This window comes from Prionailurus viverrinus, chromosome C2, assembly GCF_022837055.1.
Source record: "Prionailurus viverrinus isolate Anna chromosome C2, UM_Priviv_1.0, whole genome shotgun sequence".
Lineage (NCBI taxonomy): Eukaryota > Metazoa > Chordata > Mammalia > Carnivora > Felidae > Prionailurus > Prionailurus viverrinus.
The window spans coordinates 137,314,271-137,458,449 of record NC_062569.1 but is presented as its reverse complement, the minus strand read 5'-3'; the positions used below and the strand labels follow the sequence as shown (position 1 = coordinate 137,458,449).

The 144,179-nt window shown below is 35.5% G+C and overlaps 1 pseudogene; it reads left to right on the top strand.

The window, feature by feature from the left end:
- The first annotated feature begins 31,964 nt into the window (after window positions 1–31,964).
- Window positions 31,965–32,498, top strand: LOC125175344 (ADP-ribosylation factor 1-like; annotated as a pseudogene).
- Window positions 32,499–144,179: the final 111,681 nt, after the last annotated feature.

Here is a 144,179-nt window from a genome sequence, read left to right as displayed (position 1 = left end):
CATCCAAATTTTTGCATCCGAAGTCCCTACAAAAATGATCAAATAAATTTAGAACACTGGACCCAAGATACCTGTTCCTAAAGTATTTTAAGTTACTCTGTAAAATTCTACCTTGCTTAAAGTTTAGAACACCTTGAAAAACTCATACCCAATACATAGTAAGATATATGTAGCTAAAAAGAACATTTAAATACATTGACGCATCGTCAGTGAATCAAGGCAGCCACGCCATTTTAACAATTAGCACCCACAGTCACAAAATGCCAACTAAATCCAGAAGCATGTTTCTCGCGTCAAACAGTCCAATAGTTTGTATTGATGCATGGTTTAGTCATAGACCAGGTGCTCGGAGATTTAAATATGAATTCATTTTCTGAAATTAAGTCTGAAAACCTAATGAAAAAGCTGACTATAATTGCAAATGACACATTACAATCATGAGAATCGCCAGTTGTAAATGATTTAAAGAGCAAATGAATATGTCTCTAACTTGTTTGACATAGGTAGTCCTTTAGCTTTACTTTTTGTATTTTACAGATACATTTCTGGAGAATATACAGCCCATTTCCACAATTAAAAGGCCAGTGGATTTTCTCTGCACAACATTCTATTGCATTGCCTAACCGTGGCAGGGATACACATTTATCCTATAAAAAAAAAGGGGGGGGGGGCGCCTGGGTGGCTCAGTCGGTTAAGCATTGGACTTCAGCTCAGGTCACAATCTCGTGGTCCGTGAGTTCGAGCCCCGCGTCAGGCTCTGGGCTGATGGCTCAGAGCCTGGAGCCTGCTTCTGATTCTGTGTCTCCCTCTCTCTCTGCCCCTCCCCCGTTCATGCTCTGTCTCTCTCTGTCTCAAAAATAAATAAATGTTTAAAAAAAATTTTTTTAAAAATTATTTCAAAAAACTTCTCCAATATTTCAATGAAAATTGCAGTAATTGTTGGTGAAGATGATTTCTGTTTTGCTTTTTCACTAAATTAAATGTTTCTTTGTAGGCCAGCATGATGGCTTTTGTAAACTTCTCAATGTAAAATGAGCTAAACTGCTTACCCTTTACCAGAGTTTCTTTTTTTTTTAAGATAAATGAATTCAATTGATTGAAGCAATAAATTCATCCAAAAAAGTAAGAGGTTTATTTGTCCTCTTTGCCCTATCTCTAAGGAATTTCATGCTTTGAAAAGCTATTCCTCTCAAATATTATATTTGTCTGTTATAAACAAAGTCATATACTTTAGACTTTTTAATTAAGAAATGGCATATTTATTAGTGATTTGATGAATGAGAAAAAAAGAATAACAGCCCTAAGTTTAAGTTGGCATGTTAATGTTGGGAAAAATTCCAAGGGGTAAAGGTTTTATAAAATTATTATAGTGTTCTTTCTCTATACTCTGCTACTCTTACAAATAATTCACCTATCTGAATTTTTAGCATACAGTTTTTAATACACAGATGTTTAGTTATCCTATTCTGAACTTACTAGACATTTCAAACAAAATTGCCAATTTACTTCCCCATTTAAATTGCAAACAGTATTAGAAAAAAATTAAATAGATTTTTGATTCCCGAAATTAAAAGTAAAGTATATACTTTATTTAAAAAAAAAATTTTAACGTTTATTTATTTTTGAGACAGAGAGAGACAGAGCATGAATGGGGGAGGGTCAGAGAGAGAGGGAGACACAGAATCTGAAACAGGCTCCAGGCTCTGAGCAGTCAGCACAGAGCCCGACACGGGGCTGGAACTCACGGACCGTGAGATCATGACCTGAGCCAAAGTCAGAGGCTTAACGGACTGAGCCACCCAGGCACCGCTAAAGTATATACTTTAAAGTAACCACATTGATCATTATTTAGCATTCTATAAACTTGAGAGTATGATCAGCAGATATTGTCCTAAAATATTAAACAGTACATCTATAAAATCAGCAATGAATCTCAAATTGCTTTACTACATAAACCAAAGAATAATTTGGCAGTTGTGCTACCTAATTTAATCTCCAATACTCTGTAAGTTTTGCGGGGGGAAAAAAAAAAGGATTATCTGTGTATTATTGTGATGATAAGATCCTCAGATCAAAGATTAAATATTCTGTGTGTAGGTTTTATTTTCCAAAATTGGTGGAGGGAGCGCAAATCATTCATGGGCGTGCCATGATCTCATCGGATCTGTAATCTGAGGGCACAATGGCTGCTATTTCAGCCAAGTGATAAAGTCAGATAGCGTACTTCAATGGTCTCAAGGAGACTTATTTTCTTTAATTTTTATCATATCAGTGTTTTGAAGTCTCCGTGACAGTCATGAACGTTATATGATGAATGTATGTGAAAAAAATAGGATTAGAAGTCGTACAAAATATTGTTATTAAAAGTAGCATTCATCATTCTACTTCTATGATTTGGGTTACTGTAACATCAGTTTCATAAAAAGTATGTAATTTTTTTTTCATTCAGAAAAATAATACTGAGAATTTGTATACTTTGAGGTCAACTTACTCCAGGAACAATGGAGATTTTTCTAGGGAGCCTGCAGGAAAATGTGATTTATAATGGTGGAACTGTGACCCATGAGGACAGTAATTATATTAGCCTGCCTTGAGGAGAACAGTCAGCTTCCACACTATCAATTTGAAAGTTCCCTGACAGTGGAATTCACACTAATGAAAGAATGAGTTTGTATTAAAAATTGTAACCCCTGATAGAGTGGAAATAGTAGCAGGGAGAGAAACAGGAAAATCAATTCAGATGTAAGTGGGATATTTTGAGAATGAAATCATGGAAATAATTGCAACTTGGCAGATGAAGGTAACAAATTACAATATTTACTAAATATCTACCATGTGCTAGGAATCTTTCTGTGAGACAAATAAGGAAAAGTGTCCGAAGAGGTAGGGCAAGTGCTACATTCAAAATGCAATAATAATGGAGTAGTTTTGAAGGGTAGAGAAGATAGAATCTAACAGATTCTATAGTTGTAAAGTTGTAATAGCTTCCTGGCTTAGCTTAACCTGCTATAATAAAATACCATAGACTGGGTAGCTGAAACATTAGGTAATTATTTCTACCAAACTCTGGAGACTGGGAAGTCCAACATCAAAGTATCAGCAGATTTGGTTCCGGGCTACCGCCAGCCATCAAAAGTAACTAACTCCAAACACTCCTCCCCAAATACCATCACACTGGGGATTATGGCTTAAAAGTATTATTTTAAGGGGAGGAGGGGCACACATATTCAGTCCATAACAGTTCCTTTCATAGTGAAGAGAAGAAAGTTAGTGTTGATTTCATACATATTCTAAATTACTCAGGTTGATTGTGTCTCTTAACCTTTATCACCTTTTGGGTAGCAGGGACCTTTTCTATAGTCTTGCACCTCAAATGCTCAATCAGACTAAATCTAAGGAGATGATAAAGAGTATGTGCTGTCATGTCAGAAAAATCTGGTTCAGAATTCTGTGTCTACCTTCTGCTGGTTGTATAACACTTAGTAAATTGTTAACTATTTTGACACATGTTTTACTCATTGGTTAAGTATACTTAATACTATTTATTTAAGACTTTTTATTTTTGAGGATTAAATGAGTTAACATATCCAAGGCACTCTGAATGGTTCCTAACCCAAGGTCAAAAGTTCTAAAAAAGTGGTCAATAAAAAAGAGGAATTGACCATTCTTTTTCAAACTTAATGACGGTAAAATTTAGAAGAGCAGGTGTTGCTTGGAATGAAATGTTGATCCTATTAAGACCAAACAACATTCATATATATTAAAACAGAAATTAATCCACTCCAGACCCCATTTCAGAGTGCTGGATATTACAGAATCAAATGGAATTTAGTGAGTACCACTAAAGGGTACTTACATTGAAGACTGAGTTAGTGAATGATTATTCTGTAACAGGCATAAGTCAAATGCTGGAGTTTAATTTCACTGCCTTCTTTTGTCCTCAAAAAAATTCCTTTGCAGGTGTTTTTTTTTTTTTCCATTTTAAAGATGAGGAGAATAAGTCATAGATGAATTTTCTTGATGATATTCATACACTCAGTAGGTAGCAAAACCAGGCCTAAATAGGCAATTTGATTCTGGAGTCCCTGCTTCTACAGTGTTCTATACTTATTCTCAAGATTAAGAGTGGATGTTTAAAGTGGCATGTCCAGGTGCGTGGGTGGCTCACTTGTTTAAGTGTCCAACTCTTGATTTTGGCTCAGGTCATGTTCTCACCATTCTTGAGATCCAGCTCCACGTCGGGCTCTGCACTGACTTTGCAAAGTCTACTTGGGATTCTCTGTCTCTCTCCCCCTCTCTTTCTGCCTGTCCCCCAACTTGCATGCTCTCTCTCTCTCTCTCAAAATAAATAAACTTTCAAAAAAAAATAAAGTGGCATATTTATTTTGTTAGTTTGTAATATTTCTAGAATACTTGGAAATCTTATACTATACATGTTAAATATTTTCATAAATGCAGGTTTATTTTTTAAATTGATAATTGGCTTTCTGTTCAGAGAAATAGATATATTTTCAGCTTAAATCTTTAAAGATCACAAATTATGTCTAGTGATAGATATATACAATTTTAAGTTGACTCAATAGCATCTCCTTGCATAAAAAATGCACATCCCAAGTTTATCGTTAAATTCTCAAATACTTGCAATAAAAGTATAACTTAAAAATGAATTTGATGATGATGAGATAGGAATTAAACACTGTGAAATAAATTTCATTTTTCACAATATCTATGACACCAACAAGTAAGCACTCTGTATATATTTAGCATCACAAAATAAACTCAGAAGGGGCGCCCGGGTGGCTCAGTCGGTTAAGCGTCCGACTTCAGCTCAGGTCACCATCTCGTGGTCCGTGAGTCCGAGCCCCGCATCGGGCTCTGGGCTGATGGCTCAGAGCCTGCTTCCGATTCTGTGTCTCCCTCTCTCTCTGCCCCTTCCCCGTTCATGCTCTCTCTCTGTCTCAAAAATAAATAAAATGTTAAAAAAAAAAACTAAAAAAAAAACAAAAAAAACCCCAAAATAAACTCAGAAGAAACCATCTCTTGAAACTGACCCCCCACCCTCATCTTGGAAATATCCAAAGACCTGTAACACTACTAAAAATAAGAAAATAAAAATAATGTTTGAGTCAACATCAGATGACCAAATGCTTCAGATTTTCTACAACCAAAATGCTTCGGGTCTCTATAGCTTCAGGATCTCCTTCTCCATTGCAATAAAGTTTAAAGGAAGGGATTTAGGAGTGGCGCACTCTCCAAATACATTCTCTACCACAATGTCATCCACTACAGAGCAACTATTAATATCTATAATTCTGGTTCAAGACCTTTCCGGTAATCTTAATTAGAATTTGGATCTAGTTTAAATTGACAACATAGAAATTAAAATATATAATTATATTAAAAGTTCTGTTTGGGGGTGCCTGGGTAGCTCAATTGGTTGAGCATCCAACTCTTGATTTCAGCTCAGGTCATGATCTCAAGGTTCATGAGTTTGAGCCCTGCATTGGGCTTTGCACTGGCAGCACAGAGCCTGCTTGGGATTTCTCTCTTCCTCTCTCTCTCTGTCCCTCTCCCCCCCCCTTTAAAATAAACTTAAAAAAAAGACTTTTGTTTGTAAATAGCAATTTTGTAAACCTAATAGGCACTGGATATGTGAAAGCAGCACAAATACATATTGCCTGTCATTATTCTTATAGATTGAAAAATTTGGTCAACTTATTAAAAACACAAGGATTGTTGACAAACAAAATGTATAGTAATAATTGTGTGTCTTATTTGCACAACATCTTATTACTCTCACGAACTTTAACATCCAAGCTACTGATTATTTCTTTATTAATTTATTTAATGTAATTGCTCTTTAAGAAAGATTGGTTAAAGAGACATGTTTTCTCAATGTTTTAGACATAACATTAATAAACTAATATATGTAATTTAAACTAATAAACATTAATAAACTAATATATGTCATTTAAGTCCATTTTTAAAATTATGAAAAGAAATAAAAATAATAAGACAATAAAATGATGGAATAACGGAAATAGCACAGGGGTTTGAGAGGTATATTATTATATATTATTCACCTAATGTGTGACAATGAACATTTTATAACTTCTTTGAGCTTCATTTCTATCATTTGTAAGATGAGGATTAAGACACATATATCAAAAATTCAAAAGGCTTTTTGTCAAATAACTACTTAGTGTAAGTTACTTAAAATAGTTTGTCAGCATCCAATTTATACCTTAATGGATTCATTTATTCATTTATGTATCAAGTATTTATCGTGTACCAGGCACTTTTCTGGGTATGAGTAACATGAAACATGGGGAAAACAATGACCATACTTCATAGTTATATTTCACACATTATACATGGATAGATAGATAGATAGATGATATAGATATTTGCATTGTAGATAAGAATGTTATAAACATGGATATCATCTTAGGGGTTTATTTGGAGTATATCTCAAGTTTCATTAGAATTTAGTGATATAATAAATTAAAGTCATCAAAAATCTATGTCATGATATCTATATTTTAGCTTGAGTTGAAAGGATATGACTTCTCTGCAGCCAGAACAATGTAATATTCTTTATTACTAATACATAGTGTTTATAATGAAAATACACCAATATCTGGGGAGAAAAATACTTAAGGACTGAGTTCAATTTTCCATAGAATGCATATTAAGGCTACATGCAATACATTTTTATTGTTTCAGTAATAACCACAATAATGAATTTCAAATATGAATTCTTATAACAGCTCTCAAAAGCTTATGTGTTTGAGTTAAAATGATTTTCAAAGGATCTTAGGATTATCAGTACATGGAATTCTGTGTCTAACAACTGACCACCTGTGGGTCCTCTTCAAACATTTTTTGAGCTAATTAAACAGTTTAGAATTACTTTCCGAAATTTGAATCTCTGGGGATATTAAATTAATATCCAGATTTCAAACTTCTTTTCCCAAACTGGAAGATACGACAGCACTTAGCCTTCATTCCTACCTAGCAATCAGGCTCTCCTTCCTAGAGTTTCTGCTACCTCTTTAAACAGGCAAGTTTTCTAGTTTGCATTGCATGCTTTGGCCTTACAGTTTGCCTACTCCGTGTGTATATTTTTTGTGTTGGAATCCTGCAGAAAGTGATGTTGAAATTTCCTCACTTTATCTAAGGAAAACCCTTAGCAGTGTAAGAGATATGTTTGGCTCTTTATTTTTTGAAATTGTTCTTTCACAATTTTTTGAACTTTTGATTAACATACGGAAGCACAAATTTGGAGCTTATTCTTCCCAATAACTTATCCATGTTATCAAATAATTAAAATGGATATATGGTCATATGATCTCCATTCTGGGCGGGCATTATTCTCTGAAATTGGAAGACATGTGGCTTAACACAAGGCCAGTCATCTTACAAGAGTGTATGACCATGCTAAGGTCTGAAGGTTTATGCCTTCCAGATTTATATGTTGAAATCCTAACCCCCAAAAAATGATATTGGGGGGGAGTCTGGCAGGTGCTTAAGTCATGAAGGTGAAGCCTTCATGAATGAGGTTATTACCTTATACAATAGGCTTCTGAGAGATTCCTAGCCCCTTCTTCCAAGTGAGAACACAATGAGAAGGTGCCAGCTATGAACCAGGAAGAGGGTCCTCATCATATGAGATGAGGAATAAAATGCCTGTATGTTGATTTTGGACTTCCCAGCCTCCAGAACTGGGAGAAAGAAAGGTTTGTTATTTGTAAGCTATGCAGTCTGTGGCATTAGTTCACGTCTTCATGTAGTTTCCATTTTGGTGGAAAGACCAAGAATAAATTGACAAAAAAAGTAGATTTTGTAGATAACAAATACAATTTACAAAATTAAAGGTAATAACAGATAATGATAGGGCATGGGGGATGTGTCCTGTAAAAGGTGGGTACAGAAAGTCCTATCTGATGACCCAACGTGTAAGCAGTGACATAGAGGATTGTGAGAGATAAGGCTTGTTGTGGGAGGAAGCATCAGATAAGGACCTCTCGAGGCAACTTAAGATCACCCTGATGAAGGTCCATTCACACTCCTAACAATCGTGTTATTGTCTTGAGAGCCTTTTCCATAGTGTAGAAACGGTTTACTTAAATCCTGTTTACTTCTCATGAAGAATATGTAGCGTTATTATTCAAGGAGAAAACCAGCATATTATCTTAGATGGACTGTTTGGTAAGTTAATAGAATAGTACATAATTTGGGAGACGATCCTACCTTTTAAAACTGGTTATATCATACTCTGTAATGGATAATAATTGATACCAATCAAGCAGGATGGCAGATGGAAAACAGTAAATGTTAAAGATTGTAAATTACTTCACGTGTTGTCAGATGGAAAGTCTAGATATCAGGACCATTGTATGAAATTGGGGCTATGTTTTTTATTGTCTCGAAGGATATTAATTGAGTCACTTTTATGTGTAATGACCCCAAATCTTGGAGGGTGTGGAGAAAGAAATAAGGATTATGTCTAAGTTTCTGTCTTTGGGGAGGTGGAGGAGGAAGGTGGAGAGTTGTGTAACCCAATCATAACCAGGCTCTGCTGCTTTCAGGTAGGGGACAGAATGACAGCATTTTTTGGTAAGGTAAGAACATGGACTGCACTGCCGATATTTCAACTGGTGCTTCCTTGAGGAAGGACTAGGGGAGGAGAATATGAACTCACAAAATGTTTTGGGGAGCTATTTGACTTCATATATCAATTAGACAAGTGGGACTGGTCCTTCGAGAGGGATGCCACATGTGCAGGATGCAGAGTACTGCAACATAATAGCCCATAACCTTGGCTGTCCCTGATGTTGAAATGCCTTCAAGTATTTCTTTTAATCACAGTATAGATTATGAGAATTTAAAAACTATAATTTTTTCTTACACTACCACTTCAAGTATATTTAAAAGCTCAAAGAAGACAGCGTATTACACTATCATAATTCCTTCAGTGCATTCAGTCAACACTCACAGCCTGAAACACAAATGTGATGTTAATAAAATATTATTTAGTCATTTTAGAGTATTTGTTATATAATAAGAAAATACAGTAGTATGAAAAATGTTTTGGGTGGCTCAGTTGATTGTCTGACTTCCGCTCAGGTCATAATCTCATGATGAGTTCCAGCCTCACATTGGGCTCTGTGCTGAAAGCACCAAGTTGGCCTGGAGCCTGCTTTGGATTCTGTGTCTCCCTCTCTCTCTACCTCTCCCCTGCTCACGCTCTGTCTCCCTCTCTCTCTAAAAATGAATAAACATTTTAAAAATTAATTAAAAATGTTCTTTGCCCGCTTATTTTAAATCAGTCCAATTACAAATTAGAAAATTGGTAATTTGTAGAACATAATACTTATATCAGCTTCAGCCATGTAATATAAGATGCATCACAGAGTATTTGTGCAGAACTGCCTAATGGGGTGCCCAGCTGCAGAATCATCTAAGATGTTACAATGAAATGGCAGCTTATTGACCTGTGAAAAATGTATTTATGTTTCCCAGACACTGACAATGTTAAAAAAAGAGAGGGAGAGGGAGAGGGAGAGGGTGAGGGAGAGGAGAGAGAGAGGTTGAGGAAGAAGAAAGAGACAGAGAGAGAGAAACCAAAACATGATGTTTGGTCAACTGTAGCTTATATAATTTTGGAAGATGTATACTTTTATTCATAAATTTATGCTGTGTCTTTTGTAAATAATATAACATAAAAAAGGATGTAATCTTTGAATACTAAGCAGAGAGATTTTAGAATTAATTGGGCATAGCTTTGGAATATTTAATAATATCATAATCATCATGAATTTTTACTGACAACTTCAACAAACTAAAAGGTCAATTTTGGAGGATCTTCATCACAATTCTGTAACTGTCAGGTTTAAAGTAGGTTGTAACTTTATTTTGTTTATATTCCCCATTAAAGTCAAAGATTCTATTTGTTGGGTTTTATTTCAATATCCTATCTTCAAATTAAACCCACTATGTATCTGAGAAAATAATCTCGCATATAATAATCTGTTTTCCTACATTTTCTTAGAAATATATATGGTCTAGAAATGAAAGTTAACTGTTTTAATATGTAAATCATTAATCCATAAGTACCTGATTTACATGGTTGTTTCTTTTTTCTAATTACATATGGAGACACCTTAAAATAATTGGTATTATATTCTATAGTAAATAACAGGCCATACATGTGTCCTAAATATATTTCATTTTTCATGAATATTATAGCTTATGTATAATCTTTTTTATGAGTGTTTTATAGGCTTCAATATTTCTGATGTGAAGTATATGCAATACATTTTTTCAAAACTTTGATTTTTCTCTCTGACACACTATAAGCAGTCTATTAATTTTGTGTAGATGATTAAAGTATAGTCAGTCTGCTTTGTTTATGGGTTTTCCTATCTATCTGGAATAAAACCCTAGGTTAATATATCTGTAAAAACATAAATTAAAATACAATGACAATCTGTATATACATTAATTTAAATATAATACCATTTCAAATACAACATGACTGTTGACTGGCACCAGCTCTCAGACCCTTTCTTTTTCAATGATTAAAATATATCCTCCTTTGTCTTCTAAAAGTCTTTTCTATTTACAAGCTTTATAAAGAAAGAAAGGAACTGAGCAAAAATGTATCTGATTTCAGAATGATTTAATCTTAGAAACATACTCTAAGGGGTGCCTAGTTGGCTCAGTCAGAAGAATGTGTAACTCTTGACTTCCAGGTCCTAAATTCAAGCCCCATATTGGGTAGAGATTAGAAAGATAGAAAAAAAATTAAAAAAGAAAAGAAAAAAGAAAGTTACCTGAACCTTGCAAGAATGTAAAATTCCTATTTGTAAATCTCTGCCTTATTTAAGCAATTGTCTTGATAGTTTGTCTTCCTATTTTTTTATTTTTTTAAACATTAATTGGTAGAGAATGAGATATGTTCTCTTTTTTTATACATGAAAATAAACTAAATCTCCACCTTATACAAATAATACTTTTTTCTATTTTTGTAATGTTTCATTTTCAGAAAGTTTTAGATTTGCAGAAAAACTTCAAAGATAGTAGAGAGATTCCATTTATCCTGCACCCCATTTATCTCATTGTTGACATCTTACCTTAATATGGCCCATTATTCAAAACAGATGAACAAATATGAACACAGTTCTATTAACTAAAGTCCGTATTTTATTGTATGATCTTAGTTTTCACTTAATGTCTTCTTTTTGTTCCAGGATTCCATACAGGATACCTCATTATATTTAGTTGTCTTATATCTTTAAAATCTTTTTGACAATTTAATGTACTTGTTTTTCATGAACTTGGCAGTTTTGAGGAGACACATCTGACATTTTTTTGACTATCAATTTTGTTTTGTCTGATATTTTTTTAAGAATTAGAGTAGGGCTGTATGGTTTGGGGAAGAAGACAGTAAAGGTAAACTGGAATTTTCAAAACATCATTTCAAGGATTCATGGTATCAACATGACTTACCATTGATAATGTTAACAGAACTTATTTTTATAATAATTTATACTTACATGTTATAAAAATTAGAAATACATTTTTACTTGAAACATTGATTTGAATGGTAATGTTAGCACACTAAGAGGAGATGTATGTGTGTGTGTGTGTGTGTGTGTGTGTGTGTATACATACATACATACATCTTGGGGAAAACTCATTTCTCAAGTATGTAACACTGTAATAGAGCAAAAATTGTACCTATGTAAGACAAAAAAGGAAAAGTACATGTGCATATGTGACACTAAATTGTCCATTCTTCTCATGCAGGCTCTTTGGGTAGTCAGATCATATTTAGTATGTTGTTGACCTACTGTAAGTAAAACAAGGAGGAATAAACAAACTAAGCATTAAGAGGAAATGATGTAGAATAATTGGATGTATCCTTCTCTGCATTAAGCAGACCCTTGCTAATGAAACTGGAATAATTGAGGTCTGTGGGCTAAAACCTTCTGGGCAGTGTTGGATGGGTTTTAGTTGGATCTTGCTGTAATAAAGAAACAAAAATCATCCAAGTTCTAATGACTTACACTTGCCATCATTTATTTCTCATTCATATGCCTATAGATTGGCTGTGGTGGTTCTGATCCAGATGTGAATTGAATTTGGCTCTGATCCTCTAGTTTTCTGATTTCAAAGCTCAGGAGGATGGAGCAGTGTCACTTGGACTATATTCTTCTCATGGTAGAGGGAAAAGGCTCGAGGGATCAAGTCAATCCACGCAAATCATGTAAATAATTGACGTAGATGTGGAGTGTTTTAAGTTTCAAATACTATTGGTCAAAGCAATTTATATCTGTAAGCTCAATACCAATGGGTGGAGATGTATACTCTTTCCCAGAAGCCCATAAGGGTAGTGAACGTTTAGTGAAAAAGCATACAATCTGCCAGAGATGAAGATTTACATTTTTCTATGCTTCTTTTGTGTCTACATGTAAAAGCAACATCATGAAGCATATTACTTATCTACTATTGTTTTCTGGTACTCTATCTTAGTATGTTACCAGTTCATATCTAAATCTATGCAAGTTTGAGAACCATTTTGTTTCTTTAAAAGTGCTATGGGGGTGCATCTGGATGGCTCACTCAGTTGAACGTCTGACTCTTGATTTCAGCTCAGGTCATGATCCCAGGATCATAAGATCAAGCCCCATGTTGGGCTCTGCACCTGAATGTGGAACCTGCTTAAGATTCTCTCTCCTGGTTCCTCTGTCCCTCTCCTTGCTCCTCACTCTCTAAGATAATAAATAAATAAATAAATAAATAAATAAATATTCTTTGGATTCATTATGTGTCATGTTATCTTAGTTTCCTTAATTCAAGTTTTGGTTTGAGTAGTGCCTAATTTTTTCTTCCAAGAAATAAAAACTCATGGTTATGCCATTACACTTTAAAAAATATAATTATTCTGTCATATAGAAAGCAATTTCAAAGATATATTCAATTATATATTCAAGTATATATTCAGATATATTCAAATATTATAAATAAATAAAATATAAATATTTGGCCAAAACTCAAGGTGCTTAACGCACTTAGATCATCTTTATTAGAAAAATACCTGATCTAAATATCAAGTCTGGCTTATACAACAAAATGTCACTATAAATTTATGATTATTATTTTATTTAACATAAGCAGAAAGGGAAATTCAAGAATAATATTTAATTCATTGTGAATGAGATAAGAAAAGTTAGCTTAAAACTAGGGTTTCCATAAAAATAGAAAAAATATATATATATATATTTATGTGTATATACTAATTCATATATTTTAATTAGAAACTCTGAGTTGGTTGAAGTGCTCATTACATGAAGTTGAACTGAAAAAGTTAGAGAGGGAGAGAGCCAAAGCATAAGAGACTCTTAAAAACTGAGAATAAACTGAGGGTTGATGGGGGTGGGAGGGAGGGGAAAGTGGGTGATGGGCACCTGTTGGGATGAGCACTGGGTGTTGTATGGAAATCAATTTGACAATAAATTTCATATTAAAAAAAAAAAAAGAAAAACTACTGGCCTGTAAGACCAAGCTAAAATTACACAAAATGCTGCATAGCTATCCAAAGACTTGGGAAATTAAAATAGAAATTAAATATATAATATTAAATGACAATGTCTAAAATACATAAATTTGCAGTTCCAGATATATAATATATTCAACTGGTGGATACATGGCTATATATGCTTCTTTCCACCTCATTAAGTGTGAATTTTACCTATGACATAATAATACCAGCCAGAAATCCATTGCTACTTTTTTCTCCCATCTCACTTCAGGATAGGAAACCAATTTCAGACCTTGATTTCAAGGAGTCAGTAAGGTTTGCATTGTTGGTACCCCTTTTCATGAGTTGCTTTGTCTTTATATTACATGTGCTTTCAGAATATGTTCTAGGAGAAATTGAGTGATGAGTTCACAAAATACATAATTTCATAAGTACATAACTGAGTAAAAAATTATATGTTAAAAATAAATAAATAAAATTATTTTCTAGCACACAAAAGCCAAAATAAGTTATTATTAGAACACAGACTACAAGATATATTAAAGGAGATGTGTCAGGCAGAAGGAAGAAGACACCAGATGGAAATATGGATTTACATACAAGGAATGTAAAACACCAGAAATTGGGACTACATGGATAAAAAATGAGATATACTTCTTATTATTTTAATCTCTTGAAAGATAAGTTACTGCTTAAAATAATAATGGATCGTGGGCTTTATAACATTCACTTGTATATCCACACATGTATACAAATACATACCCACATGTAATATTAAAATACATACACATATGTAGAAATGCATGGAAACATTTTTATAAGGGCTAGAAAGGAAAACAATGAACATATACTATTTTATGGTTCTTATAAACTCTGTAGAGTGGTATAATAACTCTCCAAACCAGACTGCATTTAGATGGAGTAATCGCTAAACTAACAAAAACAAAGAGATAAAACTGAATAGGCTATCATGGTGATAAAATGCATACATAACAATACTCAGTTAACCCAAAGAAGGTAGAGAAAGAAGAAAAAAGTGAATAAAGGGGCAAGACAAATAGAACATAGTGTGATATAAGGCATAAACCTTACTCTATCAATAACATATTAAATTTAATGGTCTAAATACTTAAATTAAAAGACAGTTTTCAGATTGTATTAAAAAGCAAGCTCCAACTATATGCTGCCTATAAGGGAAAAATACTTACAAATATAAAACCACAAGTATATATAAAAAAGTAGAAGGATTGAAAAAGAGAAATTAATAAGAAGCCAAAAGAAAGGTGGAATTACCATATTAATATCAAACACTATTGAATTCCAATCAAAAAGTATTACTGGGTATGGAGAAGATCATCCTATAATAATAAAACGGTCAATTCATCAAGACGATATAATAATCCTACAAGTCCATGCATGTAATAACAGACCTTCAGAGTACAAGAAAGTAAAGTCAGTACACTTCAAGAAGAAACAGAGGAATCCATAATTATAGTTAGAACTTTCAATTTCCCTTTTCCAACAACTGAGAGAACAAATAGATTAAATCAATGGATAAAGAAGTCATGGTATATATTTAGAGCTCAGTCATAAAAAAGGATGAGATCTTGCAATTTGCAACAACAAGGATGGACCTGGAGGATATTATGCTAAGTGAAATAAATCAGACTAAGAGAGACAAACATCATGAGTTCAGTCACATGTGCAACTTCAAAAGCAATACAAATGAATACACAGATGAAAAACAGAAACAACCCATAAATACAGAAAACAAACTGATGGTTGCCAGATGGGAGACAATTGAGAAGTTGGACCAAATGGGTGAAGAGGAGCAGGATGTATAGGCTTCCAGTTACAGAATGAATAAGTCACAGGAATAGAAGGCGCAACATAGGGAAATACAGTCAATATTATAATAGCATTGCATGTTGACAATTAGTAGCTATACTAATGGTGAAGCAAAGCATAACCTATAGAGTTGTTGAATCACTACGCTGAAAAATGTCACATCACGTGTCAACTATACTCAAATAAAAAGTAATTTTTTTAATTTTTATTTTTTGAGTTTATGTATTTATTGAGAGAGAGAGAGAGAGAGAGAGAGAATTGCACATGCATGCACACGTGAGTGAGAGGCAGACAGAGAGGGAGAGAGGATACCAAGCAGGATCTGTGCTGGTAGCACGGAGCCCCAAGCAGGGCTTGATCTCACGAACTATGAGATAATGACCTGAACTTAAACCTAGAGTTAGACTCTTAACCAGCTGAGGCACCTAGATGCCCCCAATGTGTTTTTTTTTAAATCATTGAGAATATGGAAGACTTGAGCAGCCCTACCAACTAATCTGACCTTACTGACAATGATAGACTTTCCAACCTGTAACAGCAAACACATACTGTTTTGAAGTACCGTGAAATATTTAGCAAGTTGCACTGTATATCAAATCTCAATAAATTAAAGAGGATTGTAATCACATGAAGTATTCCTTCTGACTATAGAAAAATAAACAGCACATGTATCTGAATTAGTGGGATGCTTCTGAAGCAATACTAAAGAGAAAATTCATGGCAATAAATAAAAATAGTCTAAAAACAGTACTCTCAGCTTTGACTTTAAGATACAAGAATAGGAAAATAAATTAAACCACCAAATAAAGCAATGAGTGGAAGCCTGTATCTCTCTCTCCTCTTTACCAATTTTGCCCAACCCCCTATTCACCTCCTCCACTCACCCAACTACTATCAGTTTGTTCTTGTATTTATAGGTCTTTGTATTGTTATTGTTATTGTATGGTCTTTGTATAGGTTATTGTTCTTTGTATTTATAGGTCTGATTTTTTTAAATGATTATTTATTTATTTTTGAGAAACAGAGAGATAGAATATGAGCAGGGGAAGGGCAGAGGGAGAGGGAGACAGAGAATCCAAAGCAGGCTTAACACTCTCAGCAGAGAGCTGAACTGGGGCTCGAACTCACCAACTGTGAGATCATGACTTGAGCTGAAGTTGGATGTCCAACCAACTGAGCCACCCAGGTGCGCTTATAGGTCTGATTCTGCTTTTTATTTGTTTATTCATCATTTTTTTTAGATTTCACTTATGAGTGGAATTATATGGCATTGGTCTTCTTCAGTCTGACTTATTTCATTTAGCAAGATACTCTCTAGGTTCATCCATGGTGCTGCAAACGGTACAATCGTATCCTTTTCTGTGGCTAATATTCCATTCACATTTTCCTTATGCATTCATCTACTGATGAACAGGTTACATCCATATCTTTGCTATTGTAAATAATTCTGTAATGAACGTAGGGTGTTTATCATAGGGTGAAAATATCTTTTAAAATTAGTGATTTTGTTTTCTTTGGGTAAACACCCAGTAGTGAAATTATCAGATAATATGGTATCTCTATTTTTAATTTTTGAAGAACCTTCATATTGTTTTCCACAGTGACTTACCAATTTACATTCCCACCAACAGTTCATGAGGGTTCCTTTTTCTCTACGTCCTTGCCAAAACTTGGTTTTCTTGGCATTTTGATTTAGAAAGGGGAGCCTGGATGGCTCAGTCAATTAAGCTTTGGACTCTTGATTTGGCTCAGGTCATGATCTCAGGATTTCTGGGATCAGCTGTCAGTGCAGACCCTGCTTGGGATTCTTTCTCTCCCTCTCTCTTTCTTTCTCAAAATAAAAATATAAATAAACATTAAAAACTAATTTGCATTAAAAAGAAAGAAGGAAAGAATAGATAAAAGTGTTGTAATAGGTTTCTAAAACTCTAAGGTTTTTTATTATATTCCGAGGTTAGTTGCTTTTATTGAATTATTTTTTGAAATGAAGTGATATTTTTAAGTTGTAAATTAATATGAAAGAGATGGATTATTTAATTAATAGTATCAGGGCAATTAGTCATTTGGACAAATAACTTAGGTCCTTGCCTCACATCATATAACAAATTAATGCCGTGTGAGTTTAAAAAGTTAAATGTTAACTCTAAACTATAAAGAGGATTTGTTATTGTTTAAAAAAATAAAACAATGAAAAGGAAATAATAATGAACAGAAGAGAAATCAATGAAATAGACAACAGATACAAAATAAAGAAATAGTTATAAAACAAAACTAATTCTATGAGAAAATGAATAAAACTGACAATTCTCTAGCCAGATTGCTTAGGAAAAACAAAGTCACAATCCATTATTGTAAGGATTCAGAAAGTTATCAAAACTCTAGATGCTTACAGATAATTAGGGAATATTATGAACAACTTGATTCCAAAAATTCAAATTAAGTTCATATTTTAAATTCCTTGAATGTCAAACATGATCAACTTTACTAAAGAAGAAATACACTTAACAAATAAAAGAGACCTGGAAAAATGTGTGTTTCGTGTAACCTGAATATTCTACAGCAACTAAAGACATTGAAATTTCAGTGAAATTTTTTTCTATAAAGACAACTTTAGGCCTAAATTGTTCTTCTAGAGAATTATAACAAACTTTTAAGAAGAGAGAACAGCACTTTTACAAAAACTCATAATATTTGAAGAGGATGGAATGCTCATTCTCTGAGACCAACATTACTTTAAAACAAAGACCAAACATATTGTAAGAAAACTACAGTTCAGTAACTCTCTTAAATATAGATGCCAAGAAAATGTTTTTCAAAATTTTAGCAAATAGAACCCAATATGTTAAAAAACGATACTCGCCAGGATCATTATTTTAGAAATACAAATTTGGTTTCACTCTTAAAAGCACTTAATGTAATTAGCCATATTGAGAAACTAAAACAGGGGCGCCTGGGTGGCTCAGTCGGTTAAGCGGCCGACTTCGGCTCAGGTCATGATCTCACAGCTTGGGAGTTTGAGCCCCATGTCGGGCTCTGTGCTGATGGCTCGGAGCCTGGAGCCTGCTTCAGATTCTGTGTCTCCCTCTCTCTGCCCCTAACCCACTTGCATTCTGTCTCTGTCTCTCTCAAAAATAAATAAACATTTAAAAAAAAAAAAGAAACTACAACAAAAGCTAAAACATAAGATCATCTCAGAGATGCAGAAAAAAAGTTTGAAATTATCCAATATTTATTCATAATAAAGACTCATAAATCTAGAAACATAAAGGATAATCTGATATAAGGCATTATGGTAAAGAGAAAAATGTCCTTTTCCTCTAAATTGCTCAGATCCTAAAGGTACTAAAACTAAAAAACTAGTAAGTGAGTTTAGAAAGTTTATAGGATACAAAACTAACCTACAAAATCAATTGTATGTTTATATACTGATCATAAAAATCAGAATTAATTAACAAAATACATTTAAAAAGGCTTTAAAACATAAAATGTTTAGGGATAAGTCTGAAAAACATACATGACTTTTTCACTAAAACCCATAAAGCTTGCTGACAGAAATTAGAGACCTAAAGAAATAGAAAAATACATGTTGTTCCTAGGTGAGTAGCCTCAAATAATGTTCATATTTAATCCCCCTCCTCTGACTGGTTGATAGATTTAATACAATCTCCAAATCTCATCAGACTTTTTTTTTTTTTGGTAGAAATTATCAAATTAATTATAAAATTCCATGAATTTGGAAGGGCCAAGATAACTTTGTTTTTTTGTTTTCTTTTTTTTTTTTTCTGAAATTTATTGACAAATTGGTTTCCATACAACACCCAGTGCTCATCCCAAAAGGTGCCCTCCTCAATACCCATCACCCACCCTCTCCTCCCTCCCACCCCCCATCAACCCTCAGTTTGTTCTCAGTTTTTAACAGTCTCTTATGCTTTGGGCCAAGATAACTTTGAATAAGACTCTGGGCTGAACAAAAACAAGCCTTGCAGAGTTAAAGGGATATTGTAGGTCTCCAGAGACCTACAAAGTGTTATCTTCCTGCAGGTATATGTTTACATTTCAAAGGGGGAGTAAACATTCAGAATTTGTTTATAAATGAGAAGGTTATAAACTAGGGATCTTCACCTTGTCTTCCTAGGGTAGACTTGACTCTATAGGAAAATAAACTGGTCTCTCTTCTCTTCTCCCCTCCCCTCCTCCTCCCCCCATCCCCCTCCCACTCTGTGTCTCTGTATGCTTCAATATAAACCTGAACTTCATTCATGTAAGGAAAGGAATTATAATCCACATCATCATATATTAGTTCTAATAATGCACAAAATATCATTAATAGCTGTGATAAAATTAGTTCAAGAGACAAATTTAATGTTAGGGATATGGCTAAAATATGATGAAAACTGTCTCTTTTTTCAAGTGTTTAAGACCCTATTAAGATCCTGAACTTTTCTTGGAGCCAGAGCATATCAGTAAAAAGCACATATTTTTTTGCCATTCAACATATTTAGATTAAAATGGTGAATATAGACCAAGAAGACAAACAAAACAAATCTTACAATGGATGCAATACTGGAGATTATACAGATGATATACCAGCACAGAATGAAACCACTGGAAAACAGAAATACCAAGGTGTTTTATCTCTTAAATGTAGATTTAGTTCCCTCATCCCCATATTTCCCACACTCCCCATAAGAGAAAACAGGTATGTGCTCATGGCAAATGATGATTCAAGGAGAGGGATGTTAATTAACCCACCTACCTTCCCCTCCACCCAAAAAGGAAAGAATCAGCAGTAGCATAACATAATGGGCAAACACCACAAACTGGTAACATAATACGAGGAATATCTCCTCAATGAAGATCACTAAATTAGAATAGGGATAAGGCCTAACAGTGGTAAGACATCAAAGTGCTAGAGTGCTCTATTTAAAGAACTTATAGTACACTGCTTACCTTTCTTGTGTAAAATTTTATTTCTCATAATATTGTAAAGGCAATAAGGGCTATGATTGTACTAGACTAACTTTGAATAAGAAAGATGAATTGTCTGGTAAAAATGTAAAATGAAAGCACTATTACTTGAAATTAGTGATTCTGAATGAATGATTTAGACATGTAGCCTACACTTAAACCAGTGAAAATGCAGTTATTAAATCAAGGTCTGAATTTTTTTAAATCGTAAAGAGATTTTAAATATTTTGAAAATTATAATCTGAAAACATAATTTTAAATGAGCCAAGTGAGAATGAAAATGATTTTATGATATTAACATATTTAAGATCAAATTCCAAAATTAACATACTTAAAGGTTAAGAAAAATGGAAAGACAGTTCATATGCAAGAAAAAATAAAAATGTCAGGAGTCCATAATACAGTATTAGGAGACCTCAACTTTAGAATATAACTACTGCTTACCAAAAACAGAAGACAGGGACAGAAACTCTTGGCTGTATCTGGAGGGAAAAAACAGAGAAGCCATAATTCTGATGCTTAGAAGAAATGGTCAAAAACCAAATTGAAACATAAGATAAAGTCCTCAAATGTTATTTTCAGTCCATTTTCTCTGTAATTTGGGAATGAGATGAAAACCACCATCTCCAGGCACTGAATGAATTTGGTAAGCTCATTAAAGTGATGCCAAATGTGTCTGAGAATTATGGGAAGACAAAGTGTTGGTGAAGAGGCAAAATGTAGACTGAGTTTCACAGGAGAAGAAGATTCAGCCTAGACTCTTCACTAGACAGAGCTTGATATTGATTATGCGCAAGATGGCAGAACAACGTCGGCTGGTTACATTGGGGGCCCTTAAAAAAAGAAATGATGAAAATCTAGAATGTTATAAAATAGGGATTATTTAGAAAGAATGTAGATTAAATTTAATAAATCATAATGTACAGAGCCAGAGAGATAATAGGAGCACTATTTTCTGTGCTGGTTGTATTCACTTGGAATATTGTGATAAGTTAGTTGTTCCTGAAATACATTAAGAAAAATGCTGACACACTAAAGCAGTTTATCTCTAGAAGTATAAGAATTATGTGCACAATTAAAGCCATGAAATGCAGTTGTGGGGGTCCAATGAAGATGTTCAATAAGAAGAGACGCTTAGGAGAGACTATTTATAAACATATATTTGAAGGGAGGACATTTGGACAAAGACTTGGAGGTGTTCTATTTAGTTTCATGAAAAAAAAAAACCTACAGATGTCGTAGCAAAAAAATACTTTCTAATAATTTCCCCCCTCCCCCAATAGTCCATTGTGGTATAATTTGATTGAAAATGTAGATACTAAAGTTGTGTTACCACTTATTGGAGGTGTTTTACAAAGGATGCCAAAAATATGGAAACAATAGAACTGCTTACCTTAAGACTTTCTTCTAAATCTGAAGTTATGAATGAGTGATTGTGTGCTAATAGACACAACTATTGTGCCCACCAGTGTAATTTTGAGAGAAGAAAGTATAGTCTGATATTTCTCTACCGTTACTTGACTTACTATTATCAATATTAAAAAAAAAAAAAAACTACTTTGCTCTGGCTATAGAGCCACTTTTAAAGAATGATAGCTTATATTATTTAAAACTTGAAAAAATGCTAAAAAATATACTGTGGAGAATACCCTGCATGTCAAGGTGATGATCCAGGTGACCCAATAAGTTTTATCTACCTATGAATTCTTTAGCACTGTAGAAAAATACCTGGCAGAAATAATATATGTAGTGCATCACCCTAAATATCTATTATAGTCATTACATTGCCAAATGCAATACATTTTCTCCCATTTAATCTGTAAATCTCCATAATTAACATCTTATTCATTACAGAAGCTATGTTTCATATATCATCCATTCACAGGATTAAGTAGCAGAGTTCCCAAGGGTAATTGCTTCATCTATCTATAAAAGAAAACAGAGCATTGCACAGTTTTACTTATAAAACATTTTCTCTCAATAAGTAGACTAACATATTTAATCTCATTATATATTTTTTTTCACTTAGAAAGAAAATATTAGCCAATAAACAATGAATCAAGAGGTATAATTTGACTTCACTCTAAGCACTTCATGATATTAGGAAAACTACAAAAAAGACTATTTAAAGAAATGATCTAAGTTCAAAACAAACATCTTCTAGGAGCAAACAGAATACAAACATACAGCAACGGACAGGTTTAAATATACAAGCCTGTTAGTTTCAGGGCCAGAAACCAAGCAGAGAAAAAGGAAGTGAAGATTCTTTGGGGGTAATAGGAATTAAGAGTTCCCTGAAATGCAGCACCTGGTTAACTGTGTAAAATAACGATATCAAATTAGTTTCCTAGTCTCAAAGGAAATGAAAAAAAGTTGTGATGAATGTTCTGAATGGAGTTATGATTTATATAAAATGTTTACTTAATTAAGTGGAATGAATGAAGTAGGTACAACCATGCAGCCAACCATGTTGGCTAGGTTATGCATGGATATCACTGTGGGACAGAACTTTGAACCAACCATATAAAGAGTTCTGGTTCTGGTTAGGAGAAATGTTAAGTATGATATACAAATTTGCATTATAAGGAAGGGTGAGCATACACATACACACACATATATGCACACATACTTAAAAGAGAAAAATTTAGGAGCGCCTGGGTGGCTCAGTCCGTTAAGTATCTGACTCTTCATTTAGGCTTTGGTCATGATCCCAGAGGTGTGGGATCAAGCCCCACCTAGGGTTCCCTTCTGACAGTGCAGAGCCTGGTTGGGGTTCTCTCTCCCTCTTTCTCTGTCCCTCCTCATTTTCTCTCTCTCTCTCTCTCTCTCTCTCTCTCTCTCTTTCTTTCAAAATAAATAACTAAACCTAAAAGAAAAAAAAAAGAGTGAGTGAGAGAGAGAGAGAGAGAGAACCTTAAACAAAAATAAAAAGAACCCTTGCTTAACATGAACTTGCAACCCGAAATTTGGAAATTCAAATTGATATCAGGAAATATAACAAGGGTGCCTGGGTGGCTCATTTGTTGAGCATCAAACTCTTAACTTTAGCTCAGGTCATTATCCCAGGGTTATGGGATTGATCCCACATCAGGGTCTATGCTGGGCATGGAACCTGCTTAATATCCTCTCTCTCCTTCTCCCTCTGTCCTTCTACCCCACTCAAGCTCTCTCTCTCTAAAATAAAAAAAAAATTTTAAAGGAAATATAAAAAACAAATCAAACAAATCTATTAGAAGATGAATTTATGCTAGATAAAATGAAAACAGAGAAAACTGAAAATGACTTTAATATAAATATTTTAGATACTTTCAAGGATAAAAAATTGAAGAACATTAATAAAAAGAAAAATATGTAGAAATTACATACATATATGTAGTTATCAACTGCACTTAGCAATCTTGAAAATGAGAAAATATGATGATTCAACTGAAAACAAAAAAAGAATGAGTAGAAAAAGCTATAGGACACACATAATTTAAGAAAGAATTAGTATATCAAAAGACGGTTCTGAGGAATTTGCCTAAAGAGCAACATGGTGAAAGAAAGAGGGAAAAAAAAAGAATAATAAGCAAAATTTTAAAACAACACATGTCTAATAGGGTTTCTAGAGGCCAATAACAGAGGAAATGTCATAGACATAGTATGAGAAGGTAAAAATAACCTAGAATTTCCTCTGACTTTAAATGCTATGCAGGGGTCCTGGTGGTGCAGTCAGTTAAGCATTCCACTCTTGATTTTGGCTCAGGTCATGGTCCCAGGGTCATAGGATTGACCCCTGTGTCAGGCTCCACGGAGCCTGCTTGGGATTCTCTCTCTCTCTCTCTCTCTCTCTCTCTCTCTCTCCCCCCCGCCCCCCCGCCTCTCTCTCCTACCCATATGCTCTCTTTCTCTCTCTTAAAAAATAAATGCTATGAAACTTCAAATTGAGAATATACACTGAATGCTGGGAATTATAAACACAAATAAAAACATACCAAGACACTTTTCAGTAAAATTGAAGACAGCTAAAAATGAAGAGTAAAGTCTTAAGAGCTGACAGGAAAAAAATGAAAAGAAAAAAAAATCCTGGAAAATAAAATGATAATTAGATTGACAGTAAGTTGGGGTTTTTTTGTTTTTGTTTTTATCATCAATATATGCCAGAAGTCATTGGGGTAAAATCTTTAAATTTTGCAGAAAACAACTGTCAACAAAACATTCTCTGTCCTGGTATATAAGTAGTCATAACTGAGGGTAAATAAAGGCATTTTTCAAATACATAACTATGCGGAATGCTCACCTACAACATACATTCACTTTAAAATCTACTAATAATAGGGGCGCCTTGGTGGCTCAGTCTGTTGAGCATCCAACTTCGGCTCAGGTCATGATATCATGGCTCATGAGTTCGAGCCCCACGTCGGGTTCTGTGCTGACAGCTCAGAGCCAGAGACTGCTTCAGATTCTGGGTCTCCCTCTCTCTCTGCCCCTCCCCTACTTGTGCTGTCTCTGTCTCTCTCTCTCTCTCTCTCTCCCTCTCTCTCTCAAAAATAAATAAACATTAAAACAAAAATTAAAAAATAAAAAAAAAATCTAACAATAGATTTTGGCAGATGTGACCTTACGTAAAAGGAGTGAGGTGACAAAAATGATCAGTACATGCTGTACCTCACTGGCTCAGTTGGTAAAGCAGATGACTCTTGATCTCAGGGTCTTCACTTTGAGCCCCATGCTCAATGTAGAAATTACTTAACAATAAAATAATAAAATAAAAGGATTAACACAAAAAAGACTGCACTATCGTAGTAATTTAACTATTATGTGCAAGAATAGTAATTGTTACCAATGTCCGCCATTAAAACAAATATTTCTAGATAGAAACACTAAAGACAATATGAAAAAAAGTGTGTTTTCTAGGTCTTAAATTTTGCTGAGTTCTTTCTCTTTTATAGCCAAAGGCTGGAGACACTGAATATAAAAATATTTAAATATGTACACTAAATGTAACTACTGGCAGATTACAAATGCAATGTTTAAATTCCAAACCAGGGGCGCCTGGGTGGCTCAGCCAGTTAAGCGGCCGACTTCGGCTCAGGTCAGGATCTCACGATCCATGAGTTCGAGCCCCGCATCAGGCTCTATGTTGACAGCTCAGAGCCTGGAGCCTGTTTCAGATTCTGTGTCTCCCTCTCTCTCTGTCCCTCCCCTGTTCATGCTCTGTCTCTCTCTGTCTCAAAAATAAACGTTAAATAAATAAATAAATAAATAAATAAATTCCAAACCATCAAAACGAAAAAAGGGCTCTGAGTTGGACATAATACGGTATGGTGGTGGATAGAGAGAAAATGTAAAACTGAGTAAAAAGAAGGTAATTAAGAATTAAAAGTTAGCAAGATTAATCCCAATGAAATTATACTAGGATTTGGAGAAATTAAAGTCACTGGCAAAAGAATATGGGTTTGAATCAAGCATCGCTATGGTTCATATTTGAATTACTCATTCAAATACTTAGCACAGATCATTATGTATATATTTTTGGAACATATCTAGAATTCTGTGCACTTAATCTAGGTTCACATGTCTCTTTGAAGAAGTCAACTTTTACCTTTGTAAAACAAAAATTGGGAGCTAGTTTATTTTCTCAGTATATCTATGTCAGAATACAAAACTCTATTGAAAGTGGTTCCTTCTAGAATAGCAGTCACGGATACATAGACATTTCTTCCTCTGAATTTCTCACCACGCATGTGTCTTTCTTGTGCAATATATCATCCCTTTGCTACCTTCAATTCACTCTCCAGCCTTCTCTACCTTCACTTCCACATAAGGCTGACCCCTGTTATCTACCTCAGTGAGCTTCCTTGAACTCTGGTGCTCTCCCTGGGCTCAGTCAGTGAGGCGCTTTGAAAGGAAATACAGAGAGGTCAGGGTACTCATGCCTCTGGTTCCCTCCCTCTGAGGTTGCTTTGAACTGGCTGTATATCTTAATTGAATGTCACTGCTACCCTCAAAAGGTCCTATATTGTACAATTTTCTTCTATTAAGTTATTGTTACTGCTCTCTTTCTTTTCTCCAGGGTTGTGGCTTGATGATTGTTCCATTGTTACCAAGCCCAGATCACTGCACAGTTATTTATGCTTCATCCACATCGGGTACAGAAATTCTCCTGATTTCACTGTGCCATCTGGTTCCTTCAGAAATTCCAATAGGTACGCTGTTCAATAAATACATAATTGTAAAAAGTGGTCACAATCTTCATGTACCAAATGGAAATATTTTATCTTTTACATATAAGGAGATAGAAGTTTCAGGGAGCTGTGGAAGATGAGGAGTCATCAACCTCATTAAAACCTCTCTCCTTCAACATCTTAAATATAAAGGGTTCTTACATAGTATTTTAACATATAAATGCCAGATACTTGTCTCCTGAGGAGCCATTTTCCTCCTCTTTCCTTCTTGAAAAAAACAACCTTCCATGACAAAGACTGAAGACCATTGAAGTGTGTGTTCCCAAACTTCCTGCAGATAATAGTGGCCAAGCCACTATTAATAGTGACCAAGCAACTCCATTTTCACCAATGAGCTGTGTGATAAGACTGAGGTGAGAGGGATTTGGAAAAAGATTTTCACTCTAATAAACGTGGGTGTTGAAAGAAGAAAACATCTTTTTCTTGCTTGGAAAGCTGCTAACTTTGGATCATGAGCCTTTCAGATGGAACATTTGAATTTCAACTATGAGGGAAGATACCACTACCAGGAGCAGAAGAGTGGAGAGCAAGAACCTGGGTGATTTAGGGCTTACTGAGGCTTTGAATCAATTTTGGAAGAGCCAATGTTTTGGCTTCTCGTTATGTGTAATTTAATGTTGTTATTTTTAATGCATTATGATTTATTTTGTTAGAGCCCAAACCATGTTCTATTGATAAAGAAGATGAGTTGCAAATGTCACAAAGCCCAACTTAAAATATATGAATCAAAATAATGATTTGAGTGAAGATACTGGGGACTGCCAAGGAACTCAATTATATAAAAACATCCCAGTTCCAGGAATAGTTGGAAGAAGTTTTGCATTCCTCTCTACTTCTCTGTTCACTGTTGCTTCATTGCTTATGGAACCTTGTCACAAGAATGAAAGCTTAGTTTCTAACATCAGCCCCCAGGTACCCCTACCAAAGCTTTTACCTTATAGTGTGAGACACTTAAGAAGGTATGTTCAGTTCCAATTTTGAAATTCCACATAAAAAGCATATTCTATAAACATGCATCAATTTTCCAACCTACAACATCCAGCATGACTGATGGAAGGATGATAGAGTAGAACGGGAAAGGCCTGCCAAGGCTTTGCCCGGAGTGCAATCAGTGGGGCTTTGCATTGCAGACAATTTATAAATAATAGTAAAATAGGCCAAAAGGTGTTCTGCTTTACACTGTCATCATGTGTCAACCATTCCAAACAATGTTGGTGATGAAATAGTCCTCTTTGTTGAGGCAACTGCAATCACCCACTTTTGGTATGTCACTGGGCGGTTCCAAAAGAGCAGTGAAGAGAGTGCAATCCCAGAAAGTGACTATAGTGTTTAGCTACACCATGAGAATTGAGTGCCTCTACTATATAGGCATTATGCTAGCCAATAGGAAGAGAGTAACATTTAAAACAATATTACCTGCTCTTATGGAGTTTATAATCGGGTGTCAGACAGACTAATCACATGTAATACATGCTTTATTTACATTACCTTATGATCATTCAGTACATTATTATACATTTTATATAAATACAATTATATATTCTAATGCATACATATCATACTTTATATTATACTTGTATTTAATACACACAAAATAATGATAAACACAAATTACTATATTCATATTCCATTTGGGTATAATACATTATCACTGTCATACATTCTATAAGAAGAAAGTACAAAAAACAAAAAACCTTGAGGTACATTGGGATTCCAAGAAAGAAAGTTTAAGTAAGAAAGTTTTAAGATGAAAACTAAATTGTATGCCAGGTGAAGCATAGGGTAAGAATGTTATAGATAGTAAATGAAGGATTTGAAACAAAGGAAGACTTGTTTCTATGTATGTCACATATAGTAGCCTTTAGAAAAGTGAGAACAGATTTTTAAAAAAATGTATTTCCTTCAGAAGCTGCCATCAATTATTTGCTTTATTTTCATTTGAAAAACAGGGATGATAACTGTACCTAACTCATTAAGCTGTGATGATCAAATGCAGTATTGTACTATACTCTATACTTCTAACAATGCTTGCAGACCAGTATTCTATAAGTGTGTGTTAATTAAATAAAAATGATGGATGAGTAGATAGGAGAGAAGAAGAGAGGGAAGGAGGGGCAAGGAGGAGAGGGAAAGACATAAGGAAAGGAGAGAAAGAGGGAGAAATAGTTAGAAAGAAGGAAGAAAGAGAGGAAGATAGACTTTTGCAATTGTTCGGAAGTTTCTAGTTTAGGCTGTAGGTGGATAAATAGATGATAGATACAATAGATCTATCTGAACATGCTGATATCTATATTTATACCTGTATCTATATATCCAACAAGAGCAGAATTTGTGGGTCTTGAAATATGTACACGTTTAACTCTCTAGGTTGTTGCCAATCTGCTTTCTAAAGATTTTCTTTCTTTCTCTTCTCATTTTTGTTTCCAAACTTACACAGGTAGTTATGAGGGTTTGCATTTTACTATATCCCTACCAACATTTGTTATTATAGGCCATTTAATTGGTGTTAGATATAAAATGATTTTTTATTGTGATTTTATCTACTTTTCTTTGCTTACTGTTGAGGTTAGGCATGTTTTCCTTCGGTGAAAAGTCTGTTGATGTCTCTCCAATGTCTTCAGCAGATTATCTTTGCCTGAGTTCTTTCATATATTTTATATTCTAAAGTTTTCTTTTTTTTTGGTTTCGACTTTCAACAAATTTGTAAGTTTGTGAGCATATTTGCAATCTTTTCATGAGACACTTTAACAGAAATATTAATTTAATTATATATTCCAAATTATCAATTTTTTAAATGTTTATTTATTTTTGACAGAGAGAGACAGCGAGCATGTGCAATAGCAGGTAAGGGGCAGAAAGAAAGGGGTACAGAGGATCTGAAGCAGGCTCTGTGGGTCCAAATCCACTAACCATGAGATCATGAACAGAGCCAAAGTCCAACACTTAACCGACTGAGCCACACAGGCCCCCCAAATTATCAATCTTTCAAATTCTATTTCATTTTTTGTCTTGTTCAAAGATATTTTAAAGCTAAAAGTGTGCCATTAATCACCTATATCTTTTTTTAAAAGCTTTGAGTTACTGTATTTCATATTTAGGTTATTTTTCATCTGGAATTCATGTGCATATAAGCCCAATATAATATTTTCCACATTTATAATTAATTCCACTGCCAGTGACTAAAGAGTTTATCTTTTTCTCATTAATGTGTTATTTTAAATATTTAATATTGAAATATATGTATTATAAATATATATTCTAAATGTTATATATAATATTATATTATATATAATATTATGTTATAAATAATATATTATTATTTTAAATATTTAATATTTAATTTAATTAACTATTTAAATATCTCATGTGTTATTTTAAATATTCATGGGTCTGTTTTTGAGCTCTATGTTAATTTGGTTATATATCTGAAAAAAACCTTCCTTATTTACTTATATATTACTTATTAATATCCAAATTCATTATGTACTTTTTTTCCATTTTTTTAATTTTTTTTGATTTTAAACAGCCATATACACTTTTTTTTTTTTAAGTTTATTTATCTATTTGGAGACAAACAGAGATAGCACAAGCCAGGGAGGGGCAGAGAAAGAAGATGACAGGCAGAGAATCCCAAGCCGACTCAGCACTGCCAGTGCAGAGCCTCATATGGGGCTCAAACCCACAAAATCATGAGATCATGACCTGAGCCGAAACCAAGAGTCAACACTTAACTGAGTGAGCCACAGAGGCACCCTGTCACATGCACTTTTGAAGCGATTTTCAGTTGTATTAATTAATGTAAAATTTGGTTATATGAGACAGTGTTCCAAAAAAATCTATTGCTTATAAAAGACAAATGTTTATTTTTCTCACTTACAATCTCCATTCAGTGGAGATCCTATTCTATAGTATTGTCTAAATTCTGTTCTAAACTAAATTCTATTAATTTTTTGTTGTTGTTTCGCCATTCCACACACGTTGCCCTCATCCACATAAATGAAAACAGTTCTGCAAAACATCCTTGTTCCATACAGAAAGAAGGCAGGGAAGTCAAGGGTGACAGGCAAGTCCCATTTAATTAATGGGAAAACCCTGAAATTGAATACATATAAAAAATATTTTTGAACTTCCATCTTATCAGAGAGAATTTAGTCCTACGACCATATCTACATGCTGGGGAGTGAAGGAAATGTTATCCTTTTCTGTAGATAATGATATACTCAGTATAAAATTTAAAAATCAAGATTTGTTACCATGAAAGGACATAGAGGGACCTTTTTGTTGTTGTTAATTTATTTCTGTGGCTATCCGAATATCCACGCACTCACTTCTCATTCATGGTACAGACTCCTTTTCTCCAGCAAGAAAATCTTAAATTAACATAGTAACTAAATAACCATGAAGAATGAATAATGTTCAGCAATTTTCAATATGGACATTTAGTTTAGACAACTAAGAGACAAATAATATGTTTATATACACACCATGTTGAAATATGGATTAAGAATAGGAACACTGCAATAAAAATTCATTTGGAAAAAGTAAGAAGAAACATGGTCAGCCTTAGCCAAAGCATTTATCAAATGTCACTGGGTAGGACACAGCACTTTAGAAACAACTCTGTTATTCATGGTCTAATGTGCATTCTAGCTCCGCCTCTGGGGAATTTTCCCTTGTGTCGATATGCCCCAGGTCACATTTAAGAGGAAATTGGAGAACATTCCCTTGGGAGGTTAGTGCTGGCTTGGTCTATTGGAGATTGTTTATTAGTTATACGATGCCTCTGCATATCAAGCTCTCCATTTCTTTGCCAACACAATTACTTGGACAACTTGAAGTCCCCACCCCTTAAGTGCGTGATGTGTACAGCAACCTACTTCTAAAGAGTAGGAAAGCTGAGACTAAAAAAAAAGTAACTTGCCCCTGGAGAAAGCTGACGTTTAAACACTCCTTTAGTCAAGTGATAAAAGATCAACAGTGAAATATTACATTGACTGTATGTATTCTTGATATGACATGACGAAAACAGCGCTTTACCTCTGTAATCTTTATCCCACAAAACTATAACCCCAGTCTGGCCAGGAGAAACACATCAGACAAAACTAAACTGAAGAGTTTACCAAATACGTGGCCAGTGCTCCTCAAAACGGTTAGGGTTATCAAAAACAAGGAAGGATTGAGAAAGTGTTCACCATCTGGAGGAACCTATAGCGATTTTATGACTAAATGTACTCGGATATACTGGATAGGATGCTAGAACAGAAACAAGATCCATGAGATTAAACACTGTAAAACGTTAGTGGGAGCGAAATCAATGCCCTGCTTGGAGAAGCAGCCTCACTTGGCCAGGGTCGGTCCCGCTCGTCTTCAGCATGGAGAATATCTTCACTAACCTCTTCAAGGGCCTTTCTGGCAAAAAGGAAATGTGCGTTTTCATGGTGGGCCTGGATGCTGCTGGAAGCCCACCATGCTGTCCGCTCTGAAGCTGGGTGGGATCGTCACCACCATCCCCACCATACGCTTCAGTGTGGAAACCATGTAGAAGAACGTCGGTTTCACCGTGTGGGGAAACGCGCGCCAGGACAAGATCCAGACTCTGTGGCGCCACGACTTCCAGAGCACGCCAGGTCTCGTCTTTGGGGGCAGGCGGCATCAACAGAGGGCTCGTGAACCCTGCCCGTGAGTTGCTCATGGGGATGCTGGTGAAGGGCGAGCTCAGGGACGCAATCCCGCTGGCGTTCGCCAACAAGCAGGACCTCCCCAACACCGTGAAAGTGGCCGAGATCACAGAGAACCTGGGTGTGCACCACAGGAACTGCTACTTGCGGGACACCTGTGCCACCCGCGCCCACGGGCTCTATGAGGGAGCGGACTGGCTGTCCAATTGGCTCCGGAACCGGAAGTGAGCCACGCTCCTCCTCTTCCCTTTGGCTGCTTTAATTCCTTCCACCCTGCTTTCTTCTGCAGTGGTGTGAGCGCGGAAACGGTGTCCCTGGTGGGTCAGTGCACCGCACCCTGCTGCAGATGTGCAAGCGCAGCCTGCAGGCGGGTTTTATTGACTGTAAATAATTATTGTTACCAACTAGGCAGTTTTCTGGTAGTTCTATGCAATATTACTCAGCTTGCTTTTTTGGTGTTTTGTTTTGTTTTTGTTTGTTTTTTTATTGTAAAAAGAGAATCAACTCACCGTTGGGTACTGAGAAGGGATGTTAGGCACACGGCGATCTCCAGGAGTGGCTGTGTGGGATCAGCCTAGCGCTCCTCCCCTGTGATCCATTCTGTGTGCTCAGATTAGGAACCCTGAGATTCGCTGTGTCTCTGGTCATCCCGCATCCCTTAGCTTTTGTGCTTACACTTGTGCTCACCCAGCGGCCCAGGAGATGGGCTGGGGGCTGCGGCCACCACTCCTGAGCCCCCAGCCTTTCCCTTTCCCCGGCTTCCCTGGGCTGCCCGCACCCCCAGAGCCCCCATCTATATGTGCTTTTATTCTTTCAGCCTGCAAGGGTGAGATTTGCCATCGAAAGGGCGACCGCTACTTTTTTCTTCTGAACTTTTTGGTAAACATGAAGAAGCTGGAGCTGTTCAACTTTAGCTTGGGGAAATCATCAGAACTGGTTTATGTGATGTGGAACCTCCTACAGCTTTCAATGCACCATGAGTAATCAACTGTTTTGTGTACTTGTCTTCAGTTTTTATTTCAACAAATAAGCACTGTAATTATAGCCACTATAATAAAAACTCTTAACTATTAAAAAACTACAAAATCTTAATAAAGTACTGCAGATAAAAATATACCAATAATATTTCATTAGCTGTGACAAATGTACCACATTAATATGAGATGTGGACAACAAGGAAAAATGAGTACAGGGTAGAGGAGAACTCTCTACTCTGCTTGCAACTTTTCTATATATCCAAAATTAGGCTAAAATAAAATTTATTTAAAACAATTTAGTAGTATCGTGTCCATCTGTTTCCAATCAGCTCCATTTGTGAATGATGATGTCCAAATATTCCCTCCAACCATGATTTAAACCCGAAGTATTTGGTCTTCAATTTAATGTTCTCTGCTCCCTTATTCTTCATCCCTCCTGCTGTACAACAACATAATGGAAGATGTCTTGCTTTCCTAGACAGAGGTTGAATGTTCTTCTGCTAGGCAGCTAACAGAATTACCCACTACTGATAATTTAAATTAAATTACAGGCTTAGGGTTTTCAGCCACATAAGTACCGTGTATTGTAGACCCAGAAATCTGTGAAGACAGGCTTGTCTGTATTTGCCCCTTCACCCAAAACTATTTTCCAAATTTCAACTGACAACCACGATTGTTACTTGTCTTCCTCAATGTGGAGAATGCCAAAAGATTGAAGATCTTAAGATCTATATCTATATATTCCCGTAGTGTGAGAACTTTAGTTCTATCAGTAAATTGAGTCATTTTGCCAGGATATGGGATTCTTACCAGAATGTAATTGCACAGCTACAATTTTAATTTAAGAAAAATGCTTTATTAGGATTCTTTCTTGGAAAACACCTACTACACATTTTTAAAAATATTAGAATTGGCTACCATTGCTCTCGTGGTCAGGTCACTTGCACATCTAGTAATCTTACTAGAAAAATAGAGAATATATGCTCAAGTTCCAAAATCCCATATAGTAGTTTAATTCCTTTTTATGAAAGGCAGGAAAATGTGTCAAAATTGTAATGATTTGATTTGCTTTTCCATCTTGGACACCGTTAGCAAGTGGTCTTTTATATTGAGTGGAGAAAGACCAGCAATGAGGTTGCTGAAGCCAAAGTAGAGGTTTAGACACAGGGTCAGTTGATTATTGAGTAGAAGGTGGAAAGGAAAATGATTCACCCAGAATTTAATCTTGTGAATGCATGATTCTGACTACTACATACTTTTTGTTTATGTTGTGATCTATTCATTTGAGGCTGAAACAACACCTATAAATAGGTTGCCTTTTATTAGAATTTTTTCCTACTATTCTTTATTTCTTTATTTTTTATTAAAATGTCATATGCTCTGCTCACATATATCAGTATATATCACTGCTGATAGCCTTCAAAGAAACCCTACTTTCTTCTTCTTATGTTCACAGTTCTCATTCTGTCCAGTACTCAGACCTACCCTCTGGGACTTTGGTAAATCTTATTGGAAAGACAAACTGTGTCACCATAGTTCCACAATGACCCCATAGTGGTATTACCATGATTGGCACATGAATGAATTCCAGTCACTGACATGTGACTGAATGCTGAACAGTGAGAAATGGGGCAAGTCTGCAGTGGTCAGAAGTCTTTTTGGCATAGGTCTTTAGCTCCTAATTCAAGAAATGCAAGGAAGTGACAGTTCTTTTAGTGACTTGGTTATTGGTGTGTGATGTGATGCCTGATGCTGGTGCAACCATCTTGTGACCATGAGAAAGACTAACCAATACTCCCAGAATGTTAGCATAAAAAGATGAAAATAAGCTATGAACTACTGAAATGCCTACTTCCAAATTGCAGCTGTGTAATATAACAAATTTCTTTAAATTTGTTTAAAATGCTTAAATCATTTTGATTTAGATATTTGTTTCTTGAAAGTGAAAATATCTTACCAATTACTGAGAAAATCGATACACTGTGAAGTAAATAAAATTTACCAAATTGTAACTATATGCAATAAGAGTCTGCTTTAATACAGTTAGTTTTAAAGAAGGCAGCTATTTTTAAAGACTACATATAGAAAGGGCTTGTTCATATGTATTTGTTTGATAATTTAAAATATTCTTTATTTAAATTTAAGTATCTACATGTGTTTTGTTAAATTTAAAACTAATATAAACAAATTACAATCTATATAATCATATAATTAATATGGCAAAAAAAAGTAAATCTCTCTCTTCCCTTTAGTAATTTTTTTTGTACTTTATAAAGGGAGGGGAGATATCTGAAGGATACTGTATTCTAAATCTCTGCCCACTACCTTTAAAATATGAGTTTATTTTGTCTCAAATTATGTTCACACATTTTTCATATGCATTTGGTAAGTTTTAAAATTGACTCTCACAGTTAACTCTATGTATGATCAGATAGGAATAAAATAGAAGATGCCAACACAGTTTTTAAATAGTAGTATTGAATAATAAGACTAGAGAATTATGCTATTATATGTGACAGTCATAAATTATATCACCAGTTGTATGATAAACATATTATTTTCTCTAACCCATAAAAGAAATTAAAAATTCTCATCACCAAAGGTAAGGCTTACCTTTGCACTAAAATGTGCTTTTTTTATTCATTGAAACTCAAACTTTATGAGAAACACACTAAAATAATTTTGACAGATAATGATAGTAAAGCCCATTGTCTGATATTTCTATCCATGCAAATTACTTCCTCATATGTTGCTTCGTTTATTTTGTACATTTCCTTTATGATCATCATTCATTTTGTATCTTAAATCACTTTCTATGCCAAATCCTAATCCACAGATCATACCTTAATTATTTTGATTGTATGTCCTGATAACATGTACTGTGAATTTAATTTTATGAATGCATGAATAACTATTTCTCTTAATATATACATTAGTGATGAGATTTTATCTCATCGAGAAGATGTTTATAAACATCTTCTTTCTAGCCTAGAATAAGAATTCACTTCAAAAATAATACATATCCTAATTATTGTAATGGTTCTAATATCAAAAAACTTTAGCCTACAAAATTCTGCAAAATCTGAGACTATTTTTACTTGAAATACAGTCCAGCTCATTCTGACTTTTGGTCTGAGACAAGGTTTGCATAATCACACTGATGAAACCATGCCAGAGATGTTAATATGTAAAATAAGAATATGCTTTATCTTTCTAGATCAAGGCACAATCCTGTTGATTAAAACTTGGGAATATATTGAGTCCAATCTATGATCTTTCAGCCTAATGTTCCATACAGTAGTTTTTATTGTAACTTTATTTCACATAACCTGTAACTGCTTGGAATGGGTCTCAAAAATGATAAACTGAATTAAAAATCTTATGGTTTTTTTTAGTCAAAAGTCTCATCCAAAAAAAAGGTCTCATCCACTTACAAAAAAGTGTATGAAATAGTTTCTATTAACTCTGATTTTAGAAATTTGGTGAGACAAAGACCTGTTTTCTAATTTTTTTTTTTGATGTGGCTTTAGGTATTAATTATATCCTTTGTTTCTGTTTACTTTTTCTACCAGACTCTAGATTTTCAACCTAGTTCATCACCTTCACCCACAAATCTAAATCGTGTCTTCTTTTCAATACAATAATTCCATTAAATAGCTTTTTTTTTGATGGTAGAAATTGTGATTTGAGAGGTAGATTGATATGAGTGTATGAATGCCTAAAATGCTATGTATCTTTATTTGTGGAGCTATAGTGGATATTTATTAGACAGATTTTATTTGTAGTCTTTTCATCCCCTCTGTGTCTTCACTAAATTTGTCTAAGTTTTGTATCAATCATAGTGAAATTGTGATTCCCCAATAGAATGGTAGATTTGGCAATATACTTTCATCCTGTATTTTATCTTGGTTTTATATATTTTGAAAATACAGTATGAGATGCATAATTGTTTGGAATGAGTTTAAAATCTGGGATATTAACTTCAATCTGATATGTTTTAATACATTGTTACCAGCTTGTCTTATTTATTTATTTTTTTCCTTTGGGCTATTATTTACTGGTTTGACCATTTTCTTTTTGCGAGTATATTTTCCATGTTTCATAAATTTGTGTGGTCTTATCTTCTGGGTATGTTGATTGTTTATATTGGGTATAGCACGGAAGTACCACCTTACCCTCCCACCCCCAAACACATACACACGCAGTAACTAATACAGTAGATTCAACATCAGAAGACTTTGAACTATAAATATCAAACGTCGAAGAAAACTGAAAGTTTCTTTCCTGGATATGAAAAGTGAAATGTTTCCTTTCCAAACCCAACTTAAGAGACAGCTCTTGGTCACTAAATTTCCAGAGTGGGTATATATACCCCGGCTCCCTGAGTCCTCTAGTGGGATGTTATGTATGTCTTATGCAGTTTCCCACAGTTTGTTTGTTTTTGTTTGCTTGTTTGTTTTTGTTTGCTTGTTTGTTTGTTTTTAAGATAAAATTTTACTTGTTCTGTTCATTAGCAACTGAATGCATATTCTTTGCTGACTGCTTCCCCAGCCCCCACTTCTTTGCTTGTGTTCCTGCAAACACCAAATGAATTACAAGTACTTAAATCCTGTCTTCAAGTCCACTTCTGGGAGAACCAACAGAAAATACTAGTTCCCAATATTCAATTTATTAAATAGAAAACTTATTTATGTTCACATTTATTGTGATTTTTGATATATCAGAATTCATTTCACATCTTATTTTACCCTTTGATTTGCCTCACATTTATGATTTTTTATCGCTTGGAGTACACCCAAAGACCAGATACTTTACTTTGGACTTGATTTTGTCTTCATTTAATTTCACCCAAGGGAAATGAAAACCTAGAAGAAGCTGGAAGTTAATTCCAGTGCTAAAATGTATTTTTAGTATAAAGAGGAAAAATAAATATACGTATGTTAAAATAGAGGAAGCATTAAAAAAATGATTCTAGAGTCAGATTTAAAATTACCAGACCAAAAGACAAGGCAATAATTATAAATTGCTGAGAAATAGTTTATGCTCAAGCATGTGCTTTAATCATGTAAAAAAGTTAATATATCAAAATATGATTTATTTTGCAACTTTGAAGGCAGGAAGAAATTTTAAAAAATTGAATAAGTATTAGTATAATAACAACTGCCATTTATCAAGTACTAGAACAAAGTCATAGCATTCAGAACATTACATGCATTCTCTCTTTTACTCTTCATGACAACCCTGGAGTTATACACTGTTATCCCCAGTTTTTAATTTACAGACGAACAATCTGAAGTTTCTATTCATTCAGTAAATTGCTCACATCACAGACGGAAAGTGCCCAAGTCATTCTGTGAAGCACATGATCTAAGTAGCCGGAAATTGTAGCATACTGGAAAAGGTTGAAGTTGCAGCTGTTTTTCAAAAGCAAAAATATAAATTTTTTCAAGTATATAACACGATTCTGCAGCACAATACTCACTACTGTATAATACTATAATAAAGATGCCAGTATTCTAATAATCATCTGCTATCTAAACTTTTAAAATTATATTGTAAAATTTCAAAAGAGATTATTTTTATTGTTTCATAAATATCCTCCTCAATCTATAAGGTAGGTATACTTCTCAGATTATCTATCTATCTATCTATCTATCTCTTTATCTATGTGTCAAAATTTATTCTGCTTCTTCATGGAATCTTCATGAGAGAATAAGCTGAGTCCTACAATTACCCTGAAATGTCATAAATGTTTCTAACACCCTAGTGTGGTGTATTTGAACACTACTAACTCTACTTAGCTTGAGGTCAAGTGCTATAAAATGTAAAAAGCGTTGACTTAAAAATGATGTAAACATAATATTTCAGAGCAAAGGTCAATGCATTTATTGAGAAAACTTTGAGCTTTCCATTTTTTAGTAATAATAAGTTTTTGAGCTAGACTTTTAACATCTCAAACCTTCTTTTCTCACCCCGCCCCCCACTCTAAGCATAAAACTGTCTCCACATTCTTCAGAGTTGTTGTAAAGGTCAAATGAAATCAGGGTAAATGCTCTAAAAACTGTCAAGTGATATATGGAGAAAAAGAATTAGGGTATTATTGTTAATAAAGTAACCATTTACAGGAATTTCCCCTTTATAGTCTCCTCTACAGTCTCTCTGATGGAATGTTTTGCCTTAGCCACTTAAACTATGTCCACCGTAGATAGCCTCTACCGTCTTGACTTTTTTTCTGACGCCAAAATGATAAAAATCCTGTTCACTGCCTGTTAAAATTATGGGAAAATAACCCAGTCTGCCAAGCCTGACTTTATTTCCCATAAGGTTCCTGTATGAAGATACAGCACCTGTCATACCATCTCCCCAATAGAATTCTCACTAAAATTTCTGGTGATTTCGGTATTACTATTAAAAATCCTTTTAATCCCTTAACTCCAGAACTGCTTTAATGCTTCAACTCCAATGATCTTGACTTTCAGCCATTTACTCTGCGGCCATGCTCTCGTCTTATTATTTCCAGCAGCCATACTGCCTCCTGAATATCAGCTTCAACCATTCTGTTCTCCAACCACTGTCTCCTATTTTTCATTTTCACTCTATTATCACAAAATTCCAACAACACCTATTTTTTTTCCATCTGAGAATAGGAAGTCAATCAGTTGACCTACAACTGGTATTCATCCCCATCATGTCTTTATTTTCTCTATTGCCTGACTTGGTTTCATTATAATGACTCTACGGCATGAACTTGCAATTTCCTTCTCGCTCTCCTTTTTCTTTTCCTGCATTTTTCTATCTTAGAAAGATGCTAACCTTAATTAAATCTGATTTTCTACCTGTTCTGTTGCTGCACCTGAGCAAGTTAAAGTGGCTGGTGGAAAACACATACCCCTATTGACTGATCTCACTTTTAACCCATGGCCAGTAACCTCAATTTTCTTCCTGCTTGAGGGCCTAGTTAATGTTCTTTGTCTATGTACACTCCAATTCTAACCTCAAGGACTATATCACATCTTGTCTTTCATCTCAAAAACCTATTTAAAAACTGGAGGGGGGGGCACCTAGGTGGCTAAGTCAATTGAGCGTCTGACTTCAGCTTAGGTCATGATCTCACATTTCATGGGTTTGAGCCCCATGTGGGGCTCTGTGTGGCCAGCTCAAAGCTGTAGCCTGCTTTGGATTCAGAGCCTTCTTTCTCTGCCCCTCCCCTGCTCACGCTTTATCTCTCTTTCTCTCCAAAGTAAACATTAAAAAATTAAAAACAAATAAAAAATAACAAATTGGGAAAGTATAATAAATCAGAAATAAAATATAACAAATTTCTAGGATCTGTTTACCCATCTTACCTGCATTTATACTCACACTCTGGTTTTCCTGTTGGTTTAATTTTTTTATCTGTATTACCAGGCCAAAGGCCAAAGGTCAAATCCTACACTTTTGCAGTGAAATTATCATCTCTCAAACTATCTTGTTGCATATTTTCTTTGTATTTATTTACCAGTTAAATTTATTATTAGTTAAAACTGAATGCAGAATACAGTTTTAAATGTTTTCGGCCACACATTCTCTTACCGACCACATTGCTCTCTTCTCTCTGCAGTAAGACTCCCCCAACAGTTGTCTACATTTTGTGTATCCACTATTTCTCCTTCTCCTCTCTCTTAAATGCAGTCATGTCAGCTATTTCAACGATTAAGCTAAAGTGCCCCATGAAATTTTGTTGTTAAATCAAATGGACGCGTGTATGTCCTCATCTTACTTACCAGAAACAATGGGCACAGTGGATCGCTCCTTTTCTAGAAGCATATTCTCTACCTAGTATCCAAGACCTAGGCCCTCCTAATTCTCCTCTAACTTTACCTTTCAGCCACTTTTCCTGATTCCTTCCTACATTTTGAGCACTTTATTTTTTTCTTGGTCCGTATCTACTATCTGAAATATACCCACCCAAAACACTCACTTTCTTGCTTCTGGATCATCACAGTCTTAGCATACCTGAATCTGCAGTTTTGTTTTCATTCTCTTTGAACTTACTTCTCAGTCAATTGTCCCAGTTTCAAGAAATAACAGCTCCATTCTTCCTGTTGCTCCTACCAAGACCTTGGATTCATCACGGACTCACCTCTTTCTCCTTCCTGACATATTAGTAACGAAAACTAAATGATCACTGTGTGATTACACAATTCTAGTTGCTATGTACACATAAACACACACACATATTAACAATGAATTTCTACAATAAGCAAGGTAGGAAGCATAATTATTCATTTTTTATAGACAAGGCATTATAGTAAGTTTAAGAAGCACTTGGCTATAAAACATGAAACAGCCAGTTCTGGGATTTAAACCAAAGTAGTCTGCCTCCAGCGAACATGCTCTTAAGTCTGTCTTAGTCTGTTACGCTTTTGAAATATTGCCAAGATCCAATTCAATCAATTCTAAAGGTCTTCAGTTTACTGACTTGCTCTAAGCAACCACTGTCTAATTCTCCTGTTGCAGTGTCCTGCTAACTACTCTCCAGGTTTCCACTCTTACTGTAGAGCTCAAATTCAGAATGATATGCATTTTTTAAATATCCACGTAATATCATATCTCTCTGTTCAAACCCCTACTGTCCCTTCTCATGTCTCTCTCTCTTTAAATAAAAATCCACAATCTTTATCCCACAGGCATTGGTAAATCTGTTCTTCACCACCCTCTCTTTCCTTTCTGCCTTCACACCTTACCACTCTCCCCGTCCCTAGCCTGGAGGCCTTCTTGCCAAGTTCACTCTTGCCTTGGTGTATTTGCATTTGCTCTTCTTTCTGCCTGGAATGCCTTTCCTCTGGACACTTGCTAGTCTTTCTCCCTCCCCTCCAGCAGGTCTGTTCCAACATCACTTTCTTGGAGATGCTATTGCTTAACACCTCATAGAACATAACACCAATCTCTCTCTGCTTATTATTTGACTTTGTTTTCTTCTTAACTGAGTGTTCTGTTAGGTCAGGTGAATTTTCCCTTTTTTTTTTTTTTTTACATTTTTTTCCTTAGGAAAAAAATACATTTTTATTTCTTCAAAAGTACCAGATATTTTTTTAAAAAAATTTTTTTTCAACGTTTATTTATTTTTGGGACAGAGAGAGACAGAGCATGAATGGGGGAGGGGCAGAGAGAGAGGGAGACACAAAGTCGGAAACAGGCTCCAGGCTCTGAGCCATCAGCCCAGAGCCCAACGCGGGGCTCGAACTCAGGGACCGCGAGATCGTGACCTGGCTGAAGTCGGACGCTTAACCGACTGTGCCACCCAGGCGCCCCAAAAGTACCAGATATTTGTAGAACGTTCAGTATATGTGTGGTGTGTGGACAAATACTTTTTTGAATAAATTAGGAGTCCACGCATATGCTGAGAGTATCCCAAGTTGTCCGTATGCCTTTGTAGTTAAGCTAAAATTTAAATTAACTAAAAATCACACACTGTCTTCTTTGAGACAGAAATTGACAACTCTAGGTGCTTATCTATGTGAAAAAATATTGTCACACATTATGGGATAATTTGATGTGAAGTTTTCTGGAACTGGTTCACTACATTCTATCCAAAGATAGCAGCAGAATGGAATAACTAGTCCACATCCATAACAAGTCTGGAATTAGACAACTTCCTAATTACCGAAAGCTGATTTACTAGATCTCCTGCTAAGTCTGTTTGAAAGTCTCCAGATACAATTCAAAAATTTTGGCATATACCCTTGGTTGGCTGCATTAATTTGTTCTCCGTTTTCCCTAAATTAGTTGTCTCTCAAGTGAGGTGTATGTATTTTCACAGGAGGTGAGCAAGATAATCCATCAGGGTGCAAGAAGGAAACATTTCAATAAATGACATCTAAACATAGAGAAATAAAGTAATTATATTAATATATAAAATATGGGTGAATACCGATCTTCTCTATCTAACAACAGATGGAGGATTGGCCTACAGGGTACAACATTCTCCTTGAGGGAAAGGGTCAGAGTTCAACCAGAAGGGATTTACCGTGAATATTTTCCTTTTTTTCCCCCTGAACAGGCTGTTGTGCGTTGTGACATACCTGTTTCGGGTTCGGGAATTTTCTGGATGGTATTCTCTAGTTGCAACAAAACTAAGTCTGAAGGGGACAAGCAGCTGAGAAAATCTCCCTACAAAGAACCGTGAATTGAAGATATCGCGAGTAGTACAAGTGGCTGCCAAGAAGAAATAGCAAAGTGTGTGCTTTTCTTACAACATAAGCACTTTGTCAGCAGCGACAGGATAAAACAGTGTCAGTGTAATAAGGTTGAAAAGAAAGATGACACACACTGAAATGGTCTGAAGACAATTGGAAAAGTGCAGTTAATTCCCATCTAACTGTGTGCTATGCCTTGAGATAATGGTTAATAATACTGTTAAGCTATTATTGTGAACAAAGCTGTTAAGGACTGAGTGCTGAGAAGTGTCAAATTTTACTGAGCAATTGATACCAGTAATTGATTGCATTGGAATTTTTTGTGTGTCAGTAAGGAACGATATAAATTAAAATATCAAATCATGTAAGTATTATTGCTTGTTTATACTATTCTCTTAAAACAAGATTTTTCAAATTTCAATTTTGTGGTTTTTTAATAATTTACATGCCTATATGTCAGTATGTCAATATAGATATATAAAGTATAAATGAATAGTGTGCATTTGTTAGGGGGGCATAAACTCAAAAATTTTGATAATAGAGGTACATGATTAAAATGGTTTGGCTATAACTGTCTCAGGATATGAATGGCTCATAGTCTACACATATCTATACAAATCTAAAACCACTAATGGAATTTGTTTATTCAAGCAATTGGTTAATATGATAAATATTTAAAATCCATTAAACAGACTGGCACCATGCAGAAAAAGAACGTGATTACATTAATGCTAAAAAGTCCTGTATTCAAAAATGTGAACTTTGATCATGTTTTAGCTCGTTTTTCTCACAACATGTAGTTAAATGAAGCTAATTCATCATATTACACAGACATGAGATTAGATCTCCTTATATAATGTGAAAAAAAGGCTTTGTAAAAAATAATAAAAGTAAAAACAGGTAATAATTTATAGTAACAGGTTAACAAATTTTAAAAAAATGTTGCGACATGCATAAATGAACTTACATTGACTTACAACTCCAAAAAGCTTGTTTTTGTATAATAAATTGGTAAATTTAACATAAACACACTATATAATTGATACTATACATCATTAAACTTTAAATATTTTAAATACGAGTACTTATATTAATGTGAATTATAATTGCTCCTGATTAATAGAAAATACAAACATTTTTACAGACATACAATTGTATCTCTAAGGTATTATTAATATTGTTGTTTGAATGTGTAATATACATTAAATTTGTAAAATATAATAGTGCAATTTTTAAATTTCTGTACATGCTAATGATTCATATTTGTTTTTTAAATATAAAAATTATTTTATAAATGCAAGATATTCACTTAAGTTCTGCATTCCACTTAGAATTAAATATTCAAAATTAATTAATAAAATGTGGTTTTGAGAAATAATTTGTTCTTACATGCTTATTATTTAAAATTCAGAGGTATATTGAAAAGAAGCCAAGAAATCACCACAAGAATAGTAAACCATGCTGTCACACATTTTAAATTGTATTTCCTTAAAATAAAGTCCTTAAATTTCCCAATTAGAATCAATACGTTTATTGTGATTTTTGGCAATTTTAAGTGAAAAGAATAAAACAGAGCTATTGTACCTTAGAATAATCAAACTTGTCTAAAAGTCTTGGAGAAATTCTTACACCATGGTAACATACATAATATTCAAATTATTGTTTTAATTCTTCAGTTGGAAAACAGTGATTAACACTTTATTTGCAAGGGTGCCTGGGTGGCTCAGTTGGTTAAGCATCTGACTCTTGATTTCAACTCAGGTCATGATCTCATGGTTTGTGAGTTTGAGCCCCCACATTGGATCTGGACTAAAAGCATAGAGCCTGCCTGGGATCCTCTCTCTGCCTTTCTTTCTGCCTCTCCATCTTTCAGTCACAATAAATAAATAAACTTAAATTTTTTTTAACATTTTATTTACAAACTTGAGTTTTTATTTTGAAGTTTGCAGAACGTATGGAAAGAAGACTTTCCCAATGTTGGTAAAAAGAGTCTCCTGAGCATTTATATAATTTTATTAAACCCACTTAAATTTTTCCTCCTCAAATTAAGAAAATAAAAAGTAAATGAAAAACAAGGGCAGAGAAAAAAGAAACTACCAATCTAAAAAAAAAAATGTTCCCAACAAAGAAATACACAATAGTTCTATTTTCAACTCTCAGACTCAATTGGTATTTCAATTAAATATGAGGTTGTCAAGTAGGGTAGTCAAATAAATGTAAGATAATGAAAAGATGAAGTGCTCTTAATATAATCATCCTCAATTTAGTGTGCAAATAATAAAGTGAGCTAACTGATGGCAAACCCAAATGCAAAGCAGTCCAGGCATTAATATTTATCACGTTCAAGGGAGTTCCACACTTCGAGTAACGCCTAAGTAGAGTGAAATATTTTAATACCTTAAACCCACAAACTGCATTTCTGTAAAAAATGTTTGCACTATCTAATAATCAAGAGTAATTATAATTCACATGGTTGTAAGCTTTTGACCCTTAGAGGAAAACTTCTTAGTAAAAAAGGCTATTCTTTGCTTTGTGCATCATTTATTAGGACATGGCATCTTCCACATTTAAAATGTTAACTAAATAGGTCAATTCTACCTCCAAATTATCTGCCGCCATAATTCCGCCTATCTTTCTTGTGTGAAATGTTCAGTAGTTCCTTTTAGGTGAGATAATATGATTTCTCAACCTTCTTTTAAAATACTCGCCTTATTCTTAATCATGGATTCAAACCAACCACCACTGACACAAAATGTTATTCCTTAAAAACAAAGATACTACTGTCATTCACTGTTTATTTTATTTTTTTAATGTTTATTTATTTTTGAGAGAAACAGAGACAGAGTGCGAGTGGGTTGGGACAGAGAGAGAAGCAGACACAGAATCTGAAACAGGCTCCAGGCTCTGAGCTGTCAGCACAGAGCCCGATGGGGGACTCAAACTCAGGAGCTGCGAGATCATGACCAGAGCTGAAGTCGGATGCTCATCCGACTGAGCAACCCAGGCGCCCCTGTCATTCACTGTTTAAAATAAGAAAAAGCACCAATAGTAAGCCCATATGCATGTCAAAACAAGCTTCTGTCACTTCCCTATTGCCTACCAGACAACCGTGTAATCCTGACTCCTTACCTTCTCCAGAAACATACTAGTCAATTTCCCCCTGGCCTAATTGTTCAAGACTATCACTCAAACTCAACTTCCTTTGCAGATTGCCACTCATGAACACATCTGACCTGCTCCATGCACTCCACTTTTACAAATACAGGTTAAAGAAGTCTCCAATGAATATATTTTACGTACAGTCTAAAAGTATCTTCATCAAAATATGTATTTCTGTTATTGTAGTGAATAACTTTCCCTCATATTTGTTGATACTTCTCCTCTTAGAAGAAAGGATACTTCTTTTCCCATTGACCTTAGATTATGCCCAGTTTGTGTGCAGACAACTTCAAAAGTTTATGGACAGGTACAGGAAGTTTAGACGTATTTGTAAAGAAACATACAATTAATCAGATCTTCAACTTCCTAGAATGTTCTAAAAATATCCACTTGAATTGGGGTAAATTCAGATTTTTCTGGTGCCTGGGTGGCTCAGTTGGTTGGGTGGCTGACTCTTGATCTAGGCTTAGTTCATGATCCCAGGTCATGGGATCAAGCCAGTGTCAGGCTTCATGCTCATCATGGAGCCTGCTTAAGCTTCTCTCTCTCTCTCTCTCTCTCTCTCTCTCTCTCTCTTTCTCTCTCCCTCCCTCAAATAAATAAATAAATAAATAAATAAATAAATAAATAAAATTCTTTAAAAAATGAGATTTTTACCACATAATATATAAAAGATGAAATCATAAACAGAGTTGTAAAATTATTGTAAAATTATTGAAAACTCTCTGATTAATTATGTATTTGTTGTGAATGGATTTTGAAATTTTTGTTTGTAGTAAGATAAGAAAGTAAAACAATTTATAGGCTCTCTTTAAATTACACTTTATGGGGAGGCTATTGACTTCAAAGTAGCATAGTGGGAGACAGTTACATTATTTTAAATTAATTTATAGAACAAATCCATGAAGTCGAGCTAAGAAAATGTTGCAAATTTGTTTAAATCACAGACCCATGAGCACATCTAGTTCCCCTCCCTAACTCGTAAGTAAACAGTCAGCAAAGACACATGCTAATAAACTGAAATGACACTCTTGTGGGAACCTACAAAAACATAGGAAGCTATACAGTAGCTTTTTTGCAGTAAATTTTAAAGTGTCCTTTTTTTCCATTTATATCTGGAAATAAACTTACTTCTGGATTAAAGTCTATTTCCTATTGTTTAGTCATCTGGGGACATGGAAAACTGCATCTCCTTCCTAATTACTCTGTGAATGACTCATTTCTATAATCAGATCAGCCTTGTCCTTCCTTTCTCTAAGCTAAACAAATCTAATTCATTTAATTTCTATTTGCCAGAAGGTTAATTATCTTTGCTTCTTCTCTGACCATCTCCTGTTCTTTCATCTTTTTTTTTTACTTTTTAAAGTTCAATATCTAAAACTGGAGACAATTATAAAAACTGATTGATGTAGAACAGCAGGAAGATTACTGTCTATTCCTTCCGTAATTGTTTTATTTAATATTCCTCATTACCTTATCAAATTATTTTTTATCATGACATTTCACTGCAGATTTCACATTGGCCATAGATACCATCTTCAGTGTTCTTTAAAAAAAATTTTTTTCTAACTCTTATAGCATCCTCCTTCCAAAGGAGTCTCTCTTCTCAATTCATTCATACATCAACAATTTTGAGGCTCTGACAGTGTCTTCTATCTCTGTCTCTATCCTCTCCAACTCATCTATGTTCTACCATCAGATTAATCATCCTAACGTAGCATTGCTTCACTATATCCTATGGGAAACCATTCCCTATTAACTGTCATATTGGGTCATAACCCCTCTGGGTGCTTGCAAGATGTTCCTTATTTCATTCCTGGACATGAAGGTGAGTTGCCTATACTAGCGACATCCCTCTGACAATTTCTCCTATGATACTCCCATCCTCCTCTACTGTAGCATTTATAATACTCTTCGGTAATTTTCTTTTTGTCTTCTCCATCCTACTCTAAACTCACTGAGAACTTAGACTATGCGAGTCACTACTTATCTTGATAGCCTGGCATTTTGTACTAGCACTGAGACTTTCAATACATTTTTGTTATAAGAATAAGTGTGTAAAATAATTTACATGCAAATAACACTGTGAAAACATTAAATCAATGAATTCTAACTATTTCATAGTTAGAATTTCTTCCACACAATTACACATGCCTGAATCTAAACCTTTGTCTATCCTACAAAAGGGGCAGGTGTGAGTATCACCTTGGAAGGAGGAGAATATGACAAGCAGTACCTCCTGGGTAGAGAAACTCCTTGCTTATAGAGGGGGAAGGAGAAAGATGACAAGCAGTGAGACTTGAGTTCCCTGATCACTCATCTGAGTTATAACTTCATAGAGAAGAGGATCGCAACACTACAAAATGCCCCCAGATGGAGGAGACAATTGAGCCCAGAAGGGCTTTTGTTTATATTGCCATTTAGGGACTCTAGATGACCTTGAGAAGAGCCCAATATCTGTATAATTTTAGGAGAAGATAAATGGTGCTTGACTTATTCAGACCCAGAGGGATGTTTAAGAGTATTCCTACTGTATCTGAGTCCATTTTTGGCCACTGTGAACGGAGATAGTTGAGAGCAGTAGATCTAATGTATTGAGAGAAATGATGACCCCATGGGAAAGGCTGCAGTTCAAAGAGCTTAGGGCAAGTACCCAACAGACAACATGTTGAGTTTCCAGAGTTCAACTGTACCAGCAAGAGCTGTGATGGGGATGGGTCTAAAAGAAGGTCCCAGCAAGCTTCGACTATGGCCAGGACACAGATGAGCCTTCCCAGCCATAATCTGCACCATAAATGGCAGTAAGACACCCAATGTTATGGAGTATCAATGTATAAGCCAGTGAGTACCCAGAGGACAGCAGAAGGGTCTAATCAGAGGTTAGGCTCATTTTTTATCATGAAAGCACACAGGCAGTCCTCTGCACTTCAGGCATATTGAGGAGCAGAAGAATCCCTGGAAGACTGGGCATTTTCCCCAAAGAGGACAATTTTAAGATGAAAACAGGATTCTTTAAAAAAAGTTTTGATGTTTATTTTTGACAGAGATAAACAGAGTGCAAGTAAGGAAGAAGCAGAGAGAGAGGGAGACACAGAATCCGAAGCAGGCTCCAGGTTCCAGGCTCTGAGCTGGAGCTCAGCACAGAGCCCAATCCAGGGCTTAAACTCACAAACTGTGAGATCATGACCTGAGCTGAAGTCGGACACTTGACCGACTGAGCCACCCAGGCACCCTGCTTCTTTACTTTTAATCGTAATTTTTCAAAGCTCCCCTGTCCTCAGCAGTAATGGAAATGACTTTAATGAAACTATATTTTTTGGAATACCTAAATGGTGCTATGAAAAAATTCTACTCAGCAACAGGTGAATGAAAAGACCACATACCCCATTAGCAGCAGGGTGGATGTATGCGAATATCTTGCCCCTACACACACTCTTATGTATCCACTCTAAAGCCACGGGCAGAGCAAGAGCGTAAAACTTTCCCATGAAATCTGGCTCTAATGTACTTGTACAAGCCTAACATCCACCTTACCTTAATATCTATATCTCCTTGTTATAGGCTGAATTGTATCCCTTCAAACTTCATCTGTTGAAATAAGTCATGCTCCCAATGTGACTGTTTTTGGAGATAGAGCATTTAGGGAGGTAACTGAGGTTAAATAAGATCATAAGAGTGAGTCCCTAGTTGACAGGATTGGTGTCCTTATTATTGGTGTCTCTTTTCCTCAGTACACAGAGAAAAGGTCATGTGAGGACACAGAGCGAAGTTGGCAATCTATAAATTAGGAAGGGAGGTCTCTTGATCTTGAACTCCTTGCCTCCAGAACTGTGTGAAAATTAATTTCTGTTGTTTAAGCCATCTAACCTGTGACATCTTGTTATGGCAGCCTGAGCAGACTAATATACCCCTCTAAATAAATTTTCTATAGTCATACTGATCTCTTCACCACGTTGCATACCCATTGTTGTGTCTTTATTCATGAGTCACTTTGCCTTTCTCTTCATTTTTTCTAATCCAGCTACTATTGATCTTTAATAACTAGGTCAGCTTCTACCTTCTAGATACTAGCACACATTATTCTCTCTCCATGCTAAAGTCCCAGAGCCACTCTTAAGTAAACCTATATTGCTCATGTGTAATTAGACTTCGTTCAGCAACTAGACTTTGGATTTCTCAGGAAAGTATGCAACAATTACAATTCTCTTTTTTTTTAATTTTTTTAACATTTATTTATTTTTAAGAGAGAGAGAGACAGAGACAGATTAAGAGCTGGGGAAGGGCAGAGAGAGTGAGACACAGAATCTGAAGCGGGCTCCAGGCTCTGAGCTGTCAGCACAGAGCCCAATGTGGGGCTCGAACTCACAAACTGCAAAATCATGACCTGAGCTGAAGTCGGATGTTTAACCCACTGAATCACCCAGACGCCCCAACAACTACACTTCCTGAGTAAATCTTACTACATCCAGGAAGTTTGATTAGTGAGAACATTCTTTCAAGCTTATGGTTGGCGCTGACTTTCCAGGTCTGTTCCATTTGTAGTTTCAAGAGGTTACTTTTTTTAAGCGTACATTTTAATCCCATACTAAGGATTAATTTCCTTTTCATTCTCTTTTCTTTTCTTTTCTTTTCTTTTCTTTCTTTCTTCTTTCTCCTTTTTTTTTTTTAAAGAAAGGCAGACTGTCACATGCACCTCCTCATTTGGATGTGTCTGGAGTCTTGGAAGCCTGACCAGCCCATATTGTACAAATGGACCTGGAGAGCTTGTTTGGAGGTAATAGGAGGGGAGCACAGCTACTTGCATACCCTTGGCAGAACTGTCCTCCTCTATCAGGAAAGGTCATCCTCTTCGATCCAGCCTGTTGCTTCAGGAGGGACACACATGTAGCAGTGAGGGAGGAAGGGACACCCCCCTAGCCAGCCAGATCAGCTGAATCAACCCTGGCGATCAATGGGGTGACAGATGTCACAGCTAGGTCACACTCACATCCTAATTTGTTTTTCAAGCGTACTTTTCTTATTGATTTTATACTTTGGATAGTTTTTTAGACAAATGTATCTTTTTAGTTTCTATTGTTTGCTTGGTTTTTGTTTTGTTTTGTTTTTAAATTTTATTAGGTGGCCACCTGTTTAAAATATACATATTCCTTATATCTGAATATCCTTATAACATGTCTAAATATTATAGAAAAAGCAAAATGCATGGAGTCCAAAGACAAATAATGATCTTTTTTTTTCTTCTGAGCTTCTTAGCACCCTCTTAAAATTATGAGAAATCTATTGTCTACTTTCTTGTAAAGAACAACTAGAAAAATATATAAAAGTGTTTTTAAATCATGAAGAATGATAGAAATATATTATTCTTTGAAAAGACCAAACATTTAAAAATTATCTGTTTCAACTAATTAAAACACTATGTAAATAATTTTTAAAAAATTATATCGTATTTTGTACCCTATTGCAAATGTCAATAGTTTATCAAATTCATTTATTATTGTATTATTTGGTTAAAATATAACGAAAACATTTAAACCCCTAAATTAGCATGGCAACTATATTCATAGCTTAGGTATAGTTATTCTTCTACAAACTTGCTATATGAACTATAAACACCAGCTTATGGTGTTTACATAGGTCAAAGTATTCATCACATCACTAAATCTGTGATTTTAATGTTACTATTTCTCTGTATCTTCCTTTAAAATAAAAGGACCACGTGAGATTAATAACAGATGTTAGAAGGTGTTTGATGATGACATTGAGAGCAAAATCAAGTTTAAATAACACAGTGGCTTGCGTTCCAATAGAAGACACTTGAATTGTGCACAGAGAGGTAGGGAGGGGCCAAGAAAACCACCATTGCCTGTGGTTGGGGCACGAAAGAATGTGTGTACACAGATATGGAAGAACATGTACAAGTTTACACACCCGCACATTTGATCGATTATTTTTTCCTTATATAGAATATGTACTCCCTCGTACATATTCCCAGGACACATAAGGGTCCTGGGAAATCATTTACTTTGCCATCTGTTACCAAACACCATTCTATTTCAGCTTACAGTTATTACTGAAAAAAAAAATGTTACCCTAAAAGTACCTGGTATCTCAAGCTTGATTTACATGTTACTATTTCATAAACACCCTCATACAGTCATATGGAGATAGCAGGAACTTTAATTGTATAAGATTTATTATACAATGTTGTCTTTTCTTTTGTTTTTTTATCGTCTTTCAGAATGTCTACTTTTTCATGACATGGCATAATTTTAACCAAATAAGATATCTTTATGTTGTTGGTAGAATAAAAAAAAAACCCTCACGATTAAAGGCAAATTATAAAGTGTAAGTATCATTTCTATCTGGCTCTTAACTCTCTGATCAATATGAAAGTATCCAGGAAGCATAGGAGGTAATCTATTCACTAATAAACTGTAAATGAAATTCTGTGATTTATGATAGTTTTAGAATTTAATGTGCACATAAATATTTCAATTTGCTCATTTCAAATATATTAAGAAACATACTAATAGATATTTGGATAACACCAAAGTCATGAAGTCTAAGGTTTTTAAACTGAATTATTATACTAATGGAAATAACCATTGATGAAGGGCTATTTTTTTATAAAGTATCATACTCCCTAGTTTTAATTATCTTTTACTCATATAAAATTTCCCTACTCCACTATTCCAAATCCTACAAATCCATAATAAAGCACCTTTTCATACATTATTTGTGTCTCTCTTAGGGCACACTGCTTTCTATCTGAATTATACTCTTGTACTTATATATTAGAGTCTATAAAAAGTATTTGAGGACATATGCTTGTTCTCATTTCTTTATTTGCTGCGGAACCTCATACAGTGTCTTACAAAGAGTTAATGTTCCATAAATATCTCTGAGTCAGTAAATCTGTAACAGGTTGTTAGAAGGAAGTTTTTCCAACTCACTTTTGTCTGACACATAAAATTAATGGATGCTACATTCCAGAGTAGCTTGTGAGACATAGCTCCAAGAAGACTTTTTTTTTAATGTTTATTTATTTCTGAGACAGAGAGAGACAGAGCATGAGTAGGGGAGGGGCAGAGAGAGAGGGGGACACAGAATCCGAAGCAGGCTTCAGGCTCTGAGCGTCAGCACAGAGCCCGACGTGGGGCTTGAACTCACAAACTGCGAGATCATGACCTGAGCCGAAGCCGGACGCGCAACTGACTGAGCCACCCAGGCACCCCATCCAAGAAGACTTTTTATAGTAGGTGGCTGACAACCAGTTAGAGGATTCACCATACCTAACATATAGAAGGGTCAGAATATTGTAAGGGAAATGGCATCAAAGAGGCCTGTAGATTCTACTCTACAGCAAGGTGGAGAATGCAGGCCACTTTTCTCAAGTCCACGGGGTACAGTACCACTTGAAAATCTTACTATTTGTCTCCTACTGTTGGAGATGCAAGGGGCTGATGTCTGAGCCACGTCTGACACCGATAAGGGTAGGGGCCTGACTAGCCCAGGACTGTGTCTGGAAATGAACAGAACTTTTCTCCCAAGTCAGTCAAAGGTGTGTGAACCCCAACAACCTCTGAAATGTTTCCATTTCCCCAAAAATCCTACCAGAGAGTGGTATGTCCACAGAAGAAAGAAATGGAGTGTATCTTCAAATACCAAAAGAGAAGCTGGGATTGAAAATATGCAAATGAAAGATTGGCATTGTCTACATTGAAAGAGCTGCAGTTGAAGGGACCCAACATAGAACACATGACCACAGACCATGATAGCACTACAATCTGTCAGCAAAGACATGTTAAGATAATACCTATGTTGGGTAAAACCTTTTGGCTTTACTTTCACCTCTTCTCTTAGATCAGCTTTGGAAAGGCCAGGAATCTTATACTGAAAGGGAAATATTAGATGGAAGAAAGAAGAAGGACTCCTAATCTCCTAAAACTGTAGGTTCTCAGCAGGTCTCAGCTGAAAATAAGGGAGAAAATACCCTTTTTTCATCTCTTAAGAACTTTCTTGAGATGTAATTGAAATACAGTAAACTACACAAATTTAAAGTGCAAGGTATCATAAAATTCAATGTGCATGTGAAGCCTACAGCATAATCAATATGGTCAACATATCATGATCCCCCCAAATGCCTCATGTTACTTTATAATGCCTTTCTCCCTCTCAGCCCCACCTCACCTTTCCATCCCCATGCGACCACTTATCTACCTTCTCTATCACTAGAGATTAGTTTGCATTTTCTTGAGTTTTACATAAATGGGATCATATGGTGTGTATCCTTTTGGAGGGGAGGGGAGACCTGGTTTCTTTCATTCAACATAATTATTTTGAGGTTCATCCATGGTATTGATTATTTCAATAGTTAATCCACTTTTATAGCTAAAATTCCATTTTTTTCTGGCATACCACAATTCACTCGTGAGGTAATAGACATTTAGATTGTTTTTGTCAACTAAACTCTCTCTGCTATGAATAAATGTACAAGTCTTTGTATAGATACACGTTTCCTCATTTTTTCCCTTGAATAAAACTTAGTAGTAGAATGCCTCTGTCATATGGTTGCTATATACTTAACTTAAAAAAAAAAGCACCTGCCAAACTTGGGCATATTTTAATGTGTATATTTGTAATTTACCTAAAACGGAGCATTACAAAGTACAAATTTAGACAGTTTTTATGGCTTTAAGAGATTCCAGGTTTGTCTGTCCTTGCTTAAACAACACAACAGTCATAACTAAATATACTTTTTCCAGCATATTATTTCAGTAAACATCTTCTGACTTAGTAACTCATTAAAGCTATAACATGTTTAATTAGTTAAAAGTTGTATAGCTGTTAATGTGGCAGATTCTTAATTGAAAAAAGCTGCTTTTAGGAAACAGTAGAACATTTTTTTTTCGACTGTCATAGAACTAGGCAAGGCATTTATGAGAAATTAAACGTAATCCCAAAAATAAATGGCAAAACTGGGGGATGGCTTGAGGTCTGCTGGATATTTTTTATATTTTTCCAAACAGATTTCAGACAACTGCTTCAGACTAGAGGCACCACACTGAATATCATCTAACTAATAAATGAAAATTAAATGTAACTTCAATAAAATGTCACTGCAAAGTTGATTTAAAATAATTAAGTGTGTATTAAACATCAATATCATATCTAGTAAATTATGATTTAATAGAGGCTTCAAATCCATCATATATGTGTTCTGAAATCTTAGACATGTTCAATTTTTAATATAAGACAGAAAGGAACTTAGTGTTACATAACCTTACATTTATTATGTTTTATTCTATTTACCAACTATCCATGTATTTCCCTCAAGTTGTATGCTAACTTGGTTCATAAAATCTCCTAAAGGTATTTATTGATTCAATAAAATTCCTTCAGTAATGTTTTAAAACAGGCGGCAAGGTGGTGGGGGGAGTGTCACAAGATATTTCCAGTTTGATAAATGCAAGTCCTTTGACATCACATTAGACCTTTTGCATTATTGATCTAATGAGGAAGAAGAATATAAGAATGATGATTTAATATTAACCCTCAAAAGTAAGGCTTCAACTGCATCCGTGCCATCAGTCTACTGGGACGAGTGTACTAAATTGGAAATAAATGTCACTCTACTAACTTGCCTCATAATAAAAGACAAAATGATCACAAACTCAAATAAGTTTCTTTTTTCGATGTCCACATACTCTGAGAGAGCATAATAGATTTCTGATGTATTTTTCTTATTCAAGTTTTACGTTGGAAGATGGAGATGCCGGAAAGGAAAAAAAAATGAACTCCACGGGTTAAAACATTTCCAGAATCGTTCAATACTTTTTATTAGTAACGTTTAAGAGGGAGGATAAGATGAATCACCCTTTTTGGGTTGAAATATGAGGAACATTGTCCTCTCATTAGCTAAACAAGCTGATACTTTCCATTCCAGTTCCATACTAGAAGATCTACTCTCTGTCCAACCCCTTTCTGTATTGCTACTCCCTTTCCCAAAAGGGAAACATCTTGTTACTGTGGTCCACAGTACGCATTCTCCTTTGTCAGTCTCGCAATACACAGAAGGCAATTTCAAATTTACTAATCCATGCCAATACAGAAAGCTTGCCAAGCAAATTTCAGAACCTTTAAAAAAAATCTATTTTCTTTTTTTGTCTTTATACCGAAGGCTTTATTGTCAAAGTACTGTGACAATGTGTTTACAAGTTACTTGAGTTATTTCTTTGTTCCAGTTTTCAGTTTGGCTGTGCTAGTCATTTGAAATACAGTTAAGTTAATTTGTTTTCCATTTTAAAGATTTTCCCCAAACCTCATTTATTTTTATTTTATTGGCTCTATAAAAGTTTAATGTGGATCCAAATGACAAAACTATATCAAAAAGAAGAAAAGGGAGATCTGAGAAGTTTTAGAGCAATCATTCTTAGGTTTTGTTTTTTTTTTTAGAAGTTGTGGATACATATATATTTCCTAATCTCCCTCTCAATGCAAATGTTAGCATACAGTGCATACTCTGTTATTGTTGTCTTCACCTAACATTATATGGAAATTACTCCATATCAGTTAGTGTAGGCTTTCCTTGTTTTTCTACTAACTGAATAGACTCCAGTGTGTAATTATACCATAGTTTATTCAGCCAATATTCTATGCTTTTGAATGTATTTTCCTCCAGTATCTCATCCTTTTAAGCAATGTAGCAATCAATAACCTGTTGTATATGTATTTTCATATAGTTGGAGATATGACCTCACTCTAAAAAGTGACACTTCTGGATCCAAATGTAAATACATGTATTGTTTTAATATATATTGAAATATTCTCTTCCTTTAAAGTAGTACCAACTTATATTCTTTTTTTTTTAATTTTTTAAAGTTTATTCACTTTATTTTGAGAGAGAAAGAGAGAGAGAGACAGTACTAGTAATGGAGGGGCAGAGAGAGAGAGAGGGAGAGAGAATCCCAAGCAGGCTCTGCACTGTCAGCACAGAGCTCAACACCGTGCTCAATCCCATGAATCAGACAGAGATCATGACCTGAGCCGAAATCGAGGGTCAGAAGCTTAACTGACTGAGCTACCCAGGGGCTCCACAACTTGTACTACTAATAACAATCATGAACAATATGAACAATATGAATGTTCATATTTACGAGAGAGAGAGAAGGGGAGAGAGAGAGAGAGCGTGGGGTGGGGGTGGGGGCAGGCAGCAGGGAAGGGAAGGCTGATGTCAGACTGAGAACAAGCACTGAATGGAACCCAAAGCACAACGTATAGCCCATGAAGAAAAGCTAAAACCTGGGTCCGTTTTGGTTGCTTCTTCTACCCTTAGCTCTGTGGGTGTTCTATAGAGGCGGGCTTTCCATCACAGAGCTAACACATGCCCAACTTATGAGTTGGTGAAGCCATAAAGGAACAAGGGGAAGGGGAAGCTGCTGTCTTACATGACGATGCGTTAACGGATCAGCAAGAAGGTGTGAGGGCTACAGAAGGGCTCTGCTTCACTATCACCCCCCAAACCCTCAGAGTCTCTTCTATAACCTGTCCTAACTCAAAACATACAGGTGAGGAAACCATGGCAAACACATTTCATCATAGCCAAGTTAACGCGTTACTAAGTCACGTAAGAATTTAATACCAGAGTTTTCTATTTTCAAAGTCCAAGTTCTCGAGTTCATTACTATATGATTATCATTGGAAGAGGATTGGAGACCTCTTTCATGGTTTCTGAGTGTCACTGTAGTAGAAGCTGCTTATGTCCAGGCAATGTTGAAAAATTCATTATCAGAGACATTAGATCTAACCAGAATTAACAATATTTAGCACTGTGCTTAGCACAATTGCGGACAAAAAGTAGGCAATTAATAAGTACATATTACATGCATGACTAGATTGGGAAGGTGGAGAAAAGGAGGAGAAACATAATTGATAATGGATATGAAAGCGGGACACATGGCTCCAGAAAGTCGATGGGCCTGGGAAACCAAAAGATGTCTGAGAACTAAATATTCTGAAGTCACAGCTAAAAGCTTAGTGAATCAGACTCTGGATTTTTACATAGTACTTGTAATCTAACACAGAGACGATCTTTTTTGTTTGCTTTAAACTTCTTTCTACATCTTTACATTAAGAGGAACATTTACAAAATGACCTATGGATTTAGTGTTTTCTGGAATATGTACTGGAAAATTCTTGCCCTTGCTCTCTATCATCACCCACTTGCACAGATTTGTAAAATACTGATGAGTCAAAAAATTACTTTTCTTCTATTCAGTAAACACCATGAAGCCAGCAACTGTCCTTTAGAGCTATTGGCTTGTTAGTAAAGAAAAAATCTTTTATGATGAATTCTGAATGAATTAAACCTATAATTTTCTTTAACCCATATTTTTTTGGAAAACATTTTTAGAAATGGTCTAAATATTCTAGTTTTTCTAGAAAAACTTTCAGTACAAATGAAAGCTAGTAATTCTTAAAATTTTATTTTTAGTGTTAGATTATCACAACAGACTAGGGGATATAATCAGAGACCATTAATTGTCCTAACAAAAGACCATGAGACATCATTTTGACCTGGAGTCCTGTCTTGATGAAGTATAAAAGCAACCTGTATAATGGCAAAGTTATTTTAAAAATCAATAGTAGTTAGTATTGGATGGAAAGTGCAAATCTATAACTTTGTAAGCAATGGTGTTTTTAATGGAACTAACCTACATGGCCAAAAGTGTATCATGTATCCCAGTTAGAGTTCATGCAGGTGAAAGGTGGGAATTAGTTTTGCAAAAAGCATAGGAAAAAAAATGAAAAGCTAGTCATTTTTTATCTTAAATACCATAGAGTATTCTATTCATTAGACTTTGAAGTTTCCTGTTTTTTCCATTGATTATTCAGTATAATTATAACCATGCATTAAATAAGGTCACCTAGGACACAACTGAATATAGTAAGCTTGAATTTTAGTTTTGGAGCCTCACTCCAAAATGGAAATGAATGTGGTTACATAGAAAAATAATTCGCAAAATAATTAACATATTCCCATTCTTTCCTTAATGATGCAAATTGACATTAAAGAGCTGTGCAAAATTTTACTGCACATCCCTTGATGAAATAGAAAAGTCCTTGCCATCTAACTTTAACTTGTATAAGGAGGATCATTATAAATATTCCCACCATTCTAAATTATCCCTTCAACGTTTCTCACCAAAATTCACAAACCAGTTATAACTGCCTGGCCACCTTATCATATCCGACGGTAAATTCCATGAAGGGAAATGGTAAATCATTACTGATAAATGCACACATGTGCACATGCCCAGAGCACAAGATACCTAGTAGTCAACTTTTTGGTCCTACTTCTTGATTCACCAAGAGCTCAGATACCCACTTTAGCTTCTGCTTCATTGTAAGCCATCCCCAAACCTACAACATAAAAACACAACCAACTCTTTATTTCTCAAATATATACCCATACATTGTGAAAGACACAATCAAGTTAATTAGCACATCCATCACCTCACATAGTTACCTTTTGTCCCATTGTTTGCGAGAACTTTTAAGATTTCTTCCAGAAAATTTCAATTATATAAGACACTATTAGTAATTATAGACCTGCTATATATTGGATCTTCAGAACTTAATCATCTTATAACTGAGAGTTTGTACCCTTTTACCAAGCTCTCTCCATTCTCCCCCATCCCCAGCACCTGACAAACACCATTTTACTCTGTTTCTATACGTTCATTTTTTTTCCTTATGTAAGTGATAAAATGAAGTACTCGTATTTCTCTGTCTGGCTTATTTAACTTAGCATAATTCCTGCCAGGTTCAGCCATGTTGTCTGAAGAGGAAAAATTTCATTTTTTTAGGGCTTGATATATTCCATAATACAGATATCACATTTTCTTTGTTCACTCATCTTTAATGGACCCACAGGTTGTTTTCTTTTCTTGGCCATTACAAAGAATGTTGCGATGAACGTGGGGGTACAAATATCTTAAGGTAGCGATTTAATTTCCTTCAGATATATATTTGGAAGTAAGATTGCTGAATCATAAAATAGTTCTTTTTAAATATTTTTGAGGAATCTTTATAGTTTTCCATAGTGACTCTACCAGTTCACCTTCCCACTATAAGTGCACAAAGATTCCCTTTACTCCACATCCTCAGGAACACTTCTTATCTCTTGTCTTTTTGATAATAGAGATACTAATAAGAATGAGGTAAACAGCTCATTGTAGTTTTGATTTGTGTTTCCCTGATATTGAGCATAAATATACCTTTGGGACATCTGTATCATTTCTTTGGAAAAAAATGTCTATTCAGGTTCTCTGTTCATTTTCTAATTCAGGTTTTGTTTGTTTGTTTGCTAGTGCATTGTATGAATTCCTTATATACTTTTGACATTTAATCCTTTGGATGTATGGTTTGCACACATTTTCTCCCATTCCATATGTTGTCTTTTCATTCTGTTGATGGTTTTCTTTGCTGTGAAGAAGCTTTCTAGTTTGACATAGTCCCACTAGTTTGTTATTGCTCTCATTTCCTTTGTTTTTGGTGAAAAAAAAACAATAACAAAAAAGAACATTACTAAGACCAATTCAACAAGCTTATCCCTTAGATAATCTTTCAGGAGTGTTAGAGTCTAATGTCTTAAGTTCAAGTTTTTAATCCATTTTGAGTTAGTTTTATGTGCAGTGTTAAGCTAGGAGCTCACTTTCTTTCTTTTGCATGTGGATATTCAGTTTCATCAATGCTGTTTATTAGAGAGACTATTTTTCCCTCATTGTGTATTCTGGAGGCTTTGTCAAATGTTAATTGACCATATGTGTAGGTTTATTCCTGGGCTCTTGATTCTGTTCCATTGATCTCTATGTCTGCTTTTATTCCAATACCATACTCTTTTGATGACTATAGCTTTGTTATATTGTTTGAACTCAGAAGTGTGATGCCTCCAGTTTTGTTCTTCTTGTGCAAGATTGCTTTAGCTATTTGAGGTCTTTGGTGGTTCCATGCAAATTTGGGGATATTTTTTCTATATCTGTGGAAAATGCCTTTGGAATTTTGATAGGCATTGCATTAAATCTACACTACCCAAATCACTTTGGGTAGTATGGGCATTTTAACAATGTTAATTCTTCCAATCCATAAACTCAAATATCTTTCCATTCATTTGTGTGTTCTCAATTTCTTTAATCCATGTTTTATAGTTTTCCATATACAGAACATTTACTTCCTTTATTCTATTTATTCCTACGTATTTTATTATTTTTATACTGTTGTCAAATGGGTTTATTTCCTTAATTTCTTTTTCTGATAATTTGTTTTTAGTATATAGAGACACAGCTGATATGTGTATATTGATTTTGTATCATACACCATTACTAAATTCATTCATTATTTCTAACCTTTTTGGTGGAATATTTAGGATTCTCTTTATATAAAACCATGTTATGGAGCACCTGGGTGGCTCAGTTGGTTAAGCATCTTGTTAGGTTGTATGTTTCTAGGAACGTATTTAGTTCTTCTAAGTTATCCAATTTGTTGGTATATAATTGCTCATAGTAATGTCTTATGATCCATAGTATTTGTGTAGTATCAGTTGGAATGTCTCATCTTTCATTTCTGCTATTGTTTATCTGGATTTTCTCTCCTTTTCATTTGTTAGTCTAGCTAAAGACTTATAAATGTTTATCTTTAAAAAAATTATCTTTTAGTTTCATAGATATATTTTATTGTCTTTCGGGTTTTTTTTTCACTATTATCCACTCCAATATCTGTTATTTCCTTCCTTCTACCTACTTTGGGCTTTGTTTGTTCTTCTTTTTATAGTTCCTCGAGAGTAAAGTTAAATTGTTTGAGATCTTTCTGAGTATGTTTATTGATGTATACTTACCTTTTTAGAAATTTGTTTTGCTGCATCCCTTAAATTTGGTATGTTGTGCTTCTATTTTTATTTCTTTAAAGATATTTTTTTCTTCCCCTTTTGATTCTTCTTTGATTCATTGATTGTTCAGGAGCATGTGATTTAATCTCTATTGACTTGAGAATTTTCAATTGTTTTAATTATTGAATTCTAGTTGCATACCACAGTGGTTGGATAAAATACTTGGTATGATTTCAATCTTCTTAAATTTATTAAGATTTGTTTTGTGGTCTAACATTAATCTGTCCTAGAGAATGTTCTATGTGCACTTGAGAATAATGTATTCTTGAGAACAATGTATATTCTCCTGCTCTGGATGGAATGTTCTTTATATTCCTGAGGGACATGTACATATCGTTACAGGAAATGCTCACACACCCATGTAAAAACTGTCTATTTGCTAACTCTGGTTCTGTGGGATTCATGAAAGCTGAGACCTATTGGTTCACACATAGGTAATTTGGGGGCTCAACTCCTGATGGCAGCCTTAAAAGTTGGAGTGCTATATTTGTGGAGAAAGATCCTCACAGGGAGAGGCTGGTGACTTGGTTTCATTGTTGCAGTGAGACAGAAAGAAGGCATGGAGATTGCCCACTGGCTCTTTCAGGCTTCTGAGAAGATCTCAACCAGCTCTTGGATGTAGGCTGATTAGAAGCTTCACCCTGAGGTAGGTACTTTTTAAAGTTGTAGTCAATTCCCTTCCAGGGAAAGACTAGGAGATGGACATTTTTGCTACTTCTTCTATGCTGAGCCTGGAGTGGATAGTTGAAGAAAGTGATGAGTCTTAAAAGCTTAGGTGCTATATGTACAGTGCAACCCTTTACTCCTCACAGAAAACTTGAAGTTTTGGATTTCCTATATATTGTAAGGTGCTGTGCTAGGCGTGGGGTTTATGATTATCATGTATTTCAGTCTTTCTTACCTGTTTCAATATGGATGTTTTCTGTCACCTGGTGTATTGGATTCATTCAACAAGCACCTGGATTTCTCTCAGAGGGAATTGATCATTTGTAGTTGTGTATTCAGTGCATCTGTGGGAAGAGGGAAAGTCAGGATCCTCCTATCCTGCCATCTTGGTCCATGTGCAAAACAAAAGGAAACAAAACAAAGCAAAAATTCCCCTCTCTTTATGCATGTTCTTTGGTAGTGCCTTCTCAATGATGCTGGGCTTGGCCATGTGACTTGCTTTAGACAATGACACAATAAAAAATGTGGTACAAGCAAAGCTTTCCAGTTGCGCTCTGCAACTCTCTCTTTTGTGACAACACCAAGGCTTCCTAGAAACATATTTATAGTTATGTGTGTTGGAAATAAAAAATACTGTCAGTGTTTCTCCAAGTACAATACCTAATTTGCTTGAATCACCGGGAACTTGTTAAGAATGCAAACTACTGATTCACATCCCACAATGACTTAGTGAGAATCACGAGGATGAAGGAAAAAAAATCTGATTCTTATGCACTTCAAAAATAAATGCATCAATAAATAAATAAATAAATAAATAATTAACAAAATGAAATGGACTAAAAAGAAAACAATGTAAAATGTACATAACAGCAAGGATGTAAAAAGTTTACATGACATAACTAATCCACTAACAATTACATATGCACTTAAAATTGTCTATATTATTTTGTATAAATAATCCAATTATACTCTCTCCTTTAAGGTAGAACAATCCCCTGCTTTAACAAAAATTGTACCAAAGTGTCAAGTATATAACGACCATAGAAAAGAAATATGTCAGGAATCCTTCTGGAAGTGAACTGGACCTTTGAAAATAATATCATATTGTTGTTCTTCCAAGGAATTGGAAATTCCAGATACTATTGATTACCTCTGAATAATTCTTTGTAGCTCATATGAGAGTTCCTATTATTAGCCTACATGGTTAGCTTCAAGATCTGAACTTTGGGTTATTTTCATAGACTTAATAAGTTTTAGATAGAGATTTAATTCATAACTTGTTTTAAACAAGCTTGTGTCTAAAATAACTCCTAAAGTAGTTAAACAACTATTTGCTTTTTTAAAGTAATTAGGTTAATTGATCTACTGAGATTACCAAATGTTCACTATTTTACAATGAGTTTGTATATAATTTCTAGGTAAGAATGAACTTTTAAGCATCTTACACACTAAGGAATTTTTCTCACTTCTGTTAAGTCATCTGTAATATTGTATGCTTGACTAGTAAAAATAGTGTTAGTCAAGACATTGTTGAAGAATACTGCTAATCAGCATAGACTGCTAATACAATTATTTATGCTTTTTGTATCAATTATAACCAGATATGGGCATTCAATAATTCTAAACAATCTTATTTCTGGAATTGTCTTAAACATGAGTGAGACTAAGACAAAAGATTAAGTAAAAACAGACATTAAAGTATGGGGCACCTGGGTGGCTCAGTCCATTAAGAATCCAACTCTTTATTTTGGCTCAGGTCCCGATGTCATGGTTCATGAGTTTGAGACCACATCAGGCTCTGTTCTGACAGTGTGTGGCCTGATTGGGATTCTCTCTTCTTCTCTCTCTCTGTCCCTCCCCTGCTTGCTCACTCTCTCTCTCTCCTGCTCCCTCTCAAAAAATAAACTATTTTTTTAATTAAGTAATTATGAAAATGCTTATTGAGCTTGAAATATTAATTATTTGGCCTATATTATGATTTCACAAACCACTGGGAAATTGGTTCTGAATTCAGACTTCCTGGCTCCAGATTTGAAGCATGTCATGATATTAGGCTTCTCTAAGTCTCAATTTCCTAGTATAGATAGTTTGAGGACCAATGAGTTATTAGTGAAATGTGTAGCTAATGCTCACTCAATAATAGCTATTATGAGATTATAGAGGTTTTTTTCTTAGTTAAAATCTTTTTATATTTCGAAGTAGCTAATTTTTTTTTCTGAGAAAAAGAGAGAGTGTGCACATGCACGTTAGTGAAGGGAGGGAGAGAGAGAATCTTAAGTAGGCTCCAAGCTCAGTACAGAGCCCAATGCGGGACTTGATCTGAAGACCTTGGGATCATGACCTGAGCCCAAACCAAGAATGGGGCACTCAACTGATTGATCCACCCAGGTGCCCTAAATATATATATTTTTAATGTGGGTCTTTCTAGCTCTGTCACTGTATGTGTGTCAAACACATATCTGAGCTTACATTTTGTGAACTAGGTGTCCTTCATTTGATGTGATAAGAAATCTCGGGGCGCCTGGGTGGCGCAGTCGGTTAAGCGTCCGACTTCAGCCAGGTCACGATCTCGCGGTCCGTGAGTTCGAGCCCCGCGTCGGGCTCTGGGCTGATGGCTCAGAGCCTGGAGCCTGCTTCCGATTCTGTGTCTCCCTCTCTCTCTGCCCCTCCCCCGTTCATGCTCTGCCTCTCTCTGTCTCAAAAATAAATAAAAAACGTTAAAAAAAAATTGTTTAAGAAATCAAACTATGGAGTTGTAAAGATTTTCCTAAGGGCAGAAGAGAATCTCACATAAGGTATAACATCAACTTTTCTAAGGGCACTGTGACTATTATTTGAAGTATAAGTTTCATTTAGAATTGTTCAGGTATTTTATTTTATTTTTTAAAAAGTTTATCTATTTATTTTAAGAGATAGAGACAGCGAGTGCATGTACACATGCTTGCACGCACGTGAGCAGGTTAGGCACAGAGAGAGGGAGAAAGCCTAAGGCAGGGCTTGAACTCAGGAGCCAGATCATGACCTGAGCCAAAACTAAGAATCAAAGGTTTAACCAACTGAACCACTCAGGCACCCCAAGACTTATTCAGGTATTTTAAAACATCTCAAATTCCTTCCTGTGTTTCCTTAGGTTTCCATTTTACAAATGAATACTTACCAAGTAATCGGTATCTTTTAACAGCATATGGTGATTCTGATCATCACAGATGTGGCCAAAGCCAGCAGATCCAGTGGGCTACTCTTTACCATATGATGTGCACATTCAGGTGAAAAAATCCTAAAGGTGGAGTTCATCTAGTTTCCATTCTCAAGTGATGGTGTATTATAATAAAAAAGAACATGAGAAAGAACTATGGAATCTCGACCATTTTATTAAATACATTAAAGGGAGAGAATTATAATATCAGGTAACAAGAAGGAAAAATATGATATTCTACAGTGAATTTGTATAAAATGGAGTAGTGTGTATTATAATGTGAATGAGATAGGTTTTTTAACAAAGAACAATGTAGACTTCTAATTTTGTAACCTGTGACTTAACGTAAAAGAAATTCTATTTTTCATTTTCCTCAGGCTATTCCAACTAACTTCTTCTTCTAATTTACCAGCCAAATTGGTTTCCCAAATTCTAATGTCTGCCTATGCTAATAGAATCTATAGAGTAATGTAATTACCTAATCCATTCATTATATGGGTTAAAGATAGTACAGTTAAAATGTCAAATAGAATCAAGGCTATCTGAATGAGAAATATTTTCAATTGTAATTTTTCCTTTCCCAAAAGAGATATGAAGGTATAATTTCTTGCATGCATGAAATGTTTTATATTAAGCTACTGAAAATAAAAGTCTCAGGAACCATTTCAAAGTATAAAGTACATCATATTTGTGACCTTGAACTAGTTTCCAAAATTTTAAGTCCTCAGTTTCCTCATCCCTTAAGTGAGAATTATCAGCCAAATTGTCCCCTCACTATATAATGACCAAGGAATTTATGAGTCCAGAAATTAATCAGTTTTTTAAGTACGAAAAGAATTTAGTGGGATTTAGCAACTTAATGGGATTGAAGGAATTACAATATTTGATTGATTGACATTGAAAGATGAAATTTAATTGAAAAGCATTTTATAGTAAAAGGTTAAAACTGCAATTCGGAATTGGCCGTCATATAGTTTGAAGAACTTTTATCTCTCGTAGACACCATGTATCTCTGGAAAAGGATGTGACCCAGAAGCAACATATTATCAAAAAGGAGAAAACCTGTTCAGAGCCCATTATAATTATTCTGTGAGAGTTTTCAACAGCAATATACTCAACCAGGATGGAGAATGTGAATGAGAACAAAACGTTAATCAACATTTTATCTGCAAAACACACACACATACACATATGCACATAAAAATAGATGTGATTTGGGAAATTGCAGTGAGTCCAAAATAAAACAATTTTCCTACAGTGTAGAGAATCTGAAGATGAGGATGTAAATTGAAAAACACATTATGTATATTCTTACAGCAAATATCTTTGAATGTTTAACATATTAGACATATGTCTAACACAGACTTGATATATATCTGTGAACAAAACATCAAAGATCCCAGGTCTTGTAAGGATGTATGTTCTAAGAAAGGAAGTAGTCTTTAATACTTTATTTTTCAATACTTTAATTATTATAAATAAATAGCAACCAAATATGCAGATTACATAATATGTTGAAAGCAAGTGCTTTGAGAATACTAAAGAGAAAGAGAGAATGGGTAGATAAAGGAAATTGAGAATCTGTTTGCAAACTACTTTCCAGCCACATTCAGCTACATGCAATATAGGCATGGGACAGTCAGGAAGGTGAATTTAACCAGGTTTTTCAAAATCAGTATGTAAAACCGAGAAATGGAAAAGTGATTGGGGGACATAGGTAAGGGATGATTATTATTTATGACTGATGATAGCATTAAACCTAGCAGGCAAGAGAAAGGAACCATCAAAGTAATGAAGAACAGTTGAAAAAAACTGTATGTAGGATTAATGAAATGTATGTTTGGTGAGTCAGGAAATGATTTAAATGAAGGAGTAAGAAGGAATACATTTATTTTAAACCTAGGTCTTTACATGCAATGAAGATTATTATAGATATTGGAGATATATAACAATAAAGATTCTTATCAAGAAAAGGTAAACATTATTGGCATTCCTATAAAAATCATAAAGCAATAATAAAATAATATCTTATAACAAATCATTGAGTATTTTTATTAGGAAAAACAAAGTCATTTTAATCATGTCATAGTGAATCCAACGAATGATGTAAATGTTTTTCTTTTATTTGCAACTTGACGTCCTTCATTGAGATAACATTGGAAGTGTGCATTTGTTTCCCTTACTTATACTGCCTGACATTTTGCAGACATGGAAACAAAGGCACAGATAAGAAATGGTGAGGTGATAGAAGTTACAAGGCTTAGACTCAGGGATCAAGTTCTGCTGGTACTTTCCAGAAAAAGCAAAACAAAACAAAAAAACACAAATCTTCTGTGGTACACATGTTCAGCCACATCTCTTCACTCCATTCTGTGAGGAGAGCCCCAGACAGAGAAGAAAATTAACTGCAATGTCACATGATAGGAGTTCACTGCAGATATTTAAACTAATATTTGCATTATTATGTAACATTATGATCATTATATTTGTTATATGTATGTCAAAATCAAATTCTGAAGATTCTTTTGTTTGTTATTTTGGAGGGAGAGGGAGGGACTCTCAAATACCTTGAAAGTGACTTTTGATTAGTTGTATTTTTACCAATCTCCATAGCAAAATTGCCATTTTTCTTATAGCAAAGATGTCAATGATTGTTTTCCTAACAGCTGCAGTGATGTCCAGTTTTATGCAATCCTGATACCCTCCCCAAATACAACACAATGTATCACTGTGCAATTTTACTATAATGGAAATCCTTCAATGTCATTTTTTCCTCCTTGGAATGTACTAAATAGAGGTGAAACTATTTTATTTCCTAATCTACAGTGAGTTTGCCTTTAAAAGAATAGAGGTTAATATTAGACCTTTTGATTGAAACACAATTAAACCTTAGTGTCATATTTTGAAACACACTAAAATCTTCAGCTGTAATTGGTAAAACTAAATATTTTCATGCAGCTCAATATTTTTAAAAAGAAGAAAAAAAGTCTTTTTTAGTGCATTTAAAAAATACCAGAATCATCAGTGACAAGGCTAACATTTCAGGGCATTCAATATGTCTTTTGAATATGCATTGTCAGATAAGCCCTTGATACCACCAAAATATGTTTCCCTAACCGTAAATCATCATCATGATTGCCATTATTGATCTGTAGAGTCAGTAACCGAATCTATCCGTGAGATTCAACACCATCTATCTTGATATTATATAGCCCCATCCTCCTGCCCAAACCCATTAAACTGTCATCTGTGGGTTTACATCATTTTTATTTGAGGGGCCTAGTGAAACTTTGCACTTTACTTGTTTTCGAAAACACTTCTAAAACCAAACTATCTCATCAGGAAAATTCCATTATTTCCTGTTAACATCTGTTACCGAGAATGGAGGCCATAATAACTTTAAGCAGGAGGTTAACCATCATCACTGAACCTAGCATGGCATAGATTGTGCATGCTTATTTTCATGTCTATACATATACTCATATGAGTGTATAATCTGATGATAATTTATACCTAGTGGAACCTGGGAAATATCATGTAACAAGGCCTGTGTTGGGGTACATTCAGAAATAATTAAGAATTGTTGAATACCATTTAAATACAGTGATATATCTCCCCCAAATAATAAACCAGTAACAAATAAAATAGATTACTTGTAAATTATATAGTTAATAAAACTTGCTTGGGGTTAATTTGAAGATATTTTGGACTAGAAGGGTCTTTTGCTACCTTCTTTTCCAAGGATTTTCAGGGATTCATTAATGGCTTTGTTTCACTGTGTGCATGGGTATCTTGATAATGCTTGTGAAGAATTATGTCTATGTGCATTTCTGCTAACTGGTGAGGAAAAGGTCAATAGTTTTCAGTAAAATTTCAGAAGATATCATGATCCTTAAATTATTAAGAGATACAGGATAACAAAAAGGCATACTTTTTTTAATTTAAGGGATAATCACAAGAATCAATTTGCTGAAAATAAAAATGTGGCATATTTTACTTAGTTTATACTCAAAACATTGAAAGTGAGCCCTGAATATTGGTTGCATATTAAAATGAAAAACAAAACAATACATCTGTAACCCAATGCTCATTGCATGAAATGTGTTAGAAGTTATCAGAAAAAAACATGCAAAAGAGAAGAAATGCATATTTACATTTGGCTTTTGCATAACTTTTTTTGTTCTATATGCTTATATTTTATCTTTTACATGATTATAAAATTATTTCTTATACTTACAAAAGTATAAAATATACCACTGCAAGATAGTGTATTTTGTCCATTATATTCTCTAAGTGGTGAAGTTTTCAATTTTTAAATCACAGACATTGTGTGCCATTAAACACTTTCATTCTAACCGCTGTTCTAATTGTGAGGTAAGAAAAGAAACTACAGCTAACTGACAATAATCTTTCCCATTTATGGTTCACATTTTCTCACATATCAATATCTTCAGAAAAAAATTGAGAGACTGATAAGACACACAATTTTCCTTGACATGATGGAAATGACAACGTTCAGTTGGAGAGAAATCAAAATCTTTCCTGGCCATGTTTGCAAAACTACACTGTTGTTGTTGTTGTTGTTGTTGTTGTTTTTCTTAAAGCCCTGAGAGGCAAAGTTATGACGAATCTGCTTTGTTTTGTTTTGTTTTTTTAATTTTTTTTGGAAAATGTAATCCTTTACATTAATGTAAGTTTTCTAGAATTTGTGAGAGCACAAACAAAAGCAATGCTTAAAGATTTTTAAAGACACACACTGCATCTTCTCTAAGGAAATGCATGTAATATAGGGTGTTTACCATATAATTATAAACGCATTCAATAATCATATAACCAATACACAATGCACTGGATTTTCGGCCTCAGAGAGAGAAAATTATAAATCTATTGTCTCTATCTTCAAGGAGCTCACACTGGTGAATTATATAATTATAATGCAGCTATAACAAAATGAGTTCCCTGCAGTTATGGAGATATACCCTAAGCAAGCTTAGAGCGCATCAATATTAGAGCACATTAGAATATCAAGTGACACTTTTCCTTACAAGATTAGTAGAATGCTAAAAACATTTTCCAAAGTCAGTGACAGAAGAACTATAATGTTGATAGTTGCATATTTATCTCGAATGCTACTATTCTGTGAGCTTCTTGATCACAGTCACCTTGTCTTGTATGACTGAATATAGCACAAGGCAAATATATCTCATGATATACATCGCATGGAATACATCACATGGCAAAGTACATTGCGTGCATTGGGTGCTGTAGAACTACCTGACAGTGAATGTATACATTCATCCAACTTTTATGATTTTCCACCCAAATTAGCTCTAAGTTATTTTTCTAAAAACTTGCTTTAGGTTAAGCATGTTTTGAAGCTGGAAATTCAACATTAATAATAAAATATACATCTCAATTTTTAAAATTTCACGGGGCGCCTGGGTGGCGCAGTCGGTTAAGCGTCCGACTTCAGCCAGGTCACAATCTCGCGGTCCGTGAGTTCGAGCCCCGCGTCGGGCTCTAAGCTGATGGCTCAGAGCCTGGAGCCTGTTTCCGATTCTGTGTCTCCCTCTCTCTCTGCCCCTCGCCCGTTCATGCTCTGGCTCTCTCTGTCCCAAAAATAAATAAACGTTAAAAAAAAAAAAATTTCTAAGATATTGGTCATTGAAATCGTTCTAGCCTTGATGAATTTTAGTCATAGATACAAATTCTGTACACAGAAGACTTATTCTCTCTCTCTAAATATATATTTCTTTATATACTTATATATATGTATAAGTATATATATGTATAAATTCAGGTATATAGAAAGTAATGAGGAGGCTGGTAGTAACACAGGTATAAGAAATATAATAAAGTATAGAAAATCATAAGGGATCTCAAGTTATTTGCTATAACAGCACAGAGCAAATAAACGTTTCAAGATAGATAAGTTTTAGATTAAATCATCTCTAAAGATATAATTGAACATAGTTACTGACTTTTGTGTTTAAATTATATCTTGAAAATTTTCATGACAGATCTGTGTTTTACTCTGGTAGAACCCCATTTTATACTTTTTTTTTCAACAATAAGCACTTACTTAACATATGGTGGGCATATTTCTCACGCTAGAAATTTTAATGAGAAATTAGAAATGTGCCTAAAAGTGGACCCAGAATTATGCATTCCGCATGACAGAGTCAAGAATATTTTCAGATAAGCAGGTATTTTTCTGGATCTAAAATAAAAAAAAAATCTTATCGTCTCTACTCAAAATCACTAAGAGTTTTAAATTAAAAATGGAGCAACATGTCCAAGAGCTCATAGGTGCGAAAGGATCTGGCGCACTGGCCGAAGAGGGACAAACTGACCTCTCTGAGAGCTGGTGAGGTTGGTGAGGACTGTGGCGGGGGGGAGGGGGGGTGCGGCGGCGACAGTCAGGGACAAATACCAGATGGGGTTAACGAATTAAAAACATTATTCTACAAGCACAAGAAAGCAACTGGAGGATTTGTAAACAGATTCGTTTTTACAAAGTCTGGGTTCTGTGTGAGAGGGGGACTCAGGGAGGAAGTAAGGCAGCAACAGGGATTTTTGCAAGGGCTGAATGAAAGAGAAGCTAGCTGCCCTAATTCAACCTTTCCAACTTCCCTCAGTGAACACAAGGCTTATGTGTCTTCATTTGGTTGTATGACAAGAGTGGGGTAGCGGGAACAGTTTACCCTGGGGAAAGGCAATAAGCAGATGGGTACAGTGTCTGTGGAGAAATAAATTATTTGTTTATTTATTATTTATTTAAAATATTTTTTTATTTATTAGACAAATTGAGAGAGAGAGAGAGAGAGAGAGAGAGAACACCAGAGTGCACATGCAGGGGAGGTGCAGAGAGCGAGAATTCCAAGCTGACTCTGCCCTCTCTGCTCTCTGGAACCATGAGACCATGAATGACTTGAGCGGAAATCAAGAGTTGGACACTTACCCAACTGACTGAGCCACCCAGGCACCCTGAGGAGTTTAAAACAATAATAACACTGACTGAAAGTCAGCCGTTCTTTCTTTTTTTTTTTTATCATCACCAAAACCCAACAATGCCAAATAATTTCAGAAAATATCTTTCATTAGCCTAAGTTCTAAACAATTGCTGCAGTTAATGTTTAGTTTCAGTAATATCTCTGTAAGCTTCAGCTTCTTACATTTGTAATACTTATACTTTAATAAACACTAATACAGAGTATTTTTACGTGAAAGTTAATACAGAGAATTTCTACAGTTATACAGACATCTCTGAGTGCTCCGAGACTCAGTTCAGCATGTTCACCTTGAGAATAAGTTTCTAAGAATTCATAATTGTTTTGACCTTCTTTCTTTCAGTGCATTTTGTGTCTCCAAACTCAAAATATTATATAATTTTTTGCAGGAGATGTATGCAATTCTTCTTTTGTGAGTTATCTTTCTCCCCCAATGTTAAGTTTTAAATGAGGTTAATCAGAAGCAAAAGGTATTCACAAACAGCCAGAATCAGCCTTAAAGAACGTACAGTGAAACACTAAGCTTTGAAATCATTCTTTGAAAGTCGGTGCATGGAAATTGTGGAGTACGATATTAATTATGCAGGCACACAAGTAAGAAAATGGAACCTTCCAAAGTACAGTAGAATCAAATCTCAAAGAAGAATGCCCAGAGAACTGATAAAAGATGTTCATCTTATACTGTCAAAGACATCAAAAGAAATATTGTATTGTCTTGATTATTTCATGGAGAACTGATACTCATTCTAAATTAATGAATCAATAAAGTCAATATTCACTATCATTCAGCCATTTAAAATAATTATTATAAAAGAAAAATAACTTCAGTAGTTTCTAATAAATATAATTGAAATTTATAATGTTTACTTTTTGTTTAAGATATTATAATAGGAAAATTATGAGAATGAAGATAAAGAACTAAAATAGATTCCCAAATAGGTTTTATGAATCTCTGAAACACTTGCATTTAAGACTTTTCTTAATTTGCATAGGTTGCTGCATGTGAAAGAATACTTTTGAAAATTAAAAAGCTTTCAAAATTAAAATTAGTAAAATCATTCTTTGAACAACAAGGAGAGAAATAAGATTGATAATTCTGCTGATAATACCTATTGGGCATGAAGAAGATCAATTTTTAAAAAGTCATGGACAAATTTGTATAACTTAAGCCTCAAAAAACAAAAATTATAATTTATCAATGCAACAGATGAACATATAGGAATGATTTTTTTAATTCTTTAAAAATTTTTTGGAGTTAATTTCTTTATTTTTTGAGAGAGAGAGAGAGAGCACGAGTGGGGTAGAGGCAGAGAGAAGGAAAGCCAGGACCCCAAGCAGGCTCAGCACCATCAGCACAGAGCTCGATGTGGGGCTGGAACCCCCAAACTGAGATCACAACCAGAGCCAAGATCAAGAGGCAGACACCTAACTGACAGGGCCACCCAGGCACCCCTAAAAGAATTTTTTAATGTTTATTTTTGAGAGAGAAAGAGACAGAGCATGAGCGGGGGAGGGGCAGAGAGAGGGAAACATAGAGTCCAAAGCAGGCTCCAGGCTCTGAGCTGTCAGCACAGAGCCCAAGGAAATCATGACCCGAGCTGAAGTCAGATGCCCAACAGACTGAGCCACACACCCAAGCGCCCCCAAAAAATTCTTAGTGCAAGTAAAAAGTATCCATTATTTTCCTCTTTATTATAAATATATATATATATATATATATATTTGTTTTTGTTGCTGTTTGTTTGTTTGTTTTGTTTTGTTTGTTTGTTTTCCTGCCATGATTTCATCTATATGAAGTTCCATAAAATAAAAATCTTGCTCTGCAATTTTCTGGCCCCATTATTGCCACTTGTTTCATCTTATTATTATTCCTGAAAAAATCGTGTCATGTAGATAAGGTGGATGTTAAAAAATGATCCACTCTTGGGGCACTTGGAAGGCTCGGTCGGTTAAACATCCAATTCTTGGTTTCAGCTCAGGTCATGATCTCACTGTTTGTAAATTCAATCCCTGACAGCACTGAGCCTGCTTGAGAGTCTCTCTCTCCTCTCTCCTCCTCCTCTGTTTGCACATGCTCTCTCTCTCTCCCTCCCTCTCTCTCTCTCACTTGCTCAAAATAAATAAATAAAACTTCAAAAGAAAAAATGATCCATTCTGGCTGTCAAATAAGCCAGGAATGCCACTACATTCATTTTTCCTCCCAAAAATCCATTTTAAACATTTTTTTAATGTTTATTCATTTTTGAGAGAGAAAAGAGATAGAGCATGAGCAGGACCGGGGAAGAGAGGGAGGGAGACACAAAATCTGAAGCAGCTTCCAGGCTCTGAGCTGTCAGCACAGAGCCCGATAAGGGGCTGGAACCCAAGAACTGTGAGATAATGACCTGAGCCAAAGTCAGACACTTAACCGACTGGGTCACCCAGGCGCCCCCAGAAAATTCATTTTAAATCTAACCTTGTGACAATCTCTAGTAAAGTTCAAATAAAGTCTGCCAAGAATTCATCATCTAGATCCAATACTAAGGATACTAAGGAGTTATTATAAATTCTGTTAGGTATGATAATGGCACTGAGATTATATAAGAAAATATTACCCTATTTTTTATAGTCATACAATGAGTGAAAGGCTATGAAGTTCTGAGATTGGCTTAGAAATGCCCCATCATGGAAAAAGAAAGAAAATAAGGGAAGAAGGAAGAAACTGAAAAGAGATAAAACAAATTCAGAAAAATGCTGGTCATTTTCCATCTGAATCATGCATGTTTGGAGGGCTATTACCTTATTCTTCCTACCTGTTGAACAATTGGAATTTATCATAATAAAAAATAATCAAAGATATGTTCATCTGGATATGTTGTCCTGGATTGACACATTATGGCATTGTATTTTCCAAGAGATGCTGACCTTTATCATTACTGATAAAAAAAAAATAAGTTTTATTTTCTTGTACTTGCCTTAAAGACCCAAGACTCAAGGTCTACAGTAAGGGTGTCAGAAAAAATAAAAGATGGAGAGGGCCCTTGTTGTGATGCTTAAAGGGAATTATGAATTAGTTTACTCATTAGGCCAGAGATTCAATGAAAAAAAACTCAGTGGAAATAAGAGAGGAATCCAACTTAATATAGTAATACCCCACTAAATAATACTAGTGGCTTAAGTTTGTCACTTTTTATAAACCAGGATCTTTTTCAGTTAATTAGAATATTCTGTTTCTATTTCTAGTTCATGAAAAAAGATTAAGGAAGGTTCACTAATTTAAAGAAAGTAAACCCCTCCCCCCCCAAAAAAAGTTAGGAAAACGTTTGCTATTAGTGTGGCTTTGGAAGTGGGAAAGGTACATAAACGTACTGCACTGAGAAAGCTGAACCCCAGCACCTCACCCATCACCCCTGTAGGCATCAGGTGAGGCAGGGCAGCTAACACAAAATAGAAAATATGTTGAGTTAAGCTTAATAAAGCAATCAGTTGAGTCTTACAAGGCCAAAAACCGTAGGAAAGCATGAAAGCAGTGATATACTTACATATATGTAACTATTCAAGAACTGTCCTGAGTCTGAATAGATGGCAGGAATAAGAAAAGATCAACTCTGCAGAGGTGGGTGGCAGGAAGTTTGGAGTCATGAATGGGCAGATTTCACGGCTGGCTCAGAGACGAGCTGGCGTGAGATAGAAGGGAGTCTGGACAATGCAAGACTGCTAGCAACATCACAAGCCTGGTTATATACAAGATTGGTGGCTTACTGAACCCCTAAGGTAGACTTAGCAAGATTAGTGAATAGAAACAGCTATAGAATAGATCAAAAATAAAGTTCAAGGTAATACGAATAATTAAAACCAGCAAAAGTCTGAGAAGCAAGTAAAGTAAGCAGTAGAATCAAGGTTTGAGACAGGACTTGGGAGTGTTCTCAGGCAGTAGACAAACAGAAAAATTAAACCTAAAAAGTTGAACAGATAAGGAAGATAATTAAAGACTATTGCAATTGTGAAGAGAAAACACAGTGCAATCAGAATTCAAATCTGTTGGGGAAAAAAGGAAAAAAAAAGGATGGGAGAGCTTTTAAGATGTGGACTAAAGGGTAGTAGTCTTTCTGTTTGCTAATTGGCTTTACCTTTAAAAAAAAAAAGGAAAATTTCTCCTATGTTCATGACAAGAAGGAGTTTTATAACTTGGAGTTAGACTGGAAGGTGGTAGCTTTATCTTCCTTAATGATTACATTTCAAAAGGATGGCTCCTAGCTTTTTAAGAAACATAGTCCTTGGTTATAAAATCGGCAAGAGACTTTTTAGAAAGATTTACATTTCAAAAGGTAGAGAAAGAATGTTCAATTACAAATTTTCTAAAATAAATGTTCTAAGAAAAGGGACATCAGAAGCCTAAAGTCAGTAAGAAGCCTGTCCCAGTTTTATTAAAGCTGAGGGAAATGGTAAGGCTATCTTGGTAAGGCTATCATTACAATGGGAACCCAAGAAATGAAATGATCTCAATTTGGTAGTTAACTCTGCAATTCTTGAAAGTAGATGCCTTCCATACTTCAAAGAGTCTCAGTTGCTAAGATTGGCCCTAATTCCAAACATCTATGGCCTTTTGCATTTTTCATACGATACTTTTTTTTTTTTAATCAAGGCACATTTCTCTTTGAAGATTTAGGCAGAAGGATTAAATGGTTTTCTTGACCAAAGCCTTCAATAAGCCTGGAAGTCAACCACTATGGGAAGGACATGAACTAACTAAAGGATGAAGAGGCAAGACTGCGAAGAGTCCCCTGAGTGTTTACCAAATCATTCTTTTCTTCCTGGATACAAAGCTAAGTAATCCCTGCCTCCCTTACAGCTTCCCATCCCCCTGCCCCACCTTCTGGAAATGTGAGACAATGGGATCAGGTTTTGGCCAATGGAGTGTGGACTGAAAACATGTAGCTCTCTTCCATGTCTATTTAAATTTTCTTTTCTCTCTCTTTCCTACTGAGGACAGGCAGATGAAGAGGATCCTGTGAAGAACAGCATCTTCCTTGAGAACACGGGAACCACTTTGGGAAAAATCAAGAATCAAGAGCAAGATTTCAAATTGCAAAGAGCAGGGCATATGCATCTGTTGTGCTAAACCATTGGTTATTTATTTTGGCAGTATGTGGAGTTCATATTTTCAGAGTTAAAGTGAAAAAAGGCAAGGCTTGGAATATAAATGTGAAATGTGGTAAAAAGAAAAAAAAATAAGTGGAAATGCATAAACTCTTTATGAAAAAGAAAAAGGTCAAAACAAAACAATGGTCCAAAATACACCCTTGGAAAACATCAAAAGTAAGAAACAAAAGAAGGATAAGTACCTATTAAGGGTGAAAGTAATCTGATTACGGAAGAAAAATACAATAACATAACGTCATAAAAAATAGTAGAGTAGAGATTTTCAAATTAAAGGGTTAAACTAAATGAGATCCAGGAAAATATTGATTAAATATTTACATGAGAGATTTTGAAATTTGATTTTCTATTTATTATATGTTTTTTATTTATTTTGAGAGAGAGAGAGAGAGCAGAGGAGGGGCAGAGAGACAGGGAGAATCTTAGCAGATTTGGTGCTGTTAGCATGGAGCCAGATGCAAATCTCAATCTCACAAACCATGGTACCATGACCTAAGCCAAAATCGAGTTGGACGCTTAACCGACTGAGTGACCCAGGCTCCTCAAATTCAATTTATTATGTAAGGATAGAAGACAATGTTTTCAGTGTTTTTATTTTTAAGAGATGTGGATTAATTTTGATAAAGGAAGATTGAATTACTATAATTGTGTCATATAGCTCTTAAAAAAACATAGTGTTTAATCAGAATAAGATACCATGGAGATGTGAGCAACAAATATTTTTTAAGGATTTGCCTGTGTTTGTTTTATGTCAATTTATATGCCAGATGCTAAGGCAGTCAATGCAAGTAAAAGTAGACAGTGTTTCTGCCTTTGTGTTCCAAGGAGATTATTAGCAATTATTTTGCTATTCTTCCTTACATAAGATGAGGGAAACTTTGCTCCTATTATTAGATAAAAGAGATATCTGCAAAAATACACGTAAACTCCAGATAGTGATAACACATAAACAAAAGAGGGATTCTAGAATTTCATGCAATTGTACATTTTGAGTCTGAAATTATTAACTAGTAGGGATCTCTGGAGATTATCCATGAATAAGCTTCAGGGCATTACTATATTCCTGAAATTTAAAGTAAAATTGTAGGGGCGCCTGGGTGACTCAGTAGTTAAGCCTATGACTTCGGCTCAGGTCACGATCTCACAGTCCATGAGTTCAAGCCCCACTTCGGGCTCTGTGCTGACAGCTCAGAACCTGGAGCCTGCTTTGGATTCTGTGTCTCCCTCTGTCTCTGGCCCTCCCCTGCTCACTTTTTGTCTCTCTCTCTTAAAAATATATAAACATTAATTTTTTTAAAAAAAAAGTAAAATTGTAAGAGCAAGATATTTGTCTGAAGAGAAGAGACATGATTTTCATCAAATTTGCAAAATGTCCATGACTCAAAAGGATCAAAAGCTACCACTGTGGTCCATCTTTATCCTTTTTGGAATGAGGTACATGAACTTCAGGACAATGAAACATCTTAACACAAATTCACACAGGCAGTGATAAAACTAAAACCAGAACATCTGTTTTCTCATCTACAGTCTTAGATTCGCTTCCATATATCCTTTTCAGTATCTTTTCTTTTCTCTGAAGAATTCTAGATACAGGAAAACATTTCAATTCTAATGATTTAGTTATAGTTATCCCGGGAGGCATTGGGCATGCGGCATCCAGTTTTTGAAGCTGCTATTTTCGTTGCTTTCCTCTGTAAAGCTGTTTGAAGCCATTCTAATAAACGCAACCTTCCATGTGTTTGAGGACAGATATTAAATCTGCGTGGGCCTCTCAGGAAAGATACTTCTAATTCTTCTCTTTCTTTATATGTCACACTTTCCATTATGTTGTATTTGCTCTTTTATGAAAACCTCCAAGTCTTCTCCATGCATTTTTGTGCCCAATAACCACAAACAGAAGGCATGTAAATCCTCTAGTAAAATATGCAGTGCGTGAAGCATTTTCTGTTATTTGTTCTCTGATTCTGTAGATATGTCCTTTATGCAATTACTTCAGTCTCTTTACAGCTGAAAAAAAGCATAGAAACCATTCATATAGTTGAATCCAATACTTCAGTGTTCTAACCCAAATTTTTGAGATCTTTATGAAATTTCATGGCAGTGTGGTAAAAAGACAATAGGCTATGACGTGTTTTCGGCTGCTTTGCAATCCTCTCTCGAACAACCCAATGTGTATCACTGCGTATTTTATTTTACTCCTGTGAATCCCCAGCTCATTCTTAAAATGGAGGTATTAATACAGAGATCGAAGTTTTGAAACTAAATCTATTAATTAATTAATTAATTAATTAAATTTCCAGGCCCTCCTCCTAAAATATGTATTTCCTCATTAAAACTGAGTGTGTTGTTCGCAATATATATTAGCATCCTTTCTCGAGGCTACTCGTTTATACTGAATCTCTAGTCTCAAGGCTGTTTGACATGTTAGCGTTGAATTCCACAAATAACTTATTTCAGTGCTTCTCAGTTGTATTTAGCCATGAAACTCCTCTTTCACAGGGGATCCTTGATGACCAAAATATCAAGTAAATAAAATCTCACCTGTCATGTAATCATAAGGTGGTAAGTCAGCAAGCACCTCATCACATCACTTTACCTTTTTCCCCATACCCCTAACCGTCCAGAGAGTTTATTTTAAAAAGCACTCACTGGGGCGCCTGGGTGGCTCAGTCGGTTAAGCAACTGACTTCGGCTCGGGTCATGATCTCGCGGTCCTTGAGTTCGAGCCCCGCCTCAGGCTCTGTGCTGACAGCTCAGAGCCTGGAGCCTGCTTCGGATTCTGTGTCTCCCTCTCTCTTTGCCCCTCCCCCGCTCATGCTCTGTCTCTCTCTGTCTCAGAAATAAATAAACGAAAAAAAAAAAATTTAAAAAAAGCACTCCTTTAGGTATATATTGATAGGAGGACCACACTTGAACTGTTTATCTTCTCTAAGGTATAGATTTTTTTTATAAGAATACAATGTTTTTAAGATACAGGCTGTATGTGTGATCTGTGTTTATAGTGTGTGTGTCTGTGTGATTTGCGTGGGATGTATATGTGTGTGATGTGAGTGCATGTGTGTTGTATGTGTGTGCGGGTGTATGTATATGTGATGGGGTGTGTGTGTATGTGTGTGTGTGTGTGTGTATGGTGTGGTGTGTGTGTGTGTGTGTGTGTGTGTGTGGTGTGTGTGATGTGTGTCCATGTGGGTCTGTGTGGTTCAAGGTGATGGTGCTATGTGTCTATCTTCAACCTATATATAATTTTGAATCCCAAAAGAATCAATTTTACTTCCTACAACTTCTTGTTACTCCATTTCTTTTGTCTAATAATTTATCTTTAAGGAATATTTTTTTTAAGTTTAAGGAGAGGAGCACCTGCATGGCTCAGTTGGCTAAGTGACCCACTCTTGATCTTGGCTCAAGTCATGATCTCGTGGTTCGTGAGTTCGAGCTCCACGTAGGACTCTGTGTTGACAGCAAGGAACTTGCTTGGGATTCTCTCCCCCTCTTTCCCTGCCCCTTCCCTGCTTGTGCTTGCTCGCTCTCTCTCAAAAAGGAATAACTAAAGTTAAAAAAAAAAGTTTGAGGAGGAAAAGCAAAATTGTCTTTCCTACTTATAATATTGTGAACAACACCGTCCCCATCAAGCCTGAGGAACAAGGATGAAGAAGAACAGCAGTACTATTATACAGCAAGTGCTCTATTAAAATAGCATACTCCATGTTCTAGAATTTCATTAACTTGCAGCTCTTTGCTTCTTTTATTTATGTATTTGCTTATTTTCTCAAGTTAATTTAAAATATGTTTACTAGTATATTATGAAGAATCCCAATAAATAATTGGAGCTAGTACTGTGGAAATAGATACATTTTGCAGTCTGAAATATGCAAATTACAGCTTTTGGAGGAAATGAGAATACTATCTTTTTTCTAGATAAAGAATAGTAGTAACATAAGTTAATGTCTGAATTACAGTATGATATAGCACGAGATACCATAATATGTCACAATAGCAACAGTAGGTATAATGTGCCAGTGTGCTATAAACTTTGAATTGTTTTATTGATAGCCTAGCAATGTAAGTATGAGTATCTGGTTATAATTTAACATGAACAATGCTTCTTCAGGCATTTTAACAGTGGAAATTATTATTGTTAGTCAAATCTAGGTTTATGGATGGCAGGTAAGTATAAAACAACAAAGACATGTTACTTTATAGGTTAGTGACCAATATATTCAAAACCATTTTTTCCAAATGCAAATAACATTTGCATTTGTCGTGCCAAAAGAGATATAAATATGTGTCAATATTGAATTTGGTAAATGCTTTGTGTTTTACATGTGTTTTTTTCCACTGTTCTGTAAGTACATCAATTTTAACAATTTCACTCTTCATGCTCTATATTTATATACAAAATATATAATTATGTGAATTAATTAGAAAAGCATGTCATGGTTCTCTGAAGCTTGTTTATAATTATTAAGTACCTAACACAGTACATGGTACTCAACAAGAACTTATTTCTTTCAATTTCTTTATTCATCAAGTTTAAGTATATGATTCACTTTCTACTGAGGGTTACTGGAGGGGTTGTGGGAGGAGGGATGGGCTAAATGGGTAAGGGGCACTAAGGAAGCTACTCCTGAAATCATTGTTGCACAATATGCTGACTAATTTGGATGTAAGTTTTTTTTTTTTTAAATTTTTGGGACAGAGAGAGACAGAGCATGAAAGGGGGAGGGGCAGAGAGAGAGGGAGACACAGAATTGGAAACAGGCTCCAGGCTCTGAGCCATCAGCCCAGAGCCCGACGCGGGGCTCGAACTCACGGACCACGAGATCGTGACCTGGCTGAAGTCGGACGCTTAACCGACTGCGCCACCCAGGCGCCCCTGGATGTAAGTTTTAAAAAATAAAAAAAATAAATTAAAAATAAATAAATAAATAAATAATTTTATTTATTGTCAACCCACAAATTACCAGTGCATGTCAAAAGCCCCCCTTATCTTCAAGGTCAATACTCTTTTTCTTGGAAAGTCTCATTCAGTTGTTACATCTAAGCAAATTTCTCACAAAATGTAAATTAGATTTTATTTTCTTTCATTTGTTAATCTATTCAGAGACTTGTATTGTATACACACATACATATATCATTCTAAGTGCGATAGTGAATATGGAAACACAGTGTCAACAAGAAAAATAATTTTCTTGTTTTCATGGGCCTCACATTCCAATGGAAGAAAACAGAATATAAAAAGAAAGAAAAAGAAAGAAAGAAAGAAAGAAAGAAAGAAAGAAAGAAAGAAAGAAAGAATATAATTTCAGAGAGTACTATGTACTTTGAAAAACCACAACAGAACTTTTGGTCAATGAATGACAAGACTCCCAACTATTTGAGTAAGATGTTGAAGGAGGGAGTCCTTGAGGAGGGTGTCAAGTCCTGTGATCTTGTTGATAATCATATGAATATCTGAGGCAAAGACCTTTCATGTAAAGGAAATGCAAAGATAATGCCTTGAGACTAGAACCAGGTTTGATTCAGCAAAGAAAAAGATACTCAACCAACTTTAGTTTACATTACAGACTCCTTGCCACCCTGCACTTAGACTTACCATACCAGCAAAATCAAGTCAGCCTGAAACCTGAATTTCTGCCTGAAATCTTCCATTGGTTTTCTCACTAACACTGACTTGATGGTCAAGGGTATAACTCTTAACACACACATCAATTTATCAGTTTGAAGTTAGTGTTTTTGAAGACTAAGATGTAACAGTAAAGATGAAAAAGTCGGTGAAATTTGGCATATAATCATAATATCTTCTCTCTGTAGACTTTTTGTAACAGAGAAAGAGACATCGAGAATATGCCCAAGACCCTTGGTGTGAGGATCCAGATTAAGAGGTGCAATGTGACCAGGCGTAACTCAGACAAAGACTGACTCTATTACTGCCCTCCCAATTTTAACCTTTCTGTCCATTAGCAGGAAAATAATTCATTTGGAGACTTTTTAGACTTTATTACCTGCACTCTCCACATCTAATCAGTAATCAGATTCAGTTGATTATAAAGTCTTAATATTTTTTGTGCCTGCTCTCCATATCAGAGTCATGTATTACCTGTGTTAATATTATCAGCTATATATGCACTGACCTCCCTGCTTTTCATCCTTCTCTCCTTGAAATGTTCTTCCTAAAATGCAAATCCAGCTATGTCATGTACTGAATAAAGTCTTTTGTAACTTTTTATTACCTTCAATATCAAATCTAAACTTTGCACAATGAGATATACATGTGCCTCCATCAAAAGACTTTTACTTCAACATCCAACCTCTCTTTTACTATGTCCTATCTGGGACTTCCTGCTTTGGCTTTTCGAAAATAGTTGAAGACCTTTAAAATCTGAATGTTTCATAATTTCATCTATTTATTTCCCCTTGACAGTATATCTTCCTCCACCACTGGACATTTACTCACCTTTGAAGACTCAGTTCAAGGGCCTATCCTAATGAAGTTCACCTGCCCCTTATTGATCATGGTGTCTTTTGTGAACCCATTCGCAATAGTATACTCTTGCTTCTCTTTAGCTTTTTTGATTGCAGAAAACTGTGTTCATTGGTGACAGAGATGAGTATTATAAGAATTCAGATGGTACAATAAGGAAGAGGTAGTTTTCATGGGGATTTAAAGACATGAGTCACAGACAGCCAGCCTTCATCAGGATTAGCTTTATAACTCATCTGGATTCAAGGTCACAATGGCAAATTTAACAACATGATTTTCTGTTTATTCTCCCTTGCTCTGCATGATATATTCATATTCTAACAATCTTTTTGCTTTTCTTTTTGAAAACAAACTTTTTTTTTTACTTTAAATGTAATTTTATTTTAGAATCTAAGGGTTTTGAGAGCTGAAAGTAATTTTATTTTATTAAAAATTTTATTTTAATATAGTATAGTGATAGATGGTAGCTATGTTTACAATGAGCATAGCATTATGTACAAACTTGATGAATCACCGTATTGTGCACCTGAAACTAAATATGTCTTACTGTCTCTGTTTGCCCAAAGTGTCTCTTTCTTCTCTTTATAAAACCCCATTACTTTGATATACATAAAACTCAATATGTCCTTCTCTAGTTCCAATGCTCCTTTTGCAAATCATGTTTTTTGTTCAATTTTTAGAAAAGATAATCAGAACAATACGGCTAATCTTGTTATGAAACATGTCACAAAGTCTATATAGTTCACAGAGAAGCTTCTGGATTCCTTGCTTTACAACTTTTACTCCAGATCATTAGCTATGTGGTACAAACCAAGTATGCCTGGCTAAAAAATAGGCTATGAATCAAAAGTTTCCATGATAAGGAACTATGGGTGAAATGAACACCAACCCACCCAAAATATCTCATCCCCTGTATGAATGTTTTTTTATTTATCTGATATTCATGACATCGGTTATAAAGGTGGTGGTGTTTGCTAACTTTGGTCTAACCGTCATATACAACCCCCATAGCCACCTTCATATCCACCATACAAAGAGTCTGATCAGACATACAACGTGTTATTCAATCCAGAGGTAAGGACACACAGTGTCTTTAAAGGAACCTACCAATCTTAGAGTCTAAGATTTCCAAATGGTATTCATTAATTTTCTACTTCACTCACAACCCTCTTCTGGTATTATTTATAGTTCTCATGAATCTTATAAATAAACAATAAATAGAGCCACCACTGGCCCTGCTTAAGTACAGTATTAGGATAAAAGCAGAAAAACTGTAATAGTAAGTCCCATTTATAAAAAGAATGTAAAAAAGGACAGCACAATACATTTGTTCCCGGTTGTATCATTTATTCATTGCTACATAAGAACATCACAAAACTTTGCAGACTAAGAGAACAACAGTTATTTACTCATCATTTTTTTTTCATGTATCTGTATTTTCGGCAGAGCTTGGATGGGATTCAGCAGGTACCTTGTCTTTAATTCAAGAGATTCAGCTGAAGCAATTCAACTTGAGCTGCTGGAATCCCATCTACACTGCTAGCCAAAACTCATGCACACAGCCTTTCCATGGAAATCTCTCATTTTTCAAGATCAAGCATCCCACAAAACTATGGTGGATGGGCATGGCACTCTAATGCTTGGGTAGTCACAAAAAGCCATTCAATTTCAAGGGGAGAGGAAGCAGATCCTATCATAAGTCACACTATAGAAAGAACACATGGAATAGAGACATTGTTGTACTCCCCATTGAAAAAATCAATACACCACACTCTAAAACACATCACTGAAATTTCTGACTGTCATTCTAAAGCAAACAACCATTTGTTAGTGATAATAAATTTGATCAATTATTTAATCACATGGCAAATATTATTTTCCTCATGTATGTCCTCATTTACAGAGGATATGCTTTATGCTCTTGCCTAGAAATGACACGGTGGGGGGAGTCTCACTTTATTTCCCGTATGAATAACACACAAAACAAGGATCATCAGGCTTGGAATATTTTGGTAATTCAACTTCCCCCCAAAGTCAGCCCACATTCAACAGGATTATAAAGTCTTCCCAGCTCTGTTTACTTGGAGGTGATGAGATCAGTGAGGATTCTTTTGCTTAACAGATTTGGCCCAGGCCAACTAATACCAGTTTACCTATCACAGTTCTCAACATATCCAATGTCACTCAGGTACTAACAGGAAGTAATGCACTCTTCCAAATGCAAGGAAACATGGTCCGTAATAGCTTCCCCAGCCTAACTTAATCTAATGACTTTTCAGAAACTTTTATATGACTCAAAGTCTTTACATAGGCTTAGCTTGCATTTCTGTGTCAGAAACTGTCCTCAGTTATTATCGCCTTTTTAAGTCCATTCTGCATAAACTGTAGGTGCCTAGAAATTGAATGCTTTCATGATGAAATCTGATCAAATCTCCATGACAATGAATTGGAAAGTCTAGGTCATATAGTATGAAGTTTGACCACTGAGGTAGATAGAGCTGGAAGGATGAGGGGTGGGGAAGAAGCAGAAATAGGAAACTTCCATCACAAAAGCATATGGGAGAGCAGACATAAATATTTACATGTCCAGAATGCAACGGAACTTGAATTCTCAATATGTAGTTTCTTATTATACTACATCCCTTTTGCATTCACAGTATGTCTGATTCATACTCTGTGTAATATTGTAGGCACACAATAATACTCTACTAATGTTATATACATTAATAAATGGCAGATTGAAGGAACCAACGGGTTATAGTCTTTACGATGGCCACTATGGTACTAGGAGATTACTGTCAATAGAGTTCATGTCAAGTATTAGTTACAATAAACCATGCTGTATATGATGAAAGTCAGAAAATTTTCAAAGACTGAGTCACGCACTTTCTACACAATGGAAAAGAAATAATGTGTGAAGCAATTTGCTTGTGTGCTTGGTTGATCAATTATTTAAATTTTTGCTATTAAACATATTTTCAGGAGATATGTGCACTCTAACCTGCCTATTAAAGGAAAATATTTCAAGCTTAGTTCCTAATCAGGAGACAGACATAATACTTTTCAGTTAAGTGCATGCTTATGAATTGATAACATGAATTTTCCTGTATAAAACACCAAAAGACTAATGTAGAAGCTCAATAAATTGGGTTTTAGAAATATTCTGTTCAATTCAGTGCATAGTCAACATTTTAAAACATCACATGGTTATCTTAGTTACATTTGAAGGTAGGCCCAGAAGAGTCAGAAAGGCAGAGTGGGAGAAACTGATCAAGACTAAGTGATATGAATAAGTTAGGAGTATTTATGTTGTGTAGGTAGGTCTTGAAAGGGGAAATACATAACATCAGAATACAAAGAGATAGCAAAAAGTTTGCTGACAAAATAATGCATAAAACACCATACGTATTTTTTCTCTGTTATTTTTCATTAAATAGTGTTTTCTAAGTAGAACAAAAACAGATCATTGAATACAAATCATAATAACAGAGAAATAATTCAGCTTACTGCTTCATATAAAGATTGAAATTCTGTCCAAAATTAGGGTTTAAATAATTTGGTGGTAGACACGAAATGGGAATTTTGATCCACAGATTATAACTGTAGAAATAACATAAAAGATGCATTTCCAGGAGAAGACCTGAACAGCTTTAACTTGTCAATAATGTTTCTGCAAATATTGCCCTTCCAATGAGAGTTATCTTTAGCAACACAATACTTCCATTGATGCAAAACACTCGTAAGACCCACGATCATGTAATTCTGGCTATAACTACAGTCCTTTTTGAAGCCTGACCAGGCCCTTGTCATTTGCTCTGGACCTTTTCTCATTGTGAAGTGATGCATTGTTCTTTGGGGGCTATAGCTCATGAGCTGTTTGCTGGTAAGTTTGCCTGGGGAAGGGGTCATCCTACTGAACTTAAGTCATCCGCGAAAGGACTCAGAGATATGGAAACTCTTGCCCTCCTGCAGAGAGTGTGAGATTGATTTATTAAACTTGCTGTAACAAAAATGCCATGTGTGGGCTCATTATACGCCTCGTTTTGAATTTTCATATGTTTAATGCAATCTGTGATTGTCAACAATTCAACATAGAATTACCTACTTACTAACAAGATAAGTTTTCCATCTCAGTGCTTTCAGGAATTCAGAATATATATGTATAAATATATGTGTGTTTTTAAGATATGTGTGTATGTGTTATTTTACATTAGATATCTTCCAAGCTGTGCAATTAAGCTATGCCTATATTAGGAAAGGTATCTAATAGGAAATAGCCCATGATGTGCCTAGGTGGCTCAGCGGGTTAAGTGTCCGACTCTAGGTCTCAGCTCAGGTCTTGATCTCAGGATTGTGAGTTCAAGCTCCGTGTTGGGCTCCATGCCAGGCATGAAACCTACTTAAAAATAACAATAAATAAAAAAGATAATAAAGTAAAATAGCCTAAATTTGACTCAGGAAAAACAACAGTTATCTGTATTGATTTTTGTTACAAATCCTCCTTGATTACTAATCCTTCTTATGTTTCTTTGCACTAAAAAGTTGCACTTTCATCCTTTTCCTAGTAATTTGATGAATGTAGTATTTGGGGCATTTTTTTTTAACACATCAATCTATTCATGCATTCTGACAATACTATTACATGTTGATCCAGAATGCTTCAAGAAGATCTGGAAGCTTCCAAAAGATTTAGACTTGACTTTTTGTACATCACACTGTGGCAGACCATCCTGGGGGACCCCTCATTATTCCCCCTTCATGGTGTTCACACTTTTGTGTGTGCCCCTCACCTTGCTGCAGGTGGGACCTGTGACTTGCTTCTAACACACAGAATGTGGCAAAGGTAATGAATCGCCACTCTTATGATTAGGTTAGATAAGATGACCAAAAGGATGGGACACCTCTTTCATAGTTTTAGCAGTCTTAAAAGAAAGATTCTCCCTTCTTATATTTGAAAGTAAGCTGGAATTTGTGAGAGGGTCTACAGAGAAGGCCATTTGGCAAAAATATTACAGATAGTTTCTAAGAGCTGAAACCAGTCCGCAGCTGATAGATAGCCAGCTAAAAACCTAGAAGATCAGGACACAGACATAGAAGATAAATTCTGCCAATGACCTGAGAGAGCTTGGAAATGGGTCACGTCTTAGTAGAGCCTCTGATGAAAATGCAGCCATGGCCAGCACTTGGGGCGTATCATAGGCTGCTGTCACCCAGAGAATCCAGTTCATCTGTAGCAGGATTTCTGATTAACAGAATCTGTGAGGTACCAAATCTATATTATGTTAATATAACATAAAATGTGTTTTATATTAATTTGTGGTAATTTGTTATGCAGTATAGAAATTAATATACTCATATATTAATGTGCCTGATGCTTAATAGAATACTTCAATATATCTGAACCTTATGAGATCACCTATGATTAAAAACTTTATATCATTAAATATAATTCAACATTTTATAGAGAGATCTTTAACAAGGAATTATTTTCTTTCTGTAGTTTTTGGCTTAGATCTATTAGAATAAGCACCAACACAGACAAAGGACAGGAGGTATTCTTCTCCCCTTGTTTATCATCTTTAAATGCTATGGTTCTAAGGCAGCATTGTAAATCAGAATCATCTGTGCATGCTATGAAAAAGCCATAATAATAATTAAATCTGATTCACAACCTTTTAATATTTGGGAATGAAGATCTCCATGCTCTCTTTCTTTAGAAACACTGGGAGGGGGGCGTGGAGCAAGTAGCTTGTACCTTTCTTCAAAGGGAAGTGGCCTTTTTAAGGACTGTAAAAATAAATCTGATGTACTCTCCCAATTAAAAGCTACTATTTTAAAGGCTCTCTAGTTCCTGTAAGACGAAATGTAGTCTGACATTCAAGGCTGTTCACAGTATGACTCCACTTACCCTCCTAGTGTTGCGCTGCATTTAAGCTATAGCAACATGTTAAGCTGTTTGAACAGCAACAGAATGTGAAGCCATTTGGTCTATGTTTCTTTAGTTCCTTCAAGCATGACTCCCTAAACTGTGTCAATGAGCACCTCTTTCACACTGCAATCCTGCTACTGAATTCATTCTCCTTTTAGAGCCAAGAATGTTGTGCTGTGATGATTTGTACATATATTATCTTTTTTGTTAGACATCAATGTTCTTGAGTTGATGGTCAGTGTCTCATTCATCTTTATGTGCTTATGCCTTATGTTCTGTGCTTAGTAGATATCTAGATGTTTATATATAAAATGTTATATTGTAAACACCTATCTAGTAATACATAGAGATAGGCTAATACAATATTACATAGAGTAATACAATAGAAAGCGACTGAATCAATAGATATAAGAAAATATTTAATTTAAATGCCATGACACAAATAACGAGTCCTTCAGATGAAGCATTTATTCCATGAGAATTGACACAAATGTGATGTTTAACAAATGTGATGTGTGTGTTTAGTTACACATTAGTCTAGATTTTGCTGTAAATGTAGTTGTGCATTTGCACTCAGTTGACTTAAAGTAAAGCAGATTACTCTTCACAAAGTGAGTGTAACTCATCCAATTCGTTGAAAGCCTTAAAGAAAGACTTAAGTTTCCTGAAGAAGTTCTTCCTCAAGACATGCAAACCCTGCTTGAGTTTCCAGCCTGCTGATTGACCTATAGATTTTGAATTTAAGCCTGCAGCTTCAACTCTTACCTGCTAATTTTGGACATACCAAAATAAGCCCCCAGAGTTGTGTGAGCCCATTGCTTGAAACAAATCTTTCTTTAGTTAGATGATTGATTAGATAGATAGATAGATAGATAGATAGGTAGATAGATAGATAGATAGATAGATACATTTCTTAATAGTTCACTGGTTCCATTTCTCTGGAGAACTCTATACACTGAACAAGTTTAATTACTGATGGCTTCATATTTACCTAGTTTTGAAAATTATCAATTCAGGGGCGCCTTGGTGGCTCAGTTGGTAAAGCATGTGACTTCGGCTCAGGTCACAATCCCCAGGTTGAGGGGTTCGAGACCCACGTTGGGCTCTGTGCTGACAGCTCACAGCCTGGAGCCTGCTTTGGATGATGTGTCTCCCCCTCTCTCTCTCTCTTTGCCCCCTCCCCTGCTCATGTCTTCCCTCTCTCTCTCTCTCTCTGTCTCAACTATTAACATTAAAAAGATTTTTAATTATCAATTCAACTGGAGATGTAAAGGAGTCTTCCTAATTCCTTTATTTTGGACCTTAAATAGGATTTATTCTTTGGAATTTTTTTAAATGCTTTTGTCAGTGATAGCAAAGTAAAAAATGTCAGATTCATAAAATCTGCTATAGCTAAAAGATGAAAAAAATATAAAGGAAGGTAAATCTTGCTCCTGATGTATGCTTGCTAATGTGTAAATCCAAGCCTTGGTTGGTTTGGATGGAAGATTAGATGATTTAAGGAAATCATAATGAGATAAGCTAATTGTAAAAAGGTTTTTCGTTGATATGTGGGCAGAAATATTTTTATGCCATTGCAATGTGTTCTTTGGCAGAATACCTATGGGAAAGGAAAGAAATTATTGCTTTTAACAGATTTATGTCCTGGAGAAAGACTCAGAACAGCAGAGGTTGTGGTAAGCAGAGTAGTGTCCCCCCTCAAAAGGTGCCCACAGCCTTCTAAGCACCAGAATCTGTTAACATGCTATGGTAAAAGCAATGTTGCAAATGTGATTAAGTTAAGGATTTTGAGATGGGTAGATTATCCTGGGCCCAATATAATCACATGAATGCTAAGAAGGGAGGAAGCTTTCCATTTGGGTTCAGAGGGAAGATGCAATTAAGGAAGAAAGGTTGGACAAAGGCACTAACTTTAAAGAGGAAATAAGCTGACCATGAACCAAAGAATGTGGGTAGACTCTAGAAGCTGTGGAATATGAAGGAACAGATTCTCTTAAGAGCTTCTGGGATATAATGTAGTCCGTGCCAACACCTTGATTTTAGCCCAGCGAGGCCCATGTCAAACAGTTAACATACAGAAATGCAAGGTAATAAATGTGTGTTGTTTAAGCCAAATAGTTTTTGATAATTTATTACAGCATTATTAGAGAACAAACACAGAGGTTTTCAAAGTAATGATGACACAGAGGCATGGCCCTAAAGTTACAAATACAGTAGAAAGAAACACAGGGCAGAAGGAAGTTCACAAATGTCCATCCTGTATCCCGTAACACTGATAGTCCAAAGTGGGCAACTTATTTGTAGTCGCATTAATAGTCTAGCTAGAATTTTTCCCTTTCTCAGAACACTTCACATAAGGTCATCTGGCACGTAAAAATGTGTTTGCTAACACCACTGACATCTTACCGTCAGCAGACAATTGTGAGCACACCTTCAATGGTTCAGTTCAACTGTGCACAACTAGAACTTCATATTATTCCCATGAAGCAGACCATGGTTTAGAGCCACAGCCAACTTACCTGAGATGTGAGGCATTAATTAAGGAAAGACAAATTTTGGACGTCATAATACTGTCATCCTTCTTAGCCTATCATGGGCTGGAATCATTGTCTTCGGTGTTTCTAAGGAGGAGTTTTGCAGTGCCATTGTCTCCAATAGGCCGCAGATGCAATATCCAAAGTGAAATGAAATATCCAAAGTGAAACAAAATATCCAAAGTGAAATGATAACTTGAGAAGTAGAGCAGATTCATGCAGATGGAGAAGTAGCATGTTGAACTCCAAAAGAATGATATTGAGGACAGTCAGCTTTTCAAAAGTGTATGAATGTCATGAAAATAAGAAGCCATTGACTGTGAATCTTGAATGAATGACTAAACTCGGAGTTTATATTTTCTTTAAGCTGCTCTATTCCCTAGATAGAGGCAAATGTGTAAAGGAAATGTAAAGATGAAATGGAGGTAATCTCTGTCTTGTCACACAGGGTTATTATGAAGATAAAATGAGATAAACAAAAATGTTTGAAATGACATACATAGAGAATAAACAAGAGGATTAAAAATAACAAAGTTACTGAAAAGAAGCAGAGATGAAAAAAATCCATCTTTTTATTGATGATTCATTAAAATTTTGAAAAGATCAATAGTAGCCATAACTTTAGAGCATTTTCCTTTCTAAGTAAACTTTTGGCTCAATCTTTACAAAAACTGAGGGTTTACAAACAGCTAATTGCCACCGTGGTCTATGCCTTGTTATTCTTTGATGTTTTTTAATGCCCAAGTGCTTTGAGATCAGCATTGACCATCAAAACACAATGTGAGAAATATATTTAATTTCAAATTGTTAGTAGCTGCACTAAAAAGTTATAGGAAAGAAGGTGAAATTAATATTAATCATGTATTTCACCTAATCTAATATGCCCAAATGGTATTATTTCAACATGTAATAGATATTAAAAATTATTATTAATGCATCTTATCCTTTCTTTTCAGTATGTCTGTGAAATATTGTGTGCAGATTGTATTTTATCCTAGCCACATTTCAAGGGCCTAATAACCACATGTGGTTAGTGGTTACCCTACTGGAAAGAAGAATTTTCAATTTAACATTTTACAGTCCTTGGCTAAACAAAGAAACAAAGAAACTAATCATTCATCAAATTCAAATATTTTTCTATTTGATTCCTTAGAAAACATTTCTATATACTCTTATCCCATGACTATCGACAATCTGCGATGGAGGTATGGTTGGCTGTCTTTACTAACCTCTTTTCACACACTTACAGCTTCAACCAGAGTCTTTTTGGTTTATTCTAATAGGTTATTGTACATTTCTATATCATCCTTTTTGAACAGACTCTCCTTGATAAAAGATAACAATAATAATTTCAAATAACAATGCTTTAAGCCAGGGATACTAAAATATAAAAAATCAGCAGGAAAAATAAAATATGGATATCATATATTTGGGGCCTATACAATATTTTTATTATTATTTATCACATAAACAGCTACAATTTGTAGTTTCTTTCAAAGCAAGAAGAAATGCTGGTTTACACATTCCTTGCATACCTATTCCTCAATCACCCAGCGACCCCTCTGCAACTAGAATCTTATACTAATCCCCAATATTTACTTGTGTCATCTATCAGGTTCCTGTGGAAAATGAAATTTGCAATTTGTGCTCTGGCATTAAAGGTAGCATCCAAGACGAGACACCCAGGATATCTGCTCATATCAGGAAAAAGTCTGCTATTTTCTTCTAGGTACATGAAAAACACCAAATACTATGATTCAGCAAGAAATCTCAAAGTATATCACAGGCAAACACAAATCCCATTAATAAGCAATTCTGATAGGTGTTTCAGAAATGATCATTCAGGTACAGGAGTATATCAGAGATATTGCCGATTTGATTACAGAAAAAAGCAAGCAAAATGATTTTTTTTTTGGTTTCCAATGCATATAGAAGTCATGTTTACACTACACTGTAGTCTATTAAGTATGCAATAGCATTATGCCTTAAAAAACAATGCATCAATCTGAATGTAAAAATTTAACCAAGGGTAGATCAGTCAGTTAAGTGTCCAACTCCTGATTTCAGCTTGGGTCATGATCTTGCAGGTTCACGGGTTCAAGCCCCATGTTGGGCTCTGCTTTGAAAGCGTGGAGCCTGCTTGTGACTCCCTCCCTCCCTCTCTCTCTCTCTCTCTTTCTGCCCCTCCCCATCTCTCTCTCAAAATAAATAAATAAACTTTTAAAACATTTAAAAAAATAAAAATACCAACCATTATCTGTGCTTTCAGCAAGTTGTAATCTTTTTGTTTGTGGAGGGTCTGGCCTCGGTGTTGATGGCTACTGACTGATTGGGGTCATGGTTGCTGAAGGTTGCGGTGACTGTGGCAATTTCTGAAACAAAACAACAGTGAATTTTGCTGCATTGATTGACTCTTCTTTTCACAAACGGTTTCTCTGCCATGCATGGTGCTGCTTGATAACACTTTATCCACAGTAGAACTTCTTTCAAAATTGGAGTCAATCCTCTCAAAACTTGCCTCTGCTTTATTGACTAAGTTTTATAATATTCTAAATCCTTTGTTGTCATTTCGGCCATCTTCAGAGAATCTTCACCAGGAATAGATTCTACCTCAAGAAACCACTTTCTTTGCTCGTCCATAAAAACAAACTCCTCGTCTGTTCAAGTTGGATCATGAGATGGCAGTCATTCAGTCACATCTTCAGGTTCCACTTCTCATTCTAGTCTCTTGCTACTTCTACCACATCTGTAGTTACTTCCTCCACTGAAGTCTTAAACCTTCGATTTATAAAAAATGCAGTATCTGCAAAGCATACAGGTATGTATGTATGTATGTGTATAGATATGTACATATATATGTATGTATGTATGTATGTGTATATATATGTACATATATATATCAGATTTTAAAGCAACACTAAAAAATTATATTATTTATCATCTAGCATTACTTAATAAATTGAACTGATAAAAACCAAAAAAAATAGTTGATGTACTAAGGTTATCTCAATATAAAAGGCCCCTATCTAACTGAGAAGTTCCCAGTCAGATGATTAGTAAGGGAAATTCACTTCTGACCAAGAGAGAATAACAAAGAAAGGATTTGCTCTTTCATCTAAAAAACCTAAAAATCAGAACAAAATACAGGAAAGGGTGTTTAAAAAAAAAAACACAACATTGGACAATCAGCAATGAAGAATAGCAATCCATGAGATAGGAAACAAACTGGAAGAACACTACAATTGTACTAAATTATTGCCTTGAGCATGCTGGCTTCACGGCCATGAAACCTGCACAGTTGCACAGAGTCAAACACTTGGTGTAATGCCTGCTGTCACTGTCTTGATATTCTTAATAATATTTGAAGAGAACTTTCCATTTATACTGGGCCCGGAAATTATGTAACTGGTTCAGGCTTTGAGACTTTCTACATTGCAGTGCAAAATGGGGGATACCAGTTAATGGATTCCCTGAGTGGCAAAGATGGAGTTGGGATTGCAGAGAGGCAGAAGTAGATGAAATTGACAAGGCAGAATACCAAGGGGGAGAGGACTACACAGAGAATTCCAGAAAACTGCTGATGATGGGCTTTGAGTATTTATCAGATATGTAACAAACGGTACAGGAGGCTAGGATAGAAAAACCTGAAGGGGTCAAAGCAAATGATGATTTGAGACCTGGCTGAGAATAGTGACCATACTCACTTGCCAGAGTTGAAATCATCATCATTCATGAGACACTGGGTTGAATATCGAGATAAATGCTGCTCTGGTCCAAGCTAACAAAATTTAAAAGCAAATGCTCAAAAGATCAGACTATTTCCAAGTAACTTCAATGCACTTTAGAACAAAGCACAAAATTATCTATATGAGTACACACACACACACACACATACACACATACACACACATACACACAAAATGCATCCAGGAAAGTACAAAGCATCCAATACAAAGAAGTAGGAATATTCTATACATAATGAAAACAACAATTTACCATTTGAAATTTACATAGAATTGGTACATATGCCATATGAATAGATAAGGATATTAAATATGGTTATTATAACTGTATTTCAGATATTCAAACAATGAATATTGTGAAAAACATGAGGAAAGAATGAACATTTTTAGAGAGCCATGGAAGATATAAGAAATGAACAAATCAAGCTTTGAGTGCTGAAAACTAGAGCGTTCAAAATAAAAAATAATACAGTGGGTAGGATTATCACCAAATGGACATTGCAGAAGAAAAAATTAGTAAATTTGAAGTCATAGCAAAAGAAACTTTCTAAAACAAAACGCTAACACAAAAAATAATAGTAATGTAAAAAAAAAAAAACCAGAGATGGCTAACAACTTCTTGGGATCAAATGTGTAATGTAATTAGAGTCACCAAAGGAAGGGAAGAATAGGAAAAAAGAAAAAGAAAAAGTGCAATTATGTTTCACACTGCAAATTAAAGCTTTTACAGGGATGTAATATACATTAGTTCAGCTGACAACTCTTGGTCAGATCTGGTCATATTGTCTCACAAGAGCACCGGTTAGAGTATGATGTTTCCTAAAGACTGTTAATATTTAGTGAACAAGACAATGACTACCACACTCGCATTCTTTGTTATCATCTATATAGGTCCAAATCATATTTTCTTAGCACATTATTTAGGAAGTTAGAGTAACACTAGCTGCTATTACTAACAAATTCTACAATTTTGGTAGCTTAACATGATCAGAACTCTTTTTTTATCACATAAAAATCTATTGCAGGTGTTGCATTCATATAACTTGTTTTCTTACACTTAAAATCCCAAGGAGGCAGGCTATTTTTCTGCATTTTCCTAAGACCTCAGATAAGTCTTCATCCAGGCTTAAAGAAAAACAGAGAGTGGAAAAGGCATTCATGCTTCCTAATTCATTTGGCCTGGAAATAACACATAGCATTTCCAATCACATTCTACTGGGCATGGCCCCAATTTATTGCAAGGAAATGTAGTTTTCACTTGACAAGTTTATAGGGTACGTTTTTTGTTAGACAGCTATCTTTAAAAAAAAAAAACAGCAACAAAAAGAATTATTTCTTGAAAGACACCAAGATACCACAGTGCACTTCCAACTTAGAGGAAAGATTGGACAATCACAACACAGGAAGGTCAGGGCTGGAACTGGAGCACCTTAATAACTCTCCTCCTCTGATTCTCTCTTCTGTTTTTATTTGTCTGGTGTCTTTCTTCCACTCTGAGTTCAGACCATCAGTTCCACATGGTGAGGAAAGACTCTCACAGAGTCCAAGTCTCACCCTTAATAGCTACTCGTATTAGAGAAGGAATGACTTGCATTTATTCTTATTCCAAATTACAGAAGTCTTGGGGAAGGGCTCTAACTGGACCTTGACGGTCAGGTACTTATACTGGATCATACTATTTGACATAAAAACGAGATATATAAGTATATGAGAGCTCTCTTATGGACGGCATTTTTTTTTCAGTGTGGATTTATTTTTTTTCTTTCTTTTTTTTTATTATATGAAATTTATTGTCAAATTAGTTTCCATACAACACCCAGTGCTCATCCCAAAAGATGCCCTCTTCAATGCCCATCACCTACCCCCCTCTCCCTCCCACCCCCCATCAACCCTCAGTTTGTTCTCAGTTTTTAAGAGTCTCTTATGCTTTGGCTCTCTCGCACTCTAACCTCTTTTTTTTTTTCCTTCCCCTCCCCCATGGGTTTCTGTTAAGTTTCTCAGAATCCACATAAGAGTGAAAACATATGGTCACTGTCTTTCTCTGTATGACTTACTTCACTTAGCATAACACTCTCCAGTTCCATCCATGTTGCTACAAAGGGCCATATTTCATTCTTTCTCATTGCCACATATAACTCCATTGTGTATATAAACCACAATTTCTTTATCCATTCATCAGTCGATGGGCATTTAGGCCTTTTCCACAATTTGGCTATTGTTGAGAGTGCTGCTATAAACATTGGGTACAAGTGCCCCTATGCATCAGTACTCCTGTATCCCTTGGGTAAATTCTTAGCAGTGCTACTGCTGGGTCATAGGGTAGGTCTATTTTTAATTTTTTGAGGAACCTCCACACTGTTTTCCAGAGTGGCTGCACCAGTTTGCATTCCCACCAACAGTGCAAGAGGGTTCCCGTTTCTCCACATCCTCTCCAGCATCTACAGTCTCCTGATTTGTTCATTTTGGCCACTCTGGCGTGAGGTGATATCTGAGTGTGGTTTTGATTTGTATTTCCCTGATGAGGAGCGATGTTGAGCATCTTTTCATGTGCCTGTTGGCCATCTGGATGTCTTCTTTAGAGAAGTGTCTATTCATGTTTTCTGCCCATTTCTTCACTGGATTATTTGTTTTTCGGGTGTGGAGTTTGGTGAGCTCTTTATAGATTTTGGATACTAGCCCTTTTGGACGACATCTTTTAATGTAGTGCTTAAAAGGGAATGTTTCCACAAGTAGGAAAAATGTCCATGGGCAGAGCAAACAATAGAAAACAGTCATTTGCCTGTGACCTTTTCTCTTCTTTTAAATGATTTCTCCCCCTAAGAAATTCCTTATCTTTACCTGCCCCCCTCACCAAGCATTCCCAGTTATGCAATTCCACAGCTGCAAGGGATTTTGTCAAGCTCTCTACCCCAATTTCCTCTTTCCCTTTTGTCACTGGGGAGATAGCACAACCACTCCTTAAGAGAGGGATTGGAGGCTATTGGGCATGAGCATTCCAGCTTCCTGCTATTTTAGTGGGCACTATTCATATCTAAGGCATGTGTTACCTCCTTTCCTTTTGCTCCCTTAAATTTGAAGTTTAGTATCTCCACCTCTACTCTACCTCCTACCCTCTCTCATCACCTCCAGGGCCATTTATTCTATTGTTACGCCATTTATTATATTTTCTAACCCCTTTTCTCTTTATATGCTTTTTGACATACTCTCATCCACATTACATATCTGTAGCCTATCTAGGAAACGGCACTATTATCTATAGTTTGGCGGATGCCAAACTGGGCTGCACTGGGACTCACCTGGGGAACACTGCTCCTACCACAACTTCTGAATTAATTGTGAGGGATGTGGCTTGGGTATCAGGCTTATTCAAAGTTGTTCCAAATTATTCAAGTACGCAAAAGTTTGAGAAACATTGATCTATATAATTTCTTAGCTAGAGGCTAATTCAACCTTTATTAAGTCTGTAGCTGTACCAATCACATGCAATTAAGAACAAAAAAAAAAAAGCCCTGTTAACTCACTTCTTGACTATCTGTCAAATTCATTCCCTTGATGTATACACACTACCACCTCTTTATTGGAGGAACCCCTCTTTTCTCAGGATTATTTCATTAACAAAATTAATCTTACTAACCTCCATCTGCTTCCTGGTCAGTAAACGCTGCAAACTGTCATCAGAGTATTCTTTAAAATCACAGAGCATGGAGCCTCCTGGTGGCTCAGTCAGTTGAGCATAGATTTTGATGCAGGTCAGGATCCCAGGGTTGTGGGATTGAGCCCTGGGTCAGGCACCATGCTGAGCATGGAGCCAGCTCAAGATTCTCTCTGTCTGTCTGTCTCTCTCCCTCTGCCCCTTTGCCCTGCTCACATTCTCTCTCTCTCTCTCAAAATATCAAACTAAAATAAAATCACAAAGCAGATATTTCACACCTGCTCAAAACACATTTAGAAATTCACTATTGTGTTCCTCATGAGGTCCAAATGCTTTATTGGAGGCATTACACCATATTTAACCTGGCACCTGCCTAGTTATTCAGTAATCTACTTTGTCACTCTCCCTCTAGCCCAGGCTTCACCAACCTAAGCCCTGTGCCCTGACTACTGTAAACTTTCTTGGAATTGAACACTTAGGTGCAACATCAACTCCTCTACCTTTTTTTTGCTGTTCACCTTTCAACTCCCCCCCCCCCAACACACACAATACTCCAACATGAGTAGAATTGTTATCCTCTGCTTTGGTGCCATAAATGAACTTTTTGACATTTTGAATGAGGTCTATATGCTTTGATGCATTATTTGCTTATAGGTTGAGTTTCATTCTGTAGATAGTAAGGTCCTAAAGAGCAGGGACCATACATTATTCATCTTTGTATTGCATTTGTGTCCACCGAAGTGGTCATAGATGAATGAACAGACACTATCCTCAAAATATTAATTCCCTTTAACAAGAGAAAATATGCTAGTGGAAAACAATGGTTTTCTAATGGTGAAATTCCAGACTAGAGGAAATATTTTGTGAATGATATCCTGCAATTAGATGATAGTCTGACCTTATCCAAGCATAAGTAGCAAATACACTTCCTTCAATAAGGCCACTTTATAACCTTAATGGGTTTCTCCACATATCTGTTCTAGAACAGTGATGCTCAAAGAGTTATCCTGGAACTAGCAGCATTATTGCCACCTGAGAATTGGCTATAAATACAAACTCTTGAGCATCCTCTTGAGTGCTAATTAACTGGAAACTCAGAGGAAGGACCCAGCAACTGATGTTTCAAGTAGTCCCTCACATATTTCTGATGGCCCAAAGTTTGAGAACAACTGTAAAGGGTAGAGCTGTAGAGGGAAAGAGCTGACATTTGCTACCTAATTTTGTCCCCCTTGCATCATGTGTGGTGACTGCAAGGGCCAGCTGTGAATGGGAGTTACAGCCAGCATGCATCATCTGGGTAGAGGAAGTGGCTTAATCTTTTGAACCTAAGTTTCCTTATTTATATAATGGGCGAAAATATTGCCTACCCCAGGAGTTGCTGTGAATATTAAATAAGTTAATCAATAGAAAAGGCCTAAAACAATTCATGGAGAAAATGCTTAGCATAATGCCTGCTCCACTCAGTTGGTTTCTTTCTCTTCGATGTTTTGCTGCTATTTGTACTGTTATTGCTGCACAACTGTGGTTAGTATCACTTCTGCCATGATTATCAGTTTTATAATGAAACTAAAAAAAAGTAGCTGTGACGTGTTGTATTCATAATCATCTTAGAGAGATGGAAACAGGCCAGAAGAGGTAAATGAAGAGGGTCACAGGGATTACGAAGTGAAACCAAGATTAAGCTATAAGTCAGTTTGATCACACCAAAGAACAAAATTTTCACAGTAAATATTACTACTTAAATGACTTACATTTCAAGAGAAGCCAAAATACTTACTTTAGGAAATGTTTAGGGGCTCCATGGATGGCTCAGTTGGTTGAGCATCTGACTTCGGTTCAGGTCAGGATCTCATGGTTCCATCCCTGCATCAAGCTCTGTGCTGACAGCTCAGAGTCTGGAGCCTGCTTTGGATTCTGTGTCCCTCCCCTTCTCTGCCCCCTCCCCATCTTGCACTCTGTCTCTGTCTCTATCTGTCTCAAAAATAAATAAACACTGAAAAAATTTTTAAAAAGAAATGTTTAGTACCTACATGAAAAAGAAGTTCAGTCATTTGATAAAAACTGCAGATACTGTTAAATAATGCAAGGATAGTATATTTTTGGAGAGTAGTAACTCAATATGTCAAAGTGGAAGCAGGTTAAAAGATGTCAAGAAATTGGGGCACCTGGGTGGCTCAGTCGGTTGAGCCTCCGACTTCGGCTCAGGTCATGATCTCACAGTTTGTGAGTTCGAGCCCCACATCAGGCTCTGTGCTGACAGCTTGGGGCCTGAAGCCTGCTTCACATTCTGTGTCTCCCCGTCTCTCTCATCCCCTCCCCTGCTCATGCTCTGTCTCTCTCTGTCTCTCAATAATAAATAAACGTTAAAAAAAGTTTAATAAAAAAAAGATGTCAGGAAATATACAAATTTTATGGGCCTATTGATATTTTTCTTTTGCAATTTATTTGTAGGTATGAATATCAACCCAAACTCAAGTGTGTAAAAGAAATAATATATTTTCCCCAATTATTCAACTTTTCTATTTTGATTGCCCATAACATTGGGGTTGAAGACTTTCACTCACTCCATCTATAGTTTTTACTCAGTGCCCAGATGGTGTTTTGTTCACTTAACCCTTGAAATGATCTCCAAACATGAGAATGCTAGATTTTCTTCATCCCGTCTGGTCTTCAGTCAGGGATCCAGTCAGCTCGTCATTGAAACATTCCTCTTTCCTCTCTGCTGACTTTATTCAGATTCTATTGTTTTTGCTACTACTTTCACAACAAACCTAACATTATGGGCATCTCCTCTGACTTCTCTGCCACCTGGGACTGGAAATACCTGGAAGGTTATCTGTGATCCTTATCTGCTTAATGCTGAAAACATCCATTCCTCAATATATTGGCTATAAAATAGCCTAAATACTTTGCGTGATACAGAGTGAGTTACCAAGAGAACAAAAAATATGTTAATATTTATCACACTCACAAAAATCAGCTACATTTATAAATGTATCATATTTTCTGTGATATTACAAGGCTTAAATCGTACGTCCTTCTTAAATTCACCTTCAGTCTGCAGTCACCTAAACCTTTTAGCTCTCTGTCACAAAACAAATGAAAAAATGACCATTCAGCTGATAAACTAATTCAATTCACTGGAACATGAGCTACACACAGTTCTAATATCTATAATGTGTTTGGCAACGATGAGAAAAGTTTGTATGTACCAGCACAGACATTAAAATTTTTACCCTGGAGGAAGATGAGGAGAAACATATGGTCCTCAAATGTTAGTGATTAAAGCTCAGCAAGTATAAACAGAATCATTAAACATACTGAAACTTGGGGAAAAAAGAGAATATCAGTAATACTGCATACATTAGTAGGGAGTTAGGGCGGAAAACCGGCTGAAGAAGAAAACGTGAGTTCAAACTGATAAACTTATTTCAAATGGGCAGAAAGAAGTTCAAAACGGCATCAAGCCCCGGTCTCAGCCGTTGGAAAGAACTGACTCATAATATGATAACTAGCTTTGGGTCCCTACACACTCATCAAACACACCCACACATATATACACCTATGTACACGTCCTTTCCTTCCCCCCCCCCCCCCCCCCCCCCCCCCGCTGTGGCACTTCTTTTAATAGGATCAGAGGCTATTTCTAGATTGAAACAAGTTGAAGTAAACATCCGCCTTTAGGAACTATTTTTCTTCAGCCAGGGTAGATTTATTTTTTTAATTTATTTTTTTTCAAATTTTTGTTTAAATTCTAATTAGGAAAAATATATGGTAAAAATGGTTTCAGGTGTACAATTTAGTGATTCATCACTTACATATAACACCCAGTACTCATCCCAAGTGCCCTCCTTAGGCCCCATCACTCGTTTGACCCACCCACCCCCTCCTCCCTCCATCAAACTTCAGTTTGTTGTCTCTAGTTAGTTATAATGTAGGAGTCTCTTACGGTTTTCTCCCCTCTCTCTTTACTTCTGATATATGATTGTAATAACCTTTAGGCCATAGACAGTTTTGATTATGTAGGTTTATTTATTGCAGCAAATAACTCATACATTCATTTCAAAGTTATCCCAATAATTAAGGTGATATTTTCATCATCTATGTAAATTGAGTGGTAGTTTATCAGACTGAACAAGCTCCCTTCATGATTTGAAACTTAAATACCTAATCCCACTGGTAAGCTAATTCATAAGATTGTTATTGATCCAGAAAGAAAACAAAAACATTAACACAATAGGCGCTTACTGAGTATTTATTTTTTTTAAATGAAAATATTTAAAAACAGTGAGGAAGAGAGAAAGGTAGAGAAGGAGGAAAATGGAAATAAAGAAAGAGAGAAGAGGGAGCTGAGGAAAGAGGGAAAGAAGGAAGGAGTGAAAAAGAACTTTCAGAAGCTCTAGTGAGATAAAAATTCAAACCTCCTCCTTGATACTGTTCTATTATCATTAGTTATTTCTTCTTTCAATTTAAACACAACTTTGTATTATGGTATCAGCCAGTTTTTCACAGAACTGAAGAATCCTGTTTGTTTCAATAGTACCATATTCTTCCAGTTAGTTAACCTCAGAAACCACTTCTAAAAACTCACTTTCCTTAGACACAGATTTCAATAGTTTCTCATGAACTATTGATACATTCTTCTACTAAAGCATCCACGTTCCTTCTAAAAAGTTTGCGTCTACCCCCATATTTAGATTCTTACATTCACCACTTTAATAATTTCCAGTCCTTATAGACTTTCCCCCAAAAGGCACGTAAGAACTGTCAGGTTAACTTCCCTCAAAAATACTTACTTGCTGTTACTTCTTTCACCAGTTCTCCATTTTCTGCAATATCGTATCCAAATGTGTACCCTCACGGTATTCACAGTCTGCTCCTTGATTTCATTTCCAAATCAATCTCCCACGATCCCTAGACATAAAAGAAAAAAAAAAATCTCTATGTGGGTCGGCCCCTAAATACAACTCTCCTATTCTTTTGCCATCCCTGTTTCAGGGGTTCCCTAATGGGAATATCCTGGGCCCCATTTCTGTCACCTTTACTGTCTGAAAGTTACTTCTTACCCAAAGCTCATCAGCCCCCACTCCTCTTGCAAGCTTTCTGGAGCCAGCTCAGCGCATGGGGCACTCAAACTCAGCTACAGCCTGACCACAGGTACTGCCAGCACATGGTATGCCATATTCAGTGTTTCTAGTTAACATTTCCCGGAGGACTGCAATCACCTCCACCTTGTAGGCGACAGGGGTTTAGTTTTGGCAAACAGGCATTATGGTATAGTGGTTCAGAGCTTGGATACTGAAACCGGCCAGAGTGCACACATTCTGACTACAGCACTTACTCTCTTGAACAAATTACTTAGCAACTCTGGGTCTCAGGTTTCTTCCATGTCAAAAGGAGATAATTACCATATTAACCTGATAGTTATATTGTAAAGAGTAAATGAGTCAACGTATGTAAAGTTCTTTGAACAGTAATGAGGTGTAACAGATGATATTTGGAGTTTGGATATAATACCTTGATCATTATCATTATTATTTGAAAATAACCAGTGTTGAGGCACCTGGGTGGCTCAGTTGGTTAAGCATCCGACCTCAGCTCAGGTCATGATCTCATGGTTCCTGGGTTCCAGCCCCGTATTGGGCTCTGTGCTGACAGCTCGAAAAATGGAGCCTGCTTCCGATTTCGTGTCTCCCTCCCTCTCTGTTCCCCCCTTGTTTGCACTCTGTGTGTGTGTGTCTCTTTCTCTCAAAAATAAATGAAGATATAAAAAAAATTAGAAAAAAGAAAAGAACCAGTGTTTTGAGACACTGGACATGACATTGATGATTTACATATATCATGGCATTTAATACTCACAACCCCATTTTATGGACAGGCAAATGGAGCTCAGGGATACGAGTGACACTTCGTAGGACTTGCAGTGTTGGGCTAACCTCTAAACCCAACTGTATCTCACTCTCAAGTTCTGCAGACCTGGCGTCAGTTCCTAATAAACTGGGTTTGATTTGTTTATTGACTTCGCCATCTTGTGAAAAATAATACTTAATATAGCAGAAGGCAAATTTTAAGGCTCTTCGTGGTCTTTTGATTTCCATAACCCAACAAGTAGTCTTTTCTTTTACTTCCTGTTTTCCACACGAATGGTTTCAGTGACTTTCTGCAATGGCGTTTCTAGTTTTTTCGGGTCTCTAAAGATTTGTGATACTCCTATGTTTTAATCTCATTATATGTTGAATTAGTATTTCTGAAGCCAGATTATAAGCTAATAAAACGTATAAAAATAGCTGGTTTGCAAGGCAACACAAAACTAGGACACAAATAGCAACAATCTAGTTTGCAGAAAAATATCCAGAGCTTTACTATTAAAAATATTGTCAAGTACTAGATCATGTGTTCTGTGCATAAAGAGAGGAAAAAAGTAAAATTTTACCCTGAGTGTATTGCCATATGTGCATTAGGTATGATGTTTTTCTTATGAAGGTATTCATTTGTTTATGTGTAAGTCCAGTGTGAAAGCAGGTCTGTAAAATGCATCGATCTATGTTGTCCTACTGTTATGTAGCTTTAGCGATCTAACTATCTACAAATAAAGCCAGACTACCTCAAGAAACCAGACCATGTAACATATAAAGTGAAAAACAGGGTATATAATTTGAGAAACCTTAACATACCTAACATCTGTTACACCTTTAAAATGATATTTTACCTAAATGATTATTATTCCAACTCTACTCCCAAAAGAGACTTCACGAAACAAAATATAAATGTTTTTTAAAAAACCAGATATTTAAGGGGTGCCTAGGTGAGTCAGTCAGTCAAGCATCTGCCTATTGGTTTCAGCTCAGATAATGATCTCAAAGTTTGTGAGATCGAGCCCTGCATGGGGCTCTGCTCTGACAGCGTGGAGCTTCCTTGGGATTCTCTCACTTCCTCTCTCTGCCCCTCCTCAATCTCTCTCTCTCATCCAAAATAAATAAATGAACTTTTAAAAAAAAAAACATATTTAAGAGGATTAAATTTTTAATGGCCATGCAACATATTTTAATTCATTGTCACAAAAAATATTGAAATTTTTACATACCATTTTACCTTCCTTTATCATGACCTGGGCCCTTGAATCATTTAAAACATTTTTTCACCAACATTCTTTTTTGCTGAACATACTATTATAATCTGTCAATCACAATCCTTCCATTCTTTCAAGCAATCTGACTCCAATTTTAACTTGTTCTCTGTATCCTGCTGTTCTTTTAATTTTCAAATTAATGAAAAACCACATAAAGACAAACACTTTTTACTCTCCAATTGCAAATACCTAATCTTTCATTTAACTGTTTTGTTAATTGTCATGCATTAGTTTCTTATCCCCTTAAAGAGATTTTTAACTTTCAGAAAAAATGTTCATGTCTTTTGCCCTAATAGATTAAGAGCTACAGAGTAAGGTTTCTCAATGACTTTATTTGATTAGGATGAGAATTCCATTATTTTCCTTCATTTCCAATCATATAATAGTAAAAGGTATAGGCAATACTTAAAGAGAATATATCACACTTGAATTTTATTTCCACACTAAAATGTACAAAAGTGGGGCGCCTGGGTGGCTCAGTCGGTTGAGAGTCCAACTTCGGCTCAGGGCATGATCTTGTGGTTTGTGAGTTCAAGCTCCGCGTCGGGGCTGTCTGTGCTGACAGTTCAAAGCCTGGAGTCTGCTTCAGACTCTGTGTCTCCCTCTCTCTCTGCCCCTCCCCCACTGTCGCTCTCTGTCAAAAATAAAAAAAAAATTTAAAAAATAAATAAATAAAATGTACAAGAGTTATAAAATAGGATTTTTAGCATTTAAACTGCAATCTGAAACCATTTAGAATCTAAAGCATTTGTATTTCAAGTGGTAGTTTCTAAAAGAACTGTTAATCATAATTATACTTAATTTATAATATTTATGCATGTTTTTTAATATGAAATTTATTGTCAAATTGGTTTCCATACGACACCCAGTGCTCATCCCAACAGGTGCCCTCCTCAGTACCCATACCCACTTTCCCCTCCCTCCCACCCCCATCAACCCTCAGACTGTTCTCAGTTTTTAAGAGTCTCTTATGCTTTGGCTCTCTCTCCCACTCTAACCTCTTTTTTTTCTTTTTTTTTCCTTCCCCTCCATGGTCATTGGTAAGTTTCTCAGGATCCACATAGGAGTGAAACCGTATGGTATCTGTCTTTCCCTGTGTGACTTATTTCACTTAGCATAACACTCTTCAGTTCCATCCACGTTGCTACAAAAGGCCATATTTCATTCTTTCTCATTGCCAAGTAGTATTCCATTGTGTATGTAAACCACATGTTCTTTATCCATTCATCAGTTGATGGACATTTAGGCTCTTTCCATACTTTGGCTATTGTTGAGAGTGCTGCTATAAACACTGGGGTACAAGTGCCCATATGCATCAGCAGTCCTGTATCCCTTGGGTAAATTCCTAGCAGTGCTATTCCTGGGTCACAGGGTAGATCTATTTTTAATTTTTTGAGGAACCTCCACACTGTTTTCCAGAGTGGCTGCACCAGTTTGCATTCCCACCAACAGTGCAATAGGGTTCCGTTTCTCCACATCCTCTCCAGCATCTATAATCTCCTGATTTGTTCATTTTAGCCACTCTGACTGGCATGAGGTGGTATCTCAGTGTGGTTTTGATTTGTATTTCCCTGATGAGGAGCGACGCTGAGCATCTTTTCATGTGCCTGTTGGCCATCTGGACTATGTTTTAAAATCAACTTTATCTTCTGGTTATGGGTCTCATCTACTAACTATGTATTTTTGTATTTTGTATATTTCTGATGCTCTGGCATCTGGACCTGGCACTGACCAGAGAGGACTGTCCACCCCAAGGTTATCTATTCCTGAGAAATAACAATCAACTTCCCAGGAGTGTGCCATTCACTTGCCAACGAATCCATACTCCGTATTCCCCCTGTCCCCACATTCGCTATCTGGCTTTTTCACTATAGGTTAATAATCCCCTGTCCTAATCACCCCAGGGTCAGGAACCAGACAACTCAGGATAGCACTTAAATCCCCCAGCCTGCAAACTACTCAAACTAGCCAATCCTATACCTGCTTATCTGCCTCACCCATTCTTTCTCACGGAAACAACAAAGGACCTTGCCACATTTTCTTCCCATTTCTTCTGCCTCCTTACTAATCCTAGTGTTTCCCCATGGGCATGGCATATCCCACCATCTTGGAAGCTGCAATTAACAAATTATCTTTTCAGTGACAGTTCTCTCCTGATTTTTGTCCTCGCCAAACCTGAAAAGAATAACACCTAAATTTTAGAACAATTAAGCCAGGGTGGTTTAGCCTCAGACTGCTTTCAGCTCAGACAGAGACTGAGACTTAGATGGTTTTTGGATGTAGACTTGTCTCTTGGATTGGGTTGTGATTTTGCATTTTGGACAAGAACTAGAATGGTAATCCCCTTTTCTAATGACTAGAGCCTAGCATAGTGTAGACTACATGGTGGTATATAAAAACAATTTATAAATTATAAAATACCATAAGCTATAAATTGTTAGTACATCAAATAAGAAAATACTAAGAAGCATTTTACTGGGCAGGTAAACCATTACCTGAGATATTATAAATAAACAATAATCACTATTATAAATATATAAATGTAGGTCATGTTTTTAGTTTTAATTATTTGTAGTTACCCTTGCTTATTACAACTATTTATAGACAAGTAAATAAACACACTCAAATTTCAAATTTTTCATGAAATGGATCATTTGACCCTCTGGTAGTATATGACTAATTTACTGTGTATAAATAATGACAATTTTTATTAAAATCTAATGACTTCACTTAAGTAAGCTAACATAGGATCAGACCTCAGTCAGAATCAAAGAAAGAGTTTAGATGAATAAAAATAGTTAACCTCATTTATGAACATGTATTTTTCATTTTCTTCAGTCCCTTAATAAAGAGCAGTTAGTATTCCCATATACTAACTTTCCCTTTCCCACAGCATTACATTTTCCTTCCCCCATGTCTTTATTTGTAAATATTTAAAACTTATAAAATGAGTGTATGCTTGTCCCTCACCAACTTGAATCCATTAATTTTTAAGTTTTTTGCAGTATTTGTCTCCTTCTAGTTGAATGCACATACACAAGCACACAAATGCACGTTCACACACACACAATAACATACATGCTGAAATATTAAAAAATAACCCACACAATATACAACCAAAGACTCTATGTATCTACTATAAAATAAAACCCATATATTCTTCTACCTTTGAGATACTGATATTGTTGAAGAGTTCAGGCCAGATGCCTTATATGTAGAAATAAGTGGACCATGCAAATGAGAATAAGCAAAATCTGTTTATTCAGAGCTTGTACAAGGAAGTCAATCACCATCATTTGTGTTCTGGCAGATTCAAAGGCAGGCAGATGAGTGAGGAAGCATTTTAGTGGAAAAAAGAAACGGCTTCATGCCCGATTAGAGGCATTTACCTAAGGAAGCTCTTAGCTGGGCTACCTACACAGAGATATGCTGTGTAATTTGTTATGTGGCAGGATTCTTGCACAGAGAGTCGTGACACCGAGGCTTTTCTTTCCAGGAAGCAACTGTATTCATGCCGGCCCCAGCTCAGTTGGGTTCATACCCTAAGAACTGAGCCCCAAGCGCCACATGGCATAGTTTTTTTAATATATTTTCTATTTCTTTGTTTCCCATATATGGTAAAACAATCATGCAGTCTGATGAAGTGGTCTCATGTTACAAGGTTGTGAGGGATGTTGTCATGTATATGTATATCCAGGTTGCCTTGAGTTATTACTTTTTTTTTCTCCTTAGAGAGGGGACCCTACCACAGTTAGGGTACATATTTGGCTTTCTCCTATTAACCCTGAGTTAAAAGTGGAAGTAAAAATTAGGGAAGCTGTCAGTTATTAATCAGTTTTAGCCCTTTGGGGCCAAATTTTATAGAGGTTTTGTTTGATTTCCCAGGTTGGTTGGTAAAGAAATGTTCTGACTCTACAAGTCTTGTACAAGTTCAAGATTCTACAAGTCTTGTAGAGATATGGTAGATAGACTGGTTACTGTAGATTATGAGTTGTCTTACAGAGCATGTTGCTCCAGATTGTGGGTCAAAATTCTATTTTCATGTATGGTCTAGACATTGTCCATTTGTGTATTCAGTCTCTTATGAAATATCACACACCCTGGATATGGATGATCTGTTCTCATGATTACAACCTTATTAAACTTTGTTGCAAGTAACATTATGGTAGTATATATTTTTGTTGCATAACATATGTAGTAGGTAGGTATATAGAATTAGTGTGTCCTAATATCTATTAAGTTAAATCACTTGGATAAAATGTTCATCAAATTTGTCCATTGTAAAGGATTTTTTTCTCTTTGCTATCAATAAGTAATTCGTTAGGTGACACTATGAGATACTGTAAATATCTTATAAATATCCTGGTATCCAATAACATTTTACCCAATTTTTAGCTCCATTGATGATTATTACATAGATGGTGGCAAGGTAATGATATTTCCGATTTTATTATTCTTTCTCTTCATATTAGCTTTCATTGTTCAGCAACGAAGAGCTTTTTCTTTACTCTTCCTTCCTTGTTAAAGTATTATTATGGATCCATGGAAACTTTTGTTATTCAAATTTTTTAAATCTGTTAACATCAATCATTTTCTTATTTCGTTCGGTGCTTTTTTTCTTTCAGTACACAATCTGTCCTAAAGTTGTCTTATGGAAATACCTTTGAACCAGATTTTTGCCCTTTTCACACATGCACATAAATTTTTGAATACTCCCTTGCTTTTTAAAACACCATATTGCATGCCCATATTCTAGTTTGCCTCACCTAAATATGAAATCAGCCATTTCTCCAAAGAATATTGGTGCTTTTAGTGGAAAACATTATTTTATAATTAATGGAGACAAAATAAAAATAATATTTTCTACCTTGCTGAAAATATTTTAAGAAAAGCTATATTAAAAATATTAATAATCTTAACATTAAACAATTCTGCAATGACCAAGTAATCAGTATCAGTATCATGTATACCTCAAAATTACTTAATAATTTTCTTAAAAAAAACTTTTAATGTTTATTTATTTTTGAGAGAGAGAGAGACGGAGTGTGAGCGGGTGAGGGGCAGAGAGAGAGGGATACACAGAATCCGAAGCAGGTTCCAGGCTCCAAGGTGTCAGCACAGAGCCCTACGTGGGGCTCAATCTCACGAACTGTGAGATCACGACCTGAGCGAAGTCGGACACTTAACCAACTGAGCCACCCACATGCCCCAACTTAATAATTTTCTATGTCACTGGTTTATTGAGTGATACTGATTTCTGTTCTTTTCTTTGCATATGTAAATTCACATGAGTATTCATGGACTAAAGTGATAAAACAAAGTAAAGTCTTGCAAGAGACAAAATTAGGTTAAATCAGATGTTTTCTTGACAGTGACTTCTTTTTTGCAATATATCAGTAAATAAAAATGATAATGTCATTTTTTTTCAAATTTCTGAGTATCGGTGAAAACAAATGCAGGAGAAGAAGGAAAAAGTATTTTATGTATTTTAAATGTAATTTTATATAATTTTTGTTTAATTCTCTTCAGCCAGAGAAAATATTTGCTAGTTGTTATAATATGAAAACTTTGGGGCTTAATGAGTAAAAAGAAGTGGGATTTCTCATACCTAGCCACGATTAGAAAATAATTAAACTTACTTGTTTGACTAGTTCCTAATGATGCAGGATGACCTCAACAATATACATATATGGTATTTTGGCTAATACATGATGAATGAGATATAATTTAAATAATATACACCACTTAGAAAGCTTATAAAAGAAAAGCAAAACAGTATGATTTACAGGCAAGTTTAGAAATCAATTAAAATTTGAATAATTCATTAAAATAATTTTTCAATTTAAATGTGACCTTTTCTATCTTTTATGTCAAATAGATCACATATTTCCAACATATTAAACTATCAATAACTCATGTAATATTCTTCCTAAACCCAGAAAAAAAGTATTTGAGCAATACATTACTGGGTTTCTATGGAATGGTGTTAAAATAATTTTCAGTTAAATTAATGCAATTGACTTTTCATTTATATTAAAAATAATTACTTACTATGAGAGTTTTCTGCATTATTTCCAAGGGTTCTGTTCCCTTTTTAAAGGACTCTTAAAAACATTGAAAATGTTGAGGGCACTCATCAATATGATTTGACTCTAGAAATTAAATGCATGCATTTGCTTTATATGTTTTTTTACATCAACCCTACGCTCATTAGAAAAATTAACAAAAGTTATATATATATTAAAATATAAAGCCAAATAATATAGGTGATCCTCAAATTGGTAAAAGAGAAGAAAATAGAGAAAGTAGAAATTCCACCCAGCCCTGTTTGATAACTATACACACATGTTCATTGATTTAACAAACCTCTATTTAGCATATACTGAAAATGGATTAGAAGGAACATGGAAGTGTGTTCGTGATGATAATCAGAAGAATCACAATGCATATTTACTATATGCTTGACATTGTTGTGTTTGACTACCTAATCAATCTTCTTGACATCCCTATAGGAAAGAGACCATTACTGGCACCATTTTATAGAGGGGGAAATGAAGCTCAGGTAAATTGAATAATTCACCTGCAGTGGCTTAATATTGGGTGATAAAGCTGAGACTCCAAACCAGACAGTGTTATTCCATAGTCTCTTGTCCTAAATCATGAGATAATAAGCCTTGAAAATAGCTTAAGAATAATATTAATAAAAAGGGAGATATATGCAACATAGAATATTAAAATGTCTACACATTTTAACAAAGAATTTTGTTTGAAACTTAAAGGAGAAGAATAAGGACACTCATTTTTGTTTGTGTCTTGCCATTTTATGCATAATAAAACTAACTTTCTTTAAAGTTAGATGATTTGCCATAAAATTCAGAAAGTATTGGGATGGGGACCAGGTCATATTTTCTCAAAATAAATTCAGTTGTGGGGTGCCTGGGTGGCGCAGTCGGTTAAGCGTCCGACTTCAGCCAGGTCACGATCTCACGGTCCGTGAGTTCGAGCCCCGCGTCGGGCTCTGGGCTGATGGCTCAGAGCCTGGAGCCTGTTTCCGATTCTGTGTCTGCCTCTCTCTCTGCCCCTCCCCCATTCATGCTCTGTCTCTCTCTGTCCGAAAAATAAATAAACGTTGAAAAAAAAAATTTTTTTTTAAATAAATTCAGTTGTATTTTTACAAGAACATAAAGCCTACTAATGAAAATTATCAGGATTGTGACTGCTTAAATAAGGGAAGAAAGGAAATAATAACGACGAACTCATATATAATGTTCATTGTATGCTATACTCTTCCCTAAGTGTTATAGATTTCAATGCATGTAATACACGGAACAACCATGTGAGGTAAGTTTTTGTTATTAGCCCACTTTTGAGATGAAGAAACTAAGGAACAAACAGAATAAATAAATTTCTTACTAATAATTAGCTAGTAAGCTCGTGTACTTTGGGTCCAGAGTGCTAGCTTTTAAATCCAAGGAGAAGCTGACATCCCAGTTTTATGACTGGGAGAACTATCACTAGAAATAGAAAAGGTAGAGAAAGCAAATGGTGTCTCATAACTTTTCCCCTAACAAACGAAGGTGAGTAAAAGTTTTTCCTATGCTATTTTTGAGGTTTTGAAGGTATGTCATCCAAAGAGAAATTGCATCTGAAGAAAAGTAAGATAGGAGACTCAATCTTAGTACAGGAATCAGAATTGACATTTGTAATTCATTTACTAGAGAGGATATTTAAACTGAGAAAGTGGAAATAATAATACTATTAACAAAAATAATTCTTATTGCAAATATAATATAGACTATAATAATTCGTTACTTTTGTATTTATTTTATAGTTTACAGCTAGAGTTTTTGTCCCATGTATTACCTTATTTAACCTCATATATTGTTTAATTTAATCTCAAAAATGAAGTTACAAAAGGAACAGAGTAGAATGCCAAGGCAACTCAGGAAGCAGTCAGTCAGGAGTAAGGAATGGTTGCAGAGATGAGAAATGATTCTAATATAAACCAGGTTTCAGGGGTTTGAGTACGGAGTGAATGATGAGCTAGTGAAATTGACAAGTTCTTTACATTTTCAAGAGGTTTGTAGAGAAAGAAAAAAAAGATAAAGAGAAATTAAAGAGCTGGTCAGAACTGAAGAAAATAATAATTCTGGGGATAGAACAAATTAGAACAAATTTGGAAACAGGGAGAAAGAATTAATGAAGAAAGATGAATTAAAGCATAAAAGTGGGGAAGGAACAGTAAATGGATTGTGTTCCTTGAGACTTGAGTGACTGAGATGAGAAAACCCCATATTCCCCTCCCATTGGAGAACATGGACAACCTTATAGATAAAGGAAGTTTTGGTAGGAAATATGGTGTAGGTATATAAAAATTTTTGAGCCGTACGGCTTCAGAAAGGTAGCTGGTAAATTAACCTGTTGAGAATATGGAATGAAAGCACAGTACTGAGAAGAAAAAAATGGCATAGACATGTAAGGAAGTGTATTAGAATGTCAAGATGAGAATCATTTTCAATAAAGATTGTGACATCTGTTAGTCAGCTTTCTGTCTAAAGCATTTTTAGTAAGAATATAGTTTTTAATCACTTCAATCCTTTAAAATTAAAAAATAAGAATCATATCCCACTATGATGATAAAGTTATTAGATATTCCTTTAATTGTTGTACTAAACAGGCAGTCAATGGCAAAATCTAAGAAAGACTGAATGGATTCTCAAATGGACCAGTAAAGGATTTCTGTCTTCATGAAATGTTAAATGGAAAGAGATTTTTAATAATAATTTTCATAATCTATGTTGGAGCTCAGAGAATGTAGTAAAGTCAATCGCTAAGACTGGCAAACAGAAGCTGGGACATATTTTGGCATAGGCTTGTTGTGGCCTGATAAATGTGCAAATTCAGTTTTGCTCCAGTTCCTAATCCAGACATGAGGCTCAATGCCTATGTGCCACTAATTGGGCTATTAGTACTGTTGTCTTTGATAGTTAACGCTTCATGTGTTTATACAATATCTCTTCAACTGGCATTGTTGCCCCTCACGAGATAGAGCATAGGTATAAGATATAAGCATGCACAACAATAAATATTCTGAGAAAAATATTTTCCCTTTTGACAACAGAAAATCCAAGAGTTCAAAGTGAATTGTGTTCTAAAGTCACTCCAGCAAATCTTTTCCATCTATGGAAATGCTTAGCATAGCACTTGATACATAGAATGTCATAAGTAAAAGTATATTGAATAGAACCCATTGACACAATTTGTAAAAAATAATCAGTACCCAGATTTAAAAAAAAATATATTTTCAAAACAAGCAAAAAAAAATAGTGCCCACCATCAGGAAATTCTTAGACAAATAAGATGCTGTCATGTTTTGCTGTGGAAAAATAATAGCACTCAGTCATGATTTGAAGACTGTACCATCCTCATTTTTCATCTACCCACGACTTGAATTCATGGACATCACTCAGATTTCTAACTACGGCTTAAGATAGCTTCTCATAATGAAGGAAGGAGGGAGATGTTACAGAGACTATTCTATCTGGGCACATAGCCAATCAAAATAAAAATACATATCTGAGTATAGTTTTAGATAGGTATAGTTTTGAAACTAAGTTCTGGACCCTAGAGATATAAGAATGCATAACCTTTGTACTTACTGAAATGTAGATGACTCAAACTTCTCTCTTTTTTTCTTGTCCTTTATGCAGTTTGGAATTTGTCCATAATAGTTACAGCTGGAATGGCTATCATACACTGTGAGAATCTATGTGAATAGAGTCTTTCTTCACAGGTTGAGTTGCAGATACTGAAATGCAGTTTGGAATGCAAGATGTTTATTAAGAATACCTTTCAGATCATCCACAGTAGAAGGTAGAGAAAGGATAGAGGATTGGACAGAGGGACAAATTGAACTGAGTTGGGGATCCCATAAGAGACTCCAGCAATCTCATGACATTTATGGAGATGGAGTTGTCCTTCATAAATAGTCTCAAGATGGGTTGAGCGGTATGATCTTTATACTCCTGTATTGATCAGTCCCTGGCTGTGGCTAACCCTGGGAAGGCAGGAGGCCTTGGGAAAGACAGCTCTTTTCTCCTGAAACAACCCCTTAAGTGGTTGGCAACCATGTGCCAACAGCCCATCAACAACAGGGAAAGCAGATCCTTCAGTGACGGGGGCATTCCAGTGTCCAAAGCAATGGCATGTTCAATGGATTAGAAAATAGAGAAGTATCATGAGTCTTGGACCCCTGACAGAACTTTCCAGTCTTGGACTGCCAACTTCTGGACTTCAATATGACAGAAAAAATTCAAATGATTCCATCTTTTCCAGTTTTCTCCCTTTTCCAGTTCAGGGCTCACAGGTGATAAAAGTGGTGCAAAAAAAAAAAAAAACCCTGAAAAGCATATTAGAAAAGGTAAATTAGACTTAATTTTGTAGACAAAGTGGAAGAAGTCTTCAAGCAAAACCTTGAGTTTAAGTTCCAGGCTTTAGTCAATTAAAGATAACCAGAATGATAATTGCAAAATTGGAATTCTACTAGAAGTGTGTGGACAGTGTTCAGCTGTGAATCGTTTAACAGAAGGAACTCTGGAATCAAGATGATAGAATATCAACTCTGCTCATTAAGTCTTCAGATAGCATTAAACAGCAAGAGGGGAAAAGGAAGTAGCTTGAAACTAAGAGACTATGATAACAATTTAAAGTGACCTCTGGGAGTGTAAAGGCACCCCGAACAAAATGCATTAAAGAGAAGATTAGGGAAATATAACTAGAGAGGAAAATAAATTTCAAAATGCAAAAACGTTAAGATGTGCAACTGTGGCAAATACATAGCTGTATCACAGTAGATGACAAACCAGCCAAGGTCAGTGGCACCACTCCCGGGAGAGCAAATATAGTGCTGAATCCTGAGAAGAAACGGTGCCCTCAGATAATGCAGTGATTCCCAAATTATATTCTCAGTGCTTTGGTTGTTTTTGTTTTTGTTTTTGTTTAAAATTTTTTTTTCAACGTTTATTTATTTTTGGGACAGAGAGAGACAGAGCATGAACAGAGGAGGGGCAGAGAGAGAGGGAGACACAGAATCGGAAACAGGCTCCAGGCTCTGAGCCATCAGCCCAGAGCCCGACGCGGGGCTCGAACTCACGGACCGCGAGATCGTGACCTGGCTGAAGTCGGACGCTTAACCGACTGTGCCATCCAGGCGCCCCTGTTTTTGTTTTTTGTTTGGTTTCTTTGTTGTTGTTTTGTTTTGTTTTGTGTTTTTTTTTTTTGTTTTTGCTTTTGTTTTTTTGTTTGTTTTGTTTACATTCGGCATCAAGGAGCTTTGTCAAAAATGTAGGGCAGATTCAGAGGAGGGAAAAAATTTGTTTAGTGGTTAATTAGTAAAGGAAAGATTTGTACAGGAAAGGTAAGTAAGTGTGACCATACTGATGGTGACTGAAAGTTGGGTTCTGCAGATGATGGTGTCCAGGCCATCTCCCCCAAACTTTACAGTTTGGAAGACAGTAAGAACAAACAGTAGCATGAGGGACTTTATTATGACGAATGATTTCCCAATAGTTAAAAAAAAAAAAAAAAAAGCATGAGATTCTATAAAGACAAAAACTGGAACTGAATTAAATAAAATTTTATTGAATAGAAAAGGATGAAAGAAATACTTTTTTGAATCACACTCATTCATAATAAACATTTTGATAGTTTTTTTAACGTTTATTCATTTTTGAGAGACAGAAAGAGACAGCGTGCAAGCAAGGGAGGGGCAGAGAGAGAGGGAGACAGAATCTGAAGCAGGCTCCAGGTTCTAAGCTGTTGGCACAGGCCAGACGTGGGGCTCGAACCCATGAACCGCAAGATCATGACCTGAGCTGAAGTTGGACGTTTAACCGACTGAGCCACCCCAGCACCCCTTGATAGTATCTTTCTTAAATATTGGTCTGACAAACTGATTTAAAAAATATATTGTCCAGGATAGATATTCATATAGAGGAAAAAAATGATAGCATTGTAGAGAAAAAGAGTGACTAACACTTAGGCAAAATGACACAGTGGAATGAATGCGAGCCCCAGAGTGATCTTGAAAATAGCAATGAAGGTTATTACCAGTGATTTGGTGGGTTCTCTGCTGGGAACCATGCCATTCAGTGCTTGGTCACCTTGAATTCTGTTGATGATTCTGTGGATAAATACTATCAAATTTACAGTGGAGAAACAGACTTAACTAGACTAAGCAACATGCCCACACTCATGTACCTGGAATATATACCGAAACATATGTTTGTTGGACAGCAAAATACATGTTCTTAAGCATAAATAATACAAGAGTATCAGTCTCAAAAAAAAAACCCAGGAGAGTCAGGTTTTTTTTTTCTTTTCTTCCTCTGTATCCCCAATGTTAAGCACATGGTATTTACTTAAATATTTGTTGGAATGATATTATAAATGAAAAAATTTGGAAAATAAGATGAAGGTTGCTAATGAATTAATGTTAAGATTATGTATCCTTCTGTGATGTTAGATTGGATGATATATGGACTGAATTGTGTTCCCTTAAAATTCATATGTTGAAGCCCTCCTAATTTGAGGAGAAGTTCTTAAAACTGCATTTAGAGTCAAACCATTTTGTTATAAAAGTCATTAAGAGTATTTCCAGATAAGGCAGAAGTATTTCCAGGTTAACAAGACCAGATTTGGCTTTGGCCTGTACTCTTTAAACAAATTGTAGAAAGTGGAGAAAAAATAGGTTGTTTACAGAAAGCAATATATGTGTATATACTCAGAGGTACAAATCTGATGACAGAAGAGACTTAAATACATGCTGCCATCTCAGAAGCAGTTCTCAAAGAACTGTTTCTTTGTTTTCTTGAATTTTAAGAATACCTAAAACCCTTTTCCATCCTGGATATTTGGAGCCAAACAGCATTTTCCATGCACACATCAGCAACTTTTTTTTTTTTTTCCTGTTAGGCACATTTTATTCCAAAACATTTTGGGGGTCATATTTTCAATGCTACTGAAAATTACAGAGAGTACAACCAGAACTTAGCTGTTTTAGAAAAACACACCAATGTAAGAGCCACTGACCCTCGGAATTCATAATTTTTAATTACATGGAAAACAAAACTTAAGGCCAGAAGACACTGAGCCTGAGATACACATATGCATGCACGTGCACACACTTACAGTCTAACGTATAATGCACACTTATAGAATAACTATTTGTACAAGAAAAACAGATAATGTATTATGTATTATGAAAATAGTTCAATATATTACAAATTCTAAAATAATTGACTGGATGTACAGTACACCAGAAAATCTCTAGTTTATTGCCAAGCTGCTGGTTCAGAAAAAGTAACAGCTGTTCAAAATGTCACTTTGATTTGTGGATCCCAGGCAGGAAGTAAAAGTATTGACATATCCTCTCCCATACATGTTCAGTATCATTGTTTAGCAGAGGAGGAAACAGAGCGAATCATAATCTAGATTACCAAAAAAGATGGAACTAAAGTACAGTATATGATAGCGGACTGAAGTTCGTATTAGGAAAAAAAGAAGGAAAAACAGATTTTTGAACCAACAAAACTACTATGAGATGCCTGTCATCAATGCTGACAGGTGGGGACTTAAAAGAAAAAAGAAGTAACGGGTTGAGTTTTTACTTGGATGGAGTCAGTAAAGATAAACACAATGATTGGATGGCCGGCTGTCAAAGAAGGCAGAATATATCCAAAAAGAAATACACATGACTTTCTTAGACTTATATTCTGATTAACTAAAAATATATATAATTTTAATCTAATTCTATTTACTTATTTTTAAATTATGAATGTAATGTATGCAAACTGAAAAATGCCAGGCAGTAAAGAAGGGCATGAAATAAAAAGTAAAAACCACCCTCTCTCCCAACAGTGTATTTCTCATATAGTATGCACTCTAAAAGTGTGTCAATAAACTACGTGCAAACATAGTTTTCTTCAAATTTTTTTTTGCTCCTAGGAAAATATTGTAAAAATTTTTTACATCTGTGAACACAATTAGGTATATGATGTGGTATTTCAAAGAAGAACTATAATATTATTTATGGATATTTGAATTACTGCCATATTTTTTTATTTACTACATTGCCTTTTTCTCCTTTATTTTTTTTAATTTTATTTTTTATTTTTTAAAATTTACGTGCAACAATGATTTCAGGAGTAGATTCCTTAATGCCCCTTACCCATTTAGCCCACCTCCCCTCCCACCACCCCTCCAGTAACCCTCTGTTTGTTCTCCATATTTATGAGTCTCTTCTGTTTTTCCCCCTCCCTGTTTTTATATTATTTTTGTTTCCCTTCCCTTATGTTCATCTGTTTTGTCTCTTAAAGTCCTCATCAGCAATTTTATACTCCACCACAAGGTGTCCACCCACAGATATGCTGAGTGTTACCCTAGGGGAGAGTGGAGGGCTTTTGTAAACAAGTCAGATACTTTAGTGCAAAAGTTAGCTGAACTGGCTCCTTTCATCTCTGTGGTAACAGATTCCTACTCTTTTTGGAGATTACTTGCTTCTGACAACTTAATATTTCTATTTCCAAGTTCTGCGTGTGCTTAAGGAATAGACAGGGAGATCTGTTGTATTATTGTCATTGTCATTGTTTTTTTTTTTTTAAATCCATTGTTAAGCATAGGAACAATGCTTTTAAATTCCCTCTTCATGTTTTTATTTTTTATTTTTTTGATATATTGTCCTCTACTGATGTTAAGTAGATCTAATTTTTCAATATTCATGTAATATTTACAATAATTGCACATATGCAAGAAAAGATAGCATGGAAATAGGATGATAGAAATCTGTTGGGGTGGGAAAACAAAGAAAATCCCCTTTATTATCATTTTTTTAATAATTGTCTTTTTCTTCCCTTTTTTTTTATTTGAGAGCGAGAGTGTGCAAGTAAGGGAGAGAGGCCGAAGGACAAAGAGAATCTTAAGCAGCCCCCACGTTCAAACATGGGGCTCGGTCCCATGACCACAACCCTGGGATCATGCCCTGTGAGGAAATCAAGAGTCAGATACTCAACCTGCTGAGCCACCCCGTAGTTCTTCATTCTTAATGTCACTTTATGATCTTTCTGGAGAGAAACTGGTTGTAACTTTAAGAGAACTATCCTGACATCTTAGGTTTATTGAAGTAGGAATTTGATTAATATTAAAATGTAACGTGGTTTGTCTTTACTTAAAATTGTACAGTGAACTAAAACTTGTGAACAACACAATATCACCATAATGGCATTTCCTTGATTAACCTTTTGAATTACTTCCAGTAGCAAAAAGTTTAAATAAGAAAACTAAATAAACAAACCACATTGAATTTCTTTGATAAAAGGAACTAAAGAGTTATAAGTAATTAGAGGATTAATGGATAATGGGATATATAGGGAAAGATTTTACTTTCTCCAAAATATAAATTTGTTGATAGAGATTTGGTTTTATATTCTAAGCCATTACTTGATCCTCTGTGTCCCTCATGAATAATTTGTTTTCTGAGGAGAACGACTTTCTGTTATGATGTGATTTCTGATCCAATATTTTTAAAGATGTTCTTCATCATTTCTTGCAGAAATATATAGAGAGAAGGCTTTTTGATCATCAGTGTTGCTGTTTGTTAATTATAGATATAAGAAAGAGTATTTCACTGACTTTTGAAAAATGTAAGCCCCTAACAATATATAATCTTAGTTCAATTTTTAATTATGTAGCAATGTTGGGAATTTTTACTATTTTCTGTCTTTAAATATTAAGCTTCTCTGAAACCGTTTCCTTATTTATATTTTGAAAAGAAAAATTGCGTCAATATGGTAGGCAGAACTGATGTGAGAAGTACCCGTTTTGCTCCAAAGACATAAAAATAATCCATTAAAAAAAACACATTTTAATTCATAACAAGGTCTTTACCACACAGCAACAAAATATTGACAATTTTGCCCCAAAAGTAACCAAACAGGTGACATTTAGTCATATATAATATTAATTATGTTTCCACTTATTTGGTCTCCAAAATATTTACATGTGTTCCATAAGTGAGCAGTGGCATGTAGGTAAAGATTGAGACATAGTTATTAATAATTAAGCATTCATTAGAAAAGAAAATGTATATTATGGTCTCAGAATAGAGATTCCAAAATATCATTTTAAAAGGAGAGATTATATAGAAACTCCATATTACAAATATATTAGAGAAATAGAAAGCCTGAAATAGCATTTTTATAGTTCAAGTAAAGTATCTTAGTGTAAAGCAATTTTAAATAGCATGTTACGCTACACTTATGGGTAAAGCAAGACCAATTTAATTTCTTGTTAGCTGTGCAGCCCAGGCAAATCAAATGCCATTTTGTGAATACCATTTTCAAAGTGAAAATCTTTTTTTTTTACATTTTTAAAACCACAACAACCAAATTGTTACTCAGAAACTAATCATATTTATAGAAAATTCCATTTTTGAAATGTGCATTTGATAGAACCCTTGCAGTTGAACTTCACTGAAGTTTTTCAACTCTTAAGTTGCATTATTTGAGCCTCTGAATCTTAATAAGCTTTTACAGACACATTTTTTGCTGTTTGAGTAGCACTCTCCATCAATGTTAATGAATATTTTTACAACATAACTTGTAAAGAACTGTGCTGTCCATTAAATTAGATGGGACTTTTAGCATCATCTTGAAAAAAGGATGCATCAGCTGTTTCCAAGCACTTTTAAGTATGAGATACAGAACTTCTAGACTACAAAATGAAGTTGGCAGAACTCATATAAAAATGCTCTTGATATTCTCATATAGAGTTTTCTAAGACTAGTATCAATGGAGAGGGCAAAGGTTAGATAAAAAAGGAAGAAAATGTTGCAAATTCTGAGAAAAAATAGGAAACAACACTTGGTAAATATGTTTGCAGCCAAAATGTGTGGAGAGCAATAATGAGCATACCTATTAAGGATAAACAAAGTTTTAGCATCATATAATGACCTTGAGACAAATACAGGCAAAGACAGACTTAAAATATGTTCTAATACATATCTCTGATAAAGTTTTGCATTGCTTTTTCTTCCCAGAGACTTAAGGAATATTAGGAAGAGTTTTAGACATGACTAAATTGAGACTTTTTATTGCTGAAACTTTTTCTTGCTAGAGGGCTCTGGGAAATAAATTTATGTTACAGGAAGAAAATAAATATGTTATTAGTTCCTGCTGTGAAAGAAAATGCTACTTTTTCTGTATTGTTTTATAAAAATGTATAAAGGGAAGGAAATTTTTCTTGAATGTTTTCACTGCTCACAATATTAACAAAATATTGTATTTTAAAAGTAAGAATAATTGAAAGAGCTTTTAACATTTACCAAATTAAACCGGTAGAAAACATTAATGAAATAAATATTTTATCACACCATGTTTTATGAGAGTACCTTCCAATATTTAAATTTAATAGCAATATAACCCAGAATGTAAAAAAAAAAATTAAACACATGTAATAGGCAGTTTCTTTCCCTCAGTAAATCTAATGGCAAGTGAATTATGTTTTTGTGGAAGCTACTGAACTTTCTCTGTTCAGGTTGGAATAATACATCAGAAAAGTGATGGAAAACAAGTGTCTCCCGTGCCATAAAATTATGGCAACATAAAATACATTGTGAAGTCATCCTCTGGACATCAATGAAAAAATATATCAAAATGTCTGTGTGTGTTTTATGTTTCTCATCCTGCCAGAAACACATCCTCCTATAAACTATGAAAATGTGAACAAGTTTCAATTAAACATGTCTTAGATTTTATGTACATTTCATTATTCAACCAGTGCTCAGATGCACATTAGAGATAGTATATTCTGTCAATATTAAAATTTAGATCAGATAAAAATCTGAGAACTTAAGCTTTTGTATATAGTCTCTTTTTAGAATTGACAGCTAAATCTTCAGTCTCCTCAAAGTATTTCTATTCCAAAAATCTTTACTTTTTTTTTTAATTCATCATGGCAGCTTAGTTTTACCATATGTCAAGATAGCACATATTATGGGCATTAATTTAAGGGCATCCACCGCAAAGTATATTTGAAGCTTTTTATTAATCTTTTTTTTAAGATTAAGTGACTATATATTTGCAGCAACTGAGATAAAACATATGATAAAACACAAATGCATAATTACTTATCTGAGATTAGAAAATCCAAAAACTCCTGAAAACTGGGAAGTATTCTTGTAACTCAATGGGGAGTAATACTTGACCTGCTCTGTATGCACTTAGGATGTGACTAGATTTGAAGTTATTTACAGTTTTTCTTTCCTACTTAGTGTGAATATTCATATGACTTTCTGTGAACCTGACACTATGCTTGATGATAGACTTCACTAGGTGTGTTAAATATATAATATATGTGAAAATATCTCTAAAATTCTAAATTCTAAAATATACTGGTTTCACGGGTTTCAGGGAAAAAAACATTATGGATATGTGTAAAGATTTAAGGACATTGGTTGACTTGCATATGTTGAACTATCCTTGTATCTCAAGGATAAATAACAATTGGTCATGACGTATGGTCCTTTTAATGTGCTTTTGGATTTGGTTTGCTAGTTAGTATTTTACTAAGGATTGTTGCTTCTGTGTTCCAAGGATATTGACTTGTAGTTTTCTTTTCTTGTAGTGCTTTTGTCTGGTGTTGGTATTGGGGTGATGCTGACCTCATAAGATGAATGTAAAGTGTTTCCTCTTCTTTTATTTTTGGGACATTTAAGAATTGATAATATATATTTTTTAATATTTGGTGGAATTTACCCATAAAGCCATCTAGTCCTGGACTATTTTTTCGATGGGAGGTTTTGATTACTGATATAATTTTTTAAATCAAAATACGTTTTTAAATTTATTATTTGTCTTTTTTAATTTGTTATTGGTCTGTTCAAGTTTTGCATTTCATCTTGATTCAGAAAGACTGGTTCACCCAGGCACACACAGAGAGATGTTGTACAGCCTTTAAAAAGAAGGAAATTCTGCCATTCGTAAAAACATGAATAACCTGGAGAACATTATGTTAAATGAAATAAGCTAGATAAAGAAAGACAAATATTGCATGATTTCACTTACATGCATAATTTTAAAGTCAAAGATTCAAAATCAGAGAGTAAAATGGTAGGTGCTAGAGGCTAAAAGTCAGGGAAATGGGGAAATGTTGGTCAAAGGGAACAAAATTTCAGTTACTCAATGTGAATAAGATTTAGAGATCAGCGTTGTGACTATAGTTAACAACTGTGTCGTACACTTGAAATTAGCTGAGGAAAGATCTTAAGTGTTATCACCACACACACTCGAAAAGAAAAAAAATGGCCCACTCAGTCAGTGGAGCATATGACTCTTTATTAGGGTTTGAGTTTGAGCCCCATGTCAGGTGTGAGGAGTACTTAAAAAACAAAAAAATAAAAAATTGTAAAATTGTTTTAACAAAGAAAGAAAATGGTAAATATGTAAAGTGAAAATAAGTTAATTATCTTATGATGATTATTTCACAACATATCTGCATATCAAATCATCAAGTAGTACACCTTAAATGCATATAATTGTTGATTGTAACCGTATCTCAAAAAGAAAAAAAAGATGTATGGGTAATATTCTAGAGGAAGTAAATAAAAGCAGTCTTATGTTTTCCTCATATTCCTCATTGTAGCAAGATCAGAGCTATGAAAGTCTCTCTGACCTTGGACCTACACCTCCTACATCTAGAAATTGCATCTATCTGGATGACATTGTACTCGCTATTTCACTTTTTGGGCAGTCTCATTATCCATTTTTGGCACCTGGGGTATCACCAGAGAACTCTCTTCCATAGTGGCAGAAATGAACTCCTTTGGCAATGATTTTGTTGGAAGAAAATATTTCCTTGTTTCACAGTCAGAACTCCCCATAAAATGCAGCCCTCCGATCTGACCACCCTAGGCTGGGCCGGGGTTACCTCAGGAGCCACCAAACTGGTGAACCTTTGTCCACTGTTATAACTTTAAGTTCTGTTCTTCATAAAACAATTGGCATAAGTCATGCCCTTCTTTTTACTAAAACTTTGCTGTGGTTCTCATTTCCATCAGAGTACAATACAAATTCCTTCTGATAACCCAAAGGCCCCTTTCTGTCCAAGCTTACCCATCTCTGATCTCCTTTTCTATAATAAGTGTCACACACTCTTATTTGCTCCAGCTACATTGGCCTCTGCATGGCTGTTCTCGAACAGCTTAAGAGTTTTGTACTGACTACTTCCTCTGCCCAATATGTTGTTTTCCAAAATGTCCACCTGGTGAACTTTCTTAGACCTTTCTATTCTTTGCTAAAATCTCACCTCTTAAATGAAGGTTACGGACTACACTTTTCAAGTTTCAGCAGTCTCTATACTCATTCTCTGCACTCTAAATGTCCCTTAATCTGTCCCATGTCCTTTTGCATAGTACATAGAGTCTTTTGACATAGTATATTATTTGGTTAGTTAAGAGTCACAGTGATAATAGGGGATTTTGTCTGTAATGCCAAGTTTATATGATAGATTTGTCATTCGAGAGCCACCCACTAAATACTAGTTATATGGATGAAAGAATGAATGATTAAAATAAAAAAGATTGTTACTGATTTAATTCAGCCCAAATTCAGAAAGTATTGTATTATTAGAAAAAACATTGAGTGGGGTGCCTGAGTGGCTCTGTCAGTTGAAACTCTGACTCCTGATTTTGGCTCAGGTCATGATCCCAGGGTGGTGGGATTGAGCTCCACACTGCTTAAGATTCTTTCTCTCAGGGCGCCTGGGTGGCTCAGTTGGTGAAGCGTCCGACTTCAGCTCAGGTCATGATCTCGTGGTTTGTGAGTTCGATCCCCGCGTCAGGCTCTGTGCTGACAGCTCAGAGCCTGGAACCTGCTTCAGATTCTGTCTCCCTGTCTCTCAGCCCCTCCCCTGATCACACTCTGTCTCTCTCTGTGTCTCAATAATAAATAAACATTAAACCATTTAAAAAAAAGATTCTCTCTCTCCCTCTGCCCTTCTCCCACACTCATGCTCTCTCTAAAAGAAAAAACAAAAAGAAAGAAAGATAAAAAAAACTGGATGAGGAATTAGGAGATCTGGGGATTTTTTTTATTGTTTAGTTTGTAACTGATTTGGCTAACTTTGGACAAGTTACTTATATGGGCTTCAGTGATATAATTTATTACAATAGAAAAAAAAGGAAATTGAATGAGTTCATTTTTAATTTTCTTTCCTTCTCATTTTCCATCCTCTCACTCTGTGAGTATTCTATAGTTTTCCATAAAAAATATAGGAAACATGTTCAACAATCAGCTTACAAATGTTTGCAAAACATGACATATGATAGGGATTGAATATATAGCTGTTGAATAAATAAATGTATGGATGGCTGAAAATTTTCAAGTGCATCATTTTAAATATTCAAATGATAAGTTTGTGAGTATATTTTGGAAAGTAATTCTGGGACTAAATAGAAGTTGGAGAGGCACTGCCAACTCTTCCATGATCTGAGCATTGAAAAGGGGCAACAACATAAAAGCCATTGATGGGTCACATTCCACTAAGTGCAATGAGAAATGATCCTTGTGGGATTATAGAAAGGATACTTATGGAAGCGTGCCATGCCTGGGAAATTCTTTCTTAGTCTTGTTAGTCTTAAAAATGTATCTGTCGTGGAAAATGGATAATGGCCTTCTGGAAATAAAGGATGACCTAAGCTTTCACAATCTTGTTCTGAGAAGAGTAAGAAGAAATGTAGCCAACAATTAGTCCATGCACTGTATTTCTGAAAACGCTGCAGTCTCTGTCTTCAAAATAGATGATGACGTAGTAATACATTAATTTGTACTTTTACTACAAATCTGAAAAAATCATTGAATTCCACATGCCACCAATTCATAACACCCTTGAAAAGTTAGGCAAAGTTAGTCATATTGTTACATAATTTAAAAAATTAACTGGACTTGTGGAGGTTTTAATCAGAAATATCTTGGCTCAGAATTAGTGGTTTTGTGCTATTAATAATTGTGGTATAGTAAAAATAATCACTAGAGGTAAATACAAATGGATGTATTAAATCCTTTTACATAGGAGCAATACCTTGCATTGAGAGAAATTAGAAAGAATTTTGAAAGTATTTTTTTGGTCTCGTGTGAATGATAGAGTGTATCTGAGTATTTTCTAAAAGTTCAGGGTAAAAAAAAAAAAACAAAAACAACTAAGTTCAGAGTAAACCAGGAAGGAACATAATCTACAGGGCACAGGAGTGACAGAAATGGATTAAGAGCGTTCTTTGAAATAGTCAAATCAGGAAGGAGGAAAAATCCACGGCAGCCTGAGGCAGTCAAAACGCAGTGGAAATTTGAAACAAAATTTGAGGGAAGCCAACACCATAATTTATGATTCTAAGTGTTCCTCATATCAAGGGGATATAAGTAGTAGGAGATAAAACAATATGTGGAGGCAAACTGTCTGGGTTTTAGAGGTTCAGAAAGGGCCGCAAAGGGAGTGATTCTGAAGTAGACACGGGCGATCTGAGGGTAAAATAGAAGTGAAACAAGAAGCCCTTTAAGGGTGTCTGTCGTGTGCCCTCTTACGCGGCAACCTAAAACACGCATGTAGAGCGGACTGTCCCCGCCCATCACCAATGTGGGTGTGACACTATTATTGCTGTGAGCATCTGGGCCTCAATCCCTGGGGGACCCTGTAAAGAACTATATAGAGCAGATTCTAGAATTGTCCTGCATAGGACAGGAGACTGGCACATTCATCCATTGACTCTTATCCCTAGGAAACAAGGTTTTTCCTAGTGGCCTTAATGTCCCTGAACTTCTGTATAGCACTTTCAGGAGGGCTGAGTGACCTGTTCAACTTTAGAAAAAGTCTTCTTGTAGAAAGAGAAATGGGACATGGCACTTTTCATGTGGGATAGTCAGCCTACAGGATATTTTCATCGAAGTTGTGCTGAAACCAGAGGTGTGCACCAGTGAAGTGATATGAGGCTTAAAAGCGTGTGCTGCATTGGGGCATTTGGGTGGCGTGGTCGGTCAAGCGTCCGACTTTGGCTGAGGTCATGATCTCCCAGCTCACCGGTTCAAGCCTTGCATCAGGCTCTGGGGTGGCCGCTCAGAGCCTGGAGTCTGCTTCAGATTCCGTGTCTCCGTCTCTCTCTGCCCTCTCCCACTTGCACTCTCTCTGTCTCTCAAAAATACAGAAACATTAAAATTTGTTTAAAAAGTATATGCCCCATCAGGTTAGTTTAATATTCTATTTTTTTTAATTTTATAAATCATGTTAATTAAAACGTGATCTCAATAAATTAAGTGGTGGGTAATATATCATAAAGTGCCAGTATACCATTTCTATACATGATCACCAGTCAAGTGCATGCCTATATCCCTTAACACATAACATGCTTCATACACAACAGCAGTGCCTTCACTTATTAATTTTTTTCATTCATTCAACATATAGGTATTGAGAGATAACTATAGTCAGGTACTTTTCAGGCAAAGAGAAAACATTGAGAACCAGGGCAGACAAGGAATCGCCCTCCTGGAGACTTTGTTTTGATGGAGAAGTGGGTCCCAGGTCTTATATTATGCCAAAGGTATAACCTAGTGAATATTCAGAGACTGGCAAGGCCACGGAAAATCCTGTTTTCCTAAATAAAAGTTAATATATCTCATGTTGTGTGTTCTGGATTCATCTATAGAAGAAGAACTGTGAGGGGTGCCTGGGTGGCTCAGTTGGTTAAGCGGCCGACTTCAGCTCAGGTCATGATCTCCCGGTCCGTGAGGTCGGGCTCTGTGCTGACAGCTCAGAGCCTGGAGCCTGTTGCAGATTCTGTGTCTCCCTCTCTCTGACCCTCCCCCGTTCATGCTCTGTCTCTCTGTCTCAAAAATAAATAAACGTTAAAAAAAGAAAAGAAAAGAAAAGAAAAAGAACTGTGAGTGAGCAAGTCATGAAACTATATTTGATAGGTTGCAACCCCATTTAATTTTTAGCTTTAAGTATATTAAATTAAGTTTAAATAGAACACATCTCATGCCAATAGCTTGCAGACAATTGAAAGCAAGCTCCTTAAATTAAATTTTAATATTGGTTATACTGGTGATAGTAATAATGACATCATCAACTGACAGACACTTGTTCAACAGTGAGGCTAAGAGAATTTATATACTGGGGCACCGGGGTGCCTCAGTCGGTTAAGCATCCAACTTCAGCTCAGGTCATGATCTCACAGTTTGTAGGTTCAAGCCCCACATAGGGCTCTATAGTGACAGCTCAGAGCCTACTTAGAGCCTGCTTCGGATTCTCTGTCTCCGTCTCTCTCTCTCTGCCTGTCCCCCACTCACACTCTGTCTCTCTGTTTGTATCTAAAAAATAAATAAACATTTAAAACGTTAAAAAAAGAGAGAGAATTTATATATTGAGAATTTTGGAAGAGGTTAGTGAAATGAAAGCAGAAAAAAATTTAAGTTAACAGTGAGGTTAAAAAAAACGTTCTGTAAAGCATAATTCCTTAGTCTGACATGTTATAAATCAGACTTCTTATATAGAGCCTGGCTATACTGTTTCCCAGAAATATTTTTTGCAAAGAAGTTAGTACAGTAGTTAGACATCGCGAAATCTGGGATGCAGAGAGCTCTGTCGCTTCAGGTGTGGTATTGACGGATGAGTCATTTGCTATGCCTCAGTTGCTTTATCAAGTAAATACAATTTTTACACTTGAAATGTCCTCAAAAGTTTCATAATTAAAGTGTTCTCCAGAAGTTCTCTGTTTCTGTGAATAAATGTTGGGGGAAAACCCAAACCTGGTCAAATCACGGTCTATATTGCTCGAAGTTTGTTGATTTAGACATAAGCTACAAAATAAGTTTTACTTTGCAACAGATCACACACAATTTAAAACTAAAAATTATCATTTCAACTTTTCTTGTTTGTTTTCTCAATGCTTATGATTCGAGATGTATATAGAGAGGCAACATTAGAAATACAACGTGAAGACCAGAATCTGGTCAATCAACATGGCTTCTGTTAAAATATATACATTTACTTAGGGTGAACAAACATGCATCATAACTTAAAAGAATTGGAAAAGACAAAAATGATAAAGCACACTTTAAAAATATTTCCAATGTCTTTTCTTAATAGCTGTGAAGGGAGGAAAAAAAAACATCTAAGTTCATACATAGCTTATGTGACAAATGAAACATGCTTTGAAAATACAATGCACTCTTCACTATCTTCTGGGACTTTAAGAATTTTTGGAAGAAATATGTTTACCTTTAGTCTGAGTAATGGAGTTGTCTTTTTTTTATGGTCACTTATTTATTTTAAGAGAAAGAGAGAGAGAGCAGGGAAGGGGCAGAGAGAGAGAGGGAGAGAGAGAATCCCAAGTAGGCTCTGAGCTGACAGCATAGAGCCCAACGTGAAGCTCAATCCCACGAACTGTGAGATTATGACCTGGGCTGAAATCAAGAATCAGATGCTCAAACAACTAAACCACCCAGGTGCCCCTAAGTTTTTATTTTGATCCAGTTCATTAACATACAGTGTTATATTCAAGTATACAATATAGGGATTCAACCCCTCCATACATCACAAGTGCACTCCTTAATCCCCATCACCTAGTTAACCCATCTCTCTCAAGCCCCTCCCTTCTGATAACCATCAATTTGTTCTCTATAATTAAGTGTCTTGTTTGTTTTGTTTCTTAAATTCCACATGAGTGAAATCATATATTTGTCTTTCTCTGACTGACTTTTTTGCTTGGCATTATACTATCTAGCTCCATCCATGTTGTTGAAACTGGCAAGATTTAATTCTTTTGTATGACTGAAATCTATTTTATTGTATGTATACACCATTTCTTTACCCATTCTTCAGTTGATGGACACTTGGGCTGCTTCCATATCTTGGCTATTGTAAATAATGCTGCTATAAACATAGTGATGCATGAATCCCTTTGAATTAGTGTTTTGGAATCTTTGGGTAAATACCCAGTAATGCAATTACTGGATACTAGGGTAGTTCTATTTTTAACTCTTTGAGGAACCTCCATACTGTTTTCCACAGAGGCTGCACCAGTTTGCATTCCCACCAACAATGCACAAGTGTTTCTCCACATCCTCACCAACTGTTTCTTGTGTTGTTGATTTTAGCCATTTCCCTGATGGTAACTGATGTTGAGTACATTTTCATGTTTCTGTTGGTCATCTGTATGTCCTCTTTAGAGAAAAGTCTGCTTATGTCTTCTGCCCATTTTTTCATTGGATTATTTGTGTTTTGGTGTTGAGTTTTATAAATTCTTTATATATTTTGGTTACTGACCCTTTATCAGATATACCATTTGCAAATATCTTCTCCCATTCTGTAGCTTGCCTTTTAGTTTTGTCCATTATTTCCTTCACTGTGCAGAAGCTTTTTATTTTGATGAGATCCCAAGAGTTTATTTTTGCTTTTGTTTCCCTTGACTCAGGAGACACATCTAGAAAAAAGGTTGCTATGGCCAATGCCAAAGAGGTTACTACCTGTGTTTTCTTCAAGGATTTTTATGGTTTCAGGTCTCACATTTGGGCCATTAATCCATTTTGAATTTATTTTAATATGAAATATTTTAATAATGTGCATTTAATTTTTAAATGATGTTATTTTATTAGATACTATGTAAGAAAATTTTTGATTATTTGCACAGTAAATTTCTGTATTCTTTTAAGAAATGTTTATTGAGGGGTACTTGGGTGGTTCAGTCAGTTGAGTGTACAACTCTTGTTTTGGCTCAGGTCATGATCGCAGGGTCCTAGGATTGAGCCCTGCATTGGGCTCCATGCTGGGTGTGAAACCTGCTTAAGATTCTCTCTCTCCCTCTGGTCCTCTCCCCTGCTCATCTATCTCTCTAAATAATAAGTAAGTAAATAAATAAATGGAAAAAAAAGAAAGAAAGAAATGTTTACCGAGTACCTACAATATACAAGGCATTATAACAGGTATTATGAGGGAGGAAAAATTTTAAAACATGTATAATCTGATGCTTAACTATTTTACATAAATACCTTTCATATATAGTCTTCCTTTTTCATAAGCTTTATTTCCCTTTTTCTTTCTTTACGCTTGCATGTTTCTGCTTCAACTGCTACATAATCCATATCAGCACCCAGAAAGGAAATGGTGAAAATAGCATATCTGCCATATATTCTCAAATTTGGAAAGGCCCTGACACTTCTATGTAAAGAAAGATCAGAATAAAGAGAAGGTGGATGAAGATAAAGGGAATTCTGAGGCATAAAGAAAGTGTAAACATTTATATTAAACATATCCTTCATCTTTTCCAATTCATTAGCAATTTAGGCCACTTGATATGAGAAAGTGGGATAACTAATCTCCCCAACAAAGTGAAGTGTGAGCCTCATCCACTGGGCCTAGCCAGAGGATTAGAATAATTTACCTGACTGGGTACAGAGTGGGGAGGGACATGCCATGGCTCCTGTGTGTTGACTCAAAAGAAGAATAGGAAAAACAGTTTTACAGAAAAGTTGACATTGAAAGCCAATGATATACTCTAATAGAGTAATTCCTGTGTAAAGGCGAAATAAAGAGCAACTAGTAATGAAGCATAATAAGTCATGGGAAACCAAAATAAATATGGTGGGTAGAAGGTACAGTCCATACAAAACCCATGAGGTCTGTGAAAAGAAATTCGCAAGTGCTGTGTACATGTGTTGGTGTGCATGTATGTATGTATTTATGTCAGTTTAGAGAGAATCCTTCATACAATGTGCTAGATGAAGCTATCAAGAAGACAAACCAAACTATCAGGGAGCTTAAAAAGTGGAAACAGATTTAAAAACCCCTTTGGATTAGGTTGTAGGAAATCAAAACAGCTATGTCCTGGGTTAGGAGATTATAGGAAATACATTGCAAAGCAGACCACTGCTATCTTGCCTTGCTGAAAACCGCGGGCAAGCTTTGCTCATCTAGTTAATATATATCTAGGGGGTGGGTCCCTCTTGTGCTCATGAATTCCTTAGACCATGTTATCAGTGGAATATCTTATCTTGTTTCCCACCGTTTTCTGCATCTGCTCTTTTGTAGTCTCTGGGATGCCTTAACTTCTTTCTCTGCACACGTTCTATACTTTCTTACTGGCACATAGCCCACTGACATATTGCACAATATTTTCCCTGTAATGTATGCCTAATAAATATGGGAACTTGAGAGCAGCTTGGGGAGGCTTCCTTTAGCCTCCCTCTCACCTCTCTTGACTTGCATGGAGTCTTGAGTAATCTTTTTTGCTGTCCTCGGCTTTGCTGGACAAAGCTGAAAGCTGAACCCACATTATGTATTAGGGAAAATAATTTCAATGAGTAAAAGTTAACGATGAAGAATTATCTTAAGCTGGATGACAAGAATTTAAGTAGCCATCATTCATTTTAGGCTTTTTCTTACAACCTTTTAATGATGCAGTGGTATCAGAACAGGGCTGTCTAAATGTAAGGAATTTTAAGATTGATGCAATTAAAAACCAGAGAAAAATTAAGGGTGTTATGAGTAAGTTGACTGACAGAACTCAAGATGGACAGAAAAAGAAGACAAGACTAGAAAGAAACTGATGAACTGTGATAATAACCTTTTGAAGAATACATGGTGTAATGAAGGAAATATCAGATGTGTTAGACATGAAGGTGTGATAAATGAGAAGGATGGTATACAATAAAGGGAGACAAAATTTTTAAAATGTGAAGATTAGGAATGACTCTGTGTCTCTGTATTACTTATTGAGGGCTACCATAGCAAAATACCACAGACTAGGTGTCTTAAACAATAGAGCATTTACTCTTAACTATTACACAAAATAACTGTATATTGACTTATTCCCCGCATCAGACTCATTGAGGATTTACATAATAATAAGGATTTTACTTGCTATTTGAATTACAAATAATATAAATTTAACTAATATTTTTGTCACTTGGAAAAAATATACCTATAGACTAAGCTTTCCTACTTACTGCATAACAGGTTCATAAAATTTTAAATATAAATTAGGTAGGTAAAGTTTTATTTTGCCTTATATCTTTCTTCTCCTACCAAATCAATTATTTCCCATCTGATTTTACATTTTATTGTATACCTTAAAAGTTCCCAGACAGCTCAAATAATTTATTATTCTCTGTATGATTGTTTTTTAAAATCTAATATTGGAGAAATGTGACCTGAGCCTAGCCATAGCACAAATTTAGATATTCATAAACACCAAATAATTTTATTTATACTTACATTATACACTATATATATTATATTTCTGAGATTATATATATGTATATATATATAATTTCTTCATATAAAGTAAAGAATCTATATTAGGAAAAAACTCTTCAAGTTCTTCACACTTTTTGAAGGCCTTTGCATTTTTTAAGACTTGTAAGTAGAGGGGCGCCTGGGTGGCTCAGTCAGTTGAGCATCCGTCTTCAGCACAGGTCATGATCTCACATTCCATGAGTTCGAGCCCCATGTCGGGCTCTGTGCTGACAGCTCAGAGCCTGGAGCCTGTTGCAGATCCTGTGTCTCCCTTTCTCTCTGCCCCTCCCCTGCTCATGCTCTGTCTCTCTCTGTCTCAAAAATAAATAAAAACATTAAAAAAATTTTTTAAAAAGACTTGTAAGTATATACTTGTAGTATTTTGGGATATATTCTAAGTATACACCATACATAAATTTTATAGATGTTATTATATTCTTAAAGGATGTAGCTTTAAGCAATGTGAAAACACAAAACACTGTATATAAATCAGTATTTTTCATATTTTGCATCGTTGTCTTCTTTATATCCCAAATTTCTTTTCATGAACAAATTCACAATTTTGTTGTCATTTATGAGGTTTCTACCCTCTAGAACTCTTGATTCTTTAAGCCCTGTGTTCATAGACACACGTGGACTCTGCCAATATACTAGAGCACCCTATTTTAAATAGAATAAGTGATATGACAGAATTCACACAAATAATGATCTAGAATTGCATGGATCATAAAATTTTTGATTCATATGTGCAGCATCTTAGAGGTACGGTGTTAAAAAAAAACAAATATTTTAGAAGTGTTATTTATATGTTATAATATCACCACTGATCCTTGAATAAAAGTAATAATTAGCCAAATGTTAGCATCCTCTGCCACTGAGCCCTGGTATTTGTGTTCTCCTGAGAAATGGAACCAATGGGATTATATTTCATATACGTATAAAATGAGGTTTATTATAAGATACTGGCTTATATAGACTAAGAACTCCCACAATCACCATCTGTCAGCTGGAGACCCAGGAAAGCTGGTGGTGTCATTTGAAGGCCTGGGAGCCAGAGAACTAATAATGCAGACTTCAGTCCACGTCTGAAAGCCAGAGAACCAGGAGAATGGAAGGCAGACTTCCTCTGCCTTTGTGTTCTATTCATGCCCTTTAGGGCCTGAATGATGCCCACCCACATTGGGGAGAGTCATCTGCATTAGTCAATTCACCAATTCAAATGTTAATCTCCCTCCAGAAACACCCTCACAAAGGTACCCAGAAATACTGTTTAGCAGGGTATTTGGGCATCCTGTGTTCCAATCAAGATGACACATAAAATTAACCATCCCTTGTCTCATAAACATATTTTATCAGGCCAAGATGATTCAGTGATGATCTTAAATATTTGATCTTTCCTGGTATTTCTGAATAGCCAGTCAACTGAGCTTGTATTTGTCTCCCTTATATTCTAAATTCTAAAAAAACCAAAAAGGCACCTTATAATCACAGTCTATTTCAGAGAAGAGAATGTACTGAGTTTCTTTCTTCATATGTACTTCCACCTGCTGAAATTGCAGCAAAGCATTAAAATCAAAGAGTTGATATAGGTCAGAGTGATTCTGCATACCACAAAGTTTTGTTTAACTATACAAGAAAGGAATGGTTAAAGCCATGTTTGAGTTATCAACCCTTTGTAAACATAGTTCTAGAATTTTTTGAAGGCTCATGAATTTATTCCCATAGCTAAATTTTAAACAACTTATGAAAAAAACAAAGATCAAATCATGGATGGATTTTTTTTTCTTTAAAAAAATTAATGTTTATTTATTTTTGAAAGAGACAAAGAGACAGAGCACCAGTGGGGGAAGGGGCAGAGAGAGGGAGACACAGAATCCAAAGCAGGTAGGCTCCAGGCTCTGAGCTGTCAACACAGCTGACATGGCTCGAACCCATGAACCATGAGATCATGACCTGAGCCAAAGTCGGGCGCTTAACCGACTGAGCCACCCAGACACCCCACTGATGGATTTTTAATTTTTACTTTCCCATTTGAGACAATGTATTAGATATTAAACTTTGTATTGTTCATTATGGGGCCAAACACATTTGTTTCAAAGGGACTGTTTCTTACCCTAAGAATTTGGAAGTTGGTTAGAATGACTAATGTTCCTATTTTCCAATATCTTTATGAAAATATATTTTGTATTCCCTCAGTACATTACTGGTAGAAGCTTAACTTAAACTGTGATTCAAAATTGTCCAAAGGGCGGGTGGAGACAGACAGCTAGAATTTTATTAAGATGTTAAGGAAAGTTCTGGGATAAACTCATTTTAAAGGATAAGCTGGATATAGCGAACCTGGCCTGACTAAGCCATTGGAGAACATGGTCATCGCTTCTGTCTTCAGGTTCTTCTCTAGGTTCTAAGTCAAATTTAAATTTAAATTCAGAAAGAACTATTTCCCTAAAATTATTTTGAGATATTGAAGCAGAAACAGAAATACTTCAGTATATTTTAAGCCAGAAGAAATGATCTATTGTGTTAAAGGCAGCTGAGATGTCTAATATGATATACTAAAAAGTACAATTTGGACTTACAGACTAAAGCTTTATTTTGACATTTGACAAGCCCCTCTAGAATAGAGTGCACAGAGGAAGTGAATGGTGATGACTCTTCCAAAAAAAATCTTGTGGTGAAAGCAAGATTCTATCCTCAGAGATACTGAATGAGTATATTGACCACAGACAAACTTCTGCTTTGTTTTGTTGAACGTGTGCCTATTTGCTTTAACAATGGGGAATATTGAACCATGTTATATGAACAGAGAATTAAAGAGTAGAAAGAGCGGAATCAAAGATCTTGGAGAGAAGTGAAGTGGAATGATGAGGTACCAAGAAAGAATGCAGGGATAAAATCTACAGCAGGTGTGGAGGGTTTAGCTTTTATCACAAGCAGATTCTGCCACACTGTAGTAAGAGAGAAAAAGAGTACAGATACAGATATCCTTGTAGAACTGGAGGTTGAAATCTGAGGCTGCAACCACCTATGTCCTCAATATTGTCTGTAAAGTAAGAAGTGAGATCATATAGAAAAGTTTTGGTGTGCAGATGAGGAAGGAAGCAGAAATGAAGTTCATGTATTTGAAGACAGTGAATAGATGGCAGAGAGCTATCTAAAGACACACACAATGGTATTTCTGAACTTATATGCTCTTCTCACTGTGGAATGACCACTTTCCCCTCAAGAATTGAAATCTATTTCTTAGCCTTTCTGAATCTGAACAGACCAACTGACTGCTTTCACTAATAAAATACAGGCAAAAAGATAATGTGTCCATTCCTGATATAGACCTTAATTGGACATTCAGTTTCTGATTCCCGTTCTTGGAAGCCAGCTCCTTATAAGATGTATGGATGTCCTGAGTCCAGCATGCTGTACGAAGGGAAAGCCATGAGGAGAGGCCATAGGGAATGAGATACTGTTGACAGAGAGCTAGGGAAAGAAGCATCGAAGTTAGATACCCACTTTGAATGTGCAGCACACTTAAGAATTCAGACTAATCTATCCTGGGACACGATCTGTCTACAACTAAAGGACATGATTACTCAGCTGAGCAGAGGCAAATTGCAGAACTATGAGACATGTTAATGAGAAATTATTGATTTAAACCACTAAGTTTTGAGATCATTTGTTACATGGGAATAGATAATTGGAAAATAATGTAGAATATGTTGTTTTGGAGGGTTCCAGGCTGTGCTAACCAGAAAAATACAGTAGGAGCTATGAAGCAGTGTTTAAAGCCTAAATAAGTGTTAAACTAAACTTAATTTGGAAACTCGATGTACAGTTGAGTAAATACAGCCAGCTGTAATCATGAGCTAAGTATGAGCACTGACACAAAGAAAAATACTTGTTCATAGTCTAAAGAATGTTTATTAGGGGCGAGTACAAGAAAATGAAAGTCATTCAAGGAAGTAAAAGATCGTAATAAAGAATTATTTAAATTATTATTTTAAATAAATAAATATTTTAAACTAAATGAATGTTTCATTGTCTTTTTTATTTTTTAAGGCTTATTTTCGGGAGAGAAAGAGAGAGCATGAGTGGACGAGGGGCCGAGAAAGAGGGAGACACAGAATCCGAAGCAGGCTCCAGGTTCCGAGCTGTCAGCACAGAGCCCCACGCAGGGCCCGAACTCATAAACCATGAGATCATGGCCTGAGCTGAAGTTGGATGCTTAACCGGCTGAGCCACCCAGGCGCCCTGTCTTTGATTGTTTTTACCACTTTTACTCAAACTGTTCTGGAGTGCTCTCAGTCTCCATCATCATCACCTCCATTGCCACTATCATCATCATCATCATCTCATCTTTACCACCCCAACATATGCTTTTCCACTGAATCTAATCAGAATTTCTCTGTATAAAATAGTGGGTGAAAATCACTTTTCCTTTAAGCTGGTGTATAGTTTCTAATCTTCCTCAAATGATTGGCATTAATTATAGATTGTCATTCTTGGGAGGATCCATTCTTTCAAATGGTCTGATCTGACACTGAAGATTCTTTTTTGTTCCTCCACAAGTTGATGCTTTGTAATTTAAGATCCAGAAGACTGTATTGAATCTGGAAATAGCAGGCAGGCCCTTGTAAGCCCTTGTAATTCCTCCTAAATAAATTTATTTAATGTAGTTTCTTTCTTTTCCTTCTTTCCTTCCCTCCTTCCTTTCCTCCTTCCTTCCTTCTTTCTTGCCCTCCTGTCTTCCTTCATTCCTTGAAAACACTTCCTATACTATTATTTAGGATTGGGATTATACCTGAAGAAATTAGAGAAACTATCTAGAACAGAAAATGAACTTTCTCTAGGTTTGCTTTATTTTTTAAGAAGTCTTGAGTACATGAAATTGTTGATGTTCTTCAGCAAGCAACTTTACAATGATATGTCACACATATGTCACACCTACGTTTTCACCACACTCCTGAACTGTGAGTTACAGTTACAACTGCCAAGAAAAAAGAGCACTTTAAATTTTAAGAACTGATTTTGTGTGTTTTCTGTTTTGCTGGCTGCCAGAGAGGAACTGCTAGTCCTTTTTTTATGCCAATGGAAACCAAAATAGATTGAGACTCATTTATACTGATTGTGCCAAAGGGGAATGATGTGAGAAGCTGATATAAATGAAGTTGAAATGTTCTTTCTAGTTTTATTACTCCTTAGGAAAGGAATTTTCCTAAGAAAATATCAGAATCACATAACAATAATCATGTTGAATTAACTTTTTAAATTAAAAATTGAGTATTCCCTGTGTCCTTCAGCAATGTACAGGGGTAAATATTGGATGGAAAATTTTTAGCATAACTGTTCAAAGAAGTATGTAGAACATATTCAGTGGATAAAAAAAATGTGACCTCACTTTTTCTATTCAGTCAGTCATGCAGCCTACACCTAATTCCCTAGTTCAGCCATTCTATTAAGCAGTGCAGTCATGTCCAAAAAAGAATAAAATATAAGCAAGGCGATTTGTCTTCTGAGGTAGTTTAGCCACTAGAATTTATCCCCTCCATTTTACAACACAATCCTGATAGATATTCAAATTTACTTTTATTTACATAATAGGTGATTAGACAAGCCCACATTTATATTCTCTTTCCATTTACAAATGCCCTATTTAGTCATCTATTATTGTCTAATAGTCTTCCACAAGGCAAGGGCCCCATATATCATTAGGATATGATTTCAATACTGCCCGTCCTCTAACCTGTAAAGACTTAACATCCATGCACGGAAAACACGAGACTCATGTTATTGTCGCAGGATTTTTTTTCCCTCAATACCTGGGGTTCATGGTCTCACCACTTTGAAGACTGAAGAGGTGGACACAAAATGAGCAGCAGGCAAAAGTTTATTAGAGTATAAGATCAGAAAGACAAATAGAATGAAAGCTCTCTTTACAGAGAAGAGGCATTCGAAAGTGAGTGCTATGACCAATGCAAGGGTCCTTGTTTTGTAAGTTTCCGGTCAGCCCTTCTTTCTCTTCCCCCTCCTTCCTTCTCAGGTCCTACCCTTATTGGCTTGATAACTCTAGGTGCTGGGTTGTCCATTCCTGATTGGTTTGATTCTGTTTCATGAGGGATGTTCTATGGCCCTACCATTCCTGTGGGTCATATGTTTTATTGTCTGCTACTTATTTTTAACAGGTCTTTTGTCAAATTCCTGAAGGAAACCCAAGGGGGACTAGGTGGTGTGTGTTATATTCTCATGAGGAACCTTATGCCTGAGAGAGTTTGCTATGGTCAGATGCTCCCAGCATTGTTCCAAAATACCTGTTTTTCCCCACCCAGGGACCTCAGGTCCTATCCTCTCCCTCTCTGCCTAAAGAATCTATCTTTTCCTATCGTACTCTCTGTGTTGTAGTAAAACCAGAGATGCTTGATTATACCATTCCTTTCTGCTAGTGAATTATCTTTGAAAAATTTTAGACAAACAAATGGGCATGCACGCCGATATTGATTACAGACCCTTTTTATCCACCATTTCACTTTCTGAGGTGTCAGCTACCCCCCCAGTCAACCACACTCAGGAAGCAGATGATCCTTCTTCTGACTATGGTCAGAAGGTCAATAGTAGTCGAAGAGATGTCACAATGGCTGTGCCTTTCACCTCACTTCATCGCATTCTGTAGGCCTCGTGTCATCTCACATCATTACAAGAGAAGGGTGAGTACAGTGCAATAAGATATTTTGAGAGAGAGAGAGAAACCACTTTCACATAACTTTTATTACAAGATCTATTATCTCAAATTTGTATGGAGTTAGATGTCACAATGATAAAATACTCTGTCTCTCGGGTTCACATAT